Source organism: Tubulanus polymorphus, chromosome 6 (genome assembly GCF_964204645.1).
Source record: "Tubulanus polymorphus chromosome 6, tnTubPoly1.2, whole genome shotgun sequence".
Classification (NCBI taxonomy): Eukaryota; Metazoa; Nemertea; class Palaeonemertea; order Tubulaniformes; family Tubulanidae; genus Tubulanus; species Tubulanus polymorphus.
Window position 1 is genome coordinate 3,618,522 of NC_134030.1, and position 140,673 is coordinate 3,759,194.

The 140,673-nt window shown below is 37.9% G+C and overlaps 18 protein-coding genes across 25 annotated transcripts; 8 read left to right on the top strand and 10 right to left on the bottom strand.

Moving 5' to 3' along the window:
* The first annotated feature begins 310 nt into the window (after positions 1-310).
* LOC141906808 (dual specificity tyrosine-phosphorylation-regulated kinase 1B-like) lies at positions 311-26,739 on the top strand. Of its 2 annotated transcripts, none has more exons than XM_074796198.1 (9): positions 311-1,650; positions 16,071-16,273; positions 21,384-21,572; positions 22,165-22,312; positions 23,458-23,744; positions 24,049-24,195; positions 24,867-25,007; positions 25,344-25,629; positions 25,906-26,739. In XM_074796198.1, exons 1-9 carry the CDS (start codon positions 1,506-1,508, stop codon positions 26,721-26,723), a joined length of 2,364 nt encoding a protein of 787 aa, XP_074652299.1. In that variant the 5' UTR covers positions 311-1,505; the 3' UTR covers positions 26,724-26,739. The 2 variants fall into 2 exon arrangements, with proteins under 2 accessions (XP_074652299.1, XP_074652300.1); XM_074796199.1 differs by lacking the exon at positions 311-1,650 and adding an exon at positions 4,323-4,423.
* Positions 26,740-34,972: 8,233 nt separating this feature from the next.
* On the top strand, positions 34,973-50,027 carry LOC141907544 (ATP-dependent RNA helicase cgh-1-like). Of its 3 annotated transcripts, XR_012619507.1 has the most exons (11): positions 37,115-37,142; positions 38,329-38,495; positions 38,830-38,890; positions 39,365-39,599; positions 39,874-40,017; positions 40,741-40,958; positions 41,686-41,814; positions 42,218-42,398; positions 42,980-43,133; positions 43,553-44,035; positions 44,152-50,027. XR_012619507.1 is itself a non-coding variant. In XM_074797224.1 (10 exons), exons 2-10 carry the CDS (start codon positions 38,383-38,385, stop codon positions 43,695-43,697), a joined length of 1,380 nt encoding a protein of 459 aa, XP_074653325.1. In that variant the 5' UTR covers positions 34,973-35,029; positions 38,329-38,382; the 3' UTR covers positions 43,698-44,122. The 3 variants fall into 3 exon arrangements, 2 of the variants coding, with proteins under 2 accessions (XP_074653325.1, XP_074653324.1); XM_074797224.1 differs by lacking the exons at positions 37,115-37,142; positions 44,152-50,027 and adding an exon at positions 34,973-35,029 and having other exon boundaries at positions 43,553-44,122; XM_074797223.1 differs by lacking the exon at positions 44,152-50,027 and having other exon boundaries at positions 43,553-44,122.
* Positions 35,008-36,916, bottom strand: LOC141907545 (uncharacterized). Its single transcript, XM_074797225.1, has 7 exons — positions 36,810-36,916; positions 36,500-36,644; positions 36,112-36,233; positions 35,845-36,037; positions 35,482-35,676; positions 35,233-35,321; positions 35,008-35,148 (listed from the first exon to the last, which is right to left on the bottom strand). Exons 2-7 carry the CDS (start codon positions 36,587-36,589, stop codon positions 35,091-35,093), a joined length of 747 nt encoding a protein of 248 aa, XP_074653326.1. The 5' UTR covers positions 36,590-36,644; positions 36,810-36,916; the 3' UTR covers positions 35,008-35,090.
* A 1,047-nt stretch (positions 50,028-51,074) lies between the features above and the next one.
* On the bottom strand, positions 51,075-57,516 carry LOC141907538 (uncharacterized). Of its 2 annotated transcripts, none has more exons than XM_074797214.1 (14): positions 57,352-57,516; positions 56,102-56,168; positions 55,820-56,016; positions 55,310-55,511; positions 55,012-55,173; positions 54,767-54,903; positions 54,461-54,686; positions 54,243-54,380; positions 53,662-53,808; positions 53,478-53,581; positions 53,193-53,394; positions 52,592-52,699; positions 52,333-52,509; positions 51,075-51,906 (listed from the first exon to the last, which is right to left on the bottom strand). In XM_074797214.1, exons 1-14 carry the CDS (start codon positions 57,415-57,417, stop codon positions 51,635-51,637), a joined length of 2,205 nt encoding a protein of 734 aa, XP_074653315.1. In that variant the 5' UTR covers positions 57,418-57,516; the 3' UTR covers positions 51,075-51,634. The 2 variants fall into 2 exon arrangements, with proteins under 2 accessions (XP_074653315.1, XP_074653316.1); XM_074797215.1 differs by lacking the exon at positions 57,352-57,516 and adding an exon at positions 56,452-56,621.
* Positions 57,517-59,569: 2,053 nt separating this feature from the next.
* On the top strand, positions 59,570-64,658 carry LOC141907376 (ammonium transporter Rh type B-B-like). Its single transcript, XM_074796997.1, has 10 exons — positions 59,570-59,863; positions 61,069-61,252; positions 61,962-62,112; positions 62,319-62,466; positions 62,582-62,745; positions 62,979-63,116; positions 63,248-63,381; positions 63,467-63,533; positions 63,674-63,785; positions 63,947-64,658. Exons 1-10 carry the CDS (start codon positions 59,671-59,673, stop codon positions 64,156-64,158), a joined length of 1,503 nt encoding a protein of 500 aa, XP_074653098.1. The 5' UTR covers positions 59,570-59,670; the 3' UTR covers positions 64,159-64,658.
* Positions 64,659-65,084: 426 nt separating this feature from the next.
* Positions 65,085-66,543, top strand: LOC141907875 (uncharacterized). The gene is made up of 3 exons (XM_074797630.1): positions 65,085-65,223; positions 65,536-65,807; positions 66,286-66,543. The coding sequence occupies exons 1-3, from the start codon at positions 65,169-65,171 to the stop codon at positions 66,505-66,507; spliced, it is 549 nt and encodes a 182-aa protein (XP_074653731.1). The 5' UTR covers positions 65,085-65,168; the 3' UTR covers positions 66,508-66,543.
* A 740-nt stretch (positions 66,544-67,283) lies between these two features.
* LOC141907101 (uncharacterized) lies at positions 67,284-70,308 on the bottom strand. The gene is made up of 5 exons (XM_074796670.1): positions 70,013-70,308; positions 69,376-69,777; positions 68,603-69,241; positions 68,380-68,510; positions 67,284-68,272 (listed from the first exon to the last, which is right to left on the bottom strand). The coding sequence occupies exons 1-5, from the start codon at positions 70,287-70,289 to the stop codon at positions 68,009-68,011; spliced, it is 1,713 nt and encodes a 570-aa protein (XP_074652771.1). The 5' UTR covers positions 70,290-70,308; the 3' UTR covers positions 67,284-68,008.
* A 1,957-nt stretch (positions 70,309-72,265) lies between these two features.
* LOC141907117 (uncharacterized) lies at positions 72,266-75,266 on the bottom strand. The gene is made up of 5 exons (XM_074796689.1): positions 74,979-75,266; positions 74,342-74,743; positions 73,573-74,211; positions 73,350-73,480; positions 72,266-73,242 (listed from the first exon to the last, which is right to left on the bottom strand). The coding sequence occupies exons 1-5, from the start codon at positions 75,253-75,255 to the stop codon at positions 72,979-72,981; spliced, it is 1,713 nt and encodes a 570-aa protein (XP_074652790.1). The 5' UTR covers positions 75,256-75,266; the 3' UTR covers positions 72,266-72,978.
* Positions 75,267-75,922: 656 nt separating this feature from the next.
* On the bottom strand, positions 75,923-80,600 carry LOC141906729 (organic cation transporter protein-like). Its single transcript, XM_074796034.1, has 9 exons — positions 80,439-80,600; positions 79,965-80,164; positions 79,240-79,470; positions 78,446-78,642; positions 77,690-78,040; positions 77,413-77,547; positions 77,006-77,088; positions 76,612-76,732; positions 75,923-76,394 (listed from the first exon to the last, which is right to left on the bottom strand). The coding sequence occupies exons 1-9, from the start codon at positions 80,563-80,565 to the stop codon at positions 76,064-76,066; spliced, it is 1,776 nt and encodes a 591-aa protein (XP_074652135.1). The 5' UTR covers positions 80,566-80,600; the 3' UTR covers positions 75,923-76,063.
* A 298-nt stretch (positions 80,601-80,898) lies between these two features.
* LOC141906730 (putative gamma-glutamylcyclotransferase CG2811) lies at positions 80,899-94,104 on the top strand. Of its 3 annotated transcripts, none has more exons than XM_074796035.1 (6): positions 80,899-80,964; positions 92,165-92,354; positions 93,022-93,178; positions 93,325-93,506; positions 93,591-93,823; positions 93,952-94,104. In XM_074796035.1, the coding sequence occupies exons 3-6, from the start codon at positions 93,160-93,162 to the stop codon at positions 94,004-94,006; spliced, it is 489 nt and encodes a 162-aa protein (XP_074652136.1). In that variant the 5' UTR covers positions 80,899-80,964; positions 92,165-92,354; positions 93,022-93,159; the 3' UTR covers positions 94,007-94,104. The 3 variants fall into 3 exon arrangements, with proteins under 3 accessions (XP_074652136.1, XP_074652138.1, XP_074652137.1); XM_074796037.1 differs by having other exon boundaries at positions 93,119-93,178; XM_074796036.1 differs by lacking the exon at positions 92,165-92,354 and having other exon boundaries at positions 80,928-80,964.
* LOC141906728 (uncharacterized) lies at positions 84,078-91,842 on the bottom strand. Its single transcript, XM_074796033.1, has 4 exons — positions 91,614-91,842; positions 90,186-90,881; positions 89,787-89,951; positions 84,078-88,887 (listed from the first exon to the last, which is right to left on the bottom strand). Exons 2-4 carry the CDS (start codon positions 90,862-90,864, stop codon positions 87,536-87,538), a joined length of 2,196 nt encoding a protein of 731 aa, XP_074652134.1. The 5' UTR covers positions 90,865-90,881; positions 91,614-91,842; the 3' UTR covers positions 84,078-87,535.
* Positions 94,105-94,453: 349 nt separating the features above from the next.
* LOC141907332 (putative gamma-glutamylcyclotransferase CG2811) lies at positions 94,454-95,574 on the top strand. The gene is made up of 4 exons (XM_074796941.1): positions 94,454-94,535; positions 94,811-94,992; positions 95,073-95,305; positions 95,412-95,574. Exons 1-4 carry the CDS (start codon positions 94,517-94,519, stop codon positions 95,476-95,478), a joined length of 501 nt encoding a protein of 166 aa, XP_074653042.1. The 5' UTR covers positions 94,454-94,516; the 3' UTR covers positions 95,479-95,574.
* A 429-nt stretch (positions 95,575-96,003) lies between these two features.
* Positions 96,004-97,105, bottom strand: LOC141907196 (uncharacterized). Its single transcript, XM_074796773.1, has one exon. The coding sequence runs from the start codon at positions 97,103-97,105 to the stop codon at positions 96,104-96,106; it is 1,002 nt and encodes a 333-aa protein (XP_074652874.1). The 3' UTR covers positions 96,004-96,103.
* A 691-nt stretch (positions 97,106-97,796) lies between these two features.
* Positions 97,797-99,140, bottom strand: LOC141907517 (plasminogen-like). The gene is made up of 4 exons (XM_074797183.1): positions 98,958-99,140; positions 98,514-98,831; positions 98,084-98,376; positions 97,797-97,964 (listed from the first exon to the last, which is right to left on the bottom strand). The coding sequence occupies exons 1-3, from the start codon at positions 99,046-99,048 to the stop codon at positions 98,090-98,092; spliced, it is 696 nt and encodes a 231-aa protein (XP_074653284.1). The 5' UTR covers positions 99,049-99,140; the 3' UTR covers positions 97,797-97,964; positions 98,084-98,089.
* A 579-nt stretch (positions 99,141-99,719) lies between these two features.
* LOC141906912 (uncharacterized) lies at positions 99,720-100,791 on the top strand. The gene is made up of 3 exons (XM_074796390.1): positions 99,720-99,881; positions 100,201-100,348; positions 100,508-100,791. The coding sequence occupies exons 1-3, from the start codon at positions 99,876-99,878 to the stop codon at positions 100,789-100,791; spliced, it is 438 nt and encodes a 145-aa protein (XP_074652491.1). The 5' UTR covers positions 99,720-99,875.
* Positions 100,792-101,255: 464 nt separating this feature from the next.
* Positions 101,256-102,127, bottom strand: LOC141906911 (acidic phospholipase A2 PA4-like). Its single transcript, XM_074796389.1, has 3 exons — positions 101,917-102,127; positions 101,566-101,731; positions 101,256-101,457 (listed from the first exon to the last, which is right to left on the bottom strand). The coding sequence occupies exons 1-3, from the start codon at positions 102,089-102,091 to the stop codon at positions 101,262-101,264; spliced, it is 537 nt and encodes a 178-aa protein (XP_074652490.1). The 5' UTR covers positions 102,092-102,127; the 3' UTR covers positions 101,256-101,261.
* A 20-nt stretch (positions 102,128-102,147) lies between these two features.
* On the top strand, positions 102,148-105,936 carry LOC141906910 (glutathione reductase, mitochondrial-like). Its single transcript, XM_074796388.1, has 11 exons — positions 102,148-102,695; positions 102,781-102,896; positions 102,982-103,051; positions 103,627-103,814; positions 104,047-104,146; positions 104,226-104,312; positions 104,481-104,612; positions 104,698-104,806; positions 104,891-105,022; positions 105,426-105,559; positions 105,638-105,936. The coding sequence occupies exons 1-11, from the start codon at positions 102,531-102,533 to the stop codon at positions 105,785-105,787; spliced, it is 1,383 nt and encodes a 460-aa protein (XP_074652489.1). The 5' UTR covers positions 102,148-102,530; the 3' UTR covers positions 105,788-105,936.
* A 3,831-nt stretch (positions 105,937-109,767) lies between these two features.
* LOC141907912 (SID1 transmembrane family member 1-like) lies at positions 109,768-120,813 on the bottom strand. Of its 2 annotated transcripts, XM_074797672.1 has the most exons (26): positions 120,722-120,813; positions 119,949-120,286; positions 119,243-119,364; positions 118,890-119,042; positions 118,636-118,780; positions 118,329-118,412; positions 118,053-118,149; positions 117,276-117,344; positions 117,059-117,152; positions 116,912-116,955; positions 116,504-116,521; positions 114,495-114,569; positions 114,271-114,407; positions 113,986-114,009; positions 113,382-113,455; positions 113,229-113,295; positions 112,906-113,103; positions 112,336-112,453; positions 112,079-112,215; positions 111,618-111,720; positions 111,453-111,526; positions 111,322-111,368; positions 110,879-110,984; positions 110,432-110,542; positions 110,222-110,335; positions 109,768-109,884 (listed from the first exon to the last, which is right to left on the bottom strand). In XM_074797672.1, exons 2-26 carry the CDS (start codon positions 120,237-120,239, stop codon positions 109,822-109,824), a joined length of 2,565 nt encoding a protein of 854 aa, XP_074653773.1. In that variant the 5' UTR covers positions 120,240-120,286; positions 120,722-120,813; the 3' UTR covers positions 109,768-109,821. The 2 variants fall into 2 exon arrangements, with proteins under 2 accessions (XP_074653773.1, XP_074653774.1); XM_074797673.1 differs by lacking the exon at positions 116,504-116,521.
* Between the last annotated feature and the right edge of the window lie 19,860 nt (positions 120,814-140,673).

The following is a 140,673-nucleotide window of genomic DNA, read 5'->3' on the forward strand; positions in this document are numbered from 1 at the left end:
AAGGTCGGCTTTGTATTGAATAAGAAGCTAGCTGCTGTATTGACGTCTTGGATATTGTGGGATCCACTGATCGTTCCGTGGATTTTGTTTGTTAGTACATTAACGCATAGAACGATATAATGGAAACGAGGCTTCTGACCTAGAATCTCTTCCTCCTTGAATTTAACATATGTCGTGGCAATAATCAACAAACACAGCTGTTAACGGCCGTTTGATTGGTCGACTCGTCGAGATCCCAGGAGACTGTCTGGTCGACGGCCAATCGTAACGAGCGTAACATAACGAATACAGGTTAGGAGTGTATGCTAGTTCAATGGGCATGGCAGCTAAATATTGCGTCAAATTGCTGGTATACGGGATACTTATAGAATATTGATATCGATGGCTCTCATAACCGGTTGATGGTACAGTTGAAGTTTATGTCGTGTGTTTTGTATTTTCGTGTTTAGCCCTAGTAGTTATCTCGTCGCGTCGTGTTCGACGGTGCTAGATAATTTATGCCAGCGAGATCAGCTGTGCATCGCGGGGCTGTGTGCGTTGAATGTGTGAAAGTCATGGCTGCCGTATTGTGCATAACATACAACAACGCTGATCATACGGAACCATCGTCGTTCGGTAGTAGATTCGGGATTTATACGGGACGTATTTAACTAACGCGAATTTAGAAGACAACTGAATTAATATCAACTCAACACAAGTTCATCTCTGTCGTCATTCACGCCGGATTATACGGATATTTTGTCTGTTATGTATTTTTAGCCGGACGTGTGTATTCCACGTCTGTTGTATGGCGTACGTACATTTCCTCTAGACGGTTTAAAATGCCGTGTATACGAATTCGTTCTCCATCAAACGACGACGGCAGGAGAAAGTCTCAGTTCATCATTAATATACGCTGGCGTTCCGGGTTAAACACAATTCATTGTTATTGTTATTATGATTAGTCATCGGTCGAATCTAGTCATTTCAAAGTAAGAACGTCTTAGTCATTTGGGGGGCAGCTGTTCGTATGTATAGATCATATGTAATTTATATTCACACGAAGAGAAGGTTAATATTATCATTATCATCGCAGTCATCGCGGGCGGAGATATAGACGAGGCTCGAGTCATTTTATATATGTAGCTGTCGTCTGCGCAATACAGCGATACAATAATAAGTTGTTCGAGCAGTGATCTACAGTTGGTTTTGAAGGTCGCGAAGGTAGGCCGTAGCCTCGTAGAATTATGACGACGACATCGCTGATATGGAACTAGAGTAAAGATGAAGTTGACTCGGAAGTATAAATCGAACCAGCGATCTCGTAGCGAATTCTTCACGCGGTTGTCGGATTATAAACCCGCGTTCGTTTCGACTTAACACGGAATAGTCAGAGTTTCGGAATCCGACGGACGGACGGTTCGTTTGTGTGGTTCGTTAACGTTAATGAGACCGGGATTAATTAATAATAACGATAGTTATAGTAGTCGTAGGCATAGAACGCTCGAACACTCTACGCGACTGTAATGTCGATGATACGTATCTCGTCGTCTCCGCAGCATGATAAGTCGTACGATAAGTCATTTCGTAAGTCACGCAGTAACCAGTGTGAACCGTATATGATGAGGAATACGTTCATCGATGAGAAGGGTAAACCCGTGCTGATTAACGGTAAGTATCACCGATAATTCCCGGTTTTATTTTCCCCTGCTGGCAACTCTGACTTCTTGAAAAGCGGGAAGATGTCGAGGAATTTTTAATAGCTGGTTGTTTTTGCTGATGACGAGGAGCCCGATGAACCTCGAACAGCCCGATGAACCTCGAACAGCCCCCACTGAGGATATCTTATATTTCATTCAGGAAATTTTTGGTCAGGAAAATACGAGGGAATGTTGGATTCCCTAGTGAGAACTCATAGACAATTCGCATCATGACAAGCATAGACATACGTGTTATCATTCTTGGCTGAAAAGTTGTTTACAGTTATTTTAGATAGATACTAGGCTTATGATGTAAATTGTTTATCTACCAATTCTCACTCAACCTACTTTTGAGGACTGTCCCCAGGATGAGCGACTGACCCCAGGATGAGCGACTGTCCCCAGGATGAGCGACTGTCCCCAGGATGAGCGACTGACCCCAGGATAATATTGAATAACTCTTAGTACCTAGTACTTAGTTGTATCGTAATACAGTCATTTCATCGGGCTCAGTAGCCACTCCATTTCATAGTAGCAGCAACTTAAGTCGCTGCTATAGTTTGTCTAGTCAGTACAAATTTGTTGATGAATCGGGAATCAGTTTTGCTGTTCTCGAATAAGTTTGACTTATTCAACATGTTTACGCTGGATGATTCTACAGCAAAATGGATGAATGGTTGACGTATTCGGTACTCATGAGATTGAACGAATGTTTCTTCATTGTTGTTATTCACCTCGTAGAGGTGAAGTCATGATTTCTCATTTTAAAAATAGAAAACAATAATAAATCTAAAGTCCGTTAGTAATGGGATTGCCTGGGTACTGATAAACCCTGCTTATCGCGTGGCGTGTGTGTGTACGGTACCCGGTAGTGGTTGTTTATCAGTAAACTTTTAGCCTTCTATGTAAAGTGCCCACATACGATTAGTCAATTAAACAGTTCAAAGGATAGTTATCTGTTGATTTTGTCAAGTGAGAAGGTGAAACGCTGCTTTGATGTGTATGAGATTAACACGTTTGATCGAGTTCCGATCATTTTTAGTGTTCATACTACGTTATTTGACCTAGCGAATACTCGGTTCAAAATTTTGGAACGGACCACTTCTTTGCGCGAATAGCAGCTTTACGGCGTTGGTTATAGTTGGACCAGTGATAACGGCTGAACGTGTGAATACACTGCATTGATTTGGTCCGTTCTAAATTGGTCGTACCAGGTATGAACTGACCTAGAATGGACTGACTAGCAGCTATAGTTATAGGTGATTGCGGCTTATGTGAAATAATAGAATTTCATCAAAATCAATCTCTCTGCCATAGATCTCCTTACATATGTCTTATACGGAATCAATTGAGATGACGAGTGTAGCCTACATTATATCAGTTGAACTGAATGAAATATTCACTCTTCCTATCTCACCTTGACCCACTGAGTACGTTAGTCGTTAGCCGTCTTTTTTGTTGCCCTATCAACAGAACGATGTCACTTATATTTGTGTTTGTCAGCAGTTTATGACGGTTGATGATCTTTATTGTGGTATAAAAGTTTGAATTGTCGCTATGTGCGTGAGTTTGCATTCATCCGTAGGACTTAGTACTAATTATGTCAGTTTGCTTGCCACCCAGCTATAGTAACAGCGACCTGTCCGAAGGACAAATCAGAATTCAGATTTGAGCGTTTAGTTTTTTTCCCAGCCCGAGTGGAGATTGTCATTTAGTTAATTTCGTGATTTGAATCATGTTAATTGATGGTTTACGTGTGGCACACCTGTGCCGTTTAATCAATTTCTATACACTATTGAAGCATTTAATGAAATCATGGATGATTTATGATGTGCTATTAAATATAGTCTAATCGTTTCATATATAGTAGTAAAACATAGTCATCCTAGTTAACACAGTAGGCATCGAGGGTCGGGATAGCTTATAGTCTAGATGAATTTAGTTTCATTAGTTACCAGGGCAGTTTCCTAGCTGGTGACCTTCTAGAACGTAGGACTATGGAAACGGTACGCGTTCAACAAGCCCAGGCTACATGTATATCGTACACACACTAAGGAAAAATTTGTTTACCACTTGGAATATATGAAAATTAATTTTCATTTTAATCAGCTAATAGTCCGATGAATTCAGACTCGCACGTTTCCAGGGTAGTTTTCTAGCTCGGTCGTAACGTGAACTTCGTGACTTAACGAAATACAAAGGATAGGGTACACATTATTCATCAAGGCGATATGTATATCATGTATACTTAGAGAAAAGCTCGTTTTAAAATTTGGAATATATGAAAATTAATTTTCTTTTTATCGTGGCAAGGTTGTGTACTTTGTGTACGTATATGGCACAGATGGTTACATGAGAACACCTTCAACTCCACTGACGCTTTATACTCTGTCTTCTCTCCTCTCTCTCTCTCCTCTCTCTCTCCTCTCTCCTCTCTCTTTCTCTAGGGTATTTTTGCACAATGCATGTAGGCCTATAGGCCTTGATATTATTATTAAAAGGAATGAGTCTATTAATAGATTGAACACATGACTACATTCATGGAATTCATCAGCTGATTTCTGTTTATGTACTTAATGTACTAAATCACTGCTGGAATATTCACAGCGCTAAACAATGGCTGTTTTGAATAACTCGTTGTCTTGAACATTTAGGTGTCTTTTACTAATACCTCTGTATGGCTAGGACAGTTTATGGAATTCATAAAATCAGGAATATCAAATTGACGAGAATTGAAAAATCATGTAAGTTTAATGTTAAAATGAAATTACCGCCCGAAATTATAGGTTTTCGTGCTATTGACGTTGGCAGAAAAATCGTTTGAAAAATGTGGTTGCTAACCAGGTCGAGATGATCGGTTCTATACTTACATATTAATCTCATTCTATCAGTCGACCTCCTGCATAGAAATATGTACTGAGGGCAGGTGCAGAATTATTCTTACTCTCCACGCGCCGTGCCGCGCACGTTCCAGGTTAAAGATGGAGTATTCCTTCATCAAACAACTATTGCTTAGTGGAAAATTATACACCTCAAACATCAGTCGTTCAGACCCATTCACCAGACTGGTTTCCCTGTATCACTATTTTCAACATTCTCTTTCTATTTTCCTTTATTTTTTAACGCATTTCATATTCAAAATTACTTTATTAGACCCCAATATTAACAGCGCATATTATTGGTTAACACAATAAAGTTTAGAATGAAAAACAAATATCATCAAAGAATGTACAAACGGAAATGCATAATTGAACTTGAGAAGTATTGAGCAACGTAGATTTAACAAAACAAGGAAGTACATTTTAGATTTATGAATAACAGTTGCAATAAACTTGAGAGATTTTTAAGTGAACATATTTATACAGATAACAAAACTAGGAAGTATTCTTTATAGATTTTTTTTGTACAGATACAAGATTATTTAGAAGATCACTTACAATATTGGATAGACTCCAAGGAATACTCTGCTGAGATCTAAGCGAATGCATGAGATAATAATGAAGTGTGAATTGTGCTCGATATATAGGACATCTTTGATCAGGACTCGTTTATTAATTAGTGTAAGAGATATAGGCCCAGGGACTGTCACTAGTAACTAGTCATTTAAAATGACAAACAAATCTTTTAATTAGTGTCTCTTGCTGTGTGAAGATTTCAATAGATTGAGTAGTGATGTGCATGCATGCATGCATGCACAGACGAAGTAGGTTAATTATTAAGTGCTCTGGTATTGTGTATAGAGGGTGTACAAGCGTTGATATGATATAACATTCCGTTGTCTATTTTGCTCACATTCCTCTAGTGTTATTCTAAATAGTGAGGACAGGCGAACTATACGAGTATAGGGCGTGTGTGCATACATCATTAACTAGGAGGATCGTTTTAAGAATTCCGGATCTTCTGACAGCGCTGTTGCGTTTGGTAGCAATGTCTGATTGACTCGTTTATACCTATAGCATTCAGTGAAAGATCAAACGCTTGAAAATTGATAGGGTTAGAATCTTGACTTCGATCCAGTAGTGTCACCGATGGTTGGACGGATATATCATCGGCGCGGTGTTCACGAGGAACGACCTCGACTATCGGCCGATGATCGTCGGGATTTTCCCGATGAATTTGTCGTAGCTAATCGACTCATGTGGTTCCCGAGCGTTCCGGGCATCACTCGTTCATACGGTAATGTTTTAAATACTTATTTATTTCTTTAATTCTGATGAATTTACCTTTGAAGAAACATCCGTAGAATCGAACCAAAATTCATCAGCTGTTCAACTAGGAATTTCTTTAATATTCCAAGTTTATTTGTCAGAAGATGAGTGTATAAGCTGATCTGACTGACCTGATGAAAGTCTATAGGTTTGGTCGGGATGGATCACTTTTCAACATCTTGTTGCTAACGTAACTTATAGATGAAGATGAGAGCAAGTTCTCAGTTAACCTTACAAATAGTTTATAAACATTCATTGAACGGTGTGTTTTTAAAGTATTCGAAGCCAATCCTCTTTACATAAGAGGTTCAAGACTGTGGACATACCTTCTAAACCACGAGGTTATGTATACACGTATACTTGATGCTAGGATTGGAAAAATATCGAAATCCTCTCAACTCAGGTTTAAGAGTATGAGGTTCAAGGCTGATGGTTAACTACGAGGTCGCGCTTGATGCTAGGATTGGTAATATTGGTTAATGTTGTAATATTAGTGTTTAACTATACTCTGTATAGAGGTTCATAGGGTTCCCGAGGTGGATTGGCCCAGTGACCCATAAAAATAAATTACTTCTTATAGATTAGCGGTTATAAAACCTAGAACTGGGTCAGAAAGAAAATTTTCCATTAGATTTGATTAGAAAACTGACAACGATTCAGGTCGAGTCGTCCTGTAAAATCCACTCCTGTACGAAGCTGAATAAACAGTCATTTATTTTTCCCGATGGCGGATATTTGAAATGGGAGCAGCGGAAAACTCGCTGACCACACCCTATTGATGATGTTCCATTTTGAGATATGAAGTTATCAGTATGTTATCGTTCTGGGCGCATTCTTTCACGAAAAAATCAATAAAAAACTAGTTTCTGGTCCCTTCATCTTCGCCCACATCATAGTTTTGCCAGATATAGAATTTCTTTAATAACTAAAACTGGGCCGATTTTATGGCCTCAATTGTTATTGCTGTCGATGTGAGTTCGGGAATTATAGTAGAAAAATCAAAGTCAAGTGAATAGGACTCAAAATGGTTGAATTGAAGAAGCCTTGAATGAAACCAATCAGGTTGGAAGTTATCAAAACTGTCGATCCTGACGGATGTTTATATCGTGAGAATCACTAATTTGTCAGATTGAATGAAGAATAGCTGGTTATCGATTTTATTCTCTAGACTCATCACGTTCATATTTACAGTATATTTAGCGTCTATTGGTCTATCAATATTCGTTTTCTTAATTCTGTATAGAAACTTATTTCTTCTCTCTTCGCATTGTCTCTTTCTCTCAACTTTAATCACTGTTAATATACCTACATCATCGACAGTTGCTAAATATAGACAAATAAAACATATCTTAACAACTGTCTGGCTGCTGAGATATTTATAACCGGTGCATAGGTAAGCCCTACTTCACATGCATGTTGTTATAAAAAGATCCCGATGCTTTAGGTCAGCTTTGTTTTTTTCGCGCAGTTTCCTTCCGGGATCTATATTTAGTATCTGTTCATCAGGTGAATGAAATAACTGAGCCGTTATTGCCCCCCATTACATTGACCATGTTGTTGATGACTTGCCCTCCGGTCTAGTGCTTTAGAGTCTTTAAGGTGGAGACTGAAAACTTAAAAGCGTTTACAATATTAAGCTTATTTCCTAATACCACAAACCTTTTGTTTTGTGTCAATAAACTGTTTCTACTCATGAGATTTGTATTGCTGTAAATGTTATGAACTTGGTATTAAGCTGTTAGATGGCACTGAAATGCGTTTGGACCGGTTTTAGATAGCCTGGGTTGTACACTGCCCCCCAGGGCCCGGTAACAGTCATAGCGGCTCTGATTATTGTATATGACATAATACGTCATCGAGCTCGATGTGCTTTATTTTACTGAAGTCAAGAAGTCGCAGTTGACATCAATGTAATAATAACTCAATGCGAGAAAAATGTTGTTCTGAATCATATTAACAAATCGAGCTCATAAAATCTTAAAAAAAAGTTTCCAAGTACAGTTTATGACAACTCAGGGTGATGTTGGGTAGTGGACAGAGTCCTGCAGTACAGTACAGTGCAGTACAGGGCGTGGTCACTGAACACCGATGCCAAGATGTCAGCAATAAGTAAAATGATTTCTGCAGATTTGCGTCCTCTGATCGGCTCATTCGGATTAAGAACCTCTTGTTCTATATCGCAATATAATACGCATATAATAGACATCTGTCAACAGTGGCGAACACTCCCTTAGCTTGTAATTATACAATAATTTTCTCTAACTGTTCGGTTTAATAGCTGCGTTCACACTACCTTATTGAGAACGTTCAGAATTTAGTCCACGGAAATTCTGTTCTGTCAATTTAGAACGATCAAACTCAGATCCGGCAAAAAGAATGAAAACATTGCTTTAACAGTCCTGTCAATATAACATTCGAGCATCTAGCTGGACCAGTGATAATAGCCGATTTAAAAACATGTATGAATGCGCAATCATCGATTTGGTCCGGTCGAAATTCGTCCATTGTCGGCTAAACCGAACTATCTACCGATATTTATAGGATGATTCTAATAAAAATTCACAAAAAACTGTGTAAAGTGATAGCTGCGTCTTTGTACGGAGCGTGATGTGATTTTTATAGAGCGTTCCGATCGATGGATACTAATTGCGGGGCCTTTGCGGAATGAATTTCTCGCGGGAGTTGTTTTACCGTGCGCAAGGTTGACTAAGTCCACGTAATGATTGTGTACCCGGTTTACCTGCCATAAAACGAAACGTTTTTCACACGCGTTTTCATTTACATATTAACGGCGATATTGAGAACGTTCAGTCCCGATGTTACGCATCAATGTCATTTGTCAACTTATAGTTGAATTCCTATCTGTTCATTGCACCGAATTCAGCAAAATCCACAGAGTCTGAACAGTGGCTGAAGTCAACTTTCTCTCAAGATAGATTGATGTTTATCTGCCATGAATATACAATATAATATTATAAAGAATAGAAAACGTTATAATTTTACAGATATGACAGGACTGTCTGTATGAAGAGCGACCCTTATAACAGGCTTCACCCAGTGCGTTCAGAAGATTAGTTAATATCTATTGTTATTATCAACCCTAAACTCAAATATTAAACGAGAATTCTGATGTTGATGTTGTTGATCACTGATGTTATGTAGCAGGGTTTCCAGCAGTCCTTCCAAGTCCTTCTTTGTCCTTATTTTGGAAAAAGTTGGTTATTCAATAAATAATCAGTAAGATTGAATCTTCAGGAAAGTGTTATGGAATTACCCTGAAATATTCCGGCAAAGGCATTGCCAAAATGTTCCTCCCTTTCTGGGCCCTCATTTTACTGGAAAGCAAATCTTTCCGAGTCAAAAAGTCCCTCCTTTTGAGTCTAAAATTGCTGAAAAAGTCCTTCTTAGTTCTTTTTTTTCCCTGGCCTTACGACTGGAAACCCTGTGTAGGGAAAAGTGGCACGATGGATTCATGCTTTAACTGCAATTCTGTATCAATCGGTTCAATATTTCCCCCCTATCATCATTCATATTTCAGTACTCGTTTCTAGCCAGGCATCTCGAGGGTTTCTAGATTTTCTTTGGAATACTTAAAAATCGAAAGATTGAACTAGATCCAAATATAATAACGAGAAAGAAACACAACATAGAATGATCTGGTATGCGGAGAAGATACTGTCTAGAACTGTTTATTGAGCGTTCGTGTATTGATATAAATTGAGTGTATTTATCATCATTCAGCTGCAGTCAGTCCCCGCACAGCTTCATTCATTAAAAACGTGCGTAACGGTTGCGTCTGATTGGTCAATCAGGCCGGTACCTCGACACGAGATGGTTCATTATTTCATTCATGCTCGCGCAGTGGGGATGGGTTTTATGCTCTGTTCCATATTTGTGAATGAAAAACAACTCGCAGCTATCGATCAGTAAGGTTGCATCAGTGCGGATGCTGATGCTGGTGCCGATGCCGATGCAGTTGCTGGGAGTGCTGCGTTGACTACTCTGTATCTCCAGCTCACATCCAGTGACTGAGTTAGTCATGCTTTTACGATACTTCAAATTCTTGCGTTAATTTCACCTTTAAACCTCATGAAAATAAGCGACCAGTTTTCTGCCAAAATCTATGTTCTAAAATTGAGGCATACATTCACATTACGATGTTTAGAACGTTCTCGATTTAGTCGGTTCCGATCTAGAATGGACCAAGTATTCCCTTTAGCGAAAAGTCTGTTGTAGATGATATAAGGAATCAGTTCTTAGTGGACACCAATTTAGACGTAGGTCCATTCTAGCCATTTCTCTTAGCATTAACTCTTGAGCATAGCATCTTATAAACTTTGCTTCTTAGCAGCTAGCTAGAGCAAAACTGTGTGTGAATGCACAATATCGGTCCATTCCTGGTACTGGCCAAAACATACCCGGACTTGCTAGCCTTGTGATGCTTTGTTGTCAAAGATGATTATGAATACTGTCTGGGGTTCTATCAGATCACTGTTTACTGTACTGTACTGTATAATAGTCTGTTGCTAACAATGTTGTGTAACAAAGATTACATAGACAGGGGGCTGCAGACTGAGTCTACTCCATCCCCCGCTGCTGCTGCTGCTGCTCTTATCCTTGTCTCATCGTCAGATCGATACTACACGGGCGGAGATGTGAGTAGAGAGCGAGCGAGCGGAGCATTCCCTCATTCAAACACAGCGTTGTCTGCGTTCATCCGTCGTTACCGTGGTAACCGCGTTACTACGGTTACAGCGAGTATAAACACGGATGCGCGCCGGGGATAAGGTTGAAAATGCGAGACTAGTTCCCACGTCTCGCCGTTAACCACTCTACTTCTCTTCACTTCCTCTCGTAACGAGGCAGCACCTACTCGGATTCATCGCGTTTTGATTCATCTCGCATTTGCAGCAAATTCTGAGAAATACTGCCGAGAAACAATGAATAATGGATACGTGAAGGGGGGTGTGGGGGTGGGGGGACGGCTTCAATGATTGATCGATGCGTAAACAACAAAAATCACCTGGGGTTTCCGTGAAACGCGCTACAGCTTTGACAGTCACCGACACCGGGGAAAAAACAAACCACACATCGGTTCAGTTTTATCAATGATTTCGGTAGATTAGCGGTTATGAATTCGCTGTATCCTCGATGAATGATTAGATAAAAACAGGTACTTTCCAATCGATCATTCGATCAATGTCGACGACGTCCTTTTTCTCGGAACATCTATTTGCAGTTCATTCTCAGAAAGAACGTAATGACTTAGGCAAGTCTCGCGCGTGATTACTTTAAATAGTGGATGTTTCCACTCTGTTCGTTCAGTTCATTCTACGCAGGTAGTATTTATTCATAGCCGTCATAACACCGACCATTCCGTCGGGATCAAACTGGCCTGAATCAGACCCTGGTCAATTTTGGCCCATGCTTAATTTATAAATCACTCACTCATTACTTTTAAAAAACAATGCTGTTAAAATTGAGATGAGTCGCTTCCACGGAGGCCAGTTAGGATTTACGGGTTCACGCTCAATGATTTGACCTGTGCTCAGATTTGGCATGGCCTGGCCCATTGTTTTTGGTTGGACCAAATTTGGCCTTGGAAAATATGAATATTGTTATGAGCTATCGAGGTTTGCGCCACATGTTGGAAATATTAGATTGGTACGATATCAGGTTCGAGGTGAAATATGAAAATGGATACATGTTGCCCTTTTATCCTTGAAACATTATTGTGATCGATTTTTGATCGGGTTTATTGTTTTTGTTTATTAAAACTCTCGACGTGTCGTCTCAGCGTGATGTTTATTATTTAAAAGTTCGACAAAAAATGCGATGACGTCAACAATAACAACAACGATGATGATTGCGAGTAGATAATGCCTGGCACGTGCAGCGCGCACGTTCGTTCGTTTCGCTGCTCCGGGCGCTTCTGAATTATTGAATACGTTACAAAAACTTGTACATGCGGATATCGAAGATCGCGTTCAGATCATGTTCGGCATACGCCAGAAGCGACTTCATACGCAGGGGTGGGTGGATGTTTGGCTTTGATCAGTGGCTTTGTAACGTTTAAATGTCAATGTCTCGTATTTATTCAGTCAGTGTTTACCCATCGGTGTTTCTTCAATTGACGTGACGAAATGTTCAATCGAACTCAGTTGCATTCAATACACAAATATTATGATTTTATTTGTTAATCGTTTTTCTGTTTTTCCGGAAAAAAAGTGTAGGTCAATGTCATAGAACTAGTGAGTTTCAAGAGATAGAACACGGTATGAATCTAGAATCTGAAGCCGAGGGACTATAGAACCAGAGTGCGAGATCAAGCTAAAAAGCTGGATTGGAGGAGCTTGGCAAATGATTGGAGTAAAATTGGTGTAATTGGTTGGTATAAAGCATAGGAGCCAGAACTAGAGGAGCTTAGTAAAGGACTAGAATGATTACCTAGAACAGGCTTTATACAGACTCTTCTTTATTGCAGTGTATGTACAGTTTTTCGTGACTCGTATATTTTAGGAGCTGATAAAATTTACTGAATTGAGATATCGCTTTGAACTCCCGTTTTAGGTCGAGCTCAACTTAAATATAGCAGCATTTCATCGATGAAATTGTTAATGGGTCCTATAGAACTCATAGAACTGGATCATGACTCCCGAGCCTGTCATTACAGTACTGTATGCGTTAAATCGATATCTGAATAACAGGTGTCAAGTCTACAGTTCATCTAACATTGTTGTAGATAATGATTTATTCGCATGTTTAATCGATCAGACCTGACTGAGTATTGGTTATATATGTGACCACACCCAAAAGCGCCAGTCCCTTTATCCGCGTACTAGCAACTCACTCAACAGTAGTTTCTTGTCATTAATATACATTTATTTAGGAATTGAGCGACCATTTCTCTAGTTGTTAATGACCCTTTCATCGCGCCGCTGACTAGCCTGATGTGCTGTAGGGACGTTTAAAAGATTTCGAAAAAAATTCCATTCCAGTGTGTTTATGACGGGCATACATGCTGTAGTCTGTCTACACCACAAAGCCTATCACTGATTTATATTTGTGGACGCACTGAAAGGGATATAAACTTGGCTTTAATTGCCTGTCTATAACAGTGTTGAGACGAGTTGGGCCACTGGACCAGTGATATCAGCTGATATCAAAGCGTATGTGAACGCACTGCATTGATTTGGTCTATTTTGAATTGGTCCGTTCTAAATTGCTGAGTGGAAGAAGACTTATAAATGTATATGCATATCCCTCTTCCCCGACCTTGTCAAACAATGGGAGCATATATATTTAAATGTTCCGGAAATTGCGTTAGTACGTGTACGTAATTGAACCTGACTGTAATCGCGACTAACTTGGATATATTTCAGTTTTTCCATCAAACATGTCCGATTTTATCGTAACCTCAATCCGACTTCGGCCGTTAATGCGTCGTGGCCGATAATGCCGCTGCGTCTCCTATAAGCAATTAAGGCGAACACTAAAAAGTCGTTTTCTGCGAATTCGGTTCGTTATGAATACGTAATTACGAGTCGTGCCGGTCAAGCTGTCTGCGTCGTCACTGACTCCTGGGATCGTGATGCTATCATCACAGATTAGATCCGCATATCGCGTTTAAAGATAACAAAACGATGATATCAATTAGTTCACAGATAAAGATTACAGTCGTTTTTTAGGTTCCCGAAGATCTTCCGAGTGTCGTCAGTTTTACGATTGTCAGGATTTATTGTCCCTTCTAAATACTTAATATTTTCTGCCCCCATCGGAGGAGATAGGGCCTAGTAAGATCGTGAATGCTTTCAAACTTGACTGGAGAGTAGTTAATACTCTTAAGAGCTAATACTACAAAAATTATTGAAGTACTCTTGGAATCAGAATGTTTCTAGTTCATTTTCAATTACACCACTATTTTAGATGTCAAATTGTGGTGAAAACTACTAAAGATGCAGATACCAAAGTAGTCAGGTCTGTGTGCTGTGTAAAGATTAATCAGAGCTTATCTAAATGCGTGATTTGCTTAGTAATTTCGGAATACCAAAATTTGAGATCGAAGTTAATTTAAAATTAACTAATTTTGATTTAGTACATCTACACCTTATATGCGCTATTTGACTGTGCTTGTGTACATCGCTTTATTTTTGGAGTCGAGTATGCAGTGGTCAATATTGTGTTTATTCTCAGCAGTAGCAGTAGCAGTAACAGTACAGGTTCGTGGACAGCAGACAACTCATAGGTATCATCATCATCAATCGATCAATAATCGTGATATATCATTTGTACAGTGGTCGGTAGTGACTGCGACAGATTGTCTGCCGTCACGCGTGACGTCTGAACCTGCGTAGTCTCGTGATGTCATCATCCTGCGTAGTTTCGTGAAGTCATCATCCCTACCGTCTGTCTCATCTGTGACATCATCACAATTTGTAATCTGCTATCCTTCCGCTATCTCCGATGACGTCAAACAGTATTTCAATTCATCCGCTGTATTCTCCACTTATATCTTGAAAAAAGGAATGTCCTCCTATTTGATTGATTTCATTTGAATTGTCCCTTACACACTGGCCACTACCTGCTAGAGATGGAACTGACCAGTCGGGGGTTTGATTTTGAAGGAACAGCCACCTCTGTTAAGATTGTGCTGCCCTTTTACTTCAAGCTCTCAATGTTCTCAAAGTCAATGTTCTGTGAATGCTTAAAATGTTTGTTTCTTAGAAAAATGATTCAATCTATAATAGCTGATTATACCAAACGGCTTTTTTGAAACGTTTTGGGGGAGATGAATAGTTTAGTTCAGCGGGACAACAATTTTCTCAAATCCTATCACATAATGGATAACACTGAATACAGGTCATAAAAGGGGGTGTATCAATTTTTCATTGTCTTGGATTTTTCCGACTCGGTGGCTTCTTAATCATTTATGATTTTGGGGGATTCAAAACATTTGACGTCAAAATATTTGGACTGTCTCTCAAACGGATCGGCGTTCTGACTTGCGAGCCTTGTGTATCGTGCATACTGGTAATGTCAACTGGGCCTCTTAATTGTTAATTAATGCTCAGCGGTTCATCAAGGTTGTGTATCGTCCCCAGTGTTTAATTATGGTTGAGTCATATAGAACAGTGAAGTGTAGACTGTATCGTCAGTACAGCACGAATATCATACTGATATCATGAGTAGTTTCCAATAACGAGTACTTTTTGTCTAGTGCTTTTCAAGTCGTCACCAGTCCCATTATTGGTTTAGAAGACTATGCTGTTTAAAGTATTCATGCGCTTTTAGTTTTTTATGACGAGGTTACTAGTCCTTTTATTTATCATAGGACTATCTGGCCTGAAGTACTTACTGTACCTGCTATACCTGCATTCTTTAAGAATGAGTCAATATTATAATGAAGCGCGAGAAGTTCCTATCTATCATCGGATCAGTCAATCAGATATTCCCTATCTTCATTCCGAGAAAGACCTCTTCGTTTCAATTCAACCCAGGAAAAATACGATTATTTTTCGAGCCATCTACACGATCGCTCCTTGGGTGGCGAGGAAGATAAATATGTGTTGCCCGTGGAAATTGCGATACTGTATACGGGGTTTCAAATCCACGTACTGTCTTCCACCACTCACCTATACCTGATGCACACCTTCTTATAAAAAAGAATTAATCAACATTCTATATTTGTATGTGTTATTGGATGATCTTGCTCAAGGATGTAGTGTTTACATGCTGCTTAATGTAATCGGGTGTTAAATCTGGAACAATAGTGAGGGAGGGAGTTCCTTTGGGGGAGGATCTCCTTACGAAGATGACATTTAAATGTCACGGTGATTCAGTACATGACACTGCATGTGTGTGTGTGTCTCGAGACTGACTGCACACGAGGAGTCCTGCGGCTGCGGCTGCGGCTGCTGCTAGAATGATTTTATTGAAAAATCTTTAAATGAAAGCTTTTGATCAGGTTCCGTGTGTGGTCGGTTAAATTTTGCTACGGAGTTAGATTAGTTTTAATATCTGATGTCCTAACTGGAATCACAATATAACGGAGAACTCTGCACCTGAGTCCTCAATAACAGAGTTCAACGTTTGTTTGTGATACTAGACCTCTCTCTTTCTCTCTCTGTATTGATTTATGTATTGTCAGTCGCAGTGATGTTTGTGATTTTTTAATGTTTTTCAGGGCAGGGTCATAAGAGCCGACACCATGCGCCGCAGGCACTATACGGGCGTATAGTCGATCCAGATGATCTGGTCAGCATGGCGACTGAAACGAACCAGGACGTGGGCTCGATGCAGACCCGGATGACGTTCCGTGAGCCCGGCGCGGCACCGTTGCGCAAACTCAGCGTCGATCTCATCAAAACCTACAAACACATCAATGAGGTAATAATCGGTCTCGATGCTTGTATGATTACAGGATTCTACGACTCCTCGATTTCTTAAAAACTCCTGAACAGACAATCTTTTAAAGCTGCCTGAAACTCTTTTAATTTGAATGAAATACCTTGAAAACTCATCCAATTTGGAAAATAAACAATTAGAAGTTTTTGTCTAGTTTGTATGTACAATAGACTACCCCTCAGTCGGTACAGCTGGGACCAGGATTTTTTTAAACCAAAAGGTAGCTACAGAATTAGAAACCAAGATTTATAATGAATAGGATAAAAATTTGCTTGTAAAACTGGTTCACCGAGATATACAGTACCGATTTAAGAGTCTACAGTAATTTGGATATGAAAATGTTAAGAATGTTTGTCTTTCGCTGAAAAATTCGCTGAAAACTCCTTATATCAAGGAATGACTGATCTGTATGGACACTGATAGAGCGACCTCTGTACCAGACCTGACTATGACTACGAGGATCTTTATGTATTTTTGCTATTACTGCTCTATCCGATCGTCGACCTCGAAACAAGTTGACAGTTAAGCCGTCGATATTGAAATCGATGGTACTGTTGTTCAACTGACGACGCCTTGAGGACGCTTGAGGTGAAAACAAAAAAACCCAGTTTTTTATATCGATGAGATTTTGTTTTTACTACATTTACAATGACGTAAATGACACGTTTTTTTGTACAAACAACCGGAGGGTTTCGGTGACCTTTTTCAATTGACGCAGTTGTCTGTCAATTATTTGAAATAAAAGTAAACCCCAGTCATGGATCGATAAATTAAGGCATTATTATGTATTGAATGCAGCCTCTAGAAATATTCCTGAATGATTATGACAAGAAGTACAGAGTGGCCATTGACCTGGAAAACCTGGAAAACTAAGGGAATCAGAAAATTCAGGGATTTTTACAAGTTTTACCTAAAAAGTGGAAAACTTCGAATAATGGTATTGACCACGCATTTCTTTATTGGTTGCTGATTCCATGAGAAATAAATGAATTATAACATTTTTAACCTAGAAATTTCACTCAGGGAATTATGTGTCATGGAAAAATCAATAAAAACTCTGGGAATTTGTAAATGAGCAGTAAGTGGTGCCATCCTGTTATAAACATTTCAGACATGCTTTTCTCATTGTGAGATTTTATATTATTGCAACGTGGACAGTGTTTTATCAAAGGTCATATAGCCTCTAGAAGTTAAGTGAAAGTGAAGGGGACCAAACTGTTTTATTAATTCAACCATTTTTGTATTAGTCTATGACGAACATTGAACTAGCTGATATCCTGGGGTTCTGATACTACTGCTGCTGCTGCCATCTATAATGTTTATATTGTACTAAGATGGACTTCATTTGCTAGCTAGTGGTCAATCTTTACCGGTAAGAAGACATAAACCGGTATAGTACGCTGATAACTATTAGTGATATATTGACACGCTCGAAGTGTGCGCAGATAATGTCTTTATGTTTACTGAGGTGCGGATCATGGTAACAAATTCCGTTATAGCAGTTATGACCGAGCCACCCGGAAGGGCATTAGGCCACCTGTTTGTTTGAATACAATGAACTGAAGCCTTGGTAACTACAATGGCGAGACCTAAAGTGGTGCATGCCAGCACATGGAATGAATTAGTCGATTACTGAACTCTGAATAATTTTGATAATGAATCTGTGCAATATGTAAGCCTGTTACCACCAGGACTGGAATGAAAATATGGCTGCATTTTTAGGTGGTAACACTGTTTGACTGGCTAAAATAAGTATTCAGGCATAAAGTCATACATCAAGTGGCATTTGAAAAAAGATTCCCCTAACATTTGAATTATCCTTGAATTATCCTTCTCTCTCCTTTTATTATTTTTCTGTTAGTGCACATCTTTGTGTCACTCATTTTTGTTTTTTGTCTGTTTGTTGTTATTGTTGTTTTTCTCCATTCACAATCTTATACTTTGGATTTATGATGAATGAATTGAAATTGAAATTGAATTGAGCTCAGCAATTTGGTTCAGTTTCACTGAGACATTATTTCGTAACAGTCTATACCTTCCTTAATATATTTCAAAAATTCTGTGTTGGTGAAATGAAAATTTAAAAATAGAAAATATGAAAAACCTTAATACGTCAAAATCTAATACATTAATTTTAAAAAGAAAAATAACCTAAATTTTTATATTCATTCAGACAATCTAGATCTTTTTATGTCATAATAAAAAATCCATAGGCTCCAATAAAGAAAAATGATATATCATTTGTGATAACGATTTTTGAAGCAGAAAATTCTATTTAAGTACATCGTATCGACCCAGATAAACACGTGTTGGTTTTTTCCTAGGTTTCCATTGATATCATCATATTTTTTAAATGAAATATGAATAGTTTGCTCACGCGAAACATGTGCAACACAAGCGTTTATACGGAGAGAGAGAGAGCATTGAGTGCTGTCTCGGGCTTCTTGTGTTCGTCGTATCGGGTTCGCTTCAACTTATGTCATAAGCGCTTGCATTGTGTCTAGAAAAAAGAACACGCAGATGACTGGAGGACGATTTGTTCGACTTTTTTGCCGTTACATAACTCGAAAATAACAACGCGGACCGAGATTCGCGAGTGGGTGATGAGATGCGGGTCTAGGTGAAGAGAACAATGTCCTGAACGTGAACTATGGCGACTAGGTTTAACATCCTTGTCTATTGTAGTTTCCTGGCAACACGCAGGGGTCATATAAGAGGTAGTAATGAGTCATTCATTGTGAAGTCCGGGTTCACTGAAGACCGGCGGGAAATTCAATAGTCATATGACATACACATGATTACTCTAAAACCAGTTGTAGTAGTAACAGTGAATGGAGTTGATGGAGTCTGCGTTCCTAGCGTCGACGTGTATGGATTTAGAACACTTTTTGACCAATTGTGCGGTGCATTCAACAGGAATGATAGTTTCAGTTTCCGAACTAGGAATATGATCTAGCGCGGTAGATTGAAAAACGATTTCGTTATACGTGTGTCATATCTCGAGTTTCTGTTCGTGAATGAATAGTTAATCGTGGATGCGCGGTATAGGAATGTATGCACTAGATACAGACAGCCTCGGGAAAATTGCGATGAAAATTTCGAATTTCGCGATGATGACACTTCGATTGTAGGATAATGAAATTAATGAATCTGGATTGACTGTTTACGAACATGAAGACATCGACTCATTTTACTGATATTATTTGTAACTTGAACAATTTCTGGAACGACAGTCAGTTCGACGAAGCCGACGCGTCGACCGCAGCAGAGTCATCGGCATCAGTTGATTTAACCGAAACCGAAAAAGAAAACTGTACAAATAGATTGAAAACGTATTTAGAGGTGAGGTTTGCGAGACTCGATTTATGTTTTTCCGTTGTCAGTATTTTGCCGGTTTATAGTTTTCATGGTGTCCCAGTTTGCATTTGAGTTTCCGATCAAACGGGAAAGAATTGAATGAAACATCTTCAAATGGTGAAATCAGAAATTTCTTGTGTCCCGTCGGGAGACTTTTATTCCGGATATTAGTAACCCAACAAGAAATTCAGTTCCTTCAGAATACCAGGATATATTTCCAAACTGGAGCCCTGGTTTATTTATTACTGCCTGAAGAAATTTCTGTCGAATTTAGGCCTTTTATTCTCGAAACAATGAGGTTGATGATACTGATCATATCATCTCGTAATATTTGCGATCTCATTTTTCCTCGACATTGAGATGACACACATTCATACGTGTATATATATATATATATATATATATATATACACGCTTTTCAGAGAGAGAGGAAAAAAATTGCCCGATTAAACGCAATTATCGCGATAGCAATCGACATCTGTAATTGAAACACCCAATTTCCTCTTGTTTGACGATCGTAGTAAATTAAGTAAAAGTATGTGAAGTTTGTTTCATTCAGAGACGACGATGACATGTTTTCTATTTTTCATGAATGAAGCCGATAAAAAGCACCGGCGTCCGACTAGATTTAATTCTTTCATTCAATCGGCATCTGTTCGAAAAAGTGACGAGTTCGTTAAAAAATCGACTACCGGATTCACTCGCTATTGAAATTCTTGTCGTTGTGCGATTAGAACTTTTTGTCGCGTTCAAAATCTGAGGAGGCTATTTTTGGTCGGCCGGAAATCGACGAATAAAAGTGTATTGAAAACTGACCACGAGTTCGACCTGAGTTTCATTGTTTAAACTCGCGTTCCCCGCGACCGACTGACCACGAGTTCTGTTGTTCTCGACGGACAAAAAAGCCTTTAAAAATGTTTTTGTTGCCATTTATTCTTTTTTTCTATTTCGAATCATGTCCAGTTATTTTTTTCTTTTCGTTTGAAAGGATTTCGGTGACAGAATGTCAGGTGTGCGACATTTTTTTGCTTGATTTTATTGAATAGAAGCGTTGTGTTCTGATTGCCGCGAGCTAGGTTTCTGATTTTCACTACGTCTGTGTCACAGACAGAACGCTTAAGTATGAAAAATGATTTTACGATATAAGTTGAATAACCTGAAAATTTAGCCGCTTCTGAACAACATCATTTCAGCTGTTCATTAAGAGCTGTCAACAGAGGTGAAATGTGTGGGAATTCAAGAGGAAACTTTTTCCGTGTATCAAATTTCATTTTTAAGGGTACACCTTGTGTTTTTTTTAATTTAACACTTCAGCAACCATTCACCTAGTTGACCACGATTGAAATCGGTTCATATTTTCAAGCTTTTTAGGAGAGTTAAATTTATGGTATTGAATTTAGGCAGCGAAAACATCTGACTTTATAACTATATTAATTGAATGGTATTATGTTTGATCAACTTTTTTGCACTGCTAATATATATCCAGGGGTTCTTTGTACGTGACCTGGTGACTTACATGCTACAGTACGAAAAAGTTGGCGTGCAAAATTAATTTTCATATATTTAAAACTATATAGAGGCAAATTTAATTCAGGACCCAGCTTAATCACAATTGTCGAAGGGATTAAACCGATTTGAGGGTTAATGTTTTACAGCGACTGAGCCTAGAACTGTGGAACTAGCGTGAAACTGAATCGCGGAGATTATATGAATATTTTTATACAAATATTTTTAGGTGTACTATGCAAAGAAGAAGCGCCGTGCCCAACAAGCCCAAGGAGATGATTCAGGTCATAAGAAAGAGAAACGTTTGTATAACGAAGGCTACGACGATGACAATCATGATTATATCGTTAAACCGGGTGAAAAATGGATGGACCGATATGAAATTGATTCTCTCATCGGTAAAGGATCGTTTGGACAGGTCAGTATCGATTCATGAATCCATACGACTCCTTGATTCCTTTAAAACTCCTTGATTCCTTTACAAATGCTTTTAAAGGTGCTTTGAACTCATTGACTTGATTTGAGCACATGCCCAAAACTCCTTTAAAACTTCAATTTTTGTGAAATTAGAAGGTGTTGTAGTTGTACAATAAACTACACCCAAATCGATACAGTTGGATCCAGGATTTGTGTTTACTCAATTATAAATTAGAAATTAGAAATTAGAAATCGAGTGGAGGTGTCGGTAAAGGATAGAAATTTGCTTACAAAACCACTGTAAGATAGTTTACTGAGATAAACAGTACCGATTAAAGAAGAGTTCAGTAATTGGGATGAAAGTGATAAGGACATTTCCTGGAAATTTGAAATTTTCTCCTTGGAAACTACTTACATCCCGAAACTGCTTACATCCTGGAATGACTGATCTGTAGGGATCCTGACTGTTAAACGATCTTTCTTTTCCTCTACGTCAGACAGTACTAGAGTTGCTCACCCCTACTGCTGTATAAGCCTTTCATTGATAATCTGTGATATCATAACATCTCTATATAAATGTTGATGTTTTACAGGTAGTGAAAGCCTACGACCACATGGACCAGGAACAGGTGGCTATAAAAATTATCAAGAACAAGAAACCGTTCTTGAATCAAGCTCAAATCGAAGTTCGACTTCTGGAACTAATGAACAAACACGACGCTGAGAGTAAATATTATATAGGTAAGTGTGTGTGTAATCATTGCTACCGTTTGAATTAGTATTTAAAAATTGAGTCTTACCATTATCTGATATGTGGCCCCTTTATCAGTACATCAAAAGTCAGAAATTTATTAGAAAGGTTATGATTGATTTCATATCTCGTCGAGGTCGAGTTGTCTGAGGTTTTTAAGCCGAAAAACCGTTATATAATTTTTTCGCGCATTCATTTCTGAAATTTTCATTCCACCTTTAAACCTATGAATGAACGAACGAATGAATGAATGAACGAATGAAAGAATGACCTTTACAGCTTTATTTATTGAATGGGAATCGGACAAAAGAACCGTAACGAAAATAGAAACTATGTATATAATACAGGCAGGGTAAAAACGGCATTGATCGAGTTTTTCTCAATGAATACAAGTAGGCATGTTTGCGGCAGGCATGTTTATATAATACGAGTACGACCAGACCGGTCAGTCGGCCCCCATGTGATCAGTAACGCGTGGCCACGGTTTGAAGATCAAAGGCAGTCCAGTTGGTTGTGGTTCAAAGCAGGTTCAGCCTTGTGTTATCATAATTATGATGATTACTGAATATGCTAAAGAACGTAGTTCAGACTTTGCTCACGAGATGGCGTTACACTCGGGTGTGTTTATTGATTGTAAACATTGCTATCAAACTATCGTTCAGAAGGTTCTCAGAGATGTGAAGTTTAGACCGTGGGAAATTATTTTTGAAGAGCCAGTAACATTTATAGCCACTCTCTCTCTCTCTCTGTTCATTACGACTGCTTCTAGAGACAACTGCTATTTCCACATCCACAAAAAACCGAAATAAAAGTCTCCAATAAATTTCAGGTTTATTGAGCGCCAACTTTCTCATAGTATAAAACACTGACAAAAACATACAGTACTTAATTTCCTCTTGTTGATAGATATAGATAGATATATTTATTTTGCACTGTAGTTACAAGTATATACTTACAAAATTAATTAACATATGTAATATATATTTTCAGTAATAAATTTCAAAAATTACAGTGCTGGGATGCATCACAAGCCTAAGAGGCGATGAACCTATGATATGAAAATAGAGAATTACAAATTGAAATTGAAATAATGAAAATGATATAATCTTGATGTGCGTGTTTTTTCTTCTTACAGTGAAATTGAAGCGTCACTTTATGTTCCGCAATCATTTGTGTCTTGTGTTCGAACTGTTGTCGTACAACTTGTACGATCTGCTGCGTAATACGAATTTCCGCGGAGTATCGTTGAATTTGACGCGCAAGTTCGCGCAGCAACTGTGCACGGCATTGTTATTCCTAGCGACGCCTGAACTGAACATTATCCATTGTGATCTAAAACCCGAGAACATTTTACTGTGTAATCCAAAACGAAGTGCCATAAAAATCGTCGATTTTGGAAGTTCGTGTCAATTAGGTCAACGGGTAAGTTTCAATTTCATTTTAGTTAAACCTAGTGCATGTTGTTAGAAAAAACATCGAAACAAGAATCAGAATTTTCCGTAATACATTTCGATGTTTAGTTCATGCATGATCTCTATTGCGAAACGATGGTTCACCTGCTAGATGTTTTCATTCGTTTCGGAAACATTGGTTGCTGTTTCAGAACAATGCGCACGTGAACAAGTGAAAGACCATTGATGTTTCTTCATTCCGCATGCGCTAGACCTTAATCTGGTTCTCTGGGAGTTTTTCGTGTTATTCTCACTTTCGCTTTTCAATTTTCCAGATATATCAATATATACAAAGTCGATTTTATCGGTCTCCGGAGGTTTTACTCGGAATTCCGTATGATTTAGCGATTGATATGTGGAGTCTGGGTTGTATACTAGTAGAGATGCATACCGGGGAACCGTTGTTTGCCGGTTCAAATGAGGTAAGCACAAAACTATCTTACGTTTCTCGGAAATATAAATACGATGAAATATCGCGTGAAATAGCACGTTTTTCAGAAAAACTTAATCCGCTATTTGTCGGTTTTTGTGAATTTTCTACTAATGACAATACGATGAATTCTTTGTAAAACGATTTGTTTGTCATCGTGTGGTGTTATCTACGAAAATCCATAAGCGTGGCTGTGAATGGCGCCCTACTGTCTACAAGCTGACGTATTACTAAGTCGTTACGTAATCATAAAAAACTCGTGAATCAGTTATTCGCTAAAAGTACAAATGTTGGAAATTTAGATTGCGGTTTTATTTCTCGAAAGATTCGATAACCAATTTGAGTTAAACAATAATATTGCTTGAAAGTCAGCCGATTCTGTAGTTAAAACCTAATGGTGTGTTACTAGTCTAATACATAGTTACTTAATACAATAAAAGCCGCAATATAAGCGTGTTTTTGGCCCGTGGCAACTTATCACACTACACATATTACCAAGTGTCAAACTTTGACAAAAGTTGTTCATTCAAACCAGGCTTGTGCCAAATTAAGGTGCGAGTCAAATATTATTTGACAGACAAATTTGCTTACATCTTCATTCATCTCCGTGCGATTGCTGTAATGCTTGTAATGAATGACAATTTGATATGTCTTGCTTTACAGTTCGATCAAATGATGAAGATAGTTGAGGTGTTGGGTATGCCGCCGCAACATATATTAGATCAAGCTCCGAAAACGAAAAAATACTTTGAGAAACATCCGGATGGTAGTTACCTACCTCGCAAGTCAAAGGATGGTAAAAAGGTCAGTGTTTCCTTCAGTTAGGTTAGATGTTATCACGGGCCCGAACTGATCGTAAATTTTTATGATGAAACCTTACTACCACTACTATTTAAGAGTAGTTACTACTCTTTTAAAAGAGCTTTATATTAATTCCAAAAATATCATACCACTCAAAATCAGAATGTATCCTAGTTCATTTTCAATTAAACTCCTATTTAAGATGTCAAATTCTAGTGTAAACTACTATATACAAAGCTAGATGCCAAGGTTGTCAGGTCTGAACTAGACTCACGTTTTCACTCATGATCTGATGGAAGTTTTGTTAATTTCAACTTTTATTTGATGTTTAATTAACAGTACAAGTCGCCGGGTACGCGGAAACTACACGACGTGATCGGCGCCGAGACCGGAGGACCGGGCGGTCGGCGAGCTGGCGAGGCCGGACACTCTTTATCGGATTATCTTAAGTTCAAGGATCTTATCCTGCGTATGTTAGACTTTGACGCGAAAACGCGCATAACGCCGTATTACGCGTTGCAGCATAATTTCTTCAAGCGTACGTCCGATGAAAGTACAAACACATCCAATAGCACGTCCACTAGCCCTGCCATGGAGCAACAGAACGCCTCTAGTCCTTCGACAGGTACATCTTACACTTATTACATACAATAATTCATAAGCTATGCAATTTAAAAATCGAGAAAAACATCGGGGAAAACTTAGGGAATTTTTCGAAATTTTTGTTGTCTCGTTCTTCTTGCTGGTGATGTGCCATAAAATATTTCTTGATAAGAAACTGCCCCCATATTTTATCAGGGAATTTTTGGATCGGGGTATTTTGAATTGCCTTATCTGTCAAAGCCCTATAATGTTGTCGCCGGATATGACAAATCATTTATTTATTTTTATACCCTTTCAGGCCAAAATACGTCATCTGGAAGAGCAAGATCAGATCCTACTCATCAACATCACAATCATCATCATCCTCATTCGCATCCTCTTCACCACAGTCACGGAGCGCAGTATTTAACCCACTCAGTGATGGACTGCGAATCACCGGCCGTAGCTCGGTTACAGCAGATGTATCCGCAACCTCCGCACGCTATAACGCAGCCTCCGGCGTGGGCTGCAGGAGCCGGAGGAGACGCTACGTCAAACCACGTGCGACTATCACAACAACAACCGCAGCCACGAGTATCGCATCACGCGTCTCCTCACGTGCACGTTCATCATCCGCCTCCCGGACTATCACAAACGTCGTTAATGTCTTCCAGTAGTAACCATGGCAACAACAACGCGACAGCGGCGACGGCGGTGGCGGTCGATCTAGTGAACGTTCAACAAACATCGTCGGTGCCGGTACAAATACACGGCTCGGGACAGTCGTTACTAGCGCCGTTACATCAGACTGTCGATGTTGCTCAAGCGGGCAGTGTCGCGACGATCAACGTCTACCCGACGATCGCCGCGAATTTCACGACGCAGTTCTCCTCGACGACGCAACAGACGTTTATAGCCGGTGGCGGCGGCGGAAACGCGACGCACGGTTTCCCGTACGCTCTGACGGGTGCGCCGGGCTCGTCGGCGTCTATCGGCAACGCGAATATCGTCGATAATACGACGGGCGTAGCTCCGGCTACGACTGCGGCGCAACGAACTCGAGCGTCATCGGACCGCGGCGATGAGTCTCCAATGGTCGGCGTCTGCGTACAACAAAGCCCAGTAGCGAGTCATTAACGTCGAAATACATCGTAGGCGCATTCGTATTATTTATATATATATATAAATATATATAAGTATAGATAGATATCTATATAAAACAAACATACAAAAAATGTACATATTGAAAATACTGAAAAATATAATATAAATCGCTATGTTTTTGTAGTTGCGGATGATTATTATTAAAACGGAGTGAGTGAACGAACGTGCGACGGTTTGATCTCGGTCGGATTTCGGCTGACCGTGTGTGCTTAATCCTTCTAGATAAAACGTACCTGAAAACGCCATTTTCTCCAGTCGCCCGTGGGTGTATGAGGAGAGTTTCGCAATAAATCGTTAATTTAAACGCACGATTTGCTCTTCTCGTTAAAAAATCATCATCGACAACGACTAAAAGTGCTTGCGCTGTCGCATTGGCGGCCGGTTTTTCTTTTTACACTATGCAAGTTGGTAGTTGGAGTAGCGGCGTGTTTATCCAGCGCTGGTGGTAGATCAATGCTGGCCTTTGATTTATTATATTCGCTACGAAATTGAACTGTGACGATAGTGACTCGCGCAATGATACGCTGGGCTTACGTTGTTTTAAACCGCGATCTTGAAAGTCGAAAAATAGTTACGCAGATGGATCGCCAGATCGTTTCTTCATCTCGAAAATTGGAGAAAAAAAGTATAATTTCTGCCGCGAATACCGGTAATCATCTCGTCGAGAAAAAATTCAATGATTTGAATTTCGCCTTCGTTTGGCTTCGATACCAGACTAAAGAAAGGTGCGTGGCGAAGACGTGCTAATTACCGATAAAACGCTCATCGGGCGTTTTTTTTTATTTTTTTTAAATATAACTTCATGTTTTACTCAAATGTGTTTTTAACTGAAGCAATTTTATTGTTACATGAAGCATCAAGGGTCACTTCGATGGCTCGGAATTGTTCGGTATGCATCCTTTTAGGTTTTAGATTTATGATTTTAACTCACGCGTCTCGTAGGAATATCTAAAGAGAAAATGCAGGTTTATTGTCCTCCGTTCCTATTGAAAGTTTTTGCGATAATGGTAAAAAGAAAATCACATTATTGTTTTTAATTCGTTTTTGGAAAATAACGTCCATGTTTTTATACACCGTGTAAAAAGGTCTCTCGATGTACCGTAATCGGTAATTTACTAAAACGTAAAATTTGAAAACGAATGGATTTTAATCGCTATTATTTCATCCCATGCAAGAAAGGTATAACATTATATATGTACAGAAGGCGACTGAGAGAAAAAAACAGGTTGCGATTTCGTCCCGATCCGGGGCGAAATACGCAACGGGGATATCTTACTGAAAAACTGGTAGAACGATTGTGCACGCATGGTCAGTGGGTATCTGTACCTACTGCATTAATGGGCACCCAGTGTAAATCCTACTATTCTATAGAACTCTGATTTCAACTCTGTTAAAGGCAGGTTTTGATTGGTCCCTACCAATTCCGGAATTCTAAGAATACGCTCTACCTATTCTGGAATAGCATAATGTGTAAACCCGTTAGATGCAGTCAGTTGAGAGAGTGTGTTATCAGGAATACCTGCAATCGAACCTTGCTAAGAAATCTTTAATAAAATCTTTTAACATAATGTCTACTTCTTGACAATTTTATGTCACTAAATTTAGATTCATTCAAAATTCCCCTAAAAACCCCTCTGTAGCAATTTTGATGGTCAATCACTTTACTCTGAAGAAATTTGCGTCTTGATTAAGTCATAAAATGATGAATATCACAGGGTTACTGGGTTCCCATTAGCTGAATGATGTTTTCGTATGAAGTGTAAAGTTTTTCCAGTTAAAATTGAGGTCAGTTTTAAAAGTTATATGGAACAGAATATTTTCTGGGAAAATTTGTTGGAAACGAAAAACTAACGGCAGAAAATTGTCGAAAAACTTTACACGTGGCCGATTGAAGGGTGAATATTCGTGTAAATAGGGAATGATTGATATTAGATATTTTAAATACGAGAATTTACATAATGTGCTGGTTATCATTGTATAGAAAACTGTATAAAGTGTACCAGGTTAAAAAAAAAGATTGAATGATTTCGAAGCCGGCATTTCAAAGGTTTGTCACCTTCGTTGTGACTCGTAGAAGAAGAAAAACAAAAAATGATGAATGCTGTTACATAGATTACACACAAATTACTACGTATATTGCGTTCTTTGAAATATCGCTTCAAAATTGTTTGATGTGTTTGTGAATCTAGCGTTATTCAGCTAGGCTTGTTCTTAGTGAATCATGTGAGGACTGCGTTTTTACCCGAGGTTTGATTACAAACGCAGTAACTTATTTCCGGAAACGGTAACCCCGCGAAAAATGCTGATACGAAAGTGGATTTCCTGTCTAAAGAATATTCTTTAAAATTGTGGCCAAAATTTTGAATCTTTTTCTGTCGTCAACATAGATCAAATTGCTTATCTAATCTGAAAATCTGTCCGGCGAAAATTCTCTCTTTCCTCGTCGGTAATAATGATGATGATATTGATGATGTGTGGCTAAGCTGTAAATGATTCCCGTGTCTAATTTCATTTCAGTTGTTGCGTTCAAATTCAGAAATTTTTCTCGAAAAAGAACATCGATTATAAGCTGACGGTTAGACTACTCACAAGCAGTCGTCTCTTCCATATTGTTATTTCACGGTTGTCGATGCATGCGCATGTTCAAATTATTAGTTTTATGTGTAGAAAGTTGAAAACGAAATGTACATGTACTCCGTGTGCATTTCGTGTAGAGCAGGTACATGTGCATGTATATGTATGTACATAGAAATATATAAATATTACCACGATTGTAACTTGATGTGTACATATTCTATAGAACGTATTATTTATTGGGTGAGAGTGACTTTTCATGACGACCGTCTAGAGTGTAGACGAGCGTAGACATTCAGTGCATTGCGATTGATGATTCTACACTTGCTCTACACTAGGCGGCGTTCTTGTATATGTGTGTTAATTAGTAGATCTTCGCGCTGCCTCTTCTTTTAATTCTCATGTCATATGTCATTTCATTCCGTCAAACGACAATTTCTCAGGTCAATAAAATGAGAAATCCGATTTTTCGAAAAATTTTGATATAAATGGTATTTACCTCAATCCAGTTTCAAGAACCATAAATTAAAACAAGTTTTATGCAACCTTCGATGAAATCAATTTGATGCAATTATGATAAGCTGCGTGAAACTGTGTCCGATGCCGGTTATATTAGAACTGTCAAAATGATGCCACTGTGCTATTACAGTAAACCTTGCTTTATTCGGACAAACTTGGACCGGCAAAAATTGGTCCGAGGTAAATGAAAGTCAGGAGTTAAGGCTAGGAAAATATGTTAGCAAGTCACAAAAATGATTTCCTTTTTGTCGGAGTAATTCAAAAATACGAGTTGGCCATGTCCGAGTAGGGCGAGGTTTACTGTACCTTTAGATAAAACTTCTGAGAAATTGTCCTCAAAAATCAACAGAAATTTTATTTGCAGGAAAACCTGGCTGAGGTTTTCCTGTTTATTGTACATTTGAAATACCTTAATTCTGAAAATAAATTTGTTCATCCTCCCTTCATATTCATCTTTTCATTTTATATCCTTTCTCTTTGGTTTTTGTTTTTAATCAAAAGAGGCACGTTTTCAAACGACATACGAGGCTCATGAACTTGTGAACAGCGAAAAGTTTCAAATCTGAATGCTGAAAAACTGGATTCGACAAGAACATGCGTTAATAAAGAGTTACAAACCATTGGCTTCAAACTACAGTTTCTAGCATTTATTTGAGTCGTATTCATCAACCTAATATGTCATCAAATTCTACCTTCTTGTGATCTTGTGTTCTATCGCGTGGTTCGTTTGTGCGTTAGTGAACTATTCAACCGATTTACAGCTTTGACCATAAAACTTAGACAGTTTACAAAATTGAAAAATGTCATAAGAAAAGGAAAATTGCATTGGCCTGAAACCAGAGGTGCACGCTAGCGCATTTCTGAAAGCGTCTATCAGAACGATTTGTTTTTGAAATTAATTTTGAAAAAAACGTAACAAACCTGGGTAGAAAAAGCAGTCAGTAGATAAATGTTGATGTCTGATACTATACTATGTACTGTGATTACATGTAAATGTACTACTGCCCCTTATGATTGTATACTGTTAAAGGTATATATGTGTACGATCAGAGAGAGAGGGTAAATTGTAAACACTCCGTGCACCGATTAACTGAAAAATTTGTACATAGTATGAAAAATCTTACATAACTCCTATTTACATGAAGCATACATACATGTAGGTACGTACTACTTGTAACAATGTGTATGTCATTATGGGTGTTGGTGTTTAAAAAAAAACTTGTCGTAAGTCGTGCATGTAATTTATTGTGACCTTATGACAAAATACGGTAATTTTGCGCTGAAAGAAAAAAACCTGACTTAAGACTGAAGCCACGAATTATCAGAATTTGGAAAATGAAAAGTTGAGGATCCTGCGACCTGCATAACACCGGTTTCCAATACGTAGGGATAGGGGCTCTACAGAAGATCATGTTTGGTGCTCATTTCAGTTGGAATTAATGATGATCCCTGATTTTCCTCCTGTCCTATGACAAATAACTGAGTTTCAGGCATATTGTTGTCAAATAAGGATAAAAATGTGGCGTTATTGGTTATGACCGAAGACTATAGTGATTTAAAGATTCTTTCTAGTTGATATCTGTGGTGAGGCTTCTAGCATGAAATTATACGGCAAATCTTATAAATCTGGACAATATTCTACATGCAAATACTAGAAACCAAGTATTCAAATTCGTATTCCACAATATAAACAGACAGGGCTAAGGCTAAGTGCTAAAAGATAACAAAATTGTCCTCATTTGATAGGAACAAGGTTTCACTTCATTGCTAATCCATTATTTGAGTGTTCATTGGGTTTGATATATTTTGAATATACTGTCCGCTTGTCACTAAGAATACTGCTTCCTTCACTTCCCATCTGTCGCGTTTTTACAACAACATTAAGAAAAGAGCTAGTGTATTTTGTATCATTTTTCGTAATATTAACCCTGAATTATATCGAAAACAATCATCAGTTTTTTAATGATATGAGAGACATTAGGCTGCGTTCTTATTGGATAGTTTTAGCCCTGTGTTCAATGAGTGGGGTCAGTTTTTCTCTCTTTTTTAAAAGAAACAGGCATTTTTATACCTAACATTTTACGGGGAATGGTCATTAGAGAGCATATTCACAAGCGATATCCGAACCGATTACGACAACTGAAGTATTTTCATCTCAAAGACCGTTCCCCCATTTAACATTGTTGGCATTTATGCGGGAAGTTCCATATTTGTAGTTTAATTGTGTAAGAGGGGGCGATATTTTCAGTAAATGAAAAAAAGGCGAGTATTTTAACAGTGTGTTCTACCATATGTGTAGCTAGGTAACATTATATGCAATGACAATCTGAAAAAATTGTATGTGTGATGCGTGTTCATATATCTGTCTATTGATAGCCAATACTACTATTACTACGTGTACATAATAATTCATAATTCTCTCATTACATTTTTTTTGGGTCAGTTTGAGTGGTGTCTGGGTACATTTGAAATGAGCACCGAACATATTCGAGTGGTGAAGCTAGTCGCGAAGCTACAAACTTGGAAACTTGGAAAGAGCCAATTATTATTTTCACCGGGAACAGGAGACTGGAGGGTCACACGGTAGTAGCCCAATAATGACGCATGCTGAGTGTTAGCCTTTATGATAATGTGTACTCAGTTTTCCGTGCAGGGATGATTTATCCTTTGATTGTAAATTTTCTCGAATAATTTATTATTTTATAAGTACTGCTGTACGCAAAAACTACTGGCAAATATGTGGCGAATTCGTTAGACAAACGTTATAGACTCAGTCAGATTCGGGTTTTAATCGATGTGGTTGGTGTTAAATCTGCAAGGCATTGATGAAAAAAATTAATCATGTACCGGTATTTCTAACTATAAATGATAACTGAGAAAATGCTGGTTCATCTAAGAAATAGTAAACTGCATCCTCAACCTTCTATCACAGGATACCTGAGGATCATTAGGATTGAATTCAATGAAATTGTTTAACCATTTTAGACATTCTTATTTTTATGAAATCTGTTTTTTATTTTAATTTCGTCTTTTTGTAATATCATTAACCTGAAATAAAAAACAAAAATCAACCTACATTGTTGAAAGGCAGGGGCTGGCTGCTCAAAAGTTGGTCACAGTTAACTGGTGGACAAATGCCAAGTTAACAATGCAAATTCAATCGTCATTATAGCATTTATCCACAGCTTAACTCAACCAAATTTTGAGCAACGGACCCCTGATGTTATGTACGATTTGCATTGCACTCGAAAAAGTCTGTAGCATCATCTTAATTGGGAGGTTTTTAGTAACGTTTTTAGAGAATGCTTTGTAAACTTTAGTCCTTCGCAGCCTTTGAAGCTCGACGAAATAATATTGTAATAGAGTGTTTTTGTGGTTGTGTATGAAATATAATTATGTACGGTATATGCTATTTTAAAGGTAGGGAACAGTCAGTGGTTTTTCGGCCTTATACAAATCGCATACATTAATGTATGTAATATCCATGGCTGGTCATTTTGATGTCAATCAACTTTTTTTGTATGAAATTATACCCAGGGAACTTTGAACGAATCTGGGATTTATGATCAATGAAGAATTTTCTATATACATATATTATTATATATTTTAGGCCTACATGCCATCATTGCAATGATCATTTCTTGAACTTGTCTCTATCTTTTAAAATCTCTCCCTCTCTCTCTCTATCTCTCTCTCGCTCTCTGAGAATCGTCTCTCTACTTATATATTGTATTCGTATATGAGGAAACACTTCATTTTATTACAATCATTGAAAATATTTATGATAACGATGATGATGATGATGATGATGATGATGATATAATGCAATGATTTGTATTTTAATTTTTGTGCCGAAATTTGTAAAAAAAGAAAAGAAGTACAAACAAAATGTTTCATGGAAAATGACAACGCAATGTGTACATATGCGTACGTATATATTCCACGCCTCTATCCTCGCAGACGGTACTACTCCTACCACCTACACATTGAATTCATTGCTCAGAACTGAATTATTTTCAAAGTTTATTTCAGCTGCTTATTGCGAAGGAGTATTACATATACAGCTGATGATATATCTGTTTGTATTATTCGTAATAATAGCCGAAAAAACAATATTACAAAACAGAAAATATCATCATAACCCATATTTGTATACGCGCGTTTCACAATTGTGGGTTTGATTTGGCTACTGAGTAATTTGATTATTCTGTGCGGTCGAATTTTAATCCAGAATTGTTCTCAACTTTATCCAAACAACTTCATCATTACAAAGCAACAAGCAAACTCGTAAAACCTACATGATTGACGTAAGTTTGTACATGTACCCCACATACCGGTGTGGGTAACAGTCTTGCATCACATAGTGAACAACTGAGTAACAACTGAGTCTTTAACATGGAGAAAAAATCATACAGATGTCTAAATGAGACACATATTTGCATATGTACAGCATCTACAAACCCTTTGTGCGTATGATCTAATTGAAAAATCACTAATTATTAGTAAATTATGAGTTCTGTACCTATTATTATGTATATCACATGAAATAAAAATATTCAATTGATAAAACATTCTGTCTTCATTTTGTAGGGATTGTTTTTTTTTTCGAAGGTTCTTTTTAACAATTGGAGATTTTCCCTATACTCTAGTGACAAAAAAACTGCTGCAAAATAACCCATAGCCAAGACGTTTAGTCTAAAAGGGGAAAGTGAGACACCTTGCTGTAACTGGAACACAAACATTACCCCTATCTCTTGCTCATTCATAACCCTTAACCTAGTGACTTGAACCGGCACCACAAGCTTTCTCACTATACAACTGTTCTATCGTGACAGTGAGACTAGTAGTGCGGTAAGCATTCATGTGGTGACCTGTCAGGTGTGGTGAGTGACTGATTGTCAAACACTCACTAATACCGCACAATAGTAAACATATACCGGTACGAAAATATTAATACACTATTATTTCCTTAATTCCAATTCATAAATCTATCTTTGAGGTTGGGACTTTTTTAGGACTACATAGCAGAGATGCGTATTGAAATGTTGCCAGTATATCACATGTCATAAAAGATAAGATCATTCAACCGTTGAGAATGCGGCGGAAGAAAAAAGACTCAGTTGATATAGATTTATTCAGACGATGGGATACAAAAATAAATTTTCTCTCATACATTTAGATAAATGGTAAACAAACTTTCAGTATAACAGCTTTTTGGACGGATTGAGTATTCATGTCTCCAACTTTTTAGTCAGGATCTTGTCCAGTTGGGTCGGGTCCTTGAGGTTTCCTAACAAGACTGCGTCTAGAAAGAAAGGAAAGAATGGTTTGAAGTATGGTTAACAGATACCGTATTGGGTAGATCCTGACCGGCTTAATCATATCTTACAGCAATGCATTTGCCTGAGTGAGTTCCATAAGCTTGCTTTCAGTTTTTGCCATCCATTCGCGATATTTCTCACCGAAAGATTCTTGAACCTACAAACGTTGAGATGAGAAAATATTGCATAAGGAGAATTGTTTCACTTTACAGTAAACATACAATGTATATCCATTCTACACTAGCACAATATTACGATAAAACAGATGAATATTTGATTGATTTCATACAGGTAACCGTAAACAGTTTCCGAAGTACCTTTCGTTTATAAGTCTCTTCCATTTCACACCATTTAGCTTCTTTGACACTCAATTCAGTGATTAACTCTTCAATACGACTGACATGTTCCTGATTCTGAACTTGCAAAACTGATTTATCCTCTTCGAGAAGTTTCACTTGAGTTTTCAAGGTGTGAATTTCCATTTCATGAAAGCGGCATTCGTCAGAATTGTTCTAGAATTAGGTTATGTACATGTAGAAATCTTAAACTCACCTTTCCATGAAAATTCATTCATAGAGATTTATCAACGTTTTGACTATATTCTAGTGCCCTGAAGATGACTATAAAGGATCCACTCAAGGAAACTCATTTATCTTCAATATTGTGGGATTTTGTCATACCTCGTTCTGTTGTTGTTGTTTTTTAAGGTTTTCAACTTCGAAGGAGAATTTTTCCCGCAATTCTTTCAGTTCATTTTGATATTTTTTCTCGAGTTCAGATAATTTCCGTTCAGCCTCGGTCGACTTCTGTTTCCACTCTCGCAACTCTATTTCGAGTTCTCTAATTCTTGGGTCATTACTAGGCTTTGAATCTCTGTAATGGGGACACAGAAATTATATTTTCAATCAACAGCAAGTGAGGGATGAAGGCTGTTTACTAAAATTTACCTTCTACCCATATTCGGGGCCTGAATATTTACAACTTCTCGCTCTCGTTTTAAAATAGTAGTATTCTTAGCTTTACGCAGTTCATCCAACCTTTTTTTGAGACTGGATACTTCAGTTTCGAGCTACAATTAAACAAAAAATTACAATTTCAAACTTTGTGGAGTTTTTAAATAGGCCTACACATGTAGGCTAATTGCAATAAGTATGCGAAGGCAAAGGTACAATTAGGCTATGTGATATGATTTAAAATAATGCTGATCAAAAGGTAGGAATTTTCAATTCTCAATCTCACTGAAGGTAAAGCAAGTAGGATTGAAAGCAGCAAATTGAAGGATTGAATACTGGTGGGGCATCCCTACAACAAGGGTACAAGATTCGATCTACTCACTTCTCTGATTCGATCTTTCAACAGCTCCTCATTCGCTCTTGAGTTTCGGCGCTCATTGATGCTATCACTCGACTGTCTTCTGGTTGACATTTTGTGTGTCTTATAAGACGTGTTGGTTGCTTGCTTGTACTTTTTCACATGTAATCTGAAATTTGATTCCACAAGAGAGAGTTCAACAGGTGTCCATGCCACAGGGGCCTGACACAAAAAGATTTTGACCCTGCAGCTTCCAAAAATACCAATAATTTTCCATTCAGGAGCTTGATATTCTAACATACCTGAAAAGGTTACTGCCTACAGAAATACTCACATTTTATGATCCTATACATTTGTGACGATTAATGCGCTTCTAGAGCGCTGCTAATCGGACGTTTTTCTGCCCAGTTACGAAAACGCATGTAATCTGTCAAATTCTACATGTCAAACACATGTGACATGTGGTGCGACCTTCACCGACTCTAGAAAATACAATTCACGACCAAAAGTGAAATTATTGCATATGAAATATCATAAACTGAAACAAAATTGAAAATAAAGGCTAATTTGTACTACATTAGTGGTTAATTTCGACCGGTATTATTTCGGTTTCCTTTCTTCCCCAAATTCATTAGCATACACGACGGCCATATTGGACTTTGTGTTGGTGAGTTCTGTGAATTTCAATCGAATAAATCGGCTTCCATCCGTCGACATAATATACTTTACACCTTACAACCCATTTTAAACGAAACTACGACATTTGATTGTCGAAATTCTTGAAGAACGGTTGAGATTCGGTGGCGATATTTGCTTCAGTAATGCCCGAACTGAATAATGGCCGGTTCTTAGGGTTGTGAAGGAGGGCTTCATTTCTTAACCTCGAATACTTAGAATTCACTGGTATCCTTTGCTCAGTCCATTACCAAAATGGGATTTTAAATCATTTTAAGTTTAAGTGTCCTGATAAGCCTCCAATACCCTTAACCATCCCATGTATTCAACCATTTATTCACAAGGCTTGTTGAATTGAGCTGAGGAGTGAGATGAATTGTCCCGGCCCCAGCCTCTCGTAGAGACCCCTTCTGGTCCATGTAAACTGTTTTCAAAATGTAAAGGAAACTCTGGGAAATTTGTTTGGGTTGCTGCTAGTAGGCTTGATAGAGCCTCCCGGGGGTGGATTGAATAGCAGGATTGACGAGGCACCTCCCCCCTAAACTAAAGTATCTAAAGTTGTTCTAAGCCTAGGTTGATATCAAGGCGGGTTCAATGATGAAACGTATTCCGGTTTAGAAATAAATAACTCTCTACCATCCTCCCTCTGCAGGGACTCGAACCTGATGGCATCGCTACACTCAGCCACGGCACGAACCCCTGCATCAGTAGACCGGGTGCGCAGGTACATGCGCAGCTTTCCGAACGAAAACTGGCGGCACCAATCAGATTGCTCGTTGTATAATCGTTGAGGCAAATTTCAAGGAAGAACTATAAATGGGAAAACCCGGGCTAAAATAAAACGGGATTTCTGATTGGCTAAAAATCACATCATCTGAACTGCGCATGTATCTGCGCACACGGTCGATTATGGCAGGGTTTCGTGCCCTGGCAATCTCGATGCCATCAGGTTCGAATCCCTGCCGGGGGAGGATGACTCTCTACAGGTCACTTCAACTAGGTTCACTACAGATTGCACTAGGCCTATTGTGAAATATGCAGAGCGTATTTTGGTCGAAACCGACACGCACCAGGAGAATTTCAGAATCAGTAGAAACTGATCAAACCTGCCTAAATGTTTGGCGTCCTCTGCCCCTTGTTGGAATGAATAAACAATACGTGTTTCTGCATTTTTTCAGCAGGTGAATTTTATGACTGTAGATTGTGTTTATAAACGACATATCGCGTCCTAAATGCCAATCATGGCAACTCAGAATTCTGTGAATCACTCCTCATCATCTACTGCTGCCGTAGTAATGAATAATGACAGCAGAAAGTTGAAAAATGAGGTGGCTAATTCTAACAAGTAAGTATCGAGCATTTCGGCTTTAAATGCCTTATAACCCTTATAAGGTCGATAAGATACACGATATCAGTGAATTCCCACAATCAGTTCAAAAAAATACAATAAGTTCTTATAGCAAATGAACATACATTCGAGCTAATATTCGGCTTGATACTGATAGCGTTTAAAATAATCAAATATCAAAATGCTCTCAAGTATGAAAATAATTTCTAGTTCATTTTCGATAAAACTAATATCCTTTAATGTCATTACTTTGATTTCGTAGAAGACCACTTGAATTAGTAATTTCTGATGGTTTGTACTGATTGATTGTGTTGTGTATTGTTATTTGTAGGGATGAAGGTTGGAAGTCACAGTTGAAGCTACCACCAAAAGATCATCGTGTTAAAACGACTGTAAGTATCTGGAAAATAGGCGTTACATGTTTTACGGGTCCTCGAGATATTTGAAACTGGTGAACCACCTGACTGTTGTCGAATACAAATGATGAATTCCTATCCAGTCAGTTCTGCTACTGAACTAATTGTGCTGATATTAATGGATCTGATTATTTCGACAGGATATATTTTAAGTCAAATCACTCAATTATATTGTATTTCTGGTTTACCTATGACATGTTATCGACAGTTGGTTGACTGTCTGTCAAATACGAATGATGAATTTCTATCCAGTCAGTTCTGCTACTGAACTAATAGTGCTGATATTGATGGAATCTGATTTTCAACTGAAGATGCTTGATGATTTGATATATGGGGCGCTGGCACTAGATGGGGCAATCAGTACATTCAGCTGCCTTGTTAGCTGTTTCAAAGATTATTTGTCATAAGTTCCTGGCTGCTTTCATAATTCATTTATTTTGTCGGTTTCAGGATGTAACTGATACTCAGGGCAACGAGTTCGAAGACTACTGTCTCAAACGTGATTTGCTCATGGGAATATTCGAGAAAGGCTGGGAAAAACCGTCACCGATCCAGGAGGCTAGCATACCAATTGCTCTCTCCGGTCGCGACATCCTCGCCCGAGCCAAAAATGGCACCGGTAAAACCGGTGCTTACGCAATCCCGATACTAGAGCGTTGTGATCCTACGAAAAATTTTGTACAAGGTTCGTATTGTTTGGATTTTTTGTAAAATTCCGGATGCAGTTAAAACCCAGTCATTCACTGAGAGTTAAATTAATGTGTTTTCAACCCAAATTTTAACCTCGAACTATAAACCTTCTGTCATAAATGAATTGTTAAATCATCAATTTTGGGTTTTTCTCACAAACTCTGAATACTGAGATCATCATCAGTTTACCAGAAACCCTTCAAACTTCAATGAATTATATTTCTAGTTGTATCAGTGGATTTTAGACGTGTTTAATGTTGTTATTGTAGCTCTGATAATTGTTCCGACTCGAGAGTTAGCGTTACAAACGAGTCAAATTTGTAAAGAGTTGAGTAAACATATTGAATGCGACGTTATGGTCACAACCGGAGGAACGAACCTCAAAGATGATATCATGAGACTCTACGAACCAGGTACGTGTATAATCAATGTCCAATGTTCTCCATGCTGGAAGGGGCTGCATTTATTGTTAAGGGGGTCATTCATTTATTACGTACGCATTAGGGGAGGGGGAGGGGTCAGTGCAATTGCGTACTGTAATGCTTAATGTATACGAAAAAATGGCCGATTTTGCGTACAGAGGGGGAGGGGGGTTGAAAAATTCAAATTTTATGGGTTCGTAATTAATGAATGATCCCTAAGTGTATAACATCGTGGCTACTGAAGTAGCAAGGCTTTCAGTCTCCCAAAAAAATACAGAAACTTCACCTTAATTTTAGTGTAATCTTCTATTTCTGTTCTGTGGCAGCAAGGGGTGGCTGACTTTCTGAAACCTGTTGTGAAGAACACTGGTGTCGAATACGAATGATGAATTTCTATCCAGCCAGTTCTGCTACTGAACTAATTCTAATTGTGCTGTTATTTGTGGAATCTGATTATTTCGACAGGATTTATTTTAATCCAAATCACTCAATTATATTGTATTTCTGGTTTACCTATGTTATCGACAGTTGGTCGACTGTCTGTCATATATGCAAATGATGAATTTCTATCCAGTCAGTTCTGCTACTGAACTAATTGTGCTGATATTGATGGAATCTGATTATTTTGATAGGATTTAATTTGATTCAGATTAAGCGGTTGTATCATATTATTTCTTATCACATTGTCTCTATAAATTTTTCCGTCGTGTATAGTTCATGTGATGATCGCCACTCCCGGACGAGTTCTCGATTTACTACGTAAAGGCATTGCACAGTGCGGTAAATGTACGATGATGGTTCTCGATGAAGCCGACAAACTCCTGTCGCAGGACTTCAAAAATATGCTCGACGATATCATCAGTTATTTGCCGAAAGAACGTCAGATTTTGCTCTATTCGGCTACATTTCCGTTGACTGTTGAGAAATTCATGGTAAGCGTTCATAAACCAATTTCAGTGCTATCGATATATTCTCGTGGGCATATTCTTGGGAATTTCAAAATATTATTTCTCTGTTTAGATTTGAGTATTTAGAAAATAGATCAATTTTCATGTAATGCGGAAAGTACTTGGGGAAATCATTTTACGCTTCATGCTAGCATAGTTCTTGGATTTCAATTCCTTGCCTAATGAAAACTTTTTATAGCAATTTTCCTTGAAAATCACCTTCATCATGCAGTCACCAATAATATCCTATCATCCATGCAGTGCGATGGTATCCTTTCACGAAGGCCCCATTTCCATTTGGAAAAATTTGAAAATCACCCACGAAATACTTGGGAAAAACTGTCGTACTTTCGAATTTATGTTACTGTTGGTACAATGATTCTTATGAATTGTACTTATTTATATGAGTAAAACTGTCGTAGACTATGATGATTTACGATCCAGTCAGTTCTGCTACTGAACTAATTGTGCTGATATTGATGGAATCTGATTCTCGACAGATTGGGAAAGGGTGCAAAAAGGAAAAAAATTCACACCACCTTGAACTTGCGGGGGAAAATATGGACCAACAATGTATGGATGTATTTGAATGTCATATTTTCACTTTTCTGGAGGATGAAATTATTAAACTTCTAATCTTCATCTAAACTGAGAGAATAAACTATTTGAGTTGTCTGCTCTGATGTTATATTCGTGATCTTCCTTTTTTCAGAGGAGACATTTGGAAAACCCGTATGAAATCAACTTGATGGATGAATTGACGTTGAAGGGTGTTACACAATATTACGCCTTCGTTGAAGAGAAACAGAAGGTTCATTGTCTCAATACTCTTTTCTCAAAGGTAAGAAAAATTTCTTACTATCTAGTTATTGGCTTAGGTGCCCTAAGCATTTCTGAAGACGTAAGTAGCTGCTGTTGTGCTTCTTCCTTGTCACTACTATGAGTTATCTCATAGATCTTGACGATAGAGCTATGACATAGTCACCGATTGTTCTAATTCTATCGATGAGCATTAAGAATGATGCAGAATTAGTTCACATTGCCAGCCAATCAGGAACTGTGTAATTCCAATTGTCGAATGTCAAACAGTGAATGGGAAGGATCAGCTGAGCGGCAATGATGACCGAACCAAAAATATGAGATAACTTGATAGTGGGGCAATGGTGACATAACTAGAAATACGAGATAATTCGTATCAGCTCAAACTTTTCTGTTTATGTTTTGTGTGTTTTATTTGATTACAGCTTCAGATCAACCAATCGATAATATTCTGTAATTCGGTGCAGCGTGTTGAGTTGTTGGCGAAGAAGATCACCGAGCTCGGGTATTCGTGTTACTTCATACACGCTAAGATGAGGCAGGAAGATCGTAATCGAGTATTCCATGATTTTCGTCAAGGAATGTGCAGGAATTTAGTTTGTTCGGGTATGTGTGCAGTGTGCCCAAGACTTACCGATCACCATTTCATTCCTTGCAAGAAAAAACAGGGAAATCATTTCCATCTCTGGGAAAATCGAAATATGATACACGAAATCATTCAAAAAATTTAGTATGAATAATTTTCACTGCAAATAAACTATTGTTTGGTTGCGCCATCTGGTGTGTGCCCCTCTAGTTCCTCGTAAAAATCGAACCAAAATGATGTTTGAGATCAATGTCGAATACAAATGATGAATTTCTATCCAGTCAGTTCTGCTACTGAACTAATTGTGCTGATATTAATGGATCTGATTATTTCGACGGGATATATTTTAGTTAAAATCAATCATATTGTATTTGTGGTTTACCTATGTTATCGACAGTTGGTTGACTGTCTGTCATAATATGCAAATGATGAATTTCTATCCAGTCAGTTCTGCTACTGAACTAATTGTGCTGATTTGATGGAATCTGATTATTTTTACCACATATTCAGCAGGTTTAGATCGAAATTTTGTAATGTTATTGTGGGAAGCATTTTATTCAGAGGTTGCTGAATTAAGGGATATTAATTTCATGTTTTGTAGATTTATTCACGAGAGGTATCGACATACAAGCCGTAAACGTCGTCATTAATTTCGACTTTCCGAAACACGCTGAAACGTATCTGCATCGAATTGGACGTTCCGGTAGATTCGGCCATCTTGGTTTAGCCATTAATCTCATAACCTATAACGATCGGTGAGTATTAATTCAACTGTTAATCTGAACCCTTTTAGTGCGTCTACGCTGTAGTGTGGTGTGTAAATCAGCGATGGACGTTGCTAGTGCATTGCATCGCGGTATGTTGACATTATAAGTAATAACTTTCACCCCTATCGATAGATGGCAGCACTGGTTAAACAGTGAGATATTAGTAACTAACGATACACGGCGCCACTGTGTAGATGCACTAAAACGGTGTTATTCAACACACGGGTGGAATTTCATGAGGTTCAAATCCTTGCCGCTGGAGGATGGATGCTACTAACTATGCACTAGAAGCTGAAGCTAGCATGATATCAAGTTTACCTATAAACACGTTAACCGATTAGACACTGGGTTAAACAGTCCCCTCTACAACTCATCTTAACATGTTTACGTGTATTTGTCGTTTGTAGCTATTCCCTTCACCGAATCGAGCAAGAACTCGGAACCGAGATCAAACCCATTCCAAAAGAAATCGACAAGACGTTGTACGTCGCAGACGCAGCGCAGGAGTGTGAGGAGGATGACGACCGAGACCGCCGAGAAAACAACAAATAAATAACACACGACAACGGATAAAATAAAACCCCGGACCGAATTGAAATGGACTTAAATGCGTTGCTCTCATTCCCGTCAAAAATAATCATTATTGCGTCCGCTCGTTTTCATTAGTCGCGATTATCATTTCATCATCATCATCATCATTCATTAATCATCATTTCATCGTTCATCATTTTCATAATCTTCATTATCATCATTTGTCATCGCGGTTCAAAACATTGTCATCTTCGTCACAACAGCAGCAGCAGCAACAACGGAGGATATGGATTTGATAAACTCTATTAATACGTCGTTTGTTTCTCTGACCCGACAATATGAATAACCGTTAATCCGTGGTGAGACTCGTCGAAACGTTGCGTAACGCATGAGTTGTTTACGTTACCAGTACAATGAACGAAGTTATATATATACATATATATATACATACATATATATATATATATATATATAGCCGAGAAATATAGTCACAATCTGCAGTCGTAGCAGAACAGAACGTGCAACGAGGTAGGATTGAGGAGGCACAACGTTCGTTCGTTGTGTTAAAAACTTTTGACAAAAAAAAAACATTAAAAGTAAAATACCAGTAATTAACAGTATTATTGTTTGGTGCTGCGCATCTGAGTCTGATAAACACAAAAAAAAAACTGATTCGATGCGAATTTAAACGAGGGAATTTTACTGTGTTGAAAATAAATCGTAGCCAAATGGAATCAATGGTTTACTGAAAGCGCAGTGTGCGATCGCCGGGTTCGAAGAGTTTTGTCGATGATGTTTTTAAAAGTAAGAACGGTCTCAGTATTCGTCGTAAGTGACTCGTTATTCGTAATCTTCCGCCGGTGAATTCGAACTGCTGCGATCGTAACTGAACGAGTCCGATTGCAACTCAATCTCCAATATTGCAGCGTGTATGTATGCTGTTACACCTGGACAAAACCAGCCTGAAAAGAGTTTCGCACCAGTTATGATCGGAATATTCAACTAGGTACCGAAAGTAAGATCTGGATGGTTAAATGATTCGGTGTTCTTTATTCCGAAGATTCGCATTGCAGAACACCTGACCAGGTCTTTACTTTCAGTTGAAATCTAAACGAGGCTGCTAACGAACGACTGGTGCTGCGACCTATACGAGCAATAAGTGATGTCAGTTTCTAAATGCTTGGTTAAGGGACGCGCGCAAAATGTTTGCGCGATCTCGAACTATAACCTCGTATACTAATGAGCAGTGCGAGCAAGCAAGCAAACTCATCGTCGTCGTCTACGGGTTTTAGAAATATTCCCAGCTCAAAATGGATTTATAAAAAGCGAAGCGTGCGCTCGGATGATGAGTAAGTGAATCACTGCTACTGTAAACTGCCCCCTCACTGACTGACATCACTCGTATCACTGCCACCGTACTCTATTTATCTACTACGACGAAAACATGCGAATATAGATAGATATTTATAGATGGGTGCGTCCGAATGGTCGAAACGGATCGTTCTCCGCGCCCGGGGCAGATGACGACTATAGATTTCTCAAATCCATATCGCGCTATTTTGTACATGTACAGAATTATTTGTTGAATAGAATCGCGTTGATTCGCGCGCGATTCGCGTCGTCGTCGATTCGTTTAAACTCCCGTCTCTCGAGAAAAACGAGTTTTACGTCCGTCGTTGAAACGAGTCATTCCAACAGTTAACGAAATATCGATGATACCATGACATTACCGATGAATAATTCAATCGTCTTGCCGTCTACAGCTAATCCGTGAAAGCGGCGAGGATTTCGTCGTCCTCGTAATTTCGATCGGACGTTTGATCGCGGAGTTTAACGGGAGCGATCGACGACGACTCGACTCGTGATTCGAACTGCGAGAGAAACGTGTGAGAAAATAATTTATTTACCGAGAAACATGTTCGTTGTGTATGGGGTGTTTTTCTACAGATGAATGCATTTCGTATATTTGTAAAATTAAAAATGCAGCAGCAGCAGCAGCAGCAGTCGAGATATCTGAGAATCTAATGCTTGCTCGAACGATACAAAGAACCATACGCCATCGAACGTTTAGAGTCTAGAGTTCTCAAGACTCGGTTGTTGTTGAAAGTTGATGACGAGAATCTCTTTTTGAAAGCCTCATGAGATTAAAGTGTTATGATGTAGTTAACGAATAAAGAATTCGGGGCATTTGAGTCTTTATAAACCGGTGATTGCGGTAGTGTTGATACGAAGAGGTTTCGTCGTTAAATGCCTTCAGCGCTGCATATCTTCCTCTCCCCAGACCGGACTGTGTCGAACTGGGTATACCTCCAGTGGGTTGATGTAGATGCTTAGACTGTAAAATTCTGAAGGTCTTATTGAAAAGGCGTATGTTACTCTTAAAGAGGTTCTTTGATCGTTCAAGTAACTGATGATTGTAAGGATCTCGTATCGGCGTTGGGCTCTGGCTGCATGCGGGGATTGGGGCTGGGTTTTTAGAACGCTAGGTACTGTGTGCACAATGCAAGCATTAATACAATGATGCAATAGCTACGGTTTACTCTGTTTATGTCTATAGCTGTTACAAAAAAGATGCATAGATATTGAAGATGGATTAATTAAACTTCATGGCCTGATAGGTCTAGAGTTGTAGCTAAACTACTTACAAAACCATGTATTGAATAAGTAATGAATTAAAGCTGATTGCGCACACATGTTCTCTAGGTATTTCTCATCATTGCGAACTATGAAAATGGGAGGGAGGGAGGGTGGAGGGCATTGTTGGGTAGAATTTGTATTTATTTGTACATAATTTTGTCCCGCTAACAAACTGAACACATACACGTCGACCCAGACTGGTGTGTTAGTGTATATACTATGGAAGGACCACCAAAATGTGTTTGATTGGAAATATTTTTTAAACACAAGCTCTAAGTCGAGTCTAAAAGTTTTTTGTACTACACTACTCAAATTCGTGGCTGAGTAAATATGACGGCTGCTTAGAAAATATACTTAATGAAAGCAAGCGATGTCGTGAAACGGTCTTCTACCGCGAGCGTGAAAATTGTTGAAGCCATGCTTGATAATGAACATGCGACTAATGAACAAGCTCTAAACGGTTTCAGCGTTTTGAATCGCTACTGAAAAATGTCCATAGATACATGAGCTACGTCGTGCTGAACGGTAGACGATGTCTGACTAGAAATAAAAGCGGTCATCTTTACTACAGCTTACGAATGATCAATTAGAGATTTCTCAATCTATAGAAGAAAAGGTACAAGTAGATTCTCAACGAAGTCGAGAACAAAATCCTGCATAAACGGGATGAAAAATGATAGCGTGGATTCTTGAGTGTCTAAAGAATTGATGTACTCATGATGAGAATCTCAAAATGACGGGGGCCAGTCGCTCGATAGTTGGTTAGATAGTTGACAGTGGACAGTTAACACGCGGTAAAAATTAAAAGTCCATTGTTACCGGCAGTAAAAAATTCGGTCATTTTCCTTAACAAACTTTTGAGCAACCTGACCCCTGTGGAATATAAAAGTGTCTCCAGTACGAGCCCAAAACCGGTGTAAAATATCTTACAGAAATAATACCTCATTGTCTCCGTACAGAGATCAATAACTACAAACCTGCTTAATATATATATAAAAATTGATGATAACTTATACATAGGATTGTAAATATACGTCTTTGAGTCAGCGGGAATTGATCGCGCAGCGGGGTTTAATGCATTTTTACCGAAATTTCACTATGTTCGCAATGATGAGAAGCGAATAGCATATTTCACTATGATGTAATATACATGTCGTCGTGAATAGTATCTGTACTGAATTCACCTGAATTGAGTCGAATCATATTAATCCGGTTGATGAGAAATCCTGATCAAATATGATACGTATATTTTTGATTAAATAAATCGTAAATGATAATAACACTGGATTAAACTGATGTGAATTAAGAGAGTTTGACAGTACAGTTCTATACAGCAAGCATGACCTGTGTATTACATCGTTACAGTGTCTCTCGTGCTGCCATCTATTGGTATTCACAGTGATACTCGTGTCGTTTAAAGAGTGAAGAGATTTCCTGGTGATATCCGTCGTTGTCGTCGTCGAGATTGTTAATATATCCTCGTACGATATTACGGATATTACTCTGGACTTATCGTTTCATTTTGTTACCGTTGAAACCGTGATTATAACGTTTTTGCGGTAACGGTGTTTGCTAACTGACTCGTGCTTCCCTGCGGTCTGACTCGGTTAGTGGACATGGATATTATGTGGATGAATGTTGGGTAACTGTCTCGGTGAAGCTACAAAACATTTCGCTAGATACATGGATAGGATAATTAATTAAAATTAAGAGAGAGTAACGAGCTTCGCCGATTCAGGTGGTCGACATTTTATTCGACGCAAAATTTATCGAAATCCTTCCATTCTCTCTCTGATCGTGTGATCTTAACGAATTATTGGAATGGAATGGTTTCGATGTTTCAGCAGGGAGAGTAGAATCATATTTCGCTATCAATCGTGAAAACTACGTCGTCTTGTGGAGCGTACGTAATAAGAGGGGTAAGTGTCTCGTCGAAAAAAAATTAAAACGCTAACAAAATAAAAATGTGCGAGACAGCTGGAAACTTGACGTATGATTTGTTTAATTCACTCCAAATCTGGTATTAAAGTAAAATGAATGTACATTGGTTTCATAGGAAACTGACGAAAATTGGTCAGATGTGGTTTTCGGGTGAAAGTTTCTGTCGGCTTTATGGGCACGTTTTCGTGGTTGATAGCGTTGTGATTTAAAAACATCTTAGTTAAAAAAAAAAGCGAAAATAAAGATTCACCCGAGCGTCATATTGCTTAAAACAGATATAAAGAGTGTATATCTCAATGGAACGATAATACCATTAGCTTTGATAATGTAAGCAATATTTTAAGATGTGTTCTAGGAAATAACTTGAACAACAATGAGAAAAAGAAGATTTTAAAGCGTTCGAAAAGATAATGCACAATATTTGGCTAACTGCTGCGCATAGATTAAATCATCATTTTGAATTTATGTCGGATTTAGAACTTTGATAAATTGATAAGATACGAAAGAAAGAAAAACTACTTGAAGTTAAATTTTGATTCACTCTGCAGTCAAACCATTCACTGATCACATGGCAAATTACGAATAAGTTAAACTTGGTATCATTTGACTATTTATAGTTATGATGATGCCAATTCCTGCAATTGAACAATCTTTCTCCAAGAGATATTGATTTGTTATTGAATGGAGAACTTGCGTTTCTATCGATGACATACTGCTGATAGTTGAGACTATAGTAGATCGGTTTGATTCATAATTCGTTTTGCACCGGAAATTTGTGATCATTTGCGGACTTACCTTCCACTGTACAAACCAATATTATTATCGACTCTTGAAAAATGAAGACAGAAGTAATCAAAGTCACATGAGTCGGAGCTTATCAGACAGTTCTCAACATTGTTATATACTAAAGAAGTTTACTGAAATTTTAGTTATGGAAGCAAGTGGAATGTATTACTTAGAATGTTTTAGGCACAAACAGCGTTGAACAAAGCGAACCAATTTTTAATGAACGTAATGAACAAGCCCTGTCAAAATTTATCCACCGACGTATTTTAGGAATCGAATAAGGGCTAAAACTGTGTAAATGAGTGCGTATATGTGCGAGTATGTCGTGTATTAAGGGACCATTATAGAAATGTTCATTCATATCATTCAATTTCTAATGTAAGACTACTGAATCAGAAGGGAACATATTCTTCATGGTGTAAAAGAGTACCTCTCGAGATCTTAGTTTAGAAGTTGACAGATAAGAAAACATCACTACATCATTGTAAACCACTACTACGGACCTATTCACCCAAATATTGATAATTCTATGCCAGGATTTGAATGAACACATTTTGCCGTTTCTAGCCATTTTGGTATAAATACATACCTGGTATACGGGCTTGTCACTGATAGTTGCTGAAAAACCAATTAAATGTAAACATACGGCTGTATATCATGTCCGGTCAAGTGTTTGAAAACCTTAGTGACATGCCCACTGCAAAATTACTGCGATGAGTGTGGTTATGGTCATCATCGAGTGAGTGAGACTGAGATTTATTTAAAAAAAGCAGAAACGATTAAGAAAAAGAAATATTCTCAAATGAAGCGAAAAGTCACGAATCGAAGTTGGGTTTTTGAATCTTCCAATTGTAACTTTAAGATTGTGTCATGAAATGTTTAGAACGCAACCCGACTTACTTTAATTGTTAACACCTAAATGTATTGAAAAGTGAAACTGTTTCAAAAATATCTCAAATAAATGAAATATTCTGCGTAAGAGAATAAGTTTTGTTGAATTTGCTCTCGTATTGCTGTGTGGAACTTAGTCTATATATTTTCTGATCGATTATGGATAAAGGACTCTGGCGTCCATTGTGCTTATGCCTTACTATCTATTGGACACTGTCACCCCTGCTGGATATAGACCACCAAAGTGTGTTTGCAAATTAGGAGACGCCATCCAGACCAACCAAGTGGTGTCCCACGCATCTAGGAGATAACGTCCAGACTGAGCAAGGTGTTGCACAAAGAGACACTGCCAGACTGAGGTGGTGTCCTTCGTGTAAGGAGTCGCCGCCCATGCTGGGAATTCTGGTCTCCAATGCATTAGAATATACCGTCCAGACTGAGCAAGCGGTGTCCTACCAATGAGACGCTCTAAACTGAGCTAATGTCCATGTCCTATGCTTAAGAAGACACTGTCCGGACTATGAAAAGTGGGTCTCACACATAGGGAGACTGTCTGACTGAGAAAGAGTCCTACACTGTCCAGACTGCTAAATCATCTATACTGCAGCTTATGGTCTCCAGCCCGCACCCAAAACTAAGAAAGTGGTCTATTGATATGGAGTATCGGTAGGAGACTAGTCTGAATACCAGTCGTTGTTACGGTTCCCTACAACCGTTGTTACGGTTGTTTGAGGAACAACGGCTAGGTACTAGACTAGTAGGAGACCTGAGCAACCAATATGACCAGCAATAAGCCTAACGTTTGCATTAATTAGGTGATGGATAGATCAAACTATGAGAACACAGATCGCCATCTATGAGAATTTTCACGAACTGACAGCGTTAGAGTGCTTTACCAAAAAGTGTCTGTCACCAAAGGTTTAACTACCGGTGCAATATAGTTTACCAGGAGCCGGATAGTTCAGGGAAAATTTAATAGATGGCGTACATGCTAAAACGATTAATTAATGTGCAATAGCAACAATCATCAATATACTGGATTCGAACGCATCCTTCATTCACTAGAGTCAGACGTTAGATTCTTCCATGAAACTTCCATTTAAAACAGAAGACAAGAATTCAAAAGGTATATGCTTTGAAATCTACTTAATTTATTACGTCAAAAAAATTACATAACACATTTTTTACACAGTTATTTTTCATTTTGAATATCGTCATAAAACTTTTTAATGGAATAAATCACTTCACAATGTTAACGCACAGCTTACAGTGGTAGAATTAACTTAACTTAGATAAATATACATCGTAAATATAAATGATCAATAAAAATATGATTATGAATGTTAAAATGATTTCTGGTTCAACATTTTGAACTGATGATGACAAAAATAATATAGATGGGTCATTAGCTTTAATATCGTATATTATTACAATTAGAATCTGTGGTAAAAATATCAAAATAAATATTAAATCATATAGTACAAATATTTGTACAAACAAGCATCATTTTGATTCAACTTAAAGGAAGTAAAAAGATTTTTAAAATTTCATACTTCATACTTCAGCATACCTGATAAGAGTTATGGTAATTTAAATCCTTAAAAGAAGAGAGGGTTTACACGCTAAGGAGTTCACCCTAAAGGAATCAAATAAGATTAGAATTTCAATGAAGATTTAGAACGTACATTGAAACATCGTATAAATCAATAATTCTTGAAATTGATTGAAAATCTGGATTTAAAATCCTTATCGGCATCATTAAACGGATACCAGTAGATATAGTTAACATTCCATAGATTATTGAATACGTTGAAACCGAACCCGGTGATATGGTCGGTCGCGGTCAGCGGCAATGGAAACGATGTGACCGGCCGAGTCTCGGTGATCGTATTCGCTAACCCTACATCGAGAGACACGATCTGCAAACCGGTTCGCGTATTTTCGTTTAGATAAAATATTCCCTGATCATCAACAACTGAAATAAAACAAACAAATAATACAGAATACATGATATCTCTGAAACAGTTTTTGTGCACACGTACTGAAAGGGTTAAACGAAAACTCACAACTAAGGCCAAAAAAATTGATACCTTGTTTCTCCGCTCTGCTGAGCTTAAATGTTGACCCGGCCGGCCGCCTATCTACCCTATACATTACTTTTTTTTAAATCGTGATCAATTTCACCATAACAGACCCGGCCGCTATAGAAATGAACTGTTTATAAATCTTATCATATTTTACAAAAATGACCCGGCCGCTGCGGAGAAACAAGGTATCATTTTTGTTTAGCCTAAAGACTAAGAATTCAAAAACTAAAAGTTTATTGACTGAGACCACATATCCTAACAGACAGTCAGGTGTACGATCACATTTTCTCCTCAGTTAAAACATTGATTCTTACCGTGTTGTCTTTGACTGCCATTCGTGACTACATTCATTGGATCGATGACTTGTCCGATTTTCGATAGCATCCATTTATACGGTTGTTCAGTTTGCTGGACGGGTTGGAAATTGATCATAATTGATTCGGGCATACGCGTGGTGACTTTTCCAAACATCTGAAACTCTGCATCGACCCCTGAATAATAGAAACAACATTATTCAATCCCTGATCATATCAACAGCGTAGTTTTATAGACGTTTTCTTTATTTGTAGCTACCTGAATTTCTGACGGTGTAATGAATCCAAATATCACTCGGTGCACCATACTTGATCTGAGTGATCGGATCATAGATTTTAATTTGCGTGTAGAAGTCACAGGAACCATCTATAAAGTAAAATTTGGACGGGATTTATATTCATCACATTATTGAATGACGATCAGTTAACTGCAAACCCACAATCATAAGAAGTACACAGATGCGTGTTATTGCTTCTTCTTAAAACGGCAGGTTTCGATTCAACATATTCCGATTTAGGACAGTTCTAAAGTTGTGAGTTAGAGTTAACTCTGAACTCAGGATTCAGTTCTACAGTTGTGAGTTAGAGTCAACTCTGAACTCAGGATCCAGTTCTACAGTTGTGTGTTACAGTTAGAGTTGAAATTTATTCTATTCTTTTCTATTATTCAGCGATTCGAGATTACACGCACGCTCTACCAACCACTTCTATCGGGTTTATAGATTATTCTATTGCAGAATAGGTAGACAGTATTCTTGTTGAAAGACCGCACTAGAGAATATTCTTGAATTGGTAGACCTATCGAAACCTGCCTAAGTCTAACACAATCTTAAACTGAAACTGTTTAGAAATTAACCAACCGTTTTTCTGTAATAAGTTTACGAGTACAGACCGCCATGATTGGCTACTCGGATGTGCATTCGCTGTAATATTTGGTTTCTCGACTCCCAGACTGAACCATCGCGCATACGTATACTGCTGATTCATCTCATCAAAATCACTTTGATTATAAGTAATGTATACAAACTGCATCAATGGATTCTTCGACGATGCCCAATTTATCTGTAGAGAAAATACCAGTGAACTGATGAAATATAGGGACATTCTATAATGATATTCTTATCATATTATAGTTCGTTGCTTACTTTTGTCCGCGGGTCAAAAAGTCGATCAATGCCACCTTCTAAATTGAAACCAACTTGCACATCATTGGCACACTTATATTGCAAGTACTCAGCTCGACTATAATCTGAAATTCATGTCATGACTTCATTTGTCATTTTTTGGAATAAGGCGATAAAATGGGGATGCTTTTTGGACTCCTCTTACCAGAAAGGTCGGGTAATGAAGGCCGTAGTTTCAAGTATTCATCTCGCACCATTGAAGCTAATGCTTGATTTCCTAACGCTTCTAATGCTATATCATTAAATAATCTTTGAGTTCTCCACGCTTTTTCATGGATCGGAAACTGAGCCGCTAGAAACAAATATACAGAGGGACCTTAAATCATTGCATACATACTGGAGCACATCAAGCAGTTCTCATAGCTTAACAATAAATTAAAACCAGTTTTTAAACAGGTTTTTTCTATTTACGATCAAAATTCTGCAATATTTCTCTAATTTTCCCAAACCTTTGACCAAAAATTACCTGATTAAATCATAAGATCTTCATAGGGCTTCTCGAGAGGTTCCTTGTGCCACCCATTACGGTAACAACAAGGCAAAGAAAATTGTAATTTCCTGACTTAAAACGATTTTAAAGAAAAGAGTCCAAATTCCCTAATTTACCCTACAGGGAAAAATAAATTCAGAATTCCCTTATTTGTAAGAACCCTTTTTGAAAATTAAATCAATTTTTTAAACTTGGGGTCTAAACCTCGATACATGACATTCATCAGGAAAACTTACTGTTACGAACTGATTTGAACTGTTTATTGGACCAGTTGATTGTATCATGAACACTACTCAAACCCCATGTGTGTTCACCCAATTTGATCAGAAATCGACTGCTATTATAAAGCATGTGACTGTTTAAATCGCAATATCCTACAAGTAAAAAGACAATGCAGAAGTTCCAAAAGTCAAGTCATTCTTCAAAAGTCTATTGATAAGAGTTAATGATCTACCTGACTCAACACAGTGAGTCCTGGTTCGCATGAAAGCTCGAAATTTTGCCATTTTCAGAGGATCTGATTGGATTCCTTGTATCCAAGTATCACCGATTTCTTTGTCGACTACTGGTAGTTCATGACGATAATTCCAGATGGCGGCGATGTAGTCATCAATGGCGCTGGAATGCAGTCGTGCATTTGGAAACTCGGCACGTAGTACTTCATAATTGAATAGAATTTCCTGAATGAAGAGGTCGACATTTTTACAGTTTTAGATATGAAATGTTGATCCTATGAATTTCAATGATTTCAATGTTGTACCTGAATGTTACTCGGTGGTCCTTGATTGTCTGAACGGAATGCAAAGCACAAAGCTTTTCCATGAACTATTACGCAATCCTCAACTGAAATACCCCCAGGTCGATAGGGAGCTTGACCAGGATTGTCGGGGTACCCATCTGAAATACGATTAAGATAACTTTATCAGATTTCTGTTAAATTTTTCAATTATTTTTCAGATAATCTTGAGTTCTTAGGTAGCGGTAAATCCTTATATCTGCACCTACTTGGATGCCATAAAGCGATGACGCTTTTAGGAGTGCCTTCTGTCGAGTAAGTCCAATTGAATATTTTCGGAACACCAGGGGGCGCTGACGCCGCATTCACACCAACTGTTACAGCAACAATGTTTGACCTGACCAATAACGGGATCACAGCTTGAGTCATTCCTGAAACATGAAATTTAGAAATACATTTCAATCTGATTAGTTAGATAAATCTATGTTATATATATATTGTTGTGGTAAGATAATGAAAGCCACGATCGGCCTTAATGGGTCACCGTGATGATCAAGATACACTGACCTGGTACATCTCTTTGACTGAGCGCGCGGAGTTTGCGTTTCATCCCGAACAGATCATCGAGTCTTTGACTGATGTTCAACGCGAACATCCACGTTTGCTCGTCAAACAGCTCGGGCTGCATATTCATTGGACCGGCGTGCCATGTTATATCTCCTTGCTTTATCGCTTTCACGAAATTTGAAACATCCGCCGGTGACGGGCACTGAAAACAAACACATTCAAATAACAGTCGAATTGTGTTAATGTGGCTTGATGAGGGTTGCTTAATCTGAAAAGGCCACCAAGAGGAAAGTCGTAGAACAATAATGGCTAGATACTAGAATAAGAGTTGCTTTCTGTAATGAATCCAGGACCTTTTCGAATGTGCTCTTCTGGAAGATAGAATATTCCTCTCAGTAGAAGAGATTTCTGCGGTCGCAGAGACGGATTAGAAGAGAATCATGAAAGACAGTTGATAATCTCCTCTTCCGGAAAGGCACAATCGAAAGAGGGCCCAGAATATTGACTCACTTTTAATGGCACCCCTGTTAGATTCAGGTTTCGAGGACAATTCAAGTATAAGTCGATGAGCCAAGGATGCGTTGTGTAAACAAAGTTTTCGACGTAGCCCTCGTCTCGTAGCGTGCTGGCGAGTTTAACCGCTGCCGGGAAATACTTCGTGAAATATTCATCTAGAATATTGTCGACTAATGACGCAAAACCAACATCTGTAAGAAAAATGTCTTGTTAGATGCGATCTATTTGGGGGGAGGTCTATTGAATAGCGGACATGGGCAAGAAATTAACTTATACCTAAATGGTTCATGTAGACCACAAATACTTCATCGACATCAGTTTCAACTGATCGCGTGCAAACATCCTATAAAAATAGAAATAAGCTTTTTAATCTAAAATTATTGTGCGATGAGATTTGGCTTGCCATTGGAAACTTGAAATTATCATGATAAAAACACATGACTACGTTCAAATAGGCAAATTCATTATTCAAAAATTGAAAAAGCTTAAAACGGTTTTTGGCACAACTCTCTTTCGTACACCTGTCGAATAAAATTTATTTCTGCATAGGAAATTTCAATGAAATTTACATTACAACATAATTTGAGAGAACGTCAGGTGGCTTGTGTTCTGTCATTTGCACATACCTGCTATAGGCTAGATGAATGGAGACTTTTTGGCAATCCTTCAACACAATTTAAAGTGGGTTAAAAATCAATGTTTTGGTTCAGATGCTCCATTCAGAATGGGGTTGAAACGCAAAAAGTGACTCCATAATTTGAATAGTAAATGTTTCCCGTTTTCATGCCTACTACAAACCACAATCTGATTTGAAAAATGATTTCAGTTGGTAAGCATATTGCCAAATTTTATTTAATAAGATAATAGTGTCTCTTTTCTCCGAGACGACCCTATCAATGAAGACCCTTAGCCATTGCCATGATTATTGCATCGGGTTAATTTTTTTACCTAATCGTTGGTAGTAAGCTTTTTATAATCGGATGGGCTTATACCAATGGTTTGTGAAAATATCCGATCGTGTAACTAAACTACAGTCAGGTTACTGACTATATTGTGTGACCTAGTTAGTTACCTAATCGTTGGTGGTAAGCTTTTTATAATCGGATGGGCTTATACCAATGGTTTGTGAAAATATCCGATCGTGTAACTAAACTACAGTCAGGTTACTGACTATATTGTGTGACCTAGTTAGTTACCTAATCGTTGGTGGTAAGCTTTTTATAATCGGATGAGCTTATACCAATGGTTTGTGAAAATATCCGATTGTGAAACTAAACCGCAGTCAGGTTACTGACTATACTGTGTGACCCAGCTAATAAGCAATAAACAATGGTTAGGGGGATTAGATTTTGATGGTTTCATTGCCTTTACTTATTCAGCAGTCAGGTGGTGGTAATTAATTCAATTGCAATTGCCAAACAACAATGTCATCATAGAAAATGAAAATCAAACAGACCAACAAATATCAATAACAAAGCAAAAAAGGAATGTATTGAGGAGTAGCCCATCAGTATCTTTCAACTTACATTTGCAAAGGAGCAAAACAAAAGTGTTCCTAGTGCCAAACATAGCTGCCATTTTAACGGCTTCATTTTGCGTAATTGACGATTATTTGCTGTCACCTGATTGAATTTCTAATCATGTGATTGGAATGTTTTGTTGTTATTTTGACAGATACATGGGCGCCGCCATCTTTGAATGTGCGTAAAATCCGGTTACGGTCTTCTTTCAGGTACCTTAATTCAAAGGTGCCCGTTGTCTAGACTGGTTACGATTGGGAAAACACTAGACTGGTTGCCTGTCCCATTCTGGGCTCAGTCTTCTATTGCACGAGATAGCAGTCCGATAATCAGTCTACCTGGCCGCGGGAATTGGATACAATTTTACAGTTTTCATTCGTAAATATAATATCAATCTGAGGACACACGTGTCGCCGTAGTGTCATCTCAGATTAATATTAAGGATTAAAATACTGAAGCCCGATTCAATTCCCGAAGAGGGCCTGTCGTTCCGTTGGCATGCGAATGTAACCAAATCGAGAGTTGATGGAATGCGCACTGGGGTAACCTGCAAGAGTGTGAAAGTTGGAAACCCGGCTCGTTAGCTCAGAGCCAGGCAGGCCACATCGACGCCCCGAATACCACTGTTGTTTCTTACTCGATTGTCCTGTACACGAAAAAAATTAAATCGATTCAATTTGACTTCAATTCGGTTGATCTTTAATCGATTTGAGATTTTTTGTGAAACACCTTGATGCTTTCACTGAAATAAGGATCGAGACCGGGTCGGCATGCCGCGGACTAGTCTATTTCGAGTGGAGAAGAAAGACGGTTGCGTGCTTTCAATTCATACACTACAGAAAATCTATTTTACGATCTTACAATCGTTAGTCTTTTGTTAGAACCCATAAAGAGAAACCTGCTTCGACATCATACTGATATGATTGACGCTATACAAAACCTGTGGACGCGTACTGTCTGAGGAGGCCATTCATGGGAACATTAATTTGTGATCAGATATGGTGGACTTGATCTCTTCTAAATTGAAAAATATCCACGAGATACAAAAAACCAATTACGTAATTGTTAACTAATCTAAACATTTTATTTACCATATTTGGTGCCTTTATTCAATAAGATATTGTCATTTACATAAAATATTGATAAATGACGACCAGAAAACGTATTAATCAATATTAAAATGACACAACTCTTTCGTCTCTGTTGGTTCGTAGAAGAAGAGATTTTTGTTTCATCTGCAATTTTTTGCAAATGAAATCAAAACGCATTTGATAAGAACACGCTAACTTAACTTCGTTCAGGTTCCTCGTAACATAATTGCCATATATTTCAACAGCACTTTGATACATATCGCGAATTCTACCTTTTTGCCCTATACGAATTATCAAAAGCTGTATTCGAAAACATTTTTCTCATATCGTGAATGCGCTGGTATTTGCATTATGCTCCGTTTGACGTCCGGATCGTATTACTATAATCTGGAAAATATTCGAATTCGATAAGTTGATATATTTTCATTTCAACCCGTACAGCAGAGACTGGTGGCGTACGTATATTCGTCAATTATACATTCCGTTATTTGTCAGTTTATTCTTGCGATATTGTGGAACTCCCTGCTGATAATGAGAATGTACCCGGACTTTAAAATGTGATACAAAACCGAGCGCAAACCACAGGAGACCAAATTGACCAACTATTCATTGAGTTTTCGTAATTGTGGCTATGTACTATGCATATCAATATTCTTTACTTACCGCAATATATAATTTACATATAAAATGTACATCAAATATTTGTCTTGAAAAATCGTAGCAGATCAAATAAGAATAAATATCAAACGAATTGAGAATCTGCCCCATGTTTCTTTCACACTCAGTGCATCCTATTTCTCGCAATCGATGGATTTTAATGAATTCAATTTCAGAACGAATGATAAAACAGCTGATGAGAGAGATATGCTGTACTGTGTTTCAAAGAGATCGGTTTGAAAACAATCTGTTTAATTTTCACACGACGACGAAATTCAAACCATTTCATTTCTGTCATTTGATGTTTTGCATATAACAGAATAGAAAATCCCAAAGGATTTGTCGAACAACTTCAATTTACCCACTAATGAGCTACGCATGAATACTATTATTTTTAATAAGATTTTGTCTCGGATATTAACTCTTAAGATATTTTATATCGCAGCTGAACGATCGCGCGACCCGTGCTGTGCCTCGCTATGGCTAATGACGACACACGTGGCTGTTTCTCCGCGCAGATCTGGTCGAACCCTCGACGCGCACTCATAGAGCGGGAAGAGAGAGAGCACATTGAACCATGTCTGTATCAGCCGCTCAGCGAGGCAAATTCCCAGGCGTGGTCCTGGTCCTGCAGGTCATATTTATCGTCCTGTTTGCTGTGTTCGTGCGCTACGATGACCAGGCGAACGCTTCGAAAAAGGAAAACAGCCTCGACCCGGGAAAAGGCGGAGCCGATCCCGAGAAAAACAGCCTCAAACAGTATTACCCAAGTAAGTAATATAGAATATTGTCTAAACGAGCATTCTACAAATTAAGCATCATCAATATCTGTTGCATATAATATTCTGTTCATTGACTTAAAAATCTGTACGTTCATTCACCAGCATACGATATGTGTACCTTATCAATTATATGGTTTTACACTTATCGCAATTTACGATGATATGGATAGATATCTAAATGGGTTGTATTTGCCCCGACTGAATGATTTGTCTTGTGACTGGTTTTCTATCGTCTCTGTTACTATTTTGATAACTCTAACCGTGGACGTATAAACTTGCTATGGCGAAATTTTTTATTTCGACTAGTGGCTAGTTAGAGTCCACATCATGTTCGTAGAATCGCTAATTGTTAATTTCAAACGGGGAAGATAGCCGCTTGAATGACTACAAAAAGCGATTTTGTTTAACAAGAAAATTAAATGCCCGAAAGCAAATATGGATTTGTAAAGGAACAACTGAAGAATGTAGTTATTAAAGGATTGAATGGCGTACTTGATCGAAATGCGTGAAATGGACAAAAACTTAAAGTTTATGTGAACTACTGCCCGGCTGCTACCCAGCAGTTGGTAACATCTTTCATCAAAGAACAGGTGCACATAAGAATATAACTACGATATGTCTGAATCGACGACACAATTGACACCTATATACGGACCCTAGATGCTTTTGACCTGATGAACCAAACCCATGGTTTCAATTATAATATTTTTAAGAATTAATTCATTGATTGTCGTCCTTGTTCTTTTTTTCATCAACGAGACCTATCGTCTGTACAGAAAAGATTTATAGTATTATTATTATTATATATTATAATTCATGTCATTATGAATGGGTACACAGTATCTACGTTCGTATAACTATAACTGGCAATATAATTGGTGTCGTCTGGTTAATCGTTATATAGATTAATTGATATCCGTACTGGGTATGTGCTCAGTAGTGCTATAGTTCTGCAGTGATTGTCCACACTTAATCATATAGTAAATGACTTGAGCAATATGGTCAGCAAAGCTGTGCACAAAATATACTGATTGTTCCCAAGCGGTCGAAGAGCTTGAAACAGATTGTTTCCAAGCGGTATCGCTCAGAAAAATTAGTTGTCAAACAGATTATCAGTTCCTACTAATGTTTTCCTGTTTTTTGCATGCTTTACGTGCAACAAATTATATCATGGTGATATGTTTTGTTTTCAGTGTTCCAAGATGTCCATGTTATGATATTCATCGGTTTCGGTTTTTTGATGACGTTCTTGAAGAAGTATGGTTTTGGCAGTGTCGGTTTCAACTTCCTGATCGGTGCCGTTTGTTTGCAGTGGGCGACGCTGATGTCGGGATTTCTGCATTTACACCATAACACCATCGTAGTCAGCATTACTAGGTGATCTATCAACTTATCGCACAAATCATAAACGAATTAGTATCAATTCATTCCGAGAAAAAACTCTGGAAGATGGAGCTGATATAATAATGTACGTAGATGTACACACCCAAAATCCAAGGGCTTAAACCTGGCGGTTTGATAGATTTTCTACCTCGAGACAAGCCGTTGTTGTGCAGTATTATTCTTGCTTGAAAGGAATGACAGGTTACGGAGAATTTGACGTATAAATTATTATCCTAAGGCCCGCTTAAACAAAGATCATAAATATTCTCTTCCATTTTTTTTCGTGTGCCACACAATGCACTTTCGCTTAAAGACTATTTGTTATGTATCGTACGATTTTCCTTAACAAACCCGACCTTGACTTTCATTATATTCACGTGTATTACAGTACGGGCATATGCTACTTGTCGGTACGAACAATTGTCAACAGCCGGCTTCGCCATAAATTCCAAAAAATGATAACAAAATTGAATAATTATATGCCATAATTGCATCATATTCCGTTCTGGTTGAACTTAATTTTTTTCTAGATCTTCATGATGTGTATCGTTACAAGAATAATTTTGTTGTTAGCTTTGACATTAATCTCCAAATGAATGATTTACTTGTTCAGCATAAAAAATCGTTTCTACTTAATATCATCCGGTGACGTTATTATTAGTTCATAATAGGATTGTTTTGATGATTTTGATTTTTTTTTCAGTTTGATATCAGCAGATTTTGCTACGGCTGCCGTTTTGATTACGTTTGGGGCTCTGTTGGGCAAAACGAGTCCGTTGCAGTTAGTCTTCATAACAGTCGTCGAGATTGTCGTTTTCACAATCAACGAATATATCGGGCTGAAATATCTGAAGGTACGCCTCGCCCTGCGAAAGCAGCTTCAATTACGACAATTCAATTGCGACACGGCCACAGTCTTATATCATAAGTAGAACTTAATTCAAGATGAACGATATTAAAATAAAGGCACCATTCACGATTCTATTCGCCATAAGTTGCCGTCTTTACAATTTAGTAAAATCGAGTGAGAAAGATTTCATGCACATATATATATTTCCAGGTAGCCGATATCGGCGGGTCGATGTTCGTACACGTGTTTGGAGCATACTTCGGATTAGCAGCGTCGCGAATGCTGTTCAACAAAGATGTCCACAAAGAAAGCAGTCGTGAAGGGTCCAACTACCATTCGGATATATTTGCAATGATCGGTACACGATATATTGTATTATGTCTCGCGTTCTTTATTTTCGATTCAAATGGCAGAAATATATGTCAAGTAATATGTATTAGAAGGAATTCGACACATTTTATATTCATTTTCAGGAACTCTATTCTTGTGGTTGTTCTGGCCGAGTTTTAATGCTGCTCTCGCACCCGGTGACGACCAGCAACGAGCTGTTATAAACACTTACTACGCTCTAGCCGCCTGTTGTCTGACTACTTTTGCGCTTTCTTACGTCATTAACGGAGAAGCCAAACTCGATATGGTAGGAATATACCTGTTGTTCACACGCTATAAACAGTTTTAGATTCCCCAGTTCTGCGTTGTGAAAGTTAACTCGAAGTTGAATTAAGTCCATTTTCAATGAGTTAACAGTTGAGTGAAATCAAAACTGTGGAACTGGATCCAGAGTTGCAAGTGTAGCTTCTGTTCTCGCCTTAAACATTATGATTTCCGATTCACTTATTATAAAAATGACCGTCGTCCGTTTTATCACAGGTTCACATACAGAACTCGACTCTAGCCGGTGGTGTAGCGGTAGGAACCAGCGCGGACATGATGATCCAACCGTGGGGCGCTATTATGATCGGCACAGTGGCAGCGATTGTGTCAGTTGTCGGCTTCAAATTCCTAACGGTAAGAGTGTGGATAAATTTCCATGAAAAAAAAATCCCGGGAGCATCATTGGAAAAAAAATATATCTCTTACCGATCTCTTCCGAGGCATATTTTTTGTATAATATTATTTTGAATTTATTTTTGAATCAGCCATTCCTCAGCGATCGACTGAAAATACACGACACGTGTGGAGTGAATAATCTGCACGGAATGCCCGGAATATTGGCAGCTATTGCCGGCGCAGTCGCCGCAGGTGTCGCCAGTTCATCGACATACGGGAACAGGTAAGAAAACTTCATAAGAATTCAAATTACTACCAACAGTTTATAATGTGATAATCTGATAATATTTTTCGGTATGAATTTTCAGTCTGTATGAAGTATTTCCAGCACGAGCGCCTGCGGTCAACAGTACAGCTCTTAACGACATCAATAAGGTAAAACTAAACAAAAAGCCTCTTCTAACCTTATCATATTCTGTTCTTTGAAATTTCTTTTCTTTTCCATTTTATCGTCATAGATGTGTGAACTATTTGGATATGTGTATATCATTATATTTTTGTATTCACAATTAAAGGAACTTGGAATCGAAGGTGGACTGAACCGTAGTGCCGGAGTTCAGGCCGGATATCAAATAGCCGCGTTGGCCATGACTTTAGGTTCATCCATCGGTGGTGGAGCTATAACAGGTAATTCATACGAAATCTAACATAAACTCTGTGGTGATGTACTCGCAAATTTAATGCAACGACAAATCCCGTGAATTTGAATAATTTATGAATTTAGAAATATCATGGTACACTTTCGTTCATTATACATAATTACATATAACCTGTTCGAATGTTTTCAGGATTGCTGGCGAAAATTTCATTCTTCGAGCCGCAGACCGGTGGAGATATATTCTCGGACAAGCGGTACTGGGAGGTTCCAGCTGACGAAGAGGCTGTTTCTGTACGATACGTCTCGAACGGTCGACCCGAGGATCCGGAAAAAGCCGAACATCTGTTGGCAGAAACCGAACTCAATACAACCGACCTGAATGAAGAACAACCAACAGATTAATGTGTTTTCTTCTTGCAAATCAAACAATTTTCGAACTGTTTTTGGTTTGAGTGATAAAAAAAAATTTGAAACCAAGTATACGAATTGTTTATGCAGATTACTACAAAGATTAGATGAATTTTAAGTCAGCTGTGTCTGTGTGGTCAATTTTACTATAGGCTGCCATTATTTGTATTATCCAATTAATATAACAAAGCCTACACAGTATTATGGTAAATTTTGTACTAAAACTGCTATGAATACGATTATACAGATTTATATGTACATTAAGTATGTACATTAACCGTGTATTTGATAAAAGGGTTAGAATATAATTAGAAATAATCTTCATTGATACGCCGGTGAAATGATTCTAATCTTCGCTTTGAAACGTATATATCGATATAAGAGTCCGTTGTAGTCTGAAGTGCACCGATATATTTTATCTATACTCTCCTGATCGGTTTTGATATGATATAACGAAATGTATTTTTGCTTTTATACTAATAAAACATATTATATTCAACGATATTCGAAAAAAAACGCGATTTGTTTTTCTAATAAACATTCTCTATGGGAGATGGTAACGCCGATTGTGACGAACGTGACAGCGCGTCATATCGACCGTCAAACGCAAACGTCCGAGCGAAAAGTCGAAGCTGACTTGCAAATGACATGACGTCATAGTACATCAAGCACAAGCGTCACGGTTGACGGCCAATGTAGCGTATTTGAATAGATTGCGACATAAGTGAAAATACCTCAAGGCAACGACACTATTTTTTATTTCGGAATTTCTGTCTATTGGCACGCTTAGCATTGACCCAAAACACGACAGTTGCAGGTGGAAAGCGCTTTACTTTTGCACAGCTAACGAGCACTATACAAGGGCTATTATATTGATAATCGAATTCATTTTCTCTTCCAATTAAAATAATCTCGATACGCCGTATCATACAGCGTTCATACGTCCGTAGCTTCGCAGGATACACAAATATATACGACGGAGGAGTTCTAAATATCAGATTACAATGTTTATAAAACATACGACATGGTTTTTCATGTTTCTTCTATTGTTCCAGTATGGTAAGTTTAGTTTAACCCGTTTTCTTCTGACCATTTTCCCTCGTTGAAAGATCTCGTTGCAGTTCTAGAATATGACACGCATGCGTGGATCTCTTGTTCTTTTTCAACAATTCGGTAAATTGATAGGATCAACTTTTCAATAAAATGTTTACGTAACACGTCTTGATTAGTCCATGTTGAAATGAAATATTTCAGATAAACGCAGACGAAATTCTTTCATTACATCATTTTGCTTTTAAAAATTAGAAGGTAAGAAATTTTAATCAAGAATATATGAATATCACCGATATCTAAAAGCTATTTTCACTGCAGGCGTTGTGACAAGTGAACGTTGTTTTTCCTGTTACGGAACAACCGAGTGGGGTAATCTAGAGAGCGGAGACTTAAGCCTTCAAAACAATATCATCATGAAGTCAGTTATCAATAATCGCGCCTGCCTTACCGACGACGATACCAAAGACGAATATACGCATCACATAAAGAAATGCAACCATCCTCATCCGACATTATCGAAAGGTCTTGGTTTAAAAGGCGTCAATGATACAGCTGTTCCGAATTCCATGAAGCCACCAATGATGTGCGCGGTTTGTATGATATTTCATTACATTTGGGGGCACTTACTAAGATTTGTTCAGTAATTTTACTATTGCGACAATTCAATGCGTGATTTGTTTTTAAGTCACTCGTACCTCGAGGCTCGTGACAACGTAATCAGATAGGTTTGGGCGTGGTCACCCCCATAGCCTAGACATGACTTCAATTTCCGCTAGATAACAAACTAGTCAAACCTGGCAGCTCAAGCAGCATCAGCAGACTCCAGTGTTGACTTACAGTCGTCCAAACGCACAAACACTCATAGGAAGCGCTAGCTTTGGAAATTCTCGATAACAGTAAAAAAAGTCAACATATGATTCAACGTTTTCAAGAAAATATTCCTCAGCGACAGATTTTTTTTTGGAGAAATTATTACTCCAGCAAATTATTACAAATTTACGTCAATAATCCACCAATAATACGTCATTAATGAAACGTCAATAACTTCGATATATTTTTGAATTGTAGAAGGTAAAATTCACTACTAAGAGTAAACAAACAGCTGTTATACGGACGTGTCTGTTTGCCGAGCATTGCCCCCCGCGCATTGAGGGAGGTCCCGATGCTAACATCACCTTGGAATGCTGCAACGGAAAATTATGCAACGGCGGACAGATGTCAACATACAACACGGGAATACTATTGGCAGTACTTCTCTTCGGGATTATGATAAGGATCTTTAGAAATTGAATTGATTGAGTTCGATATGATTTGAAAAATGAAACAATTGGATCATTTAAATTTGAAATACATGTATATACTGATTTGAATACTACCATATGTATATCAATACATACTTAATATGATAAAGAAACGAGTGATTTTCTTCTCTTTGCAATGGCAAAAAAAGGTGGCGGGATCGAGGGCAGTGACACATCGAAATTTAACTGGATGAAAGTGTGAAAGGCCAACTCAACGAATGAACGTATTAGCCGGATGAAAAGCGGGAATCGCCATCTGAAATCGAGGAAGCGTGTGTTATACAGTCGTTTCCCGACAGGTCTGTCAGCTGGTATTTGTAGGATTCTAACCATAGCATGCGAGTTCATCGATTCGCCGTCGTTTGGGGATTGGCTGGCATGTCACATCTTTATTCCTGTGTCAGTTATAAAGTAAAATAATGAGCTGCGCAGACCCAGTAAACAATTACCGGTTCCACGTTGTCTTTCATTGTTGCATTCGCCACTATTACATTCAAATTCATTGATCAGGGTCGTAGCCGCTTTATTTGACATTTCCCCGATTTTACACGCAGTCGAATATCTAAGACATAGAAAGAAACAGATCGCACGATCCAGCAATCCCTACACATTTCCCTGACTTAGTTCTTTTTTTTACAAAATTTCCTGACTAACATTCCCTCTTTATTAAAGAAATTTCTAAAGAAATTTCCCTGACTTTTCCCTGATTCCAGGTAAGTGGCCACACTGAGGATTTGCCAATATTAGTTGAATAACAATAACATGTTCCAAGTAGTTCGGCAGTTTATTTTTTTGCATATCAGAAGATCGTAGGCATCAACGAAGGAAGAATGACGTATAGTTTCGTCAATATTACAAGCAGTTTGATTCGAGATGCATATAATCAATAATACAAGCAGTGTGAGGTTCGTGGTGCAACGTGTTTTTTTTACCGAAAGATTACGCAAGTGAATAGAAATACAGATACGCGATCAATTATTCTGTAGCTGATTAACTTAAAAAAACACAAAACTAATAGAAAAAAAGTCATATTTATCAATCATCGTGTATAATTTAGATAAATGCCTATGATTAATCAGTATTCAACTCGCGATAAATTGAGATACGTTTATGATTATCTAGTGCGACGTATGTTTACATTCTCAGCATAAACCAGAGAATATTGTCGATGATATTCGATTTTTCAACATCATAAAAATAAGATACAGAGTGATATAAAATAAAATATGGCAAACTTAACAACATCGGATTTGAAAAAAAACAATAAGTACAAGGCCAATGAGAGGCTTCTACGTGTACTTACTAATTAGGCATAGCAATTAGCATAGAATTAAAAAAATGGGGACCAGTTCCATAGTCGAGACGTAAGTCAGAAAATGGTCTTTAATCATAAGATTGGCCTTAAGTTGTTAGATTGGCTATCTATAGAACTTAGATGGTCTTAGATTGGTCTTAAGTCTAAGCCTTGAATCCGGAACCGAGCGCAGGATTTAAGCAATATATAAAGTTATGACAGTAACAATGGTTGTCACAGTCATCAGTAACTTGCTCACAACATAGGAGCCCAGTGACGCTTTACTGTAACCGATACAGTGCAGGCAAGTGAGGAAATTAGTCGCGTCGTATTTCTTCTTTATTTCGTGTAGCCTCAGATAGTTCGATCCCCAGTATAGAGTTTTCCAGTCCTTTAAATCCGAATCCGGTTCGTTATAATACACACCCCCGTCCAACTTGTACAACTTGTCGGCAAAATTCTGAAAATAAAACCGAAATTGAATCATGGTAAAACATTATTCATGACTCAACGTATTTAATCTTCAACACGGGTCTCATCCGAATGCGAATTTTCATCATTACCTACCTTCATTACTCCTTTCATCCACTCCTTATCTTTGTCTTCCTTCCAACCTGTCCCGCACGATAGGGACATCAATGCCGTTCGGAAACTGGGACCGATTGCCGTCGCGTCTGCGCTTGGTTCCGTTGTCTTTTCTATTAAAGAAAAAGAACAGATGTCACTCTGAGATTCATTATTCCCGACTTATGCGGCTTGAAAACGTACGGGTTTTGCACTAAATACTTACTACCAAGTGAAGTTCCAGTACACAAGAAAAAACGACTTTCCGGCAAATCTGGATCTTCGTCAAATTCCTTTTTAAAAGCTGAAGCCAAATTGGATATTCCTTTTTGTCCGGCTCCGGTTCCACGTAAATCTGACGGTTGTATCAAGCGATTAACGATGTAACTGTTGCCATTCAAGTCGTCTTTATTTTCCTTGGTATACTCCCAAAACGAGGTCTTATTTTTCATATCCAACCATCTCCACTCTGGATGGAAATCTAAGAGGGGCTTGATAGAATTTATAGCTTCGCTCCAAGGACCCCAGTGAACTAAGGATAAAAGGATGTTTCCTTTCACCGGAATCTTCAGAGTAGGGTCTGTATAGGTCACGTGAGTAATAATGACGTAGCCACCCCAGTTCTCGTTGAGATAATCAGCTAGGAGTTTGTTCCAGGTGTCTAATACTACATCGCCGATGCTTCCAAAATAGCCGTGATACCAAGGAAAAGCGAGGAATAATGTAACAAAGCCGCCAGCAGGGGGCGTGTGAAGTTTGAAGTGGAAACTGGTTACAATGGCTAACGCACCACCTCCCCCACCGCGCAGTGCCCAGAACAGATCAGTAGAATTGGGTAATTTCGTTCCGTTAGAATAAACTATCCCTGAAAAATAAAGCGTTTCGGTATTATATTAGGAGTGCTTTAAGAGAGATGACATAGACATTCTATTCATTTTTCGCAAAATGAAGAATTTATTTTCCCGTTCGGTGATGAGTGATCTTCTTTAACAGCATTACCTGTCGCAGAAACATTAGCTATTTCGCCATCTGGTAGAACGACAGCGAACGATAGAATTTGATCGACACCCAGTCCTAGTTTGCGACTGAGCGGGCTGTGTCCACCTCCCAGAAACCAGCCACCCATAGCGACAGTATGGGCAGCGCCGCCGACTGCCACTTTGTTGTATTTATCCACTTCCTTGTACACGCTTCCCCAGTTGGCACCAGTTTCGGCGATCATCGACGATCCTGTCGGAGAATTACTATCGTTCGGGAATACGGTCATTTTATTCAATTCGTTCATTCTGACCATTAAAGTGTATTCGCCCGTATTTCGCCCGATGTAGTCGTGTCCCGAGGATAAAAACGACATTGACAGGTTGAATTTGCGACCGAATTGGATACTCTTCTGAACATCGGCTGAAAAGACAATTAACAGTGAAATATTCGCGACGCCGCCTTCTGATCACCTTTCAGTTTGCTGATGACGATAGCAATATTGATTGAAAATAAGTTATGCTAATTGAAGAAAGGTTGTATATGTACGAAATACCAAATCAGCTTTTTTGAAAGGTGGGTTTACTGGAGAATTTGCTTTTTAATAGTAGATTTCCAAAAAGAACTATACGTCTGTGTTACACCATATTTGACTTACCCACACTTTTAGCTGACACGACGAGAGCTGGTGTGGTGATATACGCCCAGTTTTTGACATATTTCGCTTCGTTGTAACCTGGCGATCCGGGTAAGAATGATGACCCATCCAAGCTCGCTTCAAAAGCTTTGCGGACACTATCCGATGGCCAACAGGTCGTGTTAGTCGGTAAACAATAACCATTAATTCCAGGTAAAATGATGCCCAATATAATTGATGATACAGCGTACACTAAGGGCGTAGCCGGCGTGAAGCTCTTCATGCGGTGTATAATCATGGTATGCACCGCGTGTGTCTGTATCGTTCGTAGTGGTATACAAGTCTATCTATATCGATCACGTGAGGAAAGGACATTTTATATAAATCTATATCAAATAATCAAAAATAATGAACATGTATATATGTATAGGTATGTATAGGATATTTATAAAAAGTTTAGATTTTAAAGCACATACAATCAGATCATTATGTACGTATGTAGGTGGGGGTGAATTACATCGAGTCAGGTCACAAAGAATATTCGTTTGAGGGCAAAAATGGGGCAGTTTATTTCATTACCGAACACGGTGACTGACTACAATATCAACTTTGATATAAAGTGAAGACGTTTTTGTTGTTGAAAACCTGTTGTTGAATGCACCATGTGTTTGATTTAAAAGCCATACACAGTCTGACATAACTACAAGCTTCTTTTGAATTGTATATATGTATATACATATATATGTTTATACGTAAATTGTACCAGGTCGCGCACTACGTACATCCAATAGCAGCCAGGGGAAAAATGTGGTTGATTTCAAAACCGAACACCAGATGGCGTTATATGGCTCGATGGAAATGAAAAATTTCTTTTGATTTACGGTTCGAGAAAACTGGAATTCTCGTTTTTTTTTCACAAAGGACAAGACAACAAAACTATTTAAAAGAATAAGATTTTATTAAGAATGATCTCTCGTGACAATAATCCTAATCTTATTTCAAAAACTATCAATATATAAGAAAATCCTCTAACAATATTCTTGCATTGCGAAACTACAAAATTCTCCGCAGCCAAACCAGCCGTCGTAAAGTCATCGAAAAGATATTGCGATTTCATCAGAGCATCGGGGTTTCGGTCGTAATATCATCGCCGGATACGTTTGCGCTGACGGGACGTTTCGCCACTTGAGATTCGATATTTGTTGGAAAACAGTTTTTAAAAGTGGTCGACTTTCGCGCCAAATTATCGATGTCCTCCATAGTTTCGGGCATCGGTTGGTTATTCGTTTCGGGTAACGGTAAAACGAGGATGCCGTTCATAATGGACGCGGCACCGAGCACGAGTCCGAGTGCGACTGACGAGTACCGAGCAAGAACCTCGCAGAACGGAGACAACATGGCACCGAATCGTGCGAATATTGAAGTTATACCCATTCCACGAGCCCTAAAATGAAAACCAAATTATCAGTCTATTTTTCCACAGATTCTTTCTATTCTAGCCACTTCTCTTGCGATTATTACTTGTTATAATATTTTAGCGTCTCAATTTAGGTAGAATACAAACATGCGTGGTGGCATTTCTCAACCAATCAATACTCCAGCAAATTGTTACTTTTTGCTAGACCAAATCTACGTCAATAACCCATCAATAATACGTCATTAATGAAACGTCAATAACCTCGATATATTTTTGAATTGTAGAAGGTAAAATTCACTACTAAGAGTAAACAAACAGCTGTTATACGGACGTGTCTGTTTGCTGAGCATTGTCCTCCGCGCATTGAGGGAGGTCCCGAACATCACGTTGGAATGCTGCAACGGAAAATTAGGCAACGGTGGACAGGTGTCAACATATAACACGGGAATACTATTGGCAGTACTTCTCTTTGGGATTATGATAAGAATCTTTAAAAATTGAATTGATGGAATTCGATATGATTTGAAAAATGAAGCAATTGGATCATCAAAATTTGAAATACATGTATATACCGATTTGAATATTTACCATATGTATATCAATACATAATTATCATATAGAAACGGAGTGATTTTCTTCACATTGCAACGGTCAAAAAAGTGGTGGGATCGAAGGCAGTGACACATCGAAATTCAACCGGATGATAGAGTGAAAGGCCAATCAAAAGCCGGATGAAAAGATACGCGTGTGTTATACAGTCGTTTCTCGACAGGTCCGTCAGCTGGTATTTGTAGAATTTTAACCATGGCATGCTGATGATTGGCCAAATATCAGTTGAATAACAATAACTTGTTCCAAGTAGCATGGTAGTTTATTTTTTGCATATCAGAAGATCGTAGGCATCAACGAAGGAAGTATGACGTACAGTTTCTTCCATATCACAAGCAGTTTGATTCGAGATGCATATAATTAATACAAGCAGTGTGAGGTTCGTAGAGCAACGTTTTGTTTTTTTTACCGAAAGATTACGCAAGTGAACAGAAATACAGATACGCGATCAATAATTCTGTAGCTGATTAACTTTAAAAAAGACAAAACTGATAGAAAAAAGTCATATTTATCAATCATCGTGTATAATTTAGATAAATGCCTATGATTAATCAGTATTCAACTCGCGATAAATTGAGATACGTTTATGATTATCTAGTGCGACGTATGTTTACATTCTCAGCATAAACCAGAGAATATTGTCGATGATATTCGAGTTTTGAGCATCTTAAAAATAAGATACATAGTGATAAAAAATAGAATATGGCAAACTTAACAACATCAGATTTAAAAAAGAACAATAAGTACAAGGCCAATGAAAGGCTTCTACGTGTACTTGCTAATCAGGCATAGAAATAAGCATAGAATTGATAAGAGGGACGGTTCCATAGACGAGACTTAAGTAGAAAAGTGGTCTTAAATCTTTAGATTGGTCATAGGTTGTTAGATTGGCTATATAGAACTTAGATGATCTTAGACTGGTCTTAAATCTAATCCTTGACTATGGAACAGGATTAATGATTTAAGCAATGTATAAAGTTATGACAGTAACAATGGTTGTCACAGTCATCAGTAACTTGCTCACAACATAGGAGCCCAGTGACGCTTTACTGTAACCGATACAGTGCAGGCAAGTGAGGAAATTAGTCGCGTCGTATTTCTTCTTTATTTCGTGTAGCCTCAGATAGTTCGATCCCCAGTATAGAGTTTTCCAGTCCTTTAAATCCGAATCCGGTTCGTTGTAATACACACCTCCGTCCAACTTGTACAACTTGTCGGCAAAATTCTGAAAATAAAACCGAAATTGAATCATGGTAAAACATTATTCATGACTCAACGTATTTAATCTTCAACACGGGTCTCATCCGAATGCGAATTTTCATCATTACCTACCTTCATTACTCCTTTCATCCACTCCTTATCTTTGTCTTCCTTCCAACCTGTCCCGCACGATAGGGACATCAATGCCGTTCGGAAACTGGGACCGATTGCCGTCGCGTCTGCGCTTGGTTCCGTTGTCTTTTCTATTAAAGAAAAAGAACAGATGTCACTCTGAGATTCAGTATTCCCGACTAATGCGGCTTGAAAACGTACGGGTTTTGCACTAAATACTTACTACCAAGTGAAGTTCCAGTACACAAGAAAAAACGACTTTCCGGCAAATCTGGATCTTCGTCAAATTCCTTTTTAAAAGCTGAAGCCAAATTAGATATTCCTTTTTGTCCGGCTCCGGTTCCACGTAAATCTGACGGTTGTATCAAGCGATTAACGATGTAACTGTTGCCATTCAAGTCGTCTTTATTTTCCTTGGTATACTCCCAAAACGAGGTCTTATTTTTCATATCCAACCATCTCCACTCTGGATGGAAATCTAAGAGGGGCTTGATAGAATTTATAGCTTCGCTCCAAGGACCCCAGTGAACTAATGATAAAAGGATGTTTCCTTTCACCGGAATCTTCAGAGTAGGGTCTTTATAGGTCACGTGAGTAATAATGACGTAGCCACCCCAGTTCTCGTTGAGATAATCAGCTAGGAGTTTGTTCCAGGTGTCTAATACTACATCGCCGATGCTTCCAAAATAGCCGTGATACCAAGGAAAAGCGAGGAATAATGTAACAAAGCCGCCAGCAGGGGGCGTGTGAAGTTTGAAGTGGAAACTAGTTACGATGGCTAACGCACCACCTCCTCCACCGCGCAGTGCCCAGAAAAGATCAGTAGAATTGGGTAATTTCGTTCCGTTAGAATAAACTATCCCTGAAAAATAAAAAGATTCGGTATATCAGGAGTGCTTTAAGAGAGATGACATAGACATTCTATTCATTTTTCGCAAAATGAATAATTTATTTCCCGTTCGGTGATGAGTGATCTTCTTTAACAGCATTACCTGTCGCAGAAACATTAGCTATTTCGCCATCTGGTAGAACGACAGCGAACGATAGAATTTGATCGACACCCAGCCCTAGTTTGCGACTGAGCGGGCTGTGTCCACCTCCCAGAAACCAGCCACCCATAGCGACAGTATGGGCAGCGCCGCCGACTGCCACTTTGTTGTATTTATCCACTTCCTTGTACACGCTTCCCCAGTTGGCACCAGTTTCGGCGATCATCGACGATCCTGTTGGAGAATTACTATCGTTCGGGAATACGGTCATTTTATTCAATTCGTTCATTCTGACCATTAAAGTGTATTCGCCCGTATTTCGCCCGATGTAGTCGTGTCCCGAGGATAAAAACGACATTGACAGGTTGAATTTGCGACCGAATTGGATACTCTTCTGAACATCGGCTGAAAAGACAATTAACAGTGAAATATTCGCGACGCCGCCTTCTGATCACCTTTCAGTTTGCTGATGACGATAGCAATATTGATTGAAAATAAGTTATGCTAATTGAAGAAAGGTTGTATATGTACGAAATACCAAATCAGCTTTTTTGAAAGGTGGGTTTACTGGAGAATTTGCTTTTTAATGGCAGATTTCCAAAAAGAACTATACGTCTGTGTTACACCATATTTGACTTACCCACACTTTTAGCTGACACGACGAGAGCTGGTGTGGTGATATACGCCCAGTTTTTGACATATTTCGCTTCGTTGTAACCTGGCGATCCGGGTAAGAAAAATGACCCGTCCAAGCTCGCTTCAAAAGCTTTGCGGACACTATCCGATGGCCAACAGGTCGTGTTAGTCGGTAAACAATAACCATTAGATCCAGGTAAAATGATGCCGAATATAATTAATGATACAGCGTACACCAAGGGCGTAGCCGGCGTGAAGCTCTTCATGCGGTGTATAATCATGGTAGGCACCGTGTGTGTCTGTATCGTTCGTAGTGGTATACAAGTCTATCTATATCGATCACGTGAGAACAGGAAATTTTATATAAATCGATATCAAATAATCAAGAATAATGAAAATGGAGAGAGCGAATCTATAGAATATTAATCAGAAGTTTGATTGCGCGGACGCTTTAGATTTTAAAGCACATACAATCAGACCATTATGTACGTATGTAGGTGGGGGTGAATTACATTGAGTCAGGTCACAAAGAATATTCGTTTGAGGGCAAAAAATCGGGCAGTTTATTTCATTACCGAACACGGTGACTATGACTACAATATCAACTTTGATATAAATTGAGGACGTTTTTGTTGTTGAAAACCTGTTGTTGAATGCGCCATGTGTTTGATTTAAAAGCCATACACAGTCTGACATAACTACCAGCTTTTTTTGAATTGTATACATGTATATTGTACCAGGTCGCGTACTACGTACATCCAATAGCAGCCAGGGAAAAATGTGGTTGATTTCAAAACCGAACACCAGATGGCGTTATATGGCTCGATGGAAATGAAAAATTTCTTTTGATTTACGGTTGGAGAAAACTGGAATTCTCGTTTTGTTCACAAAGGACAAGACAACAAAACTATTTAAAAGGATTAGATTTTATTAAGAATGATCTCTCCCGACAATAATCCTAATCTTATTTCAAAAACTATCAATATATAAGAAAATCCTCTAACAATATACTTGCATTGTGAAACTACAAAATTCTCCGCAGCGAAACCAGCCGTCGTAAAGTCATCGAAAAGATATTGCGATATTTCATCAGAGCATCGGGGTTTCGGTCGTAATATCATCGCCGGATACGTTTGCGCTGACGGGACGTTTCGTCGCATTTTGAGATTCGATATTTATTCGAAAACAGTTTTTAAAAGTGGTCGACTTTCGCGCCAAATTATCGATGTCCTCCATAGTTTCGGGCATCGGTTGGTTATTCGTTTCGGGTAACGGTAAAACGAGGATTCCGTTCATAATGGACACGGCGCCGAGTGCGAGTCCGAGTGCGACAGGCGAATACCGAGCAAGAACCTCGCAGAACGGAGACAACATGGCACCGAATCGTGCGAATATTGAAGTTATACCCATTCCACGAGCCCTAAAATGAAAATGAAAATGAATCAGATTATTTTTCCACAGATTCTTTCTATTCTAGCCACTTCTCTTGCGATTATTACTTGTTCTAATGTTTTAGCGTCTCAATTTAGGTGGAATACAAACATGAGTGACTTTTCTCAACCCGGAATAGAGATTACCGGGAGCACTTCATTTATTTGGAAAAACAACGTTAGTTGTTACATATTATTATTCTTTACCTAAAATTAGTTGGATATAGTTCACTGGTCAGCACATAGAGGACGCCGTATGCAGTTGAAATGAAAAATTTTCCAATCGCGTTCAACGTCATAATCAACGGCACAAGATTTACACCATTAGCTTTTGAAAATAATGATTAGAAGAAAGTGACAGAATTATCGCATTATTACCATTACCAGCATGAAATGATTTTTGATGAAAACCCTTTTTCAAAGTTTACTGATGGGCGAGGAAGCCAAATATCGGATCAGTTGCATACGCGTGAAACGAAGTATTTTGTGTTCCTTGTTGGGATTTCTATATAGATTTCATTTTTTGCATTTTCAATTCAAAGAAGAATACAATTAAGAACAAAATATTCGAGCAATGTTACATGTAAGGTTGGTTTCTTACCTTGTTTAGGGATTACGTTACTAGCGATGAGAAATACTGCAGTGCAAAAGTATGAGAGTAACACCGAATAGCGTCGTCCGATCCTAGAAAAACATTATTTTTTAGTCAAACGGTTATAGGATTATTATTAGAGGATCGCTATTGTTTTTCCCATTAAAATCGGGAGGTTGGAGAAGAGGTGTCCTCCGCCCGCTCTTCACTCAATGTTAGTTTGTTTGCAAGTGTCGGCCTGATCGTAATTTCTAAACGTCTATTGCACACGAATTATGATAATATTTACAATTCATTACCGAAACACCAAACGTCGTTAATGAAAATGTGAAAAGTTTTATGTATGCTACATCACGAACTATTTGAACATGGAATTGTCTCCGATGTGGATCGTTTTCTGTGTGCACTATACGTACTTTCCGAGTATGAACATCATGAATAAATAGGCAGGAAATTCGACAACTCCGGAAAGAAAGAAATTCAAAAAGCGATTCCCAACGAACGCCGTCGAACTCAACGTTAGCCCGTAATATGTGATATTGGTACTCATCCTGAAAGGCAAGTAAAGTAAGCGGCATATAGTTGTGAACTCGGTATGGTGATTGTCGATTGACGTTTAGAAATTTATTTCTTTCGAATGATAATTGACTCGTTTGCCAAACGGGTGCGCAACGAAACGAGCTTAGAACTTACCACATCAAAACAACAAGTATTGTCCAAAGACGTAGTTTTCGATGTCGCATAATTTCCATAACGCCCACATCGGCATCACCTAGTTTAGTTTTTTGAGTGGGTAAATGTTGTTTAATCGTGCCTCTAATTGCGCTGAAACGATTGCGCAACGCGCCGAGGAAACTGCGCTGTGTCATTACGTCATCGGTTTGATCCCCGATAAATTTTGCGCGCGCTGCCGTTTTGCGTACGTCATCGAGAGCACCTTCCGAAAATTCCGAACCGTTTCGTTTCGCGGCTATTCGCAACAATGCGACCGCCTCTTTACCCTTGCCGTTCGCCACTAACCACGGGATGGATTCTTTCATTAAACTGATTAGAAATGAGGAAAAAATGTACATATACGTCAAACATTTTCAAAAATAAACAAGAAAGTTCGTGGAACCTTTTGAAATGTTATACATGAAGGTCACCCGCACGGCGACAACTACATCATAATGGTTTGCTTTTATTTTCTGTGGCGTTTGGTTAAGTTCAATGTACAAGAAAACTTAACTTGTGAAATGTTCTAAGATGTAAGAGGAAGGAACGGGCGAAGATCGGGAACACCGTAGCCGGCGCTAGCGGGTCACCTCAAAATGCTAGAACTTCTATTACATTTTTTTTACAATGAATTATGGTTTCGTTCTTCAGCGTTTGATAGACGATGGGGCTGGAGTTTTGTTCTGAAGACGTAGTTTTTTTGCAAACGTTAGTTATATATATATATGTACGTACCATATACCTGCGAGCGACAGGAAGCTGACACAGCCGATGACGACTGCAATGTGGCGCCAGTCCATGAGCAGATAGCCGACCAGCGCAAACAGCGTCATCCACACTGACCAGAAAATATACATGTAACAAGTAGCGAATGCTCGCTGTTTGGATGGAAATAATTCAGCATTCAACGTGTATTGGCTTATCACACTACCCTGGAATTTGAAAAAAAAAATAATTTCAGAGCCATTATGGAATATATTAAAAGGGTTTCTGAGGCTAATACAGATTACGTTTATTTACAATGCGCTACACGGGTTTTGCCGAGGTCCAAATTTTAACAGGGTCCCCCTGTTAGAAGACAGGTATGATAAAAAACTCAAATAGCAATTCAATCTATCGTTGATAACTTAGGTATCACAATGGTAACGATAAGTTCCTTCCAAATCGGTTTGTTCTGAAATGAATCCTCACGCAAGAGCTCAGATTCGGACCCATACCCGTAATAGCACGGCCGAATATTTCTGACGAATGATCAAAGTTAGTAGAATATCATATTTTAGCACAAATAACGAGACGAGTAGTACTATATAGGTTAACTATTTATTTGACGCACGAGCTTTCGCTACCAATGTGTAGAAGCTTCATCAGGTGAATGAGGTGAGTCACTCATTCACCTGATGAAGCTTCTACACATTAGTAGCGAAAGCTCGTGCGTCAAATGTATAGTTAACCTATATAGTACTACTCGTCTCGTTAATTATTCTTAACCCGGTTTACACGGATACTCTACAAATATTTATAGTACATACTTGCATGAAGGTGCCCACAAAGAACCTGGTTATTATAAAAGGAATAATACTCTTCGCAGATACCATACAAAGTGCAGCAATGCCTGTCAGACACATGGTTACTATGGCGGTCGGCTTTCGACCGAACATGTCGGAGATGATCGGGAAAATCAAACTTCCGGTCAGTACCCCGCCATAGTATACCGACTGACTCAAAGCAGGAAGATGAGATCGGTCGCAAACTAGATCAAACTGAAAAACCAAGAAAAACGTATTTTTCAACGGAGAAAATAAGGCGAGACAAGATGTTGGTGAAAAGCACCGTCGACATCAGCACAAACGACTGCACTCTATTGGCGCGAACCAAAATAATGATACGTATTCATATCAATATCATGCGGATTAATGTACATTAATGTCGTTTTTTTTTTCTTGTGGACATACGGAGCTCGAGGTGACATGGAGAAAAATATGTTTTTTTCTCGTTCGAATGAAATTAGAACAATGACAATCTTTTCGATGGGAACGCAATCTTTGTCATTCGAAATGTGCTCATACGACGTCTATGATGATTTGAAAGTGCCATAGATTATTCATAAGATAGTATTCACTCATATTTTGATCGACATGTTGGTTATCGCCATGTGACATCGACAACATGAAGAGAGCAAATATTGACTCTTCATTGGTTTTTTAAGATTAGAAAAATGAACTTAGCACCCCATGATGCTTCCATATATCTTTACCTCGGTGACTATACTCGTATATCCGTTGGCGTCATAAACCTGGCCGTATTTACAGCCAATTTTGTCATTGTTGGACAAGAGTATGTGGCACTCGTCCGAAGAAGTCGTACCGGTAGGCGTTGCAGATGTCCGGGTATGATTCCATGTGATGTTGGTGGCAATATAAGATGGGACTTTACAATGATGAGGTGGTGTCCAACCTAAGATTCGTAAACATTGTAAATTGTAAATTATTATCATGTGGCAAAAGTCATTTTAATATCTTATCACCAAACTAGAAATTGGCTATCGAAATTGCCCGTACGATTTTTAAGTTATCAATAAAGATATACAGTCATGAAACCACCATATTCGTTTTCCTTCGTTCGAAGTCTCAAATTTAAGGTTCCTCTGTAAAACCCTAGACATTATTCATATCGTTTTTGGAAGAAACGGCACTAATTAATGTAGGCTATACAGTTATTTCCAACTTACCGATAAAAACTATTGTGAAGGAATGAAATGCTACTGCCATATAACAGAATATACACATCGATGTGGATCTCTCCAACTGCCATCGACTATATTTTCCCAACTCCGTCAGGGCTTTTTCAACTTCCATGATTAACCTATGCTTGGATAGTGCTTACAAGTCCTTGTTCGAAATGCGCGAAAACAATTCGCAGCGACAGACTATATTGCTAAAAAATGACATAATATCCAAGGGAGATAAGAAACGCGCACTTGAATGCATATGACGGTTTCGATTGAAATCGTCCGGTTTGAATTTATCACGTAGATAACACAATGTGGTTCTTAAAACGCAACCGAAACTTCCACTTCAATTTGGCCTTCAATTGCATATATTTGAATAGGAAATTTTTTAGAATGAATATGTCACCGATAACTCTAGATTCGGCCAAGTTATTTCGATTACAGGGCCATTGTTGTGAACCAGTCATTGAATCAACCATAACTGATTTCTACTTAAGGAGGATTATCACGTACAGTTAACTAACAGGTAATCGTAACTGATTATAATAATCATACACTTTATTTTCAAACTGAACATCGTACAAGTATGGCACGATTTAGCTTTTCGGTTGCTGATCCAGCAAGCACCAAACAAAACTTTATTAAAAACCTAACGGAAAAAATCCATTTCCCAATGTCCTTGTACATGAACAGTATCAATGCATGTTCTCCGGTCGGTTGTGACGATCATGAATGTTCTCTGTTCGATGGGGGTAGTACTGGGCATTTCCAACTTTTGTCTACCCAGCGAGTGTACAAATGACTCAAGTAAAAAGCTTTGTTCACTAATCTGTTGGGTCTGCATGAATCACTCTATTATAAAATGATTTCAATCCTGGACAGTCTTGAGTAATTCATCCAAGACAAACACCTCTTGACTTCACGGTTCACTACAATGGCTCTGGATAGAAAACTACGCGACCAAATCAAAAGCTTTTGGGGTTATATTGCTTCTATATAAATTTTCTATCCACCCATATGAATATTGAAGGATTCTGATAAGTAGAAGTATGATGAGGTTGCATTTTTATTGGACCACCCTGTAAATGATTAGTGTTTTCCGTCAGTTCCGCACCAGTGATTTTATCTGTTCTTACTATCATCATCATAATCGCTTTGCTCCTGTCACAGAACCTTCTTTCAGTTAGATCTTAAAGTAACAGATCATCGCCTGAAGCCATTTGGAACATTTGCGCCCATTCGTTTGCCCCCAAAATCTCAGCGATATTGACTCTGCTCCCAGCGTTCAAAGGGCAGCATTAGACTGATAATATATTTATGATTACCACTTTTGTTCATCACTTTTGATAATACATGTCAGTTCTACCAAAAATTAATAAGACTTGTGAATTTTTGGTTCTACGTAATATTTACACGAAGGCGCTATAAAAATTCACAATCCTATTCTTATCGTTTATTTCCCCGATTTTCGAAGTAACGCAATGTTCACCAATCGTTATCAACTGCCCTCTAATAAAGCAGCAATCACTTAAACAAACGACAAGACGTGACACTCAATACGTACATACCTTACGCTGTTCGCGAGTCGTGGTGTATGTATCTGTACTGAAATCGTCCGCTGCGGAAAATCACTTATGAACTTTTGAACTCTTGAATGCCGGAAAACAGCTGGTCGAAATTATATAATTCTTATTTAGCGCATAACTTAAAATACTAATCACATTTTAAAATACACATTAAACAATACATAAAAATACACCATTAATACATGTAGGCCTAAGTAAGCAGGATTTCTGTGAAACATGAGGTAGCGGATTGGGACCCCGTCAAGGGATTCAAATTCACTAAGCTAAGCCGTTCCCCGCTGGTGGAAGCGACACTTGACTCCTGGAAAGTAAGGGTTTTCGTTTGACTGGTACCCGCATGATCCGGCGGTGGCCCACTTCGAAACTTTAATTACTAATATCTCGGAATTTAAAGCAATTTTTAGCCGGTTCTTCTAAATGAATTGATAAAAATAGGTCCACGTTTATCGGCGTCAATATCTGATATCAAAACTATCCGGTTTAATGATGGTGCCCGGCCAGATGGGGCCCCATGGAAGTCAACCCGCTACCTATTTAAGCATATGATAAAACGATAGGAGTAAAAAAAGGTACAAGTTGAAAAGAAAAGTGGTCAATATTTGTTCTTTTATTTAAAAAAAACAAATATTTGTATTAACTATTAACCTAAAAAAGGTAAGTTTTCAGATTAGATTTTAAAGATTGCATTTCGGGTCTTGTAAAGCGTTCTATAGACCTGGGGTAGAAATTTAAAAACTTTTCTGCTAGACTACAGTGTCTTCACTGGACGGAAGTAACCTCTTTGACACATGGGAAGTCAGGAGTTATGAGTGGTGCTAAATCATTCACACTTCGTAGACAAATAAGCAACACAATTTTGAGATGTTAATTGACAAAGTAAAAGCCACAGAAAGTTTGGCCATGTACTATAAAACGAAGATTACCAACACGAAATATCCGACCAGAATTCCACCTGATGGCGGCCGAAACTTTCAATCCTGGGCGTCTTTCGGCAGATCGAAAAAAGATTACGCCGTTTTAACCGTTTGCCTGCCGTGCCCATCATCCTGGCAATTGATAGTGTTTTGATGGATGAAGTACGGAAGTGCTGAAGGGATGTGAGAGATGGGAGAGGGAGAATTTGTGTGAACATAAAACATGTCTGAGGGTCGATTGATATGTACATTGAAGTTAATTTTACTACGCGCATGCGTTCCGTGTGAAATTTTGACCGATAGGTGCTGCCCCTCTACACATCGTTGACGGTAAATATGTGAACTAACGTATTACTCGCATGCCAGAGTAGAAGTATTAGAGGCCTTTTTATGAACCAGCAAAATCGAAATAGATTAGCTATTTAGATAGCCGATTAGTGTCAATTAGCATAACCGGGTATGTTGGCTGATAAAAACGCCAGGTAGAAATTATTCAATTATGGCCTACTCAGCAGCGACTTCTACCGAGAACACCATATCGGTTGGATTAGATAATCGGCATACTTGCTCGCCGAGCGAGTATGCTGAGTATGCTAATCGATTATGATAACCAATGTTCATAAAAATGACGGATTATGACATAACCCATGCTCATAAAAACGTTTTGCATACTCGAATATACTAATCGAGTGTTCATAAAAAGGCCTTAAGCTATCGAGTTAGTTCACACGTTCACCGCCTATGAAATATAGTGGGGCAGCACTTAACGGCTTATTTTGGAAATGGTTGGAGTGCGTAATAAATATTCGTGTTGGTGTTGTTGGGGGTGCGATTCAAGAATAGGGGACTATAGCAATATATGTAGTGATAGTAATCAATTAAGTAATAATATTAGTAATTGATAATGATGATATATAATGATAGTAATGTATATAGTAATTAATGATGATTAGGGAACTAAACCTAACCCTAACCTTAATCCTAACCCTAATCCTAACCACTAGTCCCCTATTCTTGAATCTTACCCGGCGTTTGTGAGGACGATCGTTTTTAGATTATCGACCAAAAGACAGCAGATTGAAACAAAATATACCTCAAATCAAAATGAAGACTAACCGTAAACACAAACATATTCCATTTCACTTTACGTTTAATAATATAATATGTATATAAATATGATACAGCAGCATTAGCTTTATACAATTTGTCTCAAAGAATATAAATTACAATTTGAAATAAAAACACTCGACTTTTGGCGTTGTCTTATACTATAATCATTAACTCGTTTTAAACCTCAATGATAGTTATTTGAATATTTTCACATAACAGAAATACGAAATTAAGCCAAACAATTATGACCATTATTATGTCAAAGAATGTACTCACAAATGTTTCAACCCATGAACGTACGAATCAGTTTTTACGTCCATGGTTTACCTCAGGTTAACGAGGATCTTTGCTTCAAGGCATGTTGGAGCATTTTACAAAAAAAAAAAAAAAACGTAGACATAAGATTATTAATGAATAACACAGTTGGCACTGTGATAATAATATAGATAAAATTCCACACTAAGGCTAAACAAAAATGATACCTCGTTTCTCCGCAGTGGGCAGGTAATTTTTGTAAAATATGATAAAATTCATAAACAGTTCATTTCCATAGCGGTCGGGTCTGTTATGGTGAAATTGATCACGATTTAAAAAAAAGTAATGTATGGGGTAGATAGGCGGCCGGCCGGGTCAACATTTAAGCTCGCAGAGCGGAGAAACAAGGTATCAATTTTTTTTGGCCTAATATTGAAAAAAAAACCAAGTCTGAAATATGAGTAAATAGTTAAATCGGCGTTGAAACGTTGAATAAACTATTAACTCAATAACACATTTTGGACTTTATTTTTTCAATATCAATCTGGGATTTTATATTCCGGTATTAGACTATTAAAACTACATAAAGCTGATGCTCGTGGATCCTTGTCCTCGCATGAGCAATTCTAAACCACACTACATTAATCTTACAAGACAAGAATGGCTTATCATATATACATGAATACCTATATATATAACCTATGTATTAAATACATTCAGATTCAAGCGATGACACACATTATGAAAATATTTTATCATTAAATATTTCTTTGCTTCAAATGCTAGCGTTTATATTGGCAGCACGATGAGGTGTTGATGCTACAGAAAGACGTATGATCTTAGCACCTTATGACATAAGTGAAGCTAAACTACTATAATATAATAATATAACGTGAATAATATCTCTTGAAATTCCATCCATCCGCACAGCAACCAAATGGCGGCATGCCAGAAATTCGCAAAATTTACCGGGTACTGTTGGTCCAATCAGCTGGCTAAATAATAATTGAAGAACTGTAACACTATTCCCGATTGGTTTATGATGATGCTTATCATGTGATTTGTTATCAGGCATACGCAGAGATGACATCATATCTCATGAGAAGTAGGATGTTGAAACCACATTTTATCATGAGCGCGCTATCTTCCTGATTTACCTCCACCAGATCAATCCAAAATCTTGGATGCAATGAATTCACAACTTCATATACAAATACAAGCAACCAATCTACATCAATTGGGAAAAAATGGCACTAACCCGAGTGAATATATCCGAGCAAACACACTGAATAGTTCATTAAAACAGAAAGATCGTTACTCCCCAAACATCTGATTAGTCATAAACTATCACGCGCTTAGATATCTCATGAGATGTGGATGCGTTTTTGAACCTTGAAGGCAGTAAATACTTTGTAATATATGGAGAGGTTATAACAGTTATTGTATTAATACTACATGTATATACAAGAATCAAGGCAATTTTGAGCATAAAATATAGTTACACCGATAAATCACTTGTTAATGCATACGCATTACATGGTTTTTTAGTGTCAATAGTTGTATATTTGCATCCATTAAATGGACATTTTACGACAAAATATATACATGTACATTTCGAAAACTTGCGTAATAAGACGTACATGAATGTACATACAGACAAGCTGTGTTACACTACTAGTAATTGTTTGAAATACATTCATGAAAGAATAAATTTAAGGAGCAGCAAATTAATGAAAATTTCAGGAGAAAAGCAAAGCAGATTTTAAGAGTAGCAAAGCAAAGCATATTGTGTCTTATTTGAGATAATCCTGGGCATATATAGGTACAGGAGAATCCCTCTTTGAATCATGCACGATAAACCAACTTGATGTCGAAGTTGGAGATTATTCGAACTTGTTGTATCTAGATTATGAAGTATGGTCCACAATCGATGAAAAAGAAGCGATTTTGGTCCAATATGTGAAAAACATCGCTTTAAATAGAATTTGCAATAACCAAAGCAAAATCCGAAAAAATGCTTTGTCTCTTGGTTTGTTGATAGAGCTTGCACTGTCAATAATCTATATACTTTTAACAATAGTGTTTGGTCCAGTTCTGACGAAAAGCAGTAGCTATATGTAATAAATCAAAGCCTTGCGGTGCAAAAATCAAACCCTTAAATGCACTGTGACAAAAAGAATAGACTTATCAATATCTTAAGACACAGGTAAAATTAAACCCAGACATGTGAAACCCTGGGTCCTACATGGTTTAGAAAATGTAGTGGATTTTGAAGAACAAGATGATAACATCGATATATCACAACATTGCAACTTTACTCAACTAGGCCTCAAATGTTTAAGCAACAATTTGCTACACGAAAAACAATTGATTAGTTTCATAACTCACAAAATAATCATCGCACATGTTTTAAGAGAGTTGAATAGTTTCACTACAAATGCAATTAGAATCTAGTTGTTACAAAGCTTTTCAAATCTGATTTAGTTCATTAACAATAAAAGAAGTAACTGGTCATTATAAAAGCAGTCATCAGAGAGTGCTTACTTCTGATTATGGGTTATTGTTTTGTCTGATGATGCCATTAAGATCATACGAGATCTCCCCTGAATTATTCATCAAGATTTTGAGTTTGAATATCTTGTAAAAACAATACTCATTTCCATAGAATGATCAGTATCTACATTCTCAATGTAATGATAACACTCAATAACAACAACTCCTCTGTAAGCCACAAGTTATTTTAGTTCTAAACGCTCTGAGTATTGAGGCACAAAGCCTGGTTTCATTCATAAACAGTCGGTTAGCATCCAGTGCTCAGGTTTTTCAAACTATATCCAAGTACAAATTATCAGGAAATAAGTATCAGGTACTGTAGAACTGCTATCAGAGTTTCTACTGTAGACTTCTGTTCACTTACTTAAGAATTATGGGTCAACTTCATTTTTAACCAATAACTTCAGTTCCAATTCTTAGTTTATTCAAACAGCATATCAGATGATTGGTTTTCACATCGCTCCTGAGAAGAGCCTCTTAGACAGGTTTTGATTGAACTTATTTCAGTTTTGAAATAGGAATTCAAGATTACAAACTCTCTACCTTTTCACGGTTTACTGATCATGCTTTTAAGGAATAGGTAGTGTATTCTGGTCGACACAAATGCGCCAAAAGAGAATTTCGGAATCGGTAGAAACCAATCCAAAACCTGCCTCAAACTATTGTGAACTGCATTTTTTTACTCATGCATATTCAATGTACCAAAAGAATCGACTACTGGTTCCGTCGCGTGGTCATCCTCATCGAAATGACTGTTTACGTGCGATTCATAATCGGCCTGCGGGATCGAGTCGGGATACTGTTCCGAGCAAACCGGACAAACGCGATCGTCCTCGCTGATTACGTGGCCCGGAATTATTTCGCCTTCCAATTCGTCGGGCGTCTCGCAACATTCGAGCACGTGCTGCTGAATCTCTTCCATCGTGATGAGCGTGTTCGCGAAATCCATTCGACAAATCGGACACATACGACACGAATCGACCGGCGCGGCTGCCGCCGTTTTCACGTTACTCGAGCTGTTGTTGCTCATTTTATCGACTTCGTCGCGGTAGATGTTTTTATTCGGGATCGTCTTGTGACCGATTAACGGGTCGTTGTTCAAAAATAAATTCGGCGCAAACCGCGAGCCGGACGACGCGTCGGTATTCTCCGTCTCGTGGCTCATTAATAGATTCACGTTCTGCGTCATGTTGTCGTAACTCTTCGGCATCGTCTCCGCGCAGCCGTCGTTTCGTTCGATATTCAAAGGTCGCGGTAACTGATAGGAACTGTTCGGTCGATATCGATTCTCCAGTTCTAAACTCGGGTCGACGTTCTCGACGGGGTAATTACCGGACGACGCCGGCGCGCTCGCTCGATTACCGGCTGATCGATTCGAACTAGCGCCGAATCGTGGTGAACTATCGCTGAAACGTGAGAGCGCCGTTAAAGAAGCGCTGCCGGTCATCGCGCCGCTGCCGCCAGGAGGCAATATATTATCCCGGCTCGACGCTCCTTTAACAACGTTTTCATCGAAGTCGAAATCCTCAGCAGTATCGATATTCTCTAGATCGGCGAGGTAATCCTCATCGGGGCTTTCATCGTGCAGGTGTTCTAATGAATCATTCCTGGCAGCCGGTAGCTGACCGAGCCAGCTCTGTAACCGGTCTGCGCCGCCGCTAACATCCAATCGTTTATAATTACTCAAATTGTCGTTCATCAACGCGCGGTGATTATCTTGCATTTCCGTATCGATCGGCGACGATAACAGATCGATTTGGTCGGTCGCGTTTTGGTTGTACAAATCATTTTTAGTTCGTGAGTTAGCCGATAGGGAACTATGAGCCGGCGATGGTTTGAAATTTTCCGCGACGCCGTGCTGGTACGGTCTCTTCAAACCTAACTCCTCCTTCATCATATCCTCGGCGCACTGCATGGCAGCGGTGGTCACCGTGTTTCGAGGCCACACTCTCGTTTGCTGAGATTTCGGCGTTTTCGGACGCGCGCCGAACGATTGTTGACTAGAACTTCGTGACGTGGCAGAAATCGAAACTGCAAAGCAAATTATGACGATTATAAGACAATGTACGGATGAGGAATCAGGTCTAAGTGAAAGTCACATTTGTTGCAAATGAAGGGAAAGGGGTAAAATATCTACCATTTTTCCTGATGTAAATAAAGCTTAGAATTGTGTACATTGTCATAGGGGGTTGAATAGTGTACCAACATACTTTATGAACAGCAACCACCATTAGCAGAATTTTATACCAGAATTTGAAACAGGATCCTGAGAGATCAGTCATTCTTGGATATAAGGAGTCTTCAAGGAGTTTTAAAGAAGAACATTTCAAATTTTGAGGAAGCGTCTGCATCACTTTCATATCCTAATTACTGTAGACTCCACCTAAATCGGTACTGTTTATCTCATCTAAACCACTAATTCATAACCAAATTTTTATCCTTACTGTACAACTACAAACTAGACAAAAATTTCGAATTGCCCATTTCTCAAAATTGCAAGAGTTTTAAAGGAGTTTTAGGCATTTTGCTCAAATTAAAGGAGTTTCAAGCACCTTTTAAAGGTATTTTCTGTTTTATAAGGAGTTTTTCAGGAATAGAGGAGTTGTAGGGACTCTGTGAAAACATCATTTTCATAGTTCCAACGGGAGCCGTGGAAATATGCACAGAATTGTCAGACAGCACTCAAGATTCACCCTACCCACCACTTCTACACCCTACCCACCTCTTCCACACCCTACCCACCTCAGCCACACCCTAGCCACCTCTTCCACACCCTATCCACCTCTTCCACACTGACTCTACCCACCTCTTCCACACCCTACCCACCTCAGCCACACCCTAGCCACCTCTTCCACACCCTACCCACCTCTTCCACACCCTATCCACCTCTTCCACACCCTATCCACCTCTTCCACACTGACTCTACCCACCTCTTCCTTTTTGACTCGACAGCACGTTTGATCTGTCTTCCTCGCGTTTGATCAGCTGGTGAATTATAGTCTGTTGATTGCCGATGAGTTCCGAAAATTCTTTCACTTGCGCCCGCGATTCAAACACCTTCGTGCACATTGATTGCAATAAAGAGACGTCGACATCTGTAATTAGAATAACATCATATCTGAGCATTATCTGTAGGTCTAAACAGTCTAACTCTTGTTTAAATACCACAACGCAGTTAAACTCCATCCAATACAACTGTAGGGCAGTTTAACTTGAGATACGGTACCTGTAAGGACATAGTTCTACGGTAGCGGGCTTAGAATTTGATTCTAGGGTTGACCAATGGGGAGCTGTATTTCGCTAAGACTGTCTATGAATAAAACTCTTACCGTTATCAGTATTAGCCATTGATTCAGCACTACTCTGCGGTATATTCTCGTGGCCGTCATTCCTGACGGTTTTAACGCGATATTCTTGTAACTGTTTCTCAGCGAATTGAAGTTTCTTCTCGAGACTGACGATCTTCTTCAGATAGGAATCATTTTCCAGTTCGAGTTTGTGGTTTTTTTCGACATGTTCATTCTCGCGGATACGTACCGAACTACCGAGGCTTTTTATCTCCTCTTTAAATCGGATATTCTCGACGGATAACTCTTCGTTCGCCCGTTCGATGTTTTGACATCGTTCTTGAAGATCGATGACTTTTTCGCTGAGCTCGCGATTCGATTGTTGTAACTGGAAATTCTGTGATTCGAGCGACTGGCAAATATTGGACACTCCGCCGACGGTTAGATTAGTCTGCGACGGAGAAGCGTCTAGATTCAGGTCTCCGTTCTGCGTCCCGCTACCGCACATAGCCATGTTTACATCCGGTGGTGAAGTGTTTATTCCCTGTTGTTGAATGTCTAATATTTTACGGCTCAACGCGCGGTTCTTTTTCTCGCACTCGCGGAAACGGTTTTTAAGATCGTTGTAAGCGGTGTTGAGGGCATGATGCGAACCGGCCTGCACTTCGTCACATGACGCTTGTCTTTTCGATGAAAACAATGAAGGAATTATAGACGACATCTGAGCGACATTTTGGACTGAAAAGGTAAGAAAGAAACAACATCGTTATTTAGCCAGCAGTGACAATAATTACACTATCCACTTCATTCAGTATTAAGGCGCTAATCCATCTTTTATGAAAACTTTTCACTCCACACAGGTTTATAATTTGTCCAACCAGCAAAGCCTAAAGCCCTCAAAGTGCAACAAACAGACTCCCTACTCTCCAGTTATTTATATTTATGATTTAGGTGGTCTCCTTTAAGCAGAGGGACTTGACAATGTATGGGTCCAGTGACCACCCTGATATCTCTCTACTAGTAAAATAGTTATCATACAGGGATAATGGGGACTGGGAGGGATGATCAGAGGCCATAGGGATAATCTGAGGTCATTGATAGCTTGACTGGTTTCCATTAAATCTAGTCGACCATCATTCATTTACTGACAAAATGTACCCCTGCGCCCTGACCCACCAATGCCTTGCGTCTGTTGTACTCAATGCTGCTTGTAGTAGGTTACCTGGTTACTCCTCATCAATATCAGTTTTTGTGGGAAGGCTATTTCAAATTCAATATCTATTATTGCCCCAGTGATTTAGAAATAGTTTTGGCTGACGACTTAGGCCTTTATTGATTTTGTTGTTTTGCCCTTCCTCTGCTCTTTCTGAATCTGACTGACGTTTCTTCTACCCAAGTGTCAGTTCGACCTTCTACAGATTCGTAGCTGTTCCAAAGAATCACTTAGAACATATCTCAATTCATACTCACGATTGATATCTTGTTATCTATATGTGTTATGTCTTCACATCGATGTTTATAATTTACTTAAATTTCACGCGAAAATTCAGGTAAATAACTGACTCAAGTGAAATGGCGAACGGGGGAATCCCAATGACGTCATTATCTTCAAGATAGGAAGCCTTATATCAGGAAATTCCAAAAAATCATCATAATTAATTTACTGGCATGGACAGTAGTTACTAACCTTAATAATGTGTCTAATTTTTACCCAGGTAATCAAAAATAAGGAAAAGTCACTTCAATAATCCACAATCCATAAAAAAGGTTAATGGTCAACGACGATCCATTCGCCATCTGCTGTAATACCGCCATTCATCGGGTTTTCAAACTTAACGGAACAGGCTTTGAATGCCAATTTACCGGAGCTAGTGTCGACAGACCTGCCGCGGCCCGGAACGGCCACTCCGTAAACGACTGGGTGAAACAGGCTTGTCGTGTAAATCGCGATAAAATTTCACATATCGAGGAGCTGATTATTTATTTCCCATTGTTTTGCAATGGTATTTTAATAATTTTAGGTCGATAACTGCAGAAGATTAAATTCGCCTCAGAGCGGTCGATATCTGCACCGAATAAATTCGCTTCTCAGGGCAGGTCGTTATCTGCAGAAGCTAAATTCGCCTCTCAGGGCGAATTATCATCGGCTAGAATGGATTAAAAAACCAAAGTTAAGTTCAACTGCCAGTCCTTTCTGAAGACTTCTATCAGGTATCTACCACAAAAAAGACAAAATGATTGAGCTAGGCCACCCGGCCTGAAATGCTGCTCTCAGAAGTCAAAAGTTGAAATAGACAGTACCTTACCGCCGTGCCGCATACGCGAAACGCCTCAAGTTTATCAATCATCTTTATTTTTCCAAAAAAATCATACAATAATCGGTTTTTTTTAATATGGATGATACGGGGCACTCGGTGTAATTCATTCAATATTTGATTATATTTGAAATCAGCAAGGGCAGACAAGGCTCCACTAACTGGGAGAGGCACCGATTATTCATAATATCGACGAGAATCTCCTTTCTCGCATCGAATTTTAATTATACTATGTATTGTTTTGAAATCGGAGTCGTTCGGTCAAAAGGACGGCCTACATCGACTGGCCCGCAGTACCAGGGAGAATCCTAATAGTACCTATTTGGGGTCAAAAACTTATTATGTCGGGCCCCTGTGTGCTAAAGGAAACATTTTCGGACTCAACGTGATTTTCTTGTTATTATTGTGGGATTTTTCTACATGAGAAAAAATCGTTCAGTAATCGCTGGCTAACGGCATTTTTTACCCGGCCAATTGTTATTTAGCCAAACGCCGATTCTCCGTGGTTAGAAATCAATCCCAAGTTTCGATTTTTCACGTGTTATTTTTTTTTAATCTAAAAGATGTCGATAGCCTGCTTGCCGTCACAAAAATAGGTCACTGTGCCGTCAGCTGTCAAGCTGTATCTGGTTGTGTACTAGTAACGTGACATTATTTCAGGCCAAATTTGTTCAGTACAGCATAGATAGATAAAACGACTAATGTCGGCGGACAAAAAAGGTAAGCATAAACTGTGTGTACAGTGAAAAAAAAAATCATTACACTACTAGTCTGAATGTATCAATAATTCAGCTCATACTGTCTCTCAAGCGCACTTACGTAGTCTCTCAAGACGACCTAAGACAATATATTTTGACTAATTTCAGTTGGGAAACACCTTGTTTTCGTGTATGGAACGTTGAAGAAATCTCAACCTAACCATCATTGGTTCTCCAAAGGCGGCAGTTACCAGTTCGTAGGTGCTGCTAAGCTATCAGAACCAAGGCCAATGGTCGTAGCTGGTCCGTACAACATTCCTTATATAATTGACTGTCCCGGTACAGGAAAGGTACCGTACCGTTCGTTCGCCTTGATCTGTATTAGATATGTTTTCTAAACTTGAATGATTATTTCAATGCTTTGTTGTTTGTAGAATGTAGTGGGTGAAGTTTACGACATCGACGACGAAGCTTTTGCTCATTTGGATATTTTAGAAGACTATCCAATACACTATACCAGAAAACAAATACCAGTTACATTACTGAACGATGATATTCATCGTACTGTAAACTGCTGGTGCTATTTTCTGGCGAATCCTAAACAAAGTCTTCTAGAATTACCGCACATTGAATGTTTCAACCACGCCCAGTGCGGGTACACCCCCATGTAAGTGGAATTCACGCTACTGCGGGTATTACTTACTCCTCGACGGTCAAGTCGATGGGCTTCCTTTCAAAAGAAATCGAATGTGTGATAACTAATAATTACGAGTTGTTTGGTGAATTTATTAACAGGGATAAAGGAGAATGTGATTTGGCAGCAGGAGTTTCAGCAGTTCAAGATGTATGACGAATGAAGAATGCGGCGTTATTTGACTCGTGTTGTTCCCGTATATTGAAGTACTTTCCGTATACATTATGATTTCAGGAATAAATGTCTAAGAAAGATATGAGCGTTGTCTTTCGTCAGTTTAATCACTTTCAATTTTTACAAATCAAGAAGTAAGTTCGATACTAAACGGAACGTCATGGGATGTTTGAACGCTTCAGAATCTTGGAACGCCAACTGGAATGGATCTTGGAATTCCAGCTGCCTAGCAAATATGTTGCTAAACCTTCATATTTTTACTAGGCTTTTCGGACGCATATCGAGACATGGACAGCTCATAGAGGTGGGCGCCTAGCTGAAAATGAGGGAAATGTTACGATGTAAATTTGGATGCGAGTAGAAAAGCAACTTGTTTTTTAGATACAACTGTAGAGGGCGTTTTTCAGAAAAGCGGATTACTTCGAACAAACGACTGTACTGTGACACACTTCGATTTAATACAAGCTAGCGACAGCACTACTGTTGATAATAATGTCACTGGTCGACAGCGGTGAGTATGAGCGGATATTCTATATTTTTCATATACAAACGATTTTGCATTTATGATTACGAGCAGTTCCATAAACTGCCATTGCTGATTTGAGTAATGCATGTTTTCAAAATGAATGACTGGAGAAAACTCTCAATTCCGGATACCGGATTGCGTTGATTGAAGTATAGGATAGACAAGCCAATAATTATGTAAGCCTTATCAAGCTGGTGCGGAAAATACATATACACAGTACTCAAACATATGTATGTATGCTTTTATATTGATCATTTCAGCTGAGAAACATCGTATCTTCGTGTATGGAACGTTGAAGCAATCTCAACCTAACCACTATTGGTTCTCCAAAGGCGGCAGTTACCAGTTCGTAGGCGCTGCTCGGCTATCAGAACCAAGGCCAATGGTCGTAGCTGGTCCGTACAACATTCCTTATATAATTGACTGCCCCGGTACAGGAAAGGTACCGCATTCGTTCGTGTATGAATTTTTGTAATATTCGATTTAAAGTACGAAGATTTCTTATTGCTTTGTGGTTTGTAGAATGTGGTGGGTGAAGTTTACGACATCGACGACGAAGCTTTTGCTCATCTGGATATTTTAGAAGACTATCCAATACACTATACCAGAAAACAAATACCAGTTATACTACTGGACGATGATAGTCATCGTACTGTTTCCTGTTGGTGCTATTTCCTAGTGAATCCTAAACAGAGTCTTCTAGAATCACCACACATCGAATGTTTCGACTACCGCCAGTGTGGATATACCCCGAGGTAAATCGACGTTACGATTTTAAGCTGGCGATCGTAAGAGGAATTCGGTTTACTTTTGAATAATGTGCCATTATAACGCGTGCAAGTTTACTAAATCTGTTTTCAGGAATGAAAGGAATGGAAAAGAATATTCTCGTGAGGAGGTTAGATCCGCGGTTCAAGAGAAGACGTGAGAAATGAAGAATTCGTAGCACAATGTGTCATTCTATTCGAGTCGTCTGTTGGCAGACGTCTATTCTGTATTATTTCGTATTTCGTTGGTGAAATAAAGTGTGTCTTTAACAGGTTTATATCAGAGTAAAGTATATATCTCCAAGATTTTGATCGAGGGTGAGGTCATCTAAATATAGACCGTGTCATATATACCACAAGCTACGTTAAATCATTATCACCCATTTTCAAAAGATGCACTTTCTGGGTGACAAGGGCAATGTGAATATATGTTTACAGGTCTATGCAATTACGTTAACTTCTATTGGTAATGTTCGTATGTATGCGAGCTTTGGAGAATCCTGAAACTTGGAAATTAAACTGGTATAAATTGTGAAGAAAAGGTAGAATTTGATGTGTAGCGCATAAACAAACGACACGTGAGGAACAAGAAACGAAGACTCAGGCGCGAAGTACGAAATGCTACATGTATTTAAACTGAAGCCATATCCTACACGAAATCGGGAATGTAGTATTCGAAAGGGTATTATTATGCCAGATTATGTTTCGGAATGCGGGCGATTAAGGCGAAAATTAGCGTGAGCGTATTTGTAAATATAAAAGCAGCAACATACACTATCCATCACACTAATTTTCTATAAAATCCATGGTGCCGTAATATGCGTTTCTGTAGAGCATCCCCAACGTCGTATTCAACTTTTTGATGTCTTCTGCCGTGTGGTCTTTCTCGTAGAAACGGAACCACGTGTGCACCGCGTAGTTATTTTCTAGATACGGATATATTTTACCGGGTTTATAAATCCAATCGCGTTCCATCCAGTTTGGTCGGTGTAAACTCTTCTCTTCGACGTGAATTAAATGCGGATATTTCCTGGCTAAAATGGCCGGCAGAATTACGGAATGCGTTCCCCATTCAGCGTCGTTGAAAGTTGCGTATTTGGCGTGCCAGATTTTCAAAAATGTTGCGTTCGGCCTCGAGATGATAATTCCGTTGCAAAGTCCGTACGACGATTCCAGTCCCATTGTCGTATTGTATTTTCTCAGCGGATCGAAAGATTTTAAGATCACCACGTCTAAATCGGTGTAGATGCCTCCGTATTTCATAACCGCCTCTAATCTGACGATGTCAGTTTTGTGTTCGGGAACTCGCACAACGTGTCCGAATATTTTCCGCGGCGCCGGTCTGTACATCATTTTGATATTGGGCACTTTGGCCAGCGTCTGGCGCCACAACGATCCACGTGGCAATTTCTCGTACCAAAAATAGATTCGATCTGGTTTGATGAAACGCTGTGCGCTGAGAATGCTTATTAGATGATGAAACCTCCAGCGTAATTTAGTAGGATGATACCACGTATAATGCATTATATTAGGCACAACGAACCGCTCCTTATTTTTTGTTCTCAAAGCACCTACGGCAGCTTGTCCGTTAGGTATTCGGTGTGATTTGGGCCTCGGTGGCGGTCTTTTGTCCTTAACGATGATCTTTAGCTTTATCCATTGTAAACATACCGAATCAGAAACAGCAAAATCCGAACACTGCATCACAGTCACCAAACCAAACAGAGCCATTATAAGCCCGACAAGACACAGAAACACGACGAATATACAACGGTTGTAGGAAGCCATCATTTTACAAACCAATACAGAGGCTAGATTTACTGACCCCCGTCTATACTTGGTGAACAGACGAGTATTATATAATATGTCAGCATCAGCCTCGACAATCCATATTAATTACATGCATCTCTGATCACACAGTATCTAAACCATCTGTAAGCACACAAAACCAAGATTATGCAGCAAGATGCAGCTGTAACAAGATGATGCAGTTCTCTCATTCATTCTCACTCTCACCCTGTGGAACAATACTGCAGCTCGTGATGAGAGCAACTCCTTCCTATATCGGGAGAGAAGTGATGCGACGCATATGAGACTCTGGCGATCGATATTAGTGGTCCATTACCCGTGTGGTTATGTCGGTTATTTGAGATGAGACGAAATGTGACGAAAATTGCCTGTATCTGTAATACGCCGAAGAATTCATAAAACGATGCTTAACAGAGTTTTTATGTGAATATACGAATGTGAATATGATACCTTTTAAACTTAAAACGGTTCGTATGTTGTTAGATCGGTTTTGGGAATAGAATGGTCTTAAATCTAAGCCTTTATCGATAATGATATACATATGAAAAACCGTTTAGATGGTGAATAGTTATTACTACTACATTTTGCAAAGATATCGTACCAGAGATTAAAAAGATACATTTAATTAGAACTCGAATATTCCATTCACAACTAGAATGTATTTTGTATTTTTAAACCACAACCTTCATATTCAAACTTTAAAAACTACAAAATGAATGCCGCAAAAGTACTATAAAACAAGTTGATACTTCTGTGAAATCATATGCCTTAAAAATGCGATTGGTTCCGTTCTGTCGACCTCACTATATCATACTCAATAATGCAGCGTCGTTTATGTCTGAAATTAACAACAGAAAACGACATAAATAAACTGGAAGTATGTTCTAATGTCACCATCAAGTCTGTAGATTAATGTTAATTTTCAAAAACGTTCACATTATTTTTCATAACATTTACCCGATTTCAAACATTCGTACAGACGGGTACGTCGCAATACGCCCATTCGGAATTGCCGATGAAACACCAGGGTCCTTCGGGTTTTATTAGATTCGTCGGATTTCTACATTTATTCCCGGCTTCCCTTAGGAAACTCATCGTGAAATTTTGGATGTTCAATTCCCTGGCCGATACGCTCCACGGTATACAATGTTTAACTGTGGTTTTTCTATGGTAGTTATTCAGCACTAACACGAAGTTTATAGAACCACTGTAACTATTTCCCAGTTTACCCGCCTTGCATTCATCGTTGGCTAGAAAAAAAATTCGTGTAAAATGCCTTTAACTTTTGCTGTCATTTCATTGTTCGAACTCTACAAAAATCTAAGCTAATTCCTGCAATCGAAAAAAAAATCAGAAATCGTCTAGCAATTCTTATTTGAAAACTCACGTCTGAGAAATGATTCTAATCTCAGTGTTGCCTCGTCCCGTTTACAAATAGGTACAGTGTCGCAGTAACCCCACCACGGAACTGAGCTCCAGTAGTTATAAAAACACCACGGGCCTTTTGGTTCTCCGTCTGGGTTTCTGCAGTGGTTCGAAGCTTCGGAAATGTTTTCACCGATGAATCGAAGCTTTGGATACGGCGTCAATTCGATTGAGTCCCATCGGACGCAGAACCGGCCCGTTGTAGTCAGGTTGGCTTTACCGATATAACCACGTCCTTCTTGATCTCGTCGACACGATCTCGTAAGAAATGGAAATTTTTCTAGTGAAGAAGAGATATCGAATACTTATAGATTATTATACCGATATCAGTCGGTTATCGCGAGTTTCAATAACTTTTAAAAGCGATGAAAATTCATCGGTTTAACACCAGTTTTTGTCGTCTTACCTACAGGTTTACCAGCCACCCAAATCTGCACCACAAACGAAATGACGATGGCCCAAGATACAACATCAGAACCGCGTATTCGAAAGATCATGGTGTCTGTTCAGTCCAAACGATCGTATGCATGAAATCAAATTATATACTTAAAATAACCGTTGGATGACGTAAAATGTCCTCCTCCTCTGTCTATGCTATATGTGATAATACATGGAATTTATATATTTACATACATTACTCATTTCGCTTCGAGCGATTTTGCTAATGGGGATAATTGTATGTTTTGTTAGTGTTATAGTTAGTTAATGAGGCAACACAGTGACGAATTGTTTCCATACATTCGTGTCACTATACATTTTGTTACTAATGACGAATAGCGCGACCAAAAAAAAGAAGAGACTACCCTCACTGAACCCACAATTACTTTTCTTTATGGTGATCATAAAATGTTCTTTAGAGACATGTCATTTCAGCGTTTTTTGTTCATAGCAGTTTCGATGGCTACATAAAAATATTCAAGTTATTTTGGTGACATTTTTGCACATATTTTATTCTCAACTCAGAGATTAGAGTTTTTATCAATACGAGACAGTATTGTCATGTCGTTTTGCAGAATTGCTTAAAAATTGAGTTGAAGTTTGTTTTGAATACATCTTTATGTTTCGCATAAATTTTATCTAATTTCAAAAACGGATATTAGAAAAAAACTCTTTAATTCTTTTCTTATTCGCGAGGACCCTAGATATCTATTGAAAGATATATATCATGAATAAAATAACTACATTGATTATACTTTATTATTTGTGCATTGCCGTCGTGACAAATGATTCATGAAAAAAGATACATCTGCTTTAAATACTTCAGCAAATCCAGTTTCTTTACACAGTGCGTGAAATCCACACACGAAGAGCAACGTGAAGCAAAATGAAGGTAATTTCTATGAGGAATCTTTATTCGTAAAATACTGTTCAGTAGAAATTCATTTAAATTCGTTCTTCGAAACAGATTTGATGTAATTGTAGATAGAAATGAATGCATTAGAAATTGAAACGATATTTGGGATTTATATTTGAGTTAGGAATTACACCGGAGATTGACATTTATAACAGAACTGGTCGAAAAATGAATACAAATTCGTAAACACTGTATTTATGAATTTTTGATTATATGCGATAAATACATTTTTCAGAATAAGTATCAATTTGGTACTTAGTTTTTTTAAATGAATTCACGTCTTTCTGTAAAATAGGTTCCCACCGTGATAGTTGTAGTTGTATCGTTGACTGTTTTCTTGGCAACTGCTGATGGCATGCGAATCAAGCGAAGTGTCGAAGAAAACCGGAATCTGCTTCGTGCCTTATTCAGAGAAATTATGCAAGAGCAGCTAATCGCAAAACGTACGTAGTTTCAAGTTTCAAGTTTAGTTTATTGCTCCAAAAAAGATATACAATTTTTACGTAATATTATAAGAATACATGTTAAGTATTCACTATTCATTTGAGCAAAAATAACGAATACTTTCGTATAAGTTTAAAATGCCTCCCACATTTTTTTAGGCTGCCTCCAACTCGGTGGTACCTGCAGAACGACCAGTAACTGCTGTGCCGGACTGAAATGCGAGTCAAAATCTCTGGGAACCTGGTCCGGTAGAATGTGTCTCGACGACGAGTCATCCGGAAACCTGCGAAAGATGGGAAAAGCAGGTTCGTGTTCGTCTGACCAAAAGTATGAGTGTGAAAAGGCACGGGCTAATTGTCCGACTAGCGCTTCGTGCTCAGACTCGGGAGGCAGAAAAAGTGTCCACAATGCTTGTGGAGGATGGTCATACGAGGCGTGTTAGAGTTAGAGAGTTCGACTGAGTAGATACTAAAATACTGAATAAGTAATACTAAAATCACATTATCCTAAAATTGATGAATAACAATGCTAATCACAATGCTAACACGACGAACTAACTATATTTTTTCTATTTTACAAAACGCAACGGATGAAATTACTCTAGTTAATCTTTCTAAACTTGTGAAACTATTTCAACATCTTGCTATATCATGACGTATTGTATTGTATCCCGCCGTGCTGTAGGTTTATGATAAATTTGAATCTGAATCTGTTTGTGAGATTTTTACTTGAAAATAAAATCATATTCCGCTTATCATATAATCTAGACAAGAACATTCATAATTGATATGCCGACGCTAGCGTCACATTTTAATAAAATTCAAACTTATATCTAAGCTTACACATATTGAATTTTTTGTTCGTTTGATGCGGTTCTTGGAATCTGTTTACTACAATGCCACATCTGAGTCATTAGGAGTTAAGCTTTGACAGTTTTTCGTATATGTCATCATCAGTTACTGGGAATGTATTCTGGTAGACTTTGCCATCCATTTTGAAACACGGCGTATATAGTTTATTGAAATATACGGTCCCCACGTTCAGTGACGTCAGATCGTTGTTAGCCAATAAACAATCTCGAAACTTCAAGTCGCATTCGCAGTAAGACCTGAAATAATCATACACAACATTATTATTCATTTTGTGTTCATTGTGGGCAATGCAATTTTAGTCAACAGATTTATTAAATGTTTGAATTCAGATTCCGTACGCTTACATGGTATACGGTCGGAAATTGAAGATACCGAATGCCATTTTGTATGCGCGGATATTGTACGGACAATGGTCGTGTTTTCTGCAGCAAATATCGGCCAGACGACCGGCACCTTCAGCTAACTGATCGTCATTAACAGCGGCCGAGCCCGGTCCACACCATAGAGTCCCTGATATACACGGTTAGATATTAGTAAGGTGTATGATTTTCGGGTGTTAAAATGAAATACTGTGCCGTGTTTGAAAATAGAAATAATGACTATTGAATATTTTTCAGTGTCGGTGCGATCGCCGACCTCGTTCTTCACTTGGTAGTTGACTGACATGGCCAACATATCGAATTTAATATGCCTACCTGGATATATTCCAAACCAGTTTTTTCTTGTTTTTAGCGACTCCTTTCCAGAATCGTGTCTGTTTGCCGGTTTGGCGTTGACCGAAAAAATAACACTGACTGTGACGATGCCTGAAAATTGTAAAATCTTCATCTTTCGCGAATACAAATCGCCCTGTATTCGATATACTTTCATACAGGTGACAGCTAATAAGGTTTTAAAATCTTATCAGCTTTATCAGGTCACGGCACACCCGCGTATTGCGTTTATTTAGTCTAAAAAAGCCACTCGAGTGCCGGGCCGGCGTTGAGGTTCTGATGCTCAATCCAATAGGGTTCTTCTTGGAACGATGTGAAGCAAAACAAAAAATGGACCGCGACGCAGTTTAGATTATATTTTCGATAATTTTCGAGTACTGTGTTCCCGAGACTGCGGAATTATACTCCGCGTTGAAGAGTCCGAGCCCGGAATTTATTTGCAACAAAGTCCTAAACCGGATTTGATTTTCGACGTTGTAAATTCCGAGACGGGACCGGTTTTTAGGTTTTTATACTCGACTACTGTAAAGCTGTTCAAGGTCGTGGACGGGGGTGAGTGTCATAAACTGGGACAATTTTTTTTATTCCATTATTCAATGACTTTCATTGGCAATGTCAGACGAGCTATGCCTCCTGTATTGAAAAAGTTCGATTATCTGGTGATCGGAGGAGGTTCAGGTGGACTGGCGAGTGCTCGTAAAGCTGCACAACTGTCCAAGCATGTGGGAATTATCGAAAAATCTAGACTCGGTGGAACCTGCGTAAGTTAAACTTAAAAAGCCTTGTTGGAAATCTCGAGTCTATAGATGTTGACATTTATGAAAGATTTCATTCTCTCTTCGTCAGGTCAATGTTGGGTGTGTTCCGAAGAAAGTAATGTACACTGTGGCTACGCATGCCGAATATATTCACGATCACGCTGATTATGGTTTCGATGTCACCCTCAACAATTTCAACTGGTCGTAAGTATAGAGATTGATTATTGATTTGCGATAACCAATCGTCGATGAAAATTTCATGTTAGAATGTATTTTATTTTTCATGTAGTCGCATAAAGAAGACACGTGATGACTACGTGAAACGCCTGAATGGAATTTACTTGAATAATTTGGAAAAAGTAAGGTTCATATTGCAGATTAGGGAAAATCAGAATTCCGAGTTTTTTTCTCTTCAGGGAAGTCCGACTTGTCTCTTGAAAGTCAGGGAATTTTCAGTGACTAATGTTATTCTCTTCTGGTGAAGAGAAGCACAAGGAACCTCTTGATAAGAAACAGCCCCCACTGAGGGTATATCTTAGTCAGGGAACTTTTGGTCAAGCAATGTAGAGAGAATCCCACAATTATAACGAAAAAGTCCGAAAATGAAACTTCGAGATAGTAGTTTATTTCAACGTTTCGACTATATCCTAATAGTCATCTTCAGGAATAAATATATTAGGATATAGTCGAAACGTTGAAATAAACTACTATCTCGAAGTTTCATTTTTCGGACTTTTTCGTTATAATTGTGGGATTCTCTCTACATCGCGTCAACGCGGATATAGTGTTCTATCAATCGTGATTTGGTCATGCAGAACTAGGGAATTTAGCATAACCTAATCTGTAAGAATTATGATTAAAGACCATTGAATCACCTCTGCTGTGAACATGAGATTTATAGATTAGTTTTGTATATCGTATAATTTTCATGCAGGATAATGTAGAGTATATAAATGGTGAAGCGTGTTTTACTCCGGATGGCGATGTGTCCGTTGATGGTAAGGTGTACTCGGCTGATCACGTTCTGATCGCGACTGGTGGTCGTCCACTGATTCCCGATATTCCCGGAGCTCATCACGGAATCTCCAGCGACGGTTTCTTTGATTTGGAAGATTTACCGAAGTATGTTTCATTCTTGATTAGAAATAGAATAATTTTGCCTGTTTCAAAATTGATCACTTCCTGTACTCATGTATATAATTGCATTGAAAATCAGCGATATTAAGCAAGCGTTCATTTCTACTCGTTGACTTAAGATTCTTCATTGTTGCTATTTGCCAATCTTTGTGCAAATAGTTCCATTCCTCCTGATGATAAATACAATGGACTTATAATCTTTTTTTCTCAATCACAGGAAAACAGTTGTGGTTGGTGCGGGGTATATAGCTGTTGAAATGGCTGGTATTTTACAAACTCTCGGATCTGATGTATCTCTTTGTATCAGGTATGATAAGGTAAGTTATTATTTGAATCGGTGAACGATTCAAGTCTGATTCCTAAAGCTTTTCTGATATTTCCGACTTCAATTTGTAGGCTTTACGAACTTTTGATTCGATGTTGGCTTCATCTGTTACTGATGAAATGGAAAAATCTGGTATTACTGTGAGACGACAAACCCAGGTGAGAAAATCATTCATTCTCCTTTTTACAGGGGAACCTCGTTATTAACAAACTTGGATATAGCGATTAAGCCTTTTCGTTCCATGTATGACAATTTGATTTAGGATAGAATGAACTAGATTTCTAAGCAATTTCATTAATCAGAGTTTATTTTTGTTTTATTTTTAGATAGAGTCTGTTAAAAAAGAAGAGAATGGATCTCTTTCTATAAACACTACAACTGGTACTATTAGTGAAGTTGATTGTTTACTGTGGGCTGTTGGGCGTTCACCTAACATCGATATTGGATTGGATGCTTTAGTGAGTTGTATCCCTACTTGTTTTCTTCATATTTTTTTCAATGATTAGTATCAAAATTTTATGATGACGTTAAATAATGCTGCAGGGTATTGAAATAGAGAAGGGCCACATCAAAGTAGATGAATATCAAAACACAACTCGTCGTGGTATATACGCACTCGGAGATGTCTGCGGCAAATGGCTTCTTACTCCAGGTATTTACAGCATTTCAGAAAGATTTTCTGATGAAATTTTTACAATGATAGCAATGGTTTAGTTCATTGTTTAAATGTTTTCAGTTGCTATTGCGGCTGGAAGGCGACTAGCAAGAAGGCTGTTCGGCAATGAACTCGATCTCAAACTGGATTATTCAAACATTCCGACTGTAGTGTTTAGTCACCCACCGATTGGAACTGTCGGTTTAACTGAAGGTATTGATGAAAGATATTCAGTGAACCCCCGATATACCGCCCTCCCATAATCTGCCACCCCGCCTGCCGCCAGGTTTTCTCAATGTATGTCATCTCTACACAAATACATAGTAAAACACCCCCGATATACCGCCATACTCTCTATACCGCCAAAATTGTTCTGCACCGATGTGGGCGGTGTATCGGGGTTGACTGTACATATCTTAGCCTCAGCTTGCCTTGAATTTTGCAGGACTAATAAATTTATTTGAGGTTTCTTCACAGCACACAATAATTAATCAAAGTTGATTAAAAGGCACCCTGGCAGACAAAGTTCACTACTGTATTTTCCATAGATATCGCTTTGCTGGGTTATTTTTCCCCGTAAGTCAGCATGTAATATGAAGAACTTTTGTTTTATTAGAGGAAGCGCGGAACAAGTTTGGAGACGAAAACATCAAAATATTCACTACTAAATTCACTCCGATGTATCACGCGGTTACTCAACGCAAAACTATGACACATATGAAATTGGTTTGCTTGCAGCCTGATCTTAAAGTAAGTAATCAGTATAAACTGCTGTATGCATGTATCCCTGTATCGGAATAAATTGTATCGAATCTGATTTATCTTTAGGTAATCGGGTTGCATATGATTGGACTCGGTTGCGATGAAATGTTACAAGGATTCTCCGTAGCTATCAAAATGGGTGCAACGAAAGCTCAATTTGACGAAACGGTAGCCATTCACCCGACTTCATCGGAAGAGCTCGTTACTATGAGATAAACTATAGAATGTTCTGCACGTACCTCTAACGGTTGTCTCACAATGTCGTTATACGCAAGTGATTGTTAATATGATTACCGGTAATCATGTACGATGTACTAAAATCATATTTGCTCTAAAGTTACTTATATTTAAGCTGCTAATATTTATTTGATATGAAATATTTTAATCATTGTAATAAAATATTGAAATTGAAGAAATTTGTGCTAGTAAGTTATTTCAATGTCTTGTTCCGCTTCATTTTTGGAGCCTTGATAAACTCAGATTAAAGATGCAGTGCTCCTAGCCTCTTCTATCAAAATCATCCAAGTCTAATTTACTTTGAAACATACATGTACATGAGACAAGAAGATACACAATATCTGTGTATGAAGATAACGAGAGAAATCCCACAATAATGAAGCCAAAATTGAGAAGTTCTATATAAGAATGTACAGTACGCCTGATGATGGCTAATAGCATTTAGCCGAAACGTTGCTCTTAAATATAATCATTCTGATATAGAACTTTTCAATTTTGGCTTCATTATTGTGGGATTTCTCTCGATACATGTACATTTTCAATTCAATCAGTTTTAAATCGATCTTGACCTACTACTGGGTTAGGAAATGCTCTACGTCCCAATCTGAAAGTTTCGATCGAAAATGGACACGCTAAGTTAACTCAACAAAAGAGAATTTATTCATCGATAAATCAATCACAATATTCTCACAATAAGATGTTTTACATTTAAAAAGAAAGACTATCATCACAATTCTATCGAAATAAAACATTTCAAAAAACGTCATTTTGTTGAAATAGAATCTAGAATAAATGAATATCTGTTGATTGAATGTGTTACAGGTCTTTCAACCATTAGATTTTGAATCTTCAGAATAAGAGCTTATTTAAAGGTTGACGCTTCAATTATTCATAGAGATTAAAACACACTTTAAAGAAGTGTTGGAAGGTGAATCTCGAGAGGCCCATTGCGTGAGGAATATGCAGGTGGGTTTGTTTATTATCTTTAGCTGAAACTGAATGGGGGTCTGGGGTGGGCCCAGCCCAAGAAAAATTTTGAAAATTTGATGCTTGGAGCAATATTCATTTAATAAATTGTAGGTTTATAAAATAAATGATCATTCAATATACATGGCGTAATACGTTTCAGCTAAACGCCAACCCCACACTACAGGCCTGGAGCCAGTTGCTCAAAAGTTGGTTAGAGTCGACCAGTGGATATTTAACATAGAGACAATTAAAAGTTCATAGTTACTTAGGTATTTCTCCGCCGCTTATCTTTGAGCAACTGGCACCCAATTGGGAACAAATTTTACACGAACTGCTTCATAGTATAGAATCTTGTCGGACACTATGAATAATATTAGACAATGCATAGAGCTAGGACGTAATGCTACAGTTAGACCAACAAGAGCCAATACCTGTCATCTTCAACAATCTTACCCCGAATCAAATTTTTACCGTAATCTCTGAGGGTGAAAGGGCCCAGTATAGACGAACATACATCTACTTGATTAAAGGAATGACTGAAAATGTTTCACTCTCTGAAACAATGAATAAAATATTAAAATCATCAAACACGCAATAAATTCAATAATATAAATCTATATGATACAACTCAACCATTCCGATCTACCGCTTTCAAAGTATTGTTAACGGTTTCAAAGCAAATTTAATGAATCTATAAATATAAACTGGAATGAATGCTTCTTTGGAAAATGAAGCTGACCTAATTCAATAGGCAGAAAATGTTGTACCAACAATATGGGATATAATTAACGTTAAGTTGAATGCGATTAAAATTACAGCAGAAAATTATAACTTGAAAGAAGTTAAAATTATAGCGAAAAATAACTAATTCTAGCACTTACATTTACAATATCGGGTACATGCTATTTACATACAGTAATACAATAAACTTTTGATTGAAACATTTACAAAGTCATTGAGTTTGATGACTCCACTGCAAGCCTCTATATATTCGGTGAATCAGAATTGGTTTTTTTTTAATGGCAAATATTGTTATGACTAGAAGCCACCAGGCCAGAATATCAAACATGCTTTTCAAGTAATGATTTTCAAATGAGGCAGTTTTCATGATGCCAACAATGTTCAAGGTTTGTCTGCTCGGTAGGCTAACAAGGCAACAATTTCACTGTTATTCTCATATTTACATGATTAGAATCTTCATTAGAATACATAGCAAAATAATTCTGAAATATATTGATTTAATATGGACAAGGTCCACAGGGACTAAAACTGGTTTGTACGAATGTCTTATCGAGAAAGGTACTTGATCCTAATTTTCTGAAACCAGTTTTAAGCATGTGAACCCAGTGATGAAACTAGTTAAAGATAAAATGGGATTTTTTGAAGATGATAAATTCTAATATAGTTTGTTCAAAATACTAATATTTGATTGATATGGAATATATATATATTGAAAGGCTCGAAGTTAAATTTGATAGGCTTTATACAACAATACAATAACAAGTCAAATTCAGGGCAAAGAACACCAGAGCAGGTCTTTTTAGACAAGATTTCAGAAAAAAAAGCATCCAGGCCTAAGTCATGGTTCACAGTGGCACCTGTAACATTCTCGGATATAACTACTTGTCCAAATACAAGAATTTGATTATTATCACAATAAATACGTACTACAAACTATTGATTACACCCAACAGATTTTCTGGTCCCCTGAACTTCGTTCTAAATAGGTTCCACTGTGTGAGGCCTGTGATCAAACCATTTTCTAAGGCAGGTTTTGATTGAATATATTCCGGTTTAGGAATAGCAATTCCAGATTACTAACTCTCTTGGCTGCTTTAATTCCGTTTACAGATCATGCTATTCTAGAATTGGAAGAGTGGAAAACTCTTTGAAACTGGTTGAAACAAATGCGCCAGAAGGGAATTCCAGAATTGGTAGAAACCAATCGAAACCGGTCTAAAGCTTATGTGCCCATCTCATGGAATATCTTACAAGAGATTCTTCACATATTCAACTGCGTTGTTCTCTTCTCTGATTATCAGTTCGAATGATAAGATATTTTCTCAAAATCCACATTAATTTGTTCAGTCTTTTATCGATGATGGTATTAAGATATATATACATATGAACATCCTACATTACACGACAATTCACATACGTCACTGATTCACAATACAACATTTACAAATATTATGTCAGTCAAAGCCATTACTCTTACAATTCACCCTAATCTCATCATCTGTCAGTTCAACGCAAAGGAACGTAAAGACTTTTGGGAGTCAAATTATGAAGGGAGACTTAAAATAAACATGCCATAAATGCCACACGAAATGTTGTCAAATAAATCGCATCGCTTCAGGCTCATAAGGAATGGTGGAATTCAGGCCACTGTAAGGGTTAAGTATATTCAGCCTTTTTTTTATCAAATCACATTTTCAGTATCCCGTATTTTCTCTAGTACCGATAGAAAAAGAATGCAAATTTCGTTGGTTTTATATACAACCCATAATCATTTATAACCTTCGAAACCAAGGCTGAGTTGTATAGATGCCGGGGCAAAACAATGTGAAATTTGCCAGTTGATACCATGGTTTCTCATCGGAAATTAGGTGATTGTAACCCAAATTGAGGATCTACCCTAAGGGTAACTTTGATACCAGCTCTATGAAACCCAGGACAGATATCAGTTCACAGTTCTCGACCCAGTTTTAATCCAAAGGGTTAAAATATCGAACGATAAAGATATTTCAAATGTCCATTGTTTCAATCCTAGAGCGAAAAATTCACAAAGACCAGAACTCGAGTCCGGTCTATAAAAGCAGCCGTTGAAAATTTTTTGACATGGGATGGTTCAAATAAATTATGATTAGATTGTTTTCAACATTTGGCACAATAGAAATTAACCTTAATATATATATATATATATATATATATATATATATATATATATATATATATATATATATATATATATATATATATATATATACCGGTATGTATATATATATAACGGTATATGTAGAAGTAAAGTTATTTGCAGCATTCTAGAATACTGGAATTCGGTCTCGTGGCGTGTGAACCAAGTCATCATCTAGTGATAACAGAATCTGAAAATACAAACGTAACAAAAAAAGTTCAAGACCATTCTATGGTGCACGGTGTTTCTCTATCTCTGCTACTCCCATCTGGAGGGATAGGCTACGAAATGAAATTCGAAACATCGAATCCCTTTCCTACATCTTTTAAAGCAGCAGTTAAAAACTATTATTCAGAGAAGCTTATCAATTGATTAGTCTCTATATTTTAATGTTGCGCACTTATAAGTGATAAATCATTATGACTGTTATCACAAATATCTTGAGATGAGACCAATTCGAGCAATGAAAACAAAACTCATTACAAATTAACACATTGATTTTTCCATAGTTCGAGAATGGCACTTACCATGAATGAGAAGAATAGACCCATGGCTGAAAGTCCATGCCAAACGTCGTGGGCATCGTAAAATTCAAACAGGATACAATCCTGATTACCAGTACGCGATTCAGCCGGTGAAATCTACAATCAATCGATCGATTCGAAGTTCAATTCATCCCGAGCGTGACACATTATTATTAGTTGTATGCTGTGGTGATAACTATATCAGGTACGTACCTCCCATGATGTGAGTTTAGCAACGAAGAAGTAGAAGGCGAAACCCCAGACAACGCAAGCCACCAGTATATAGAGCAGAGGAAGTAATAAGATTCGTTCACCCGATCTTAACTGTAAATGCAAGAGATACATTTTTAGAGTAAGTGCTCGTTATTCACAATGAGTGTTATCAGTGACGCTTGTTTTAAACCCAAGACTAATGGAACAGTCATCTCTCTAGAGAGAAACGATTTCATATAGAGCTGTTTGAGGATTTGATTGTCCACTGGTTGGGAACTCCACTCCCATAGCTAAAATGCACCTTGGAGTAATCAGTCAAGGTTGCACAAATGTATGAGTAATCGCGATTGCTCGCACCACAAACAAACTATCTTAAGACTAGTAACAGATTCTTATATTGGTGAGTGTTTTCATCGATTTCAAGGATGAACGCGACAAGCGACTTACTTTCATGATGATATAGAACGCGCAATACAACAGAAGATTCACGATGAATATAGCCAGTAGATATGAGGCGAAGTCTCGTGGTTGAGTCATCATACCGAACAACGCACTATAAATACATACAGCGATGATTTAAATATACCAGCCACATGGACATAGGGCCAGTTTTATCTTAAAACCATGAACCTCATCTTTTCTTCTTTAATGATGACAATCTGATGTAAAAGCAGAGTTGAATAACTACCGGGGTCGGTTGCTCAAAATCCCGTAAAAGTTAACGACATGATGAATAATATAATAACAATACAGTTTTAATTGACAATACGTCAGTTGTCCATTGGTTAACTTTAACCCAACCATTGAGCAGCCGATCCCAGATCCATGAAAAAAAAGATATTCATGACATGTTTGGTATGAAATAAAATAATCGAAAAATGTGAACTCACAATGATATGTTGACGAGATTGCCAATGATCAGAAGAATCATTCGGTCCTGAAAATAATAAGTATATTATCATTCAATAATAATTCAATTTAAAAGAATTAAAAAATCAGTTAAGGCGAGTTTATTTCTTACGGGATAAAGAGGTGGGCCACAACGACATAAATCAGTCTTGATCCACAAATACAAGCGTTTGAATATACCGCAATCTGAAAGCAGAGACAATATACAAAACATAAATCATAAAATAGATGAATTTTTGATTGCAAGGAGAGATAAAAGTTGTTGAGATCTGCTCACCTAACCTCCAGCGACCCATGTAATATATCTGTATGCTCAATGTTAGAGTGAGGATCATATGCGCAACTCCATAAAACACCCAAAAAGGAGTTGTACCGTAAACCTGCAATATTCAACCAGATCAACTAACTACTACCGGTAGTTCTAAACTTTCAACACGAAACATCAATAAGTCAATGTACAGTCGACTATGCTTGCCTTGGATTTCAAGGGACCGATAAATTTACTCAAGTGACAAGCGAACTACACGGCATTTGCAGCGATAATAGGTCATGATCACATACATTGGAGTAGGATAATTCTAAACATTATATCAGTGTGGGATTCTCAATATATTCTAAACATTTTGCTTGCACGTGATGATCTGAGGCAATTGGAGTCTACTGTGACCAGTTCCAGTGTATACCCCAGAAGCCAGTCAATTTAAGATGGAATAGGATTCAGAGAAATTGAGAACATACCACTCCGATTACAGCCAGGAATATAATAAGCGCCAGCGCGAAGTACGCGGAATGTGCCGTAGCATTAATATCGGGATGTCGAGTCTGGTAGATTTTCAACATACACAACAAAGCGATCATATACATGAATGATGTATCTGAAAAACAGAATTCATTTCTAATACATTTTCACGACGAGGCCATCATTATCGCAGCAGCGGCATTAAACTTTAAATATTCTAAATGAAAAATCTATACTTGATTGCTATGCTATTTACCGAATTGGAAATTTGAGTAACTGGGACACACGTGGTAACATCCGCTCAGAATGCCAACCATCACCAAAGCCATACCCATAGCGTAGAACAGTCCAAAGTGCTGAGGTATGCCGTAGTACTGAAACATAACATAAAACAGTCTATAAACATCAGCAGAATACAGAATCTGACCTTGAAAAATTTTGATAACAATAATTATAATGTGATCTATATAGCCCTAAATCCAGCGAACCTGCTCAGAGCGAATTTCATGTGATAAAATATCTCCTTAAAAAGAAAGAATTTTCCATGCTTCCTAAATTGCTAAATGGAAGTGATGGCCCTAAAGCTAGCAGAAAGCTTATTCCACAATTTTGGGGGACTGTTAGCAAAAGCCCGACCACAATTAGACTGACTATGAATAGAAATAAAATACATCCTCTTCATTTATTTTTGATAGAAGAAACAACAACTAACGAATTTTAATTGATGAGCAATTCTGATTCAACGAGAGATTAGAACTACATGGAAATTGGTATTACGAGCTGTAGTTCTATTCAACTGTAGTGAAATGAATTCAAACTGACTGACCTGTTCATATTGATCACGAGATTCGACAGCACGTTTATGTAATATATCACGTCTCCATGTCAGTCCGAGGAATAGAATACCGAGCATTATGTAACCAATGTTACTGAATACATTGTTGAACGCGCTCAACACGCCGAGTGGGTGAGCGCATAGGAAATTATAGTAACAAATATCTTCATCACCGGTCGCGTGCAACACCTGTAAATTAACAGTATAACTAATAACGTAACTACACATGACCTTTTTAAGAGACACCAAAACATCAATTTCACTAAATACTAATAGCAGAAATTTTGGAGGGTCAATAAATGAAGTTGTAGTACCTTTTGATATGTTATCACTAACTGTATAACGGGCAATCCATAGAATATCGCAATCGTAATCAAATTCCTGCAATCAAACATTTCGCATATGATTATACAACTGTACGAGGAGATACTGTTACTGAGTGATCGCTTAAGTATCCATGATCTTACCAATGATAAAGTTTATACTTCTTCGCTAGAATTCGACGATCTTTACGAGCCAAGTCAGATACGTAGAGCAGAGTCTGTGAACAGAAAATAGATATAATAATAGTAGAATATAGTTTAAGAGTGTCCTGTCCTGTTTAATATCGGGAATAAATTCCCAAGTCTGATCTTAAAAAAGCGCATTCAAGGTAAGGTCCAGATTGATTGAGGTATAATGTGTTGTGAGAAGCCAAGCTAACTTGACACATGACTTATCAAATCGGTAATAAATAATGAATACAGATAACATCATTGATAATAATACAGTTTTACGTCATTGATAACCAAAAACATCTGGGATAGAAAATAAGGAATCTTTGATTAAACTGACCAAAAGATAACTAACTAATCATGACAAAATGCTAGAAATAGAACATACATAAATGCTAATGATAATGAATGAACGTGAATATGATAATATGAAATATATTGTATGAATGAAAGCAAACTTCAACAAGGATATAAAGATATCTACTATAGAATCTTGAATAATAGACTAATTAGTAAGGTACTATGAAAAAATCTTGTACACAACGTCAATACAATAAGAAATAGTAAAAAGATGCACCTTATTCCAGATATCAGAATTTTTCTAGGAGATAAAACAAAGAAGTACAATGCACACACAATTTATAACTCGCTGAAATGAAGACTGTATTTTCAACCTGTAACATTATTCCACGGTAGAGAGCCATGCGACGCAGAGACACCAGCGAAGTAATATTTATGACAGCGAGACATTTCGATTTCTATGACAAGGACCCAGTTCCACAGTTCTGGGTGTTGTTTTCAAGTGAATAGTTATCAGAAATATAAGAAGCTCGAATCAAAGTTTTGTGGTATCTTTGCTCACCTTAGTCCGAATGATTTCTTTCTCACTGTCGGCATCGTTTAACATATCAATATCAGTTTCATCGATCGAACTATCATCGTCATCGGGTGGTGGAATACGATGAGGAATTCCATTCGCATCACGTTCAAAATTAGCGTCTGCAAAATAGAAAACAATTAACGGAGAAATCAAACAACACAGAAATTACCACATTTGAAGACCGATTATTGACTGCTATACCGTACCTGTTGGACTTGTGGTACCATATGATGCCAACTCTCTGGGGTTTGTATTTACTATTGGAACATCGGGTTTTGGGTCTGAAAAATCATATCGAGGGTTTTTAAAATAACTGAAAACTATCACAATCTTAAAATGGATAGTTTTGCAAATACGATACATTCAAATTTGTTTTCATGAATATCGCGCTTTTTGTTGGTTTTTGTTAGTATGAAAAACATTCAGTTAACACAGTGTTTCAATCTACATGTACTGGTTATTATGTACTAGTCCCAGTTCCACAGATATCGGTTAGTTTATCTCTATGACAGCAGGTGTAGGTCAGCCTCGCGACTCACTGCGACGTTCGATCACAGTCGCAATCGACGAATGTTCTCGTGCGACTGGCAGAAACTAGTTGCACACACTCGCTACAATCGCGTTGCAACCGAATTGCGATGCATGGCCAACCTATCCCCGGCTTAAGAGTTTTGAGGCGTTGCATGTGATGTTTTAGTTTGCCAACTAGTGCTGGAGACTTGCAACATAAGATAATGAAGGTCCAGTTCCACAGCTGTGAGTTAGAGCCAACTCTGAATTGAATTAGTTCATTTTCAATGGTTAACAAAACTCTTGAGTCAAATCTTAACTCTGAACAGCAAACTGCGTGCAGGGGTTTTACACACTGAAGATCTGTCATGTAAATCACTTAATGGGTTTGCTAACCCATACCGTAAAGTTTTGTAAAGTCGAAAAAGCCCATGGCAGCAAGACCTCTATACTCCAGATGGAGAGTGAAATTTCAACTCAAAACTGTGACATCTGTTAAGAGTAAAATCAGAATTCTAGTACAATGTAAACGACCCTTCTACCAACGTCACTCAAATTATTCGAGCACTCTCGAAAAACTACTAGTTTACAAAATGTATACATATATATCTAAAACTACACACGCAAACACTACTATCATGTACCAATAGAGTCAGGAGATCAATGCAGCATAAAATAAACACCGAGTGCTGAAAATAGAAATATTTGATCTCAAGGACTTCAATCCCCAGGAACGTTTAAAGGAATGAGGTGTTTTCATGACGCTATTTGTCACCTAAAGGAAACTATCAACTGTGATTTTATTTTGGTTAAAACTAAACCTGCGACCACCTCTCTTTCTTTCTACTCTGCTATTTACTCACACGTGGATTTTTTTATATTATGTCGATTTGAACATCGAGCTTGTTTTATTTGTGTCTTATATTTGCTGCGTATTGCGTATTGCATGTTAAGATCGTTGTCGCTGTCTGAGTGATCATCTTTTTTCGAAGTCGAAAGCATGTATTTTGAAACTGAAATTCAACGGTGTTCTATGCGCATTATGCGTAATGCAGAAAGAATGGGATAAAAAGGGTCAGTGGATAGTGAATTTCACAGCACCGAGGAAAGAAAGTACTTAATCACCATATCCAGCGATCGATGGGCCTTGTATCCTAAAGAAGTTCGATGCAAAATTCCACAATTTTCCATTTCATTCTTTGTGAAACTCGGCCCAGATTATTTCAAAGTTAGACACGTTACTGCCATCAAGTCATAGAAAGAATGAAAGTATAGCTTGAAGTTTGATTTAAGAGCGTGAATATCTTTATATTTTTTTCTACGCACTAATATATCTACCGCATAGCCTAAACATGTACTAAGAAGCCGCCAATTAAATACATAGAGCATTTGAATTCAATATATTGAAGACAAGATGAATCAATCTCTATTGAATACACGTAGGTCAAATTGGCAGTTTTTTGTTATAGAGACATAGCAAACAGAATGTGTTAATGTTTTTAAGCGAAAGGGCCTGGTTCCAGAGTCCGGGCTATTAGGTCTATAAATTTGGCTAAGATAAGTCTGATCTGAAGTCTTGACTGTGGAACCGGCACAGGTTCCAGAGAGGTAGGACCGAATATGAGTTCAGATTAAGGATATAGGTTATTTTGGATTTCTTTGTGTGTTAATTAAAACCCAGCTTTTAAACAAGGATCCATCCTACCTATCATACGTTCATACTCTGAAAAATATCACCAGCATTAATTATTGATAAACATGTAAAGTTCGTAGCTACTGAGATTCTAAAGGCGTATAAGAAAGGTTCAAAAGAAAAACACTTAGAAATTACAACATTACGAAGCAAATAAATTAAAGAGAAGATTAACATTTTGAGGGCTGATTTCATGATTTAAACTTTTGGTTCTAATATAAGTTTGGGAAATCATCCTCTTAGATTTAACGTAACAATGAATCTATGAACTTGAGCTTAAAATACGGCAGCATAAGTATTACAAAATTATAAATGCTGAATAGAAAAACTTTCATCATTTGATAATTTGGGGATATCAAAAAGAAGTATAGCCACAATATCTTAAATGTGAATATATAAGTTACTGAAATATAGACATACCTGCAGGATCAAACTCATTTCCCATTGCTTGTCTTCTCTTATCACTGAAATACAAAGTTAGCAACATTTCATTATGAAAAACACAGTTCAAAAGAATGGCTAACAACTTCAGAAAGCATTGAATAGATTGCAATGCGAGAAACTCACATGAGGCAATGAATCAGATGAATAACAATCGCAGCTACGTAGAACATGAGAAACCAAGCAACAGCTCCAAACACAGCTATATAATAATCATTCACTGCAAAATTAGAGAATTTCAAAACAGAGTAAGAAACTGATCCTACATGTCGGTTAACCGGATATCAGAACATCTAGTCAGGTGAGTAGAAATATAGCATTTCTGTAGTTGCATCATGCATACCTGAAATTGTTGGAGTCACTGAGAATTCAAGTTCTTTAATTCGAGCATCTTTTGTTTTGCCGGACAAATCTGATTTAACAAACATAGAAAACAATGACTTATTAATCGAATTAAGATATTAAGAGCAAACATATGTTAAATTAATATTGATTACGGAAAATTGCTTTGAAAGCAATAACAACAGATCTCTTTCATCTATTCATTCATTCTTATCCAAGTCTGAAAATCATAAACTCATTCGTACAACATTTACGAGAAATTCAAGGCTATCACCAGACCGTTCGCTCTTGTAGAGATTTCATCCTCGATGAGATTTGAGACTGCTTTTTAAAAAATAAAAGTACAACCGGTTTATACATATTGCTGCAAAATTATAGCATTCATTAGAATCAATTGAAGCCTGTTTCATGCAATAGGAGAGTCTCAAATACCATCGGGTTTAAATTTCTGCGGAGATTCAATGCAACTAGACATCCAATTAGCCCCTGGACCCTAGCGTGATTAAATATATAGATGATCAAACAAAATGCAGAATTCCCTACACCTCATCTACAATCCTGATATATTTTTTCTTTGTGAGAGTTTCCATTCATATAAATCGAATACCCTTGACTTAAAGAAACGACAAACGAGAATGAAACAAGAAAGTACATGTGCACCTCGTTTATAGTGTGGATGATGTCCTGAAAACATATACAGATTATTTAGGCATGAGTAACAAAATAATGAAACACTGGTTAGTGTTAATATCTAGTAAACACCTCGAGCATTACGTACCTGGAATTGGTTGAATAAATTCAATTCCATTACAGTCAAAGTCTGACGGTTTTACCACAAAAACAATGTAGAAAATGCCATCTTTGTAATCTTTTTTCTGAAAATTGAATACAATGATCAGTATATTTGAAGCCTTTTTTTCTATAACACAAAATATAGCCAAACAATCTTTTCATGATTTCATAAGATAGAAACTTCTTCTGTTCATGTGAAATACGGTCGGAGTATAATAAGAATAATAATATTGAATTTGGAGATGTTTAAAACATTACGCACCATGAGCGTAAGAGCTGCAGTTTTAGTCATTGTTTGATACGTTCCCGTAAATTGAACATTCCGATCCAAATCAAATACTGGACACTGTAAAGAAAGAAAAAAAAAAACAAATAAACATCAAGCTCAAAAACGCTTCAGATTGAACTGTTGTAAACATGGAGAAATGTTTAAGATTGAACTTGTAATGTGGAGGAAGAATGCTTCAGATTGAACTGCTGTAAACATGGAGAAATGTTTAAGATTGAACTTGCAATGTGGAGGAAGAATGCTTCAGATTGAACTGCTGTGCCTGGGAGTAGCCACTTACATGTATATCCTGTATTGAAATAACCGTGCACAGAGAGCTGTTTGATGTGACCTTCACGACTACAGAATCGAGATGTTCTGGAAACTCGTACATGTAGTATTTTGGTTCAGACGGTGAGACAGTGATACGTTTTTGGTCATTGGTGCTTAAAAAATAACAGGCAATTTTAAACAATGTTTTTAATTTATATATAACAGTAAGTATAGCTAGGAGTGAATAAATAGGGGTCACTCAGCCCTGGGGTTACTAGTTACCTTATTTGAAAGTCGTCTATTGGTGTAGCCCTCAATACGAAGTTTGTTGCTTTAAGAGATGAACTAGAGACGTCCAGATACATCGTCATCTTCTCTTTCTTCAAACTCCCCTGAACCGGGCACAACGTTCGACTCACTGTATAATAATCATATCTGAGAAAAAGAAATGAAAAAATTTCAATAATCAACAGCATATTGCGATAAAATCTGGTTCTAGAATGAAAAAGTCAAACACTCAATTATAGCTCTGCTCATCTATTTACGTTTATGCCCTAGACCATCTGTGAAACTATTGTTATCCTCTCTCAGGGATCATCGTGCAGTAAGACTATAGATTGTATAGATTAACTTACACATTTTGTAAATACAATGGCACCTGCCACGATAGAATACTGGTCTGTTGACGAACGACGAACAATACAGGATATTCACCGCTGGCATTAGTACTACTAACATATAACCTCAGAGCTACGGTCTGAAATATAGATAATACTCTATCATCATAATTACTGATAACATCTTATAAATCATCAACTCACATCAGATGCTATACGTGAATTTTAATAAGATCTATTTACTCGGTGAGATATCGATAGTCCCAACCATAACGAGTAAGACAGAGTCTACTATAGACCCACTAAATTTTACAAATACGCCTACTCGTAGTATTTACAGATTATGTTATAATTAAAGACTCTCATCAAGGAAAAAGCCTGTATGCAAGACATTCATATGAATTCTGCCTGCAGTATTTTTTCAACCTGAGGAAAATCTACGTGAACAGAATTAGAAAGTCATCTGTGATCTCTGGAGCTGAAATTTTGACGACTGATGATACGAACCAGCATATCACATTGCCGTTTATATTTTGTGACAAAGACGAATACGAATTTATGGTAACAAAAGACAGATAATGAAAGATTACCGACAAATATGATTTTACTTGTAGTCTTAAGCCGAAACCTAGCTCAAATATATAATATTTACTATAATATATATTTACTCTAGAACTTTACATCTTTGGCCGAATTATTGTGGGATTTCTCTTGTTTTCATTACCTTCTGTTTCGGTGTTAAAGGTTGCCACGTGAAGCTGAAAATAAACTGTTCATCCTTCTTGACGACTTCCGAATATAGTTTATTCAAAATTCCGGGGATCACGTTCACGGAGATGTTCTTATTTCCCGACCGACGGAAACGCTGTGTCGTCATCGCTCCATTGTTTCCAGACGCGTCGGAATAGGCAACACACGACGATAAAACGGTTAATACTACAAACAGGATAGTGGCGGTGGTACGAGATGCGGAATGTTGGATAGCGTGATGGGAAGCGGTAGATGATGTCATCATGATTGGACTGTGTTTATCATTCGCACACTCTCAGTAACACGTGTCGTCTAGAAACAAGAGAATGATAATACAAGGAATAATTATCCTTGTAACAACTATACAAGAGCCTCAATATAAATTTTGTGACCCGCCAGTCAGTGTAATGTAACAGCTAAAAATAGAAAGAATATTGCCCTTGGCCCTAAAAGTTGAAGAAGAGGTGTAGTAGCGCAAGATTAATCAAGACAATTCTAGCACTGTCTTATTAAATCAAGGCCCCATATCTGCAATAACATCAAATCCCTGCTTACTTTTTTAGCCTTAATTTTAAAATGTCATCTTAATTACCTATCTTATAGCCTAATATTCACTTGCAATTTTAAAAGCTTTGATTTCATTTAGTCTTTAGACCCCAGATATGGAAACATAAAAGGCCTACGATGGCTACATAACTGAATAGTTGTTTGACAATTATCTTTTACACTTTATTTCGATAAACTCACCTAGGCCTACATCAGAAAATTCCATCCAAATCTACTTTCCTTTTCTGAATAATACATGAGAGAAATATGGTGAAATGACACTTCCGGGTTTCCCAGGATCTGCTAGATAAATCGTAGAACTCAAATATCGTCTATGACGTCATTTCAGTTGATCCCGGCGCCGAGTGCATTTCACCTTGTGTGAGTCACCGAGCTTCGCGCGCGCTCTTTGAATGAAAATAGTGATTGGCTGACTTAGACAACTTGGTCAGCCCGCGAAAATCTGAAATGGAATGCCTAAGTAAAAAATTTAAGATGACTCAATATATTTCACCTTCCCAATCAAAATCATGATATTGATTCTACGTAATAACATGTTAAAGTCTCAGTCCGCAATTACAGTAACTGAACCCCAGTTGTTTTGCCATGAACCGAAAATGCCACGAAAAGCCAATTCGTTCGCAGTAGAAATTGAATGCCTGTTAAAAAATCGCTACCTTCTGAAGATGCGATGATCTCTCTGTTTCCAAATTCTAAAATAATGTTGGTTTATATAGTTCGTGCGCCGGCCCCTATTTGTGGAATAAAGAACTCAAACCCTTCCAGTAGGACGGGCTCAAAATGAGAATCATGTGTAGTAGGCCTAAATCAGAGAATTCATGCATGGTTCACCTCTACCATCGTGTCTATAGTCTCTAAGCATTCACTGGTCGTCTCTCAAACTCCGTCTAAAGTCACGGTTTCTCCAGAAATCCTGACATTCGGTGTATTATGAGCGGCCTACTTCGCTGCAAGAGTTTTCGGATCGAGTTGAAAACGCTCGATCGTGGAGCTTTTTTTAAGCTCAGTATTTTCTGAAAGGCCATACTAGAAAATCTTGTGACCGTATCACCAGTACAGGCCTACGCGCAAAAATTGTCCTCACCCGCAATTCGCCGCTGGCTGCTTCAGCCGATGCGACGGTAATGGCGGTACATCTGCGATCAACAAATATTATTTATCTAAAAAGGATTGATGGATGCGGGCGGATTTTAGGGCGTTTCTTGGGCGCGGTCACTAAGAGTGCTTTAAACTCAACCGCTGTGCCAACCAGAGCGAGACCAGTCTCGTTGTGGATACCCAGTGCGCAGTGCCGGAACGCCTCAGCCAATCAGCGTCGAGTATTCTAAGTCGCAGGCGAAGATGGAGACGAAGTATCTGAATCGCGATTTTTTTTCGATTAAGTCGCCATCCATCCTTTTAGAGAAAAGTCGTAACTTCAATGAAAATGCAATAAATCGATTTGCCGAGAAAAGAGGAAGCGACTGGTGGTAAATGTAAGTTTGGATTGCATCGCGAAAAATTTTTTGAAGCGGATTTTAAATTACGCTTCGAAAACTTGTCGTCGAATCGTTTTGAAACAATGGCGATTCGCGGCTCATTGAGGGGCAAAAAGAAACAACTTTCCTCGAAATATACAATGTATAAATCGATTGAATACTTTGAAAAGATTGTTACGCGACCATGATTTTCACATTTACGGGTCACTTAAAAATATTTTTCGTAATTTACGATGAATTTGATATTGTGAAATACGTGGTTTTTCATGGCTCCTGTATTTCTCGGATTTGACCCATGACCTCTCATAGCGATACTGCGGCTTTGATATAGATATAGCTCAACACAATGATATCTTATCTCAAAATTTTATCGCTTTAATTTTTTTTCCGCATGACTTTTTAGATATTGATCATCCACAGTTCAGACGGATTAAGAGTATTTTATTTGATTAACAATGATACATTGTCGCGCTGTTTCTATTCAATTCATCTCCTTTTATTACAGTTGAATGTGTAAACAAAAACTTCACAGATGACTAGTGCAGATGACTTTGACTCGGAAACGACCTTTATTATATGGAATAGATCAGAATCATCACACCACCAAAACAATAGCAGCTGTCTCCAGCGCTCTGAATGATTGTGAGACTCACCTCACCGATGCAGTATTTCAATTCTCATTGATGGAAACATCCGCCTCTAACATGAACCAGTAACAGCAATTTTCGAGGATACATTGATGGTGAGTAAATCAAGCCATTAAAATTCATTCCTATATCACCCTGAACCCTGTAAGACAATGTGCAGCCTAGATCCTACACCTGTACACCTGTCAGACAATCTACAGCCTGCGGCTTGAATTCCCCAAGCAATCTACAGCAAAGAGCCCCCCCAATGAAAAATTATATTTTTTATTCCCCCATTTTTGGCGCCAAATATTTAAGGATGCAGGCCTTTTCCCCTTTTTAAACCCTTAGAATATTCAACTCCTTGTCTCTATTTATTCCAAATTTCCCGAAGAATGGCTTAACACAGAACTCCCCACAGAAAATCATGGCTGCACCCCAGAACTTGATCCCCTTAGTAATTCATTTAGTATAAACATATATCATATAGCCCACGTAACATTAACATTAACTCTCAAATTTAACCGAGAGTATGAAGTGTTATTATATTTCTACGTACTGTTTCATTACTTATCACTGGGGTATGAGCCCCTTTTCACCTTTTTCAAGCTTCAAAGCTGCCCAGCGAAGTAAATTAATTGCCTTTTTAAACAATATCTTTAACATGAAAACTCACAGCATTCCAATGGATGTCTTGTATCCTATTGAATATTCGAAAAATTCTCACATGCTTTTATGAAATAAAATTCAGCGCCACTTTATGAGAAAGGATTGTGCGCCATTTAATAAGATGAAATCACGCGCCATTTTATTGGATGATATCTCATATGAAAAACCACAATGTATCAAGAAAACAAGGGAGCAAGGTATGTTTATAGGTTTTAGGTAACAGCAGCCTCAAAACTTTACAGATAAAAAGAGCACAGCACCAGCATCCACACTTAACACATCTGACAAAAACTCGCGCCATTTGATTGGATGATGACATCTTGTATCCTTTTTAATATTTAAAAAATACTCCAGGGCTTTTATAAAATAGAACCATACGCCGCTTTATGAGATGAGATTTCGCGCCATTTTATTGGATGAAACTTCTGAAGATTTACAACAATGCATCATCAAGACAACAAAGGAACAAAGTATGTTTATAGGTTTTAGGTTTTAGGTGACAGCAGCCTCAAAATTAACACATGAAAATCACAGCACCAGCATCCACACTTCGCACATTTGACAAAAACTCGCGCCATTTCAATGGATGATGACATCTTGTATCCTTTTTGATAATTGAAAAAAACTAGCGGGCCTCTATGAATTAAAACCGCGCCTTTTCATGAGGGGAGATTTCAAGTCATTTTATCAGATCAAATCTCGCGCCATTTTATTGGAGAAATCTAACAGGAAAAACCACAGTGTATCAAGACAACAAAGGAGCAAGGTATGTTGTAGGTTTTAGGTGACAGCAGCCTCAAAGTTAACAGATAAAAACCACAGCACCAGCATCCAACTTTAACACATTTGTAAAAACTCGCGCCATTTTAATAGATGATGACATCTTGTATCCTTTTTGATATTTGGAAAACACTCGCGGGCCTCTATGAAATAAAACCGCGCACCCTTTTTATGAGATAAAATCTCGCGCCATTTTATGGGATGAAACTCCTGAAAAAAAAACCACAGTGCATCAAGACTACGCAGTAGCAAGGTATGTTTATAGGTTTTAGGTGACAGCAGCTTCAAAACTTTACAGATGAAACTACAGCACCAGCATCCACACATATCACACATTTGACGCAAACTCGCGCCATTTTAATGATGACATCTTGTATCCTTTTTGATTATTGAAGAAAATACTCGCAGCTTTTAGAAAATAAAATCTCGCGCCATCTTATGAGAATTCGCGCCATTTTATAGGATGAAATCTCTGATATAGAACCACAGTCCCATCAAAATAAAACAAGGAGCAAGGTATCTTTATAGGTTTTAGGTGACAGCAGTCTCAAAACTTTACAGTTAAACAACCACAGCACCAGCATCCACACTTATCACACATTTGATGAAAACTCGCACCATTTTAATAGATGATGACATCTTGTATCCTTTTAAATATTTTAATATTTGAAAAATATTTGTTGGCTTTTATGAAATAAAACCTCGCGCCTTTCTGCAAGAGGGGATCTCACGCCATTTTATAAGATGAAATCTCGCGTCATTTATTGGATGAAATGTCAGAAGAAAAACCACACCGCATCAAGACTTCACAGTAGCAAGGTATGTTTATAGGTTTTAGGTGACAGCAGCTTCAAAACTTTACACATAAAACTACAGCACCAGCATCACCACGTATCACACATTTTACAAAAACTCGCACCATTTCAATGGATGATGATATCTTGTATCCTTTTTGATATTTGAAAAATACTCGCAGGCCTCTATGAAATAAAACCCCGCGCCATTTTATGAGATGAAATCGCGCTGCAATTTGGATGAAACTCCTGAAAAAAACCACAGTGCATCAAGACTACACAGTAGCAAGCATGTTTATAGGTTTTAGGTGACAGCAGCCTTAAAACTCATAAGATGAAAAGAGCACAGCACCAGCATCCACACTTAACACACATTTGTAAAAACTCGCGCCATTTTAATAGATGATGACATCTTGTATCCTTTTTGATATTTGAAAAACACTCGCGGGCCTCTATGAAATAAAACCGTGCTCCCTTTTTATGAGATAAAATCTCGCGCCATTTTTTAGATGAAACTTCTGAAGAAAAACCACACTGCATCAAGACTATGCAGTAGCAAGGTATGTTTATAGGTTTTAGGTAACAGCAGCTTCAAAACTTAACAGATAAAATACAGCACCAGCAGCCACACTTATCCCATCTGACAAAAACTCGCGCCATTTTAATAGATGATGACATCTTGTATCCTTTTTAATATTTGAAAAATACTTGCGGGATTCAATGAAATAAAATCTCGCGCCTTTCTATGAGATGAGATTTTGCGCCAGCATGAAATCTCGCGCCATTTTATAAGACGAAACTTCTGAAGAATAACAACGGTGCATCATCAAGACTACACAGTAGCAAGGTATGTTTATAGATTTTAGGTGACAACAGCCTCAAAACTTTATAGATAAAAAGAGCACAGCACAAGCATCCACACTAAACACATTTGACACAAAGTCATGTCTTGTATCCTTTTTGATAATTGAAGAAAATACTCGCAGCTTTTAGAAAATAAGATCTTGCGCCATTTTATGAGAATTCGCGCCATTTTATAGGATGAAATTGCTGATATAGAACCACAGTCCATAAAAAAAACAAGGAGCAAGGTATATTGTAGGTTTTAGGTGACAGCAGCCTCAAAATTTTACAGTTAAACAACCACAGCACCAGCATCCAAACTTAACACACATTTGATGAAAACTCGCGCCATTTTAATAGAAGATGACATCTTGTATCCTTTTTAATATTTGCAAAATTCTTGCGGGCTTTAATGAAATAAAACCTCGCGCCATTTTATGAGATCAAATCTCGCGCCATTTTATTGGATGAAATCTAACAGGAAAAACCACAGCTTATCAAGACAACAAAGGAGCAAGTTATGTTAATAGGTTTTAGGTTTTAGGTGACAGCAGCCTCAAAGTTAAAATAAAAACCAAAGCACCAGCATCCACACTAAACACATTTGACACAAACCTGCGCCATTTAAACGGATAATGGCATCGTGTATCCTTTTTGATAATTGAAAAAAAACTAGCAGGCCTCTATGAATTAAAACCGCGCGCCTTTTCATGAAGGGAGATTTCAAGTCATTTTATGAGATCAAATCTTGCGCCATTTTATTGGATGAAATCTAACAGGAAAAACCACAGTGTATAAAGACAACAAAGGAACAAGGTATGTTTATAGGTTTTAGGTTTTAGGTGACAGCAGCCTCAAAGTTAACAGATAAAAACCAGCATCCACACTTAACACATTTGCAAAAACTCATGCCATTTTAATAGATGATGACATCTTGTATCCTTTTTGATATTTGAAAAACACTCACGGGCCTCTATGAAATAAAACCGCGCGCCCGCTTTATGAGATAAAATCTCGCGCCATTTTATTAGATGAAACTTTTGAAGAAAAACCACACTGCATCAAGACTACACAGTAGCAAGGTATGTTTATAGGTTTTAGGTAACAGCAGCTTCAAAACTTAACAGATAAAATACAGCACCAGCAGCCACACTTATCACATCTGACAAAAACTCGCGCCATTTTAATAGATGATGACATCTCGTATCCTTTTTAATATTTGAAAAATACTTGCGGGCTTTAATGAAATAAAATCTCGCGCCTTTCTATGAGATGAGATTTTGCGCCAGTTGATAGCATGAAATCTCGCGCCATTTTATAAGACGAAACTTCTGAAGAATAACAACGGTGCATCATCAAGACTACACAGTAGCAAGGTATGTTTATAGATTTTAGGTGACAACAGCCTCAAAACTTTATAGATAAAAAGAGCACAGCACAAGCATCCACACTAAACACATTTGACGCAAAGTCGTGTCTTGTATCCTTTTTGATAATTGAAGAAAATACTCGCAGCTTTTAGAAAATAAGATCTTGCGCCATTTTATGAGAATTCGCGCCATTTTATAGGATGAAATCTCTGATATAGAACCACAGTCCATAAAAAAAACAAGGAGCAAGGTATATTGTAGGTTTTAGGTGACAGCAGCTTCAAAATTTTACAGTTAAACAACCACAGCACCAGCATCCACACTTAACACACATTTGTAAAAACTCGCGCCATTTTAATAGATGATGACATCTTGTATCCTTTTTGATATTTGAAAAACACTCGCGGGCCTCTATGAAATAAAAACGCGCGCCCTTTTTATGAGATAAAATCTCGCGCCATTTTATTAGATGAAAATTCTGAAGAATAACCACACTGCATCAAGACTTCACAGTAGCAAGGTATGTTTATAGGTTTTAGGTGACAGCAGCCTCAAAACTTTACAGATGAAATACAGCACCAGCATCCACACTTATCACACATTTGACAAAAACTCGCGCCATTTTAATAGATGATGACATCTTGTATCCTTTTCAATATTTGAAAAATACTTGCGGGCTTTAATGAAATGAAACCTCGCGCCATTTTATGAGATCAAATCTCGCGCCATTTTATTGGATGAAAAACAAGGAGCAAGGTATGTTGTAGGTTTTAGGTGACAGCAGCCTCAAAATTTTACAGTTAAACAACCACAGCACCAGCATCCAAACTTATCACACATTTGACAAAAACTCGCGCCATTTTAATAGATGATGACATCTTGTATCCTTTTTAATATTTGAAAAATACTTGCGGGCTTTAGTGAAATATAACCTCGCGCCATTTTATTGGATGAAATCTAACAGGAAAAACCACAGTTTATCAAGACAACAAAGGAGCAAGGTATGTTTGTAGGTTTTAGGTGACAGCAGCCTCAAAACTTACCAGATGAAATACAGCACCAGCATCCACACTTATTACACATTTGACAAAAACTCGCGCCATTTTAATAGATGATGACATCTTGTATCCTTTTTAATATTTGAAAAATACTTGCGAGCTTTAATGAAATAAAATCTCGCGCCTTTCTATGAGATGAAATTTTGCGCCAGTTTATAGCATGAAATCTCGCGCCATTTTATAAGACTAAACTTCTGAAGAATAACAGTGGTGCATCATCAAGACTACACAGTCGCAAGGTATGTTTATAGGTTTAAGGTGACAGCAGGCCCAAAAATTTAGAGATTGAAAACCACAGCACCAGCATCCACACTAAACACATTTGACAAAAACTCGCGCCATTTCAATGGATGATGACATCCTGTAATGTATCCTTTTTGATAATTGAAAAAAACTAGCGGGCCTCTGAATTAAAACCGCGCGCCTTTTCATGAGGGGAGATTTCAAGTCATTTTATGAGATCAAATCTCGCGCCATTTTATTGGATGAAATCTAACAGGAAAAACCACAGTTTATCAAGACAACAAAGGAGCAAGGTATGTTGTAGGTTTTAGGTGGCAGCAGCCTCAAAGTTAACAGATAAAAACCACAGCATCAGCATCCACACTTAACACATTTGTAAAAACTCGCGCCATTTTAATAGATGATGACATCTTGTATCCTTTTTGATATTTGAAAAACACTCGCGGGCCTCTATGAAATAAAACCGCGCGCCCTTTTTATGAGATAAAATCTCGCGCCATTTTATTGGATGAAACTCCTGAAAAAAAAACCACAGTGCATCAAGACTACGCTGTAGCAAGGTATATTAATAGGTTTTAGGTGACAACAGCCTCAAAACTTTACAGATAAAAACCACAGCACCAGCATCTACACTTAACACTCATTTGATGAAAACTCGCACCATTTTAATACATGATGACATCTTGTATCCTTTTTGATAATTTAATATTTGAAAAATATTTGTCGGCTTTAAAGAAATAAAACCTCGCGCCTTTCTGCAAGAGGGGATCTCGCGCCATTTTATAAGATGAAATCTCGCCTCATTTATTGGATGAAATGTCAGAAGAAAAACCACACTGCATCAAGACTTCACAGTAGCAAGGTATGTTAATAGGTTTCTGGTGACAGCAGCTTCAAAACTTTACTGATAAAATACAGCACCAGCATCCACACATATCACACATTTGACAAAAACTCGCGCCATTTTAATAGATGATGACATCTTGTATCCTTTTTAATATTTGAAAAATACTTGCATGCCTCTATGAAATAAAACCCCGCGCCATTTTATGAGATGAAATCTCGCGCCATTTTATTGGATGAAACTTCTGAAGAAAAACCACAGTGCATCAAGACAACAAAGGAGCAAGGTTTTGTTGTAGGTTTTAGGTGACAGCAGCCTAAAAACTTCACAGATAAAAACCACAGCACCAGCATCCACACTTAACACACATTTGTAAAAACTCGCGCCATTTTAATAGATGATGACATCTTGTATCCTTTTTGATATTTGAAAAACACTCGCGGGCCTCTATGAAATAAAACCGCGCGCCCTTTTTATGAGATAAAATCTCGCGCCATTTTATTAGATGAAACTTCTGAAGAAAAACCACACTGCATCAAGACTTCACAGTAGCAAGGTATGTTTATAGGTTTTAGGTAACAGCAGCTTCAAAACTTAACAGATAAAAACCACAGCACCAGCATCCACACTTATCACACATTTGACAAAAACTCGCGCCATTTAATAGATGATCTTGTATCCTTTTTGATATTTGAAAAATACTTGCGGGCTTTAATGAAATAAAATCTTGCGCCTTTTTATGAGATGAGATTTTGCGCCAGTTTATAGCATAAAATCTCGCTCCGACAAAAACTCGCGCCATTTCAATGGATGATGACATCTTGTATCCTTTTTGATAATTGAAAAAACTAGCGGGCCTCTATGAATTGAAACCGCGCGCCTTTTCATAAGGGGAGATTTCACGTCATTTTATGAGATGAAATCTAACAGAAAAAACCACAGTTTATCAAGACAACAAAGGAGCAAGGTATGTTGAAGGTTTAGGTGACAGCAGCCTCAAAATTAACACATAAAAATCACAGCTCCAGCATCCACAATTCGTACATTTGACAAAAACTCGCGCCATTTTAATAGATGATGACATCTTGTATATCCTTTTTAATATTTAAAAATACTTGCGGCCTCTATGAAATAAAACCACGCGCCATTTTATAAGTTGAGATTTCACGCCTATTTTGAAGAAATCTTGCGCCATTTAATTAGATGAAATGTCAGAGGAAAAACCACAGTACATCAAGACTATACTGAAGCCAGGTATGTTCATAGGTTTTAGGCAACAGCAGTCTCAAAGTTTTACAGTTAAAACATCACAACAGCATCCAAATTTAACACATTTACAATAACTCGCTCCATTTTGATAATGGATGACATCTTGTATCCTTTTTGATACTCGAAAATTCTCGCGAGCTTTAATGAAAAAAAAAACCTCTTGCCATTTTATGAGAGATTCCTTGCCTATTTTATCAGATGAAATCACGCGCCATTTTATTGGATGAAATGTCAAAGGAAAAACCACAGTGCATCAAGACTGCACAATAGCAAGGTCTGTTAATAGCTTTTAGGTAACTGCAGCTTCAAAACTTTACAGATAAAAACCACAGCACCAGCATCCACACTTAACACATTTGATGAAAACTCGCGCCATTTTAATAGATGATTACATCTTGTATCCTTTTTGATATTTGAAAAACACTCGCGGGCCTCTATGAAATAAAACCGTGCAACCTTTTTATGAGATAAAATCTGGCGCCATTTTATTGGATGAAACTCCTGAAAAAAAAACCACAGTGCATCAAGACTTCACAGTAGCAAGGTATGTTTATAGGTTTTAGGTAACAGCAGCTTCAAAACTTTACATCCACACATATCACACATTTGACAAAAACTCGCGCCATTTTAATAGTTGATGACATCTTGTATCCTTTTTGATATTTGAAAAATACTTGCGGGCTTTAATGAAATAAAATCTCGCGCCTTTCTATGAGATGAGATTTTACGCCAGTTTATAGCAAGAAATCTCGCGCCATTTTATAAGATGAAACTTCTGAAGAATAACAGTGGTGCATCATCAAGACTACACAGTAGCAAGGTAAGTTTATAGGTTTTAGGTGACAGCAGGCCCAAAAATTTAAAGATTGAAAACCACAGCACCAGCATCCACACTAAACACATTTAACAAAACTCGCGCCATTTCAATGGATGATGACATCTTGTATCCTTTTTGATATTTGAAAAATACTCCAGGGCTTTTATAGCGTAGAACCGCGCGCCATTTAATGAGATGAGATTTTGCGCCTTTTTATTGGATGAAACTTCTGAAGAATAACAGTGGTGCATCATCAAGACTTCACAGTAGCAAGGTATGTTTATAGGTTTTAGGTGACAGCAGCCTCAAAGTTGACAAGATAAAAACCACAGCACCAGCATCCAACTTTAACACATTTGTAAAAACTTGCGCCATTTTAATAGATGATGACATCTTGTATCCTTTTTGATATTTGAAAAACACTCGCGGGCCTCTATGCGTGCCCTTTTTATGAGATAAAATCTCGCGCCATTTTATTGGATGAAACTCCTGAAAAAAAAACCACACTGCATCAAGACTACACAGTAGCAAGGTATGTTTATAGGTTTTAGGTGACAACAGCCTCAAAACTTTACAGATAAAAAGAGCATAGCACCAGCATCCACACTTATCACACATTTGACGCAAAGTCGCGTCTTGTATCCTTTTTGATAATTGAAGAAAATACTCGTGGCTTTTAGAAAATAAAATCTCGCGCCATTTTATGAGAATTTGCGCCATTTTATAGGATGAAATCTCTGATATAGAACCACAGTCCATAAAAAAAACAAGGAGCAAGGTATGTTGTAGGTTTTAGGTGACAGCAGCCTCAAAATTTTACAGTTAAACAACCACAGCACCAGCATCCACACTTAACACACATTTGTAAAAACTTGCGCCATTTTAATAGATGATGACATCTTGTATCCTTTTTGATATTTGAAAAACACTCGCGGGCCTCTATGAAATAAAACCGCGCGCCCTTTTTATGAGATAAAATCTCGCGCCATTTTATTAGATGAAACTTCTGAAGAAAAACCACACTGCATCAAGACTTCACAGTAGCAAGGTATGTTTATAGGTTTTAGGTGACAGCAGCCTCAAAACTTTACAGATAAAAATACAGCACCAGCAGCATCAACACTTCACACATTTGATGAAAACTCTCGCCATTTTAATAGATGATGACATCTTGTATCCTTTTTAATATTTGGTAAATACTTGCGGGCTTTAATGAAATAAGATCTCGCGCCTTTCTATGAGATGAGATTTTGTTCCAGTTTTGCAAGAAATCTCGCGCCATTTTATAAGACGAAACTTCTGAAGAAAAACAACGGTGCATCATCAAGACTACACAGTAGCAAGGTATGTTTATAGGTTTTAGGTGACAGCAGGCCCAAAAATTTGAAGATTGAAAACCACAGCACCAGCATCCACACTAAACACATTTTACAAAACTCGCGCCATTTCAATGGATGATGACAACTTGTATCCTTTTTGATATTTGAAAAACACTCGCGGGCCTCTATGAAATAAAACCGCGCTCCCTTTTTATGAGATAAAATCTCGCGCCATTTCATGGGATGAAACTCCTGAAAAAAAAACCACAGTGCATCAAGACTACACAGTAGCAAGGTATGTTTATAGGTTTTAGGTGACAGCAGCTTCAAAACTTTACTGATAAAATACAGCACCAGCATCTACACATATCACACATTTGACAAAAACTCGCGCAATTTTAATAGATGATGACATCTTGTATCCTTTTTGATAATTGAAAAAAACTAGCGGGCCTCTTTGAATTAAAACCGCGCCTTTTCATGAGGGGAGATTTCATGTCATTTTATGAGATCAAATCTCGTGCCATTTTATTGGATGAAATCTAACAGGAAAAACCACAGTTTATCGAGAAAACAAAGGAGCAAGGTATGTTGTAGGTTTTAGGTGACAGCAGCCTCAAAACTTTACAGATAAAAACCACAGCACCAGCATCCACACTTAACACATTTGTAAAAACTCGCGCCATTTTAATAGATGATGACATCTTGTATCCTTTTTGATATTTGAAAAACCCTCGCGGGCCTCAATGAAATAAAACTGCGCGCCATTTTCATGAGATAAAATCTCGCGCCATTTTATTGGATGAAACTCCTGGAAAAAAAACCACAGTGCATCAAGACTACGCAGTAGCAAGGTATGTTTATAGGTTTTAGGTGACAGCAGCTTCAAAACTTTACAGATAAAAAGAGCACAGCACCAGCATCCACACTTATCACACATTTGACGCAAAGTCGTGTCTTGTATCCTTTTTGATAATTGAAGAAAATACTCGCGGCTTTTAGAAAATAAGATCTCGCGCCATTTTATGAGAATTTGCGCCATTTTATAGGATGAAATATCTGATATAGAACCACAGTCCATAAAAAAAACAAGGAGCAAGGTATGTTGTAGGTTTTAGGTGACAGCAGACTCAAAATTTTACAGTTAAACAACCACAGCACCAGCATCCACACTTAACACACATTTGTAAAAACTCGCGCCATTTTAATAGATGATGACATCTTGTATCCTTTTTGATATTTGAAAAACACTCGCGGGCCTCTATGAAATAAAACCGCGCTCCCTTTTTACGAGATAAAATCTCGCGCCATTTCATGGGATGAAACTCCTGAAAAAAAAACCACAGTGCATCAAGACTACACAGTAGCAAGGTATGTTTATAGGTTTTAGGTGACAGCAGCTTCAAAACTTTACTGATAAAATACAGCACCAGCATCTACACATGTCACACATTTGACAAAAACTCGCGCCATTTTAATAGATGATGACATCTTGTATCCTTTTTAATATTTGAAAAATACTTGCGGGCTTTAATAAATGAAATCTCGCGCCTTTCTATGAGATGAGATTTTGCGCCAGTTTATAGCATGAAATCTCGCACCATTTTATAAGACGAAACTTCTGATGAATAACAACGGTGCATCATCAAGACTACACAGTAGCAAGGTATGTTTCTAGATTTTAGGTGACAACAACCTCAAAACTTTATAGATAAAAAGAACACGGCACAAGCATCCACACTAAACACATTTGACGCAAAGTCGCGTCTTGTATCCTTTTTGATAATTGATGAAAATAATCATGGCTTTTAGAAAATAAGATCTCGCGCCATTTTATGAAAATTCGCGCCATTTTATAGGATGAAATTGCTGATATAGAACCACAGTCCATAAAAAAAAATGAGGAGCAAGGCATGTTGTAGGTTTTAGGTGACAGCAGCCTCAAAATTTTACAGTTAAACAACCACAGCACCAGCATTCAAACTTAACACACATTTGATGAAATTTCGCGCCATTTTAATAGAAGATGACATCTTGTATCCTTTTTAATATTTGAAGAATACTTGTGGGTTTTAATGAAATAAAACCTCGCGCCATTTTATGAGATCAAATTTCGCGCCATTTTATTGGATGAAATCTAACAGGAAAAACCACAGTTAATCAAGACAACAAAGGAGCAAGGTATGTTTATAGGTTTTAGGTTTTAGGTGACAGCAGCCTCAAAGTTAACGGATAAAAACCACAGCACCAGCATCCACACTTCGCACATTTGACACAAACCTGCGCCATTTAAACGGATGATGACATCTTATGTCCTTTTTGATAATTGAAAAAAAACTAGCGGGCCTCTATGAATTAAAACCGCGCGCCTCTTCATGAGGGGAGATTTCAAGTCATTTTATGAGATCAAATCTCGCGCCATTTTTTTGGATGAAATCTAACGGAAAAACCACAGTTTATCAAGACAACAAAGGAGCAAGGTATGTTGTAGGTTTTAGGTGACAGCAGCCTCAAAGTTAACAGATAAAAACCACAGCACCAGCATCCTCACTTAACACATTTGTAAAAACTCGCGCCATTTTAATAGATGATGACATCTTGTATCCTTTTTGATATTTGAAAAAACTTGCGGGCTTTAATGAAATAGAATCTCTCGCGCCTTTCTATGAGATGAGATTTTGCGCCAGTTTATAGCATGAAATCTCGCGCCATTTTATAAGACAAAACTTCTGAAGAATAACAGTGGTGCATCATCAAGACTACACAGTAGCAAGGTATGTTTCTAGGTTTAAGGTGACAGCAGGCCCAAAAATTTAGAGATTGAAAACCACAGCACCAGCATCCACACTAAACACATTTGACAAAAACTCGCGCCATTTCAATGGATGATGACATCCTGTATTCTTTTTGATAATTGAAAAAAACTAGCGGGCCTCTATGAATTAAAACCGCGCGCCTTTTCATGAGGGGAGATTTCAAGTCATTTTATGAGATCAAATCTCGCGCCATTTTATTGGATGAAATCTAACAGGAAAAAACACAGTTTATCAAAACAACAAAGGAGCAAGGTATGTTGTAGGTTCTAGGTGACAGCAGCCTCAAAGTTAACAGATAAAAACCACAGCACCAGCATCCACACTTCGCACATTTGACACAAACCTGCGCCATTTAAACGGATAATGACATCTTGTGTCCTTTTTGATAATTGAAAAAAACTAGCGGGCCTCTATGAATTAAAACCGCGCGCCTTTTCATGAGGGGAGATTTCAAGTCATTTTATGAGATCAAATCTCGCGCCATTTTATTGGATGAAATCTAACAGGAAAAAACACAGTTTATCAAGACAACAAAGGAGCAAGGTATGTTGTAGGTTTTAGGTGACAGCAGCCTCAAAACTTTACAGATAAAAAGAGCACAGCATGAGCATCGACACTTATCACACATTTGACGCAAAGTCGCGTCTTGTATCCTTTTTGATAATTGAAGAAAATACTCGCGGCTTTTAGAAAATAAAATCTCGCGCCATTTTATGAGAATTCGTGCCATTTTATAGGATGAAATCTCTGATATAGAACCACAGTCCATCAAAATAAAACAAGGAGCAAGGTATGTTGTAGGTTTTAGTTGACAGCAGCCTCAAAATTTTACAGTTAAACAACCACAGCACCAGCATCCACACTTAACACACATTTGTAAAAACTCGCGCCATTTTAATAGATGATGACATCTTGTATCCTTTTTGATATTTGAAAAACACTCGCGGGCCTCTATGAAATAAAACCGCGCTCCCTTTTTATGAGATAAAATCTCGCGCCATTTCATGGGATGAAACTCCTGAAAAAAAAACCACAGTGCATCAAGACTACACAGTAGCAAGGTATGTTTATAGGTTTTAGGTGACAGCAGCTTCAAAACTTTACTGATAAAATACAGCACCAGCATCTACACATGTCACACATTTGACAAAAACTCGCGCCATTTTAATAGATGATGACATCTTGTATCCTTTTTAATATTTGAAAAATACTTGCGGGCTTTAATAAATGAAATCTCGCGCCTTTCTATGAGATGAGATTTTGCGCCAGTTTATAGCATGAAATCTCGCACCATTTTATAAGACGAAACTTCTGATGAATAACAACGGTGCATCATCAAGACTACACAGTAGCAAGGTATGTTTCTAGATTTTAGGTGACAACAACCTCAAAACTTTATAGATAAAAAGAACACGGCACAAGCATCCACACTAAACACATTTGACGCAAAGTCGCGTCTTGTATCCTTTTTGATAATTGATGAAAATAATCATGGCTTTTAGAAAATAAGATCTCGCGCCATTTTATGAAAATTCGCGCCATTTTATAGGATGAAATTGCTGATATAGAACCACAGTCCATAAAAAAAAACGAGGAGCAAGGCATGTTGTAGGTTTTAGGTGACAGCAGCCTCAAAATTTTACAGTTAAACAACCACAGCACCAGCATTCAAACTTAACACACATTTGATGAAATTTCGCGCCATTTTAATAGAAGATGACATCTTGTATCCTTTTTAATATTTGAAGAATACTTGTGGGTTTTAATGAAATAAAACCTCGCGCCATTTTATGAGATCAAATTTCGCGCCATTTTATTGGATGAAATCTAACAGGAAAAACCACAGTTAATCAAGACAACAAAGGAGCAAGGTATGTTTATAGGTTTTAGGTTTTAGGTGACAGCAGCCTCAAAGTTAACGGATAAAAACCACAGCACCAGCATCCACACTTCGCACATTTGACACAAACCTGCGCCATTTAAACGGATAATGACATCTTGTGTCCTTTTTGATAATTGAAAAAAACTAGCGGGCCTCTATGAATTAAAACCGCGCGCCTTTTCATGAGGGGAGATTTCAAGTCATTTTATGAGATCAAATCTCGCGCCATTTTATTGGATGAAATCTAACAGGAAAAAACACAGTTTATCAAGACAACAAAGGAGCAAGGTATGTTGTAGGTTTTAGGTGACAGCAGCCTCAAAACTTTACAGATAAAAAGAGCACAGCATGAGCATCGACACTTATCACACATTTGACGCAAAGTCGCGTCTTGTATCCTTTTTGATAATTGAAGAAAATACTCGCGGCTTTTAGAAAATAAAATCTCGCGCCATTTTATGAGAATTCGTGCCATTTTATAGGATGAAATCTCTGATATAGAACCACAGTCCATCAAAATAAAACAAGGAGCAAGGTATGTTGTAGGTTTTAGTTGACAGCAGCCTCAAAATTTTACAGTTAAACAACCACAGCACCAGCACCCAAACTTAACACACATTTGTAAAAACTCGCGCCATTTTAATAGATGATGACATCTTGTATCCTTTTTGATATTTGAAAAACACTCGCGGGCCTCTATGAAATAAAACCGCGCGCCCTTTTTATGAGATAAAATCTCGCGCCATTTTATGGGATGAACCTCCTGAAAAAAAAAAACCGCAGTGCATCAAGACTATGCAGTAGCAAGGTATGTTTATAGGTTTTAGGTGACAGCAGCCTCAAAACTTTACAGATGAAATACAGCACCAGCATCCACACATATCACACATTTGACAAAAACTCGCGCCATTTTAATAGATGATGACATCTTGTATCCTTTTTAATATTTGAAAAATACTTGCAGGCTTTAGTGAAATAAAATCTCGCGCCTTTCTATGAGATGAGATTTTGCGCCAGTTTATAGCATGAAATCTCGCGCCATTTTATAAGATGAAACTTCTGAAGAATAACAGCGGTGCATCATCAAGACTACACAGTAGCAAGGTATGTTTATAGGTTTAAGGTGACAGCAGGCCCAAAAATTTAGAGATTGAAAACCACAGCACCAGCATCCACACTAAACACATTTGACAAAAACTCGCGCCATTTCAATGGATGATGACATCTTGTATCCTTTCTGATAATTGAAAAAAACTAGCGGGCCTCTATGAATTAAAACCGTGCGCCTTTTCATGAGGGGAGATTTCAAGTCATTTTATGAGATCAAATCTCGCGCCATTTTATTGGATGAAATCTAACAGGAAAAAACACAGTTTATCAAGACAACAAAGGAGCAAGGTATGTTGTAGGTTTTAGGTGACAGCAGCCTCAAAGTTAACAGATAAAAACCACAGCACCAGCATCCACACTTAACACATTTGTAAAAACTCGCGCCATTTTAATAGATGATGACATCTTGTATCCTTTTTGATATTTGAAAAACACTCGCGGGCCTCTATGAAATAAAACTGCGCGCCCTTTTTATGAGATAAAATCTCGCGCAATTTTATTGGATGAAACTCCTGAAAAAAAAACCACAGTGCATCAAGACTACGCTGTAGCAAGGTATGTTTATAGATTTTAGGTGACAGCAGCCTCAAAACTTTACAGATAAAATACAGCACCAGCATCCACACATATCACACATTTGACAAAAACTCGCGCCATTTTAATAGATGATGACATCTTGTATCCTTTTTAATATTTGAAAAATACTTGCAGGCTTTAATGAAATAAAATCTCGCGCCTTTCTATGAGATGAGATTTTGCGCCAGTTTATAGCATGAAATCTCGCGCCATTTTATAAGATGAAACTTCTGAAGAATAACAGCGGTGCATCATCAAGACTACACAGTAGCAAGGTATGTTTATAGGTTTAAGGTGACAGCAGGCCCAAAAATTTAGAGATTGAAAACCACAGCACCAGCATCCACACTAAACACATTTGACAAAAACTCGCGCCATTTCAATGGATGATGACATCCTGTATCCTTTTTGATAATTGAAAAAAACTAGCGGGCCTCTATGAATTAAAAACCGCGTGCCTTTTCTTGAGGGGAGATTTCAAGTCATTTTATGAGATCAAATCTCGCGCCATTTTATTGGATGAAATCTAACAGGAAAAAACACAGTTTATCAAGACAACAAAGGGGCAAGGTATGTTGTAGGTTTTAGGTGACAGCAGCCTCAAAGTTAACAGATAAAAACCACAGCACCAGCATCCACACTTCACACATTTGTAAAAACTCGCACCATTTTAATAGATGATGTCATCTTGTATCCTTTTTGATATTTGAAAAACACTCGCGGGCCTCTATGAAATAAAACTGCGCGCTCTTTTTATGAGATAAAATCTCGCGCCATTTTATTGGATCTAACTCCTGAAAAAAAAAAACCCACTGCATCAAGACTACGCTGTAGCAAGGTATGTTTATAGGTTTTAGGTGACAACAGCCTCAAAACTCTACAGATAAAATGCAGCAACAGCATCGACACTTATCACACATTTGACGCAAATTCGCGTCTTGCATCCTTTTTGATAATTGAAGAAAATACTCGCGGCTTTTAGAAAAATAAAATCTCGCGCCATTTTATGAGAATTCGCGCCATTTTATAGGATGAAATCTCTGATATAGAACCACAGTCCATATAAAAAAAAAGAAGCAATGTTGTAGGTTTTAGGTGACAGCAGCCTCAAAATTTTACAGTTAAACAACCACAGCACCAGCATCCAAACTTAACACACATTTGATGAAAACTCGCGCCATTTTAATAGAAGACGACATCTTGTTTTAATATTTGAAAAATACTTGCGGGCTTTAATGAAATAAAACCTCGCGCCATTTTATTGGATGAAATCTAACAGGACAAACCACAGTTTATCAAGAGAACAAAGAAGCAAGGTATGTTTATAGGTTTTAGGTGACAGCAGCCTCAAAGTTAAAAGATAAAAACCACAGCACCAGCATCCACACTTCGCACATTTGACACCAACCTGCGCCATTTAAACGGATAATGACATCTTGTGTCCTTTTTGATAATTGAAAAAAACTAGCGGGCCTCTGAATTAAAACCGCGCGCCTTTTCATGAGGGGAGATTTCAAGTCATTTTATGAGATCAAATCTCGCGCCATTTTATTGGATGAAATCTAACAGGAAAAAACACAGTTTATCAAGACAACAAAGGGGCAAGGTATGTTGTAGGTTTTAGGTGACAGCAGCCTC

Bases quoted from the DNA above. Each gene is read 5' to 3' on its own strand.
- LOC141906808 (XM_074796198.1), top strand. From the start codon at position 1,506: ATGTCGATGATACGTATCTCGTCGTCTCCGCAGCATGATAAGTCGTAC. The intron at 22,313-23,457 runs GTAAGTGTGTGT...TTCTTCTTACAG, and splicing joins TGAGAGTAAATATTATATAG to TGAAATTGAAGCGTCACTTT. The intron at 23,745-24,048 runs GTAAGTTTCAAT...TCAATTTTCCAG, and splicing joins CGTGTCAATTAGGTCAACGG to ATATATCAATATATACAAAG.
- LOC141907545 (XM_074797225.1), bottom strand. From the start codon at position 36,589: ATGTCAACCAGAAGACAGTCGAGTGATAGCATCAATGAGCGCCGAAAC. The intron at 36,234-36,499 runs GTGAGTAGATCG...GTTTAATTGTAG, and splicing joins TGAAAGATCGAATCAGAGAA to CTCGAAACTGAAGTATCCAG. The intron at 35,677-35,844 runs GTATGACAAAAT...ACCTAATTCTAG, and splicing joins AACAACAACAACAGAACGAG to AACAATTCTGACGAATGCCG.
- LOC141907544 (XM_074797224.1), top strand. From the start codon at position 38,383: ATGCCAATCATGGCAACTCAGAATTCTGTGAATCACTCCTCATCATCT. The intron at 39,600-39,873 runs GTTCGTATTGTT...TTGTTATTGTAG, and splicing joins TACGAAAAATTTTGTACAAG to CTCTGATAATTGTTCCGACT. The intron at 43,134-43,552 runs GTGAGTATTAAT...TGTCGTTTGTAG, and splicing joins CTCATAACCTATAACGATCG to CTATTCCCTTCACCGAATCG.
- LOC141907538 (XM_074797214.1), bottom strand. From the start codon at position 57,417: ATGAAGCCGTTAAAATGGCAGCTATGTTTGGCACTAGGAACACTTTTG. The intron at 56,169-57,351 runs GTAAGTTGAAAG...CTATTTTTATAG, and splicing joins TGTTTTGCTCCTTTGCAAAT to GATGTTTGCACGCGATCAGT. The intron at 55,512-55,819 runs GTGAGTCAATAT...GTTTGTTTTCAG, and splicing joins TAACAGGGGTGCCATTAAAA to TGCCCGTCACCGGCGGATGT.
- LOC141907376 (XM_074796997.1), top strand. From the start codon at position 59,671: ATGTCTGTATCAGCCGCTCAGCGAGGCAAATTCCCAGGCGTGGTCCTG. The intron at 59,864-61,068 runs GTAAGTAATATA...TTTTGTTTTCAG, and splicing joins CCTCAAACAGTATTACCCAA to TGTTCCAAGATGTCCATGTT. The intron at 61,253-61,961 runs GTGATCTATCAA...TTTTTTTTTCAG, and splicing joins ATCGTAGTCAGCATTACTAG to TTTGATATCAGCAGATTTTG.
- LOC141907875 (XM_074797630.1), top strand. From the start codon at position 65,169: ATGTTTATAAAACATACGACATGGTTTTTCATGTTTCTTCTATTGTTC. The intron at 65,224-65,535 runs GTAAGTTTAGTT...TTTTCACTGCAG, and splicing joins TCTTCTATTGTTCCAGTATG to GCGTTGTGACAAGTGAACGT. The intron at 65,808-66,285 runs GTTTGTATGATA...TTTGAATTGTAG, and splicing joins AGCCACCAATGATGTGCGCG to AAGGTAAAATTCACTACTAA.
- LOC141907101 (XM_074796670.1), bottom strand. From the start codon at position 70,289: ATGATTATACACCGCATGAAGAGCTTCACGCCGGCTACGCCCTTAGTG. The intron at 69,242-69,375 runs GTAATGCTGTTA...TTTATTTTTCAG, and splicing joins AGCTAATGTTTCTGCGACAG to GGATAGTTTATTCTAACGGA. The intron at 68,511-68,602 runs GTAAGTATTTAG...TTTCTTTAATAG, and splicing joins TACTGGAACTTCACTTGGTA to AAAAGACAACGGAACCAAGC.
- LOC141907117 (XM_074796689.1), bottom strand. From the start codon at position 75,255: ATGATTATACACCGCATGAAGAGCTTCACGCCGGCTACGCCCTTGGTG. The intron at 74,744-74,978 runs GTAAGTCAAATA...TTGTCTTTTCAG, and splicing joins CGTGTCAGCTAAAAGTGTGG to CCGATGTTCAGAAGAGTATC. The intron at 74,212-74,341 runs GTAATGCTGTTA...TTTATTTTTCAG, and splicing joins AGCTAATGTTTCTGCGACAG to GGATAGTTTATTCTAACGGA.
- LOC141906729 (XM_074796034.1), bottom strand. From the start codon at position 80,565: ATGGAAGTTGAAAAAGCCCTGACGGAGTTGGGAAAATATAGTCGATGG. The intron at 78,041-78,445 runs GTACGTACATAT...ATTTCTAATCAG, and splicing joins CTGTCGCTCGCAGGTATATG to TTTAATGAAAGAATCCATCC. The intron at 77,548-77,689 runs GTAAGTTCTAAG...CTTGCCTTTCAG, and splicing joins ATACTTGTTGTTTTGATGTG to GATGAGTACCAATATCACAT.
- LOC141906728 (XM_074796033.1), bottom strand. From the start codon at position 90,864: ATGTCGTCTATAATTCCTTCATTGTTTTCATCGAAAAGACAAGCGTCA. The intron at 89,952-90,185 runs GTAAGAGTTTTA...TTCTAATTACAG, and splicing joins AATGGCTAATACTGATAACG to ATGTCGACGTCTCTTTATTG. The intron at 88,888-89,786 runs GTGGGTAGAGTC...TTTGCTTTGCAG, and splicing joins GTCGAGTCAAAAAGGAAGAG to TTTCGATTTCTGCCACGTCA.
- LOC141906730 (XM_074796035.1), top strand. The intron at 93,507-93,590 runs GTACCGTACCGT...TGTTGTTTGTAG, and splicing joins ACTGTCCCGGTACAGGAAAG to AATGTAGTGGGTGAAGTTTA. The intron at 93,824-93,951 runs GTAAGTGGAATT...ATTTATTAACAG, and splicing joins CAGTGCGGGTACACCCCCAT to GGATAAAGGAGAATGTGATT.
- LOC141907332 (XM_074796941.1), top strand. The intron at 94,993-95,072 runs GTACCGCATTCG...TGTGGTTTGTAG, and splicing joins ACTGCCCCGGTACAGGAAAG to AATGTGGTGGGTGAAGTTTA. The intron at 95,306-95,411 runs GTAAATCGACGT...ATCTGTTTTCAG, and splicing joins CAGTGTGGATATACCCCGAG to GAATGAAAGGAATGGAAAAG.
- LOC141907196 (XM_074796773.1), bottom strand. From the start codon at position 97,105: ATGGCTTCCTACAACCGTTGTATATTCGTCGTGTTTCTGTGTCTTGTC.
- LOC141907517 (XM_074797183.1), bottom strand. From the start codon at position 99,048: ATGATCTTTCGAATACGCGGTTCTGATGTTGTATCTTGGGCCATCGTC. The intron at 98,832-98,957 runs GTAAGACGACAA...CTTCTTCACTAG, and splicing joins GGTGGCTGGTAAACCTGTAG to AAAAATTTCCATTTCTTACG. The intron at 98,377-98,513 runs GTGAGTTTTCAA...TTTTTTTTCTAG, and splicing joins ATTAGAATCATTTCTCAGAC to CCAACGATGAATGCAAGGCG.
- LOC141906912 (XM_074796390.1), top strand. The intron at 100,349-100,507 runs GTACGTAGTTTC...ACATTTTTTTAG, and splicing joins AGAGCAGCTAATCGCAAAAC to GCTGCCTCCAACTCGGTGGT.
- LOC141906911 (XM_074796389.1), bottom strand. From the start codon at position 102,091: ATGAAAGTATATCGAATACAGGGCGATTTGTATTCGCGAAAGATGAAG. The intron at 101,732-101,916 runs GTAGGCATATTA...CGTGTATATCAG, and splicing joins CTGGTTTGGAATATATCCAG to GGACTCTATGGTGTGGACCG. The intron at 101,458-101,565 runs GTAAGCGTACGG...TGATTATTTCAG, and splicing joins AATTTCCGACCGTATACCAT to GTCTTACTGCGAATGCGACT.
- LOC141906910 (XM_074796388.1), top strand. From the start codon at position 102,531: ATGACTTTCATTGGCAATGTCAGACGAGCTATGCCTCCTGTATTGAAA. The intron at 104,613-104,697 runs GTGAGTTGTATC...ATAATGCTGCAG, and splicing joins ATATTGGATTGGATGCTTTA to GGTATTGAAATAGAGAAGGG. The intron at 104,807-104,890 runs GTATTTACAGCA...AAATGTTTTCAG, and splicing joins CAAATGGCTTCTTACTCCAG to TTGCTATTGCGGCTGGAAGG.
- LOC141907912 (XM_074797672.1), bottom strand. From the start codon at position 120,239: ATGATGACATCATCTACCGCTTCCCATCACGCTATCCAACATTCCGCA. The intron at 114,408-114,494 runs GTACGGTATAGC...TCTATTTTGCAG, and splicing joins TGGTACCACAAGTCCAACAG to ACGCTAATTTTGAACGTGAT. The intron at 110,543-110,878 runs GTAAGTCGCTTG...TTGCATTTACAG, and splicing joins CGTTCTATATCATCATGAAA to TTAAGATCGGGTGAACGAAT.